General features: G+C 43.9%; 1 protein-coding gene and 1 long non-coding RNA gene across 2 annotated transcripts; both read right to left on the reverse strand.

The window, feature by feature from the left end:
* Positions 1 to 39845: 39845 nt before the first annotated feature.
* On the reverse strand, positions 39846 to 103917 carry LOC103107726 (BOS complex subunit NOMO1). The gene is made up of 31 exons (XM_007516536.3): positions 103666 to 103917; positions 99805 to 99894; positions 97419 to 97464; positions 94074 to 94174; positions 92439 to 92545; positions 88585 to 88657; positions 85055 to 85207; positions 82772 to 82909; positions 82356 to 82445; positions 80398 to 80503; positions 80061 to 80211; positions 76419 to 76593; positions 74332 to 74473; positions 72402 to 72533; positions 70131 to 70267; positions 67631 to 67718; positions 64736 to 64799; positions 61500 to 61595; positions 60438 to 60656; positions 60088 to 60170; positions 59348 to 59507; positions 59088 to 59214; positions 55513 to 55626; positions 54256 to 54383; positions 52867 to 53008; positions 49314 to 49397; positions 47956 to 48066; positions 44768 to 44869; positions 41956 to 42075; positions 41367 to 41459; positions 39846 to 40484 (listed from the first exon to the last, which is right to left on the reverse strand). The coding sequence occupies exons 1-31, from the start codon at positions 103831 to 103833 to the stop codon at positions 40353 to 40355; spliced, it is 3672 nt and encodes a 1223-aa protein (XP_007516598.1). The 5' UTR covers positions 103834 to 103917; the 3' UTR covers positions 39846 to 40352.
* LOC132533093 (uncharacterized) lies at positions 42164 to 44761 on the reverse strand. Its single transcript, XR_009544979.1, has 2 exons — positions 43575 to 44761; positions 42164 to 43530 (listed from the first exon to the last, which is right to left on the reverse strand). It is a non-coding gene; the product is annotated as an uncharacterized LOC132533093 (long non-coding RNA).
* Positions 103918 to 107609: the final 3692 nt, after the last annotated feature.

The raw sequence follows: 107609 nt of genomic DNA on the forward strand, positions 1-107609 counted from the left end.
GTCTATCTTCCTCTCTCCCTCTCTATCTTCCCTTCCCCATCTCAATTTCTCTCTGTCCTATGCAATAAAATGGAAAAAATGGCCTCCAGGAGCAGTGGATTCATAGTGTAGGCACCAAGTCCCAGCGATAACCCTGGCAGGAAAAAAATTATACTTAGGAAACAAAGAACATTTGAGGGCTAAGAATAACTCTGGGGCCCCTAACTTTGTGAGTGCTAGTAAGGTTGTTAAGTTGGAACTTTATTTTTTTTAAAAAAAGTGGAATGTGTTTTTTTGTTGTTTGTTTGTTTTTAATTGCCACCAAGGTGAATCCTGTGGCTCCCAGTGGCCATTTTTTTTCTTTTTTTTCCTATTTTATTTGATATGATAGAGAAATTTAAATGGGAGGGGGAAACAGAGAAGAGGAGTAAAAGACACCTACAGACCTATGAAGCATCCCCCCTACAAGCAAGGACTTGAACCCAGGTCTTTGTGTGTGGGGTTGAGAGTCAGCTCACCCAATAGAGTGCACACTTTACCATGCCTGAGGATCTGGGTTGGAGGCCCCAGCCACCATGTGGGAGCATTATGCAAAGAGGAAGCTTCATGAGTGGTGGAGCAATGCTGTAGTGTCTTGCCGTGTGTGTGCGTGCGTGTGTGTGTGTGTGTGTGTGTGTGTGTGTGTGTGTGTGTTCTTCTGGAAAATAAAAAAAGAAGTTTTGTCAGGAGCAAATGGAGCAATGATGATGTCCTAAGAGATAGGGAAGGAGAGGGGAAGGGAGGGGAGGGGAGGGGAGGGGAGGGGAGGGGAGGGGAGGGGAGGGGAGGGGAGGGGAGGGGAGAAGGAAATTCCCCTTGGTCAAAGGGAGCTGCCTCACCCAAGGTCACATCCCCAGGAGGAGTATATCTCAGGTCTGTTCAGTGCTGGGAACAGTTCACAAGCTTTTCGCAGCTTTAGAGTTGCAAGTGGGGTTCGTGGAGGTAGGTCTCTGTCACCACCTCATCACAGTTCACTTACTTGCTATTCCTAATTCTGCTTCCCTACTACTTGGCAGGTGCATCTCCCTACCCAGTATAATTCCCTCAGGCAGATCACTATGTCAGAGTGCATCTCAAGGAACATAATGTAGCAGAGCTCCCCTGCTTGCTGGACAGCAGTGAGAGCCCCACCATAGGTGAAGATAAGACAGTTGTGTGTCCTGTAGAATTCCAGTCAGTGACAGACCACATACATAAGTATGGTCCAAGAATATCTAGTGTCTATTGACACAGTAGCCAAACTATCACAGCATTTTGTCCAGCAACAGTCTCACACAACTCATGTTTACCTTCACTTGTGCTTGACTTAATCTTCTGTGTTGCTCATCACAGCCCCCAAGCACACAAGATGCACTGCTAAGTTGCCAGAGAGAGGTCATATGGAGTGACTGGCCTGATACACAAGCTCCACTGTGTTGCAACTGCCTGCTGCTAGTATTCAGTTTAACTACACACTGTACAGTTCAGGAGCCTAGAAGCAATAGGCTGCATGCCATGGACTAGATATGTGGTGGATGGCTACACCACCTAGATTTACCTAAGTACACTCTATGTTTTACCATGAAATCTGCCTAAGGAAGTAACAACCCATCTTTCAGAATATATCCCTATTGTTAGCTGACGTGGCTTATCTCTTTTGGCATTTTGCGCAGTGTTATTACTAACCAGGAGTGGGATACTGGTAGAGGTTGGATGTGAAACCTCAGGAGTTTGAGAGACTTGGGAGATGTGGTACCAGAGTAAGGCCTGAGACACAAAAGGACAGAGACCAATCCAATTCTACTCTGAGTCCTGAGCATAGGGCCTGTCCAGGAAATGGAGCTCAGTCATTTATTCTGAAAGATAATCTTCCTGCTTTACAAAAAAAAGAAAAGAGGGGGAACCTCTAAACCTGAAAATCCCTGGGGGTCGAGTGGCAGTGTACCAAGTTAAGTGCACATAGTACAAAGTGCAAGAACCAGTGCAAGGATCTGGTTCTAGCCCCCAGTGTCCCATCTACAGGGGAGTCGCTTCATAAGCTGTAGGGAAGGTCTGCAGGTGTCTTTCTCTCCCCCCTCTGTCTTCCCCTCCTCTCTCAATTTCTTTCTGTCCGACCCAACAACAATAGCAACAGCAATAGCAACAACAATAGCAACAGCAACAGCAACAATGGGGGGGGGGATGGCCTCTAGGAGCAGTGGATTCATAATGCAGGCACTAAGCCCCAGTGATAACCCTGGAGAAAAAAAAAAAAGCCCTTTGTAATAGAGCAAAAGGGTGAGCTGGACAGGTAGATGATATACTGACAGTGACTACTCTCACCCTCTCATCAGTGGGTCATCCTGGAGGAGACTGGAGTCCAACCAAGGGCCCCATAATCCATAATATATGTATGCTCTATAAGGTCTTGTTCTGACATCCCAAACAAACCAACACAAGCTGTTTTTCATTCTTGGTGGATGTTTAGCACAAACCCTTGCACAGAACTAGTGTACATTTTGTCCAATACCATGTCCCTGCATCACCCTAGTGATAAAATGTCCGGTCAGAAATATGTGGCAGCGGGGGAAGAGGAGGATCAGACGGAGGATGTCTAGACGCAGTCTCTTGGCAAAATGTCTAGGAGCCTTGGGAGCAGCTGGCCAGGCCTCCCTGGCACCTTCTGCATCTGTTTCTGGCTTTACCAACTCTCTGCCTTCCACCAGCTCATCCTTCAGACATGATATAAGCAGACCCTGCTCTACTCAGCACCCTCAGGACTATCAGATGGCACCTGCCAACAGCCCAGACAGCTAGAACCACACCCACGTGGACCCAAAGGGCTCCACATATCAGACCCTCAGGAGAGCCAGAGGAAAACTAAGCATCCCTGCCAGCTGGCCACGTGACATCCACCAGATGTTCAGACATCCCAGAACACAGGGGAAAGGCTGTGACTAGGCCCTGAGGATCCAGACTGGCTCCGGTCTCTATCCACGTAGAACAGACCAATGTGATAAATACACATTTATCACAGCTTATGTGTGTTGTGCTTTTCAAGAAAACTAATACTTTGATTCAGTCCCCATCTCTCTAGATTTGCAGGGGAGAAGTGTTTTGTTTCTTTGTTTGTTTTGGGTTTGTTTGTTTGTTTGTTTGTTTGCCTCCAAGGTTATCACTAGGGCTCAGTACCTGCACTACGAACCTACTGCTCCTGGTGGCCTTTTTTTTTTTTTTTCTATTTTTGTTGTTGTTGAATAAGATAGAGAGAAATTGAGAGAGGAGGGGAAGATATAGAGGGGGAGAGAAAGATAGACATCTGCAAACCTGCTTTACTGCTTGTGAAGTGACTCCCCTGCAGGTGAGGAGCCAGGGGTTCAACTGGGATCCTTGTGCCAGTCCTTGTGCTTCTTACTATGTGCATTTAACCTGGTGCACTACTGCCTGGCCCAGGAGAGGTCTTTTTAAAAGTAGTTCTCAGGGAGGGAGATAGCATAATGATTATATAAAGAGTCTCTCATGCCTGAAGCTCCAAGATCTCAGGTTCAATTCCTTGCACCATTGTAAGCTAGAGCTGAGTAGTGCTCTGGAAAGAAATAGATAGATAGATAGATAGATAGATAGATAGATAGATAGATAGATAGATAGACAGACAGACAGACAGACACACAGGAAGAATAGAAGCAGTTCACAGGTAGAGAAAAGTGAACTTTGCAGTCATGGAGCTGTGGACATTTTTCTGTCATGGGTGGAGATCTACGTGGCAAGGAAGCTTTTGTTTCTGGTGGTGGAGCAACTTCCTAGTAGAACCCCAAATTTGGCTTCACAGATGCCACCTTATTTACCTCTTATTGCCTGATCTTTTTTTTTTTTTTTTTGCCTCCAGAGTTATTGCTGGGGATCAGTGCCTGCACTACAAATCCACTGCTCCTGGTGGCCATTTTTTTCATTGTTATTGTTGTTGTTGTTGTTGTTGTTACTGTTATTGTTGTTGCTACTATTGTTGTTGTTGGATAGGACAGAGAGAAATTGAGAGAGGAGAGGAAGACCTGCTTCACTACTTGTCCCTGCAGGTGGCGAGCTGGTGGCTCGAACCAGGATCCTTGCACTGGTCCTAGTGCTTCACACTATGAGCACTTAACTTAGTGCACTACCACCTGGCCCCCTGCCTCATTTTAATGTAACTTGTAGTGAGCTATAATTGACTGATAACACTATAAATCTAGATGTTACAGGTTGATTTGATAAGGTGATTTGATACATTATTATATTGCACTATGACGACCACCACAGTGCTGACACCTCCTGATATCTCTTGTGCATTGTATGTAATACATGTGCTCTATCAAGTGAGCCACCACCAGGGCCCCTAAGTTTTCGTTCTAACATCATTTGGAAGCTGGAGTCTGAAAACTGGTTTATAAGTCAGGAAAGATTTGGTGCTGCTGTACACAGTGACCAAATTTATCCAGCTCTATATTTTCCTCACCATTGTGGTTTACAAATCTATGTACCATTAGTGCAGGACTTTAGAGTTGAGCAGATGTGTGACTGTTTAAAACTCTTTGGTTTCTTAAGCCCACTAGTATGGGGGCCAGGCAGTGGTGTACACAGTTGAGTGCACAGGTTATTACCATGTGCAAGAACTCAGGTTCAAATCCCCCAGTCCCCAGCAGTAGTGGGGAAGCTTTACAAGCAGTGAGACAGTGCTACAGGTGTCTCTCCTTATTTCCACCTCCCCTCTCAATTTCTGTCTTGTTAAATTAAAGAAGGGGGGTATTAACTGTAACTTGGAGACCCCTGGCAGAGATGCTGTGGGTATGGCACCTGCAGAGGGAGGGGGAATCTCCTCTGGATCCACTCTCTCCATGTCTGAATATTGCTAGCATGATCTGGAAATCACTCAGTAAGAATGCTGATCAGACTAGCCTCCGCCTTCTTCCAGCCCCTTCCTTGACATCCTGAGTGAAATTTGGAAGACAGAGCTGCCTATAACAGTGGGTCTCAAATGTGACTGGGAATGTGGGTTTAGGAGGCCAGGCAGTGGCTCACCTGGTTGAGCTCACACGTTACCAGGTGAAAGCTTCACAAGTGGTGATGCAGTGCTGCAGGTGTCTCTTTCTCCCTGTCTACTCCTTCCCGCTTGATTACTGAAGTCTCTATCCAATAAAGCACAAAATAAATTTACAAGAGGGGAAGTAGGGGAGAGGAAGAGGAAAAGAATAAAGAATGCGGGTTTTGGAAGCAGGCTTCCTAGGCTCTGTGGTACATTCCCTGGCAAAAATAGATCTAAAATGGAAAGGGTAATAAAAAATAGAACCTCAGGGGCCCGGATAGTGGCATACTGAGTTAAGCACACACAGTATGAAGCACAAGGACCCATGCAAGGATCCTAGTTCAAGCCCCTGGTTCCCCAACCTGTGGGGGGTCACTAAACAAGCAGTGAAGCAGGTCTGCAGATGTCTTATCTTTTTCTCTCCCTCTCTATTTCTCTATCTTCCCTTACCCTCTCAATTTCTCTCTGTCCTAGCCAATAAAATCTAAAAAATGGCCACCAGGAGCAGTGGATTCACAGTGCCAGCACTGAGCTCCAGTAATAATCCTGGACGCAAAAAAAAAAAAAAAAAAGAAAGAAAGAAAAGAAAAGAAAAGAAAAGAAAAGAAAAGAAAAGAAGAGAAAAGAACTTGAGTGGCCTGGGGCATAGCAAAATGATTACACATAAGACCATCATGCCTGAGGCTCTAAGGTGTCAAGTTCAATCCCTGACCACTGTAAGCCACAGCTGAGCAATATCTGTAAATTTTGTTGATGTTGTCTGGTGAAAGAAATTAATGTTAATTCAGTGACAGAAGAGGTAACAGAGCTCTACAAGTCTCTTCAATAAGAGCACTGCTGGGGGCTGGGTGGTGGTGCACTACCTTAAGTGCACATGGCGAATCGTAAGGATTGGTATAAGGATCCCGGTTTGAGCCCCTGTCTCCCCACCTGCAGGGGGGTCACTTCAAGCAGTGAAGCAGGTCTGCAGGTGTCTTTCTCTCCTCTCTGTTTTTCCCTCCTCTCTTGATTTCTCTCTGTCCTATCCAACAGCAACAATAGCAATAACAACAGCAAAATGGCTTCCAGGAGCAGTGGATTTGTAGTGCAGGCACCAAGCCACAGTGATAATCCTGGAGGGGAAAGAAAAAAAAAAAAGCACTACTACTGATTCCACTGGTGACCTAATCACTTTCAAAGGCCCCATAGGCTTGTATCATCACATAGGAGGCTAAGGTTCAACGTAGGTACCAAGGGTAGGAGGTTGGGGCACAAACACTCAGCCTACAGAAGAAAGCAAGACTTTAAAGGATTCAGGTCACACAAGAGTATGACTCAGGGGATAGTGTATTGGCTCTTTAGAGACTCAAAGACTGCAGGGTTGTGGGGGGGGGCAGATAGCCTACTTTCTAATCCCCCCTCACTCTTAAATTGTCCATGGAATCTTGGCAATCCACTTAAAATCCCTAAACCTCAATTTCTTCAAGTGAAAAATGGAGACTATAACCCCAAAGTGTTTTCAAGTATAAGACATTAAGAATAAACTCATGACTATTTTCTTGATGCAAAAACTGACCTCTAGAGAGAAAAATCGGTCTTGTCAGGCCATTACAGAATATTGCTTTTTCTCAATATCTGACATGATTCAGAGACATCTAATGAAGAGGCAGGAGAATCCTGAAATGTCAGTTGTAAGATAATTATTAGTCACTGCAAGTCCAGCCTGTTCCCAGGGAAGACCTTGATGGACATCTTGAGCCTCTAAGCCAGGGTCCCAGAGCCCAGGCCTCCTGCTGTAGCTGATGCTAGGGCCCCCTTATTCCTGGGGAGGGGAGTCTGATACAAAAAAAGGAGAAGAACTTTCAGTATCTTTGCCCTGCTCTACCTATTGGATGCCAATAGCAACCTTAGTTGTACCAACCAAAACCTTCTGCAAATATTACCAGGCTCAGACCTGGCTGCCCACCTGGCAAGGCATATACCCTAACCAATGAGATATCTCTCCACTCCTGCCTATACTTTTATTTTATTTTACCAGGTTAAGACAGAGGTCAGAAGCCAGCTCCTGGGACTGCTTACCCTCCAGGGAATAAACCAGCTCACAGAATGGGAAGATGCAACATCACTTGAGATAGTGGACCTCTGACCTTTCTTATATTCAGGTGTTCAGTGACCTCACTTACACCTTTGGCAGTGGGGCTTTCCATCCTAGAGAGTTCCAGAAGATGTGCAGGAGGATCCAGTCAGAGTCCTGGACACATGCACTGTTCCCATCCCATGCTCTAGGGTCATCAAGGATTACAAGTGCTGGAGTTTCAGGTATAAAAACTGATTTATTGGGAGTCAGGCAGTAGCGCAGTGAGTTAAGCACAGGTGGTGCAAAGCGCAAGGACCAGCGTAAGGATCCCGGTTCAAGCCCCAGCTCCCCACCTACAGGGAGGTTGCTTCACAGGCAGTGAAGCAGGTCTGCAGGTGTCTATCTTTCTCTCCCCGTCTTTCCCTCCTCTCTCCATTTCTCTCTGTCCTATCTAACAACGACAACATCTATAACAACTACAACTATAATGAAAAACAACAAGGGCAATAAAAGGGAAAATAAATAAATATTAAAAATTATATTTAAAAAAAGCAAAGCACAAGGACCAGTGTAAGGATCCTGGTTCAAGCCCCAGCTCCCCACCTGTAGGGGAGTCGCTTCACAGGCGGTGAAGCAGGTCTGCAGGTGTCTATCTTTCTCTCCCCCTCTCTGTCTTCCCCTCCTCTCTCCATTTCTCTCTGTCCTATCCAACAACGATGACATCAACAACAACAATAAGCATCCAATAGCACAGCTATATACAATATACTGGGTACTGTACAGCAAACCATAACAAAAGGACTTTTCAAAGTTAACCCAATTACCAAATAATGTGATGATAACATTAACTATCGATTGTCTTTTTGAACCCTAAGACAGCAGGAACCTCACATCTCCATTATAGAGCCCCTACTTCCCCCAGTCCTGGAACCCTTGGATAGGGCCCACTTTCCCGTATGCATCTCCCAATCCATATCATATAATATTGCATCCGCCGACCACAACCTAACCAACGCAACAATTGCCACCTCAACATGCTTCACCTCAGACTGTGTCCAGAGACTTCACGTGTGGAATGACAACCCTTCAGCTTCATTACCCGGGTGAGACCTTTCCTTTTATAGTACACTCTAATTTCATCTCAGGTGGTTCACTTTCTAACAAAATCCCATAACCTAGATATACACCAGTTTCTGTGAGAGAGAGCTTATGTTCACACGTATCCATAAACTACTGCAAAATATATACCTGAAAGCAGAAGTACACTAGAGTTTGCAGTGAGTACCTCCCTAACACTTCCTCTCCACTATTCCAAGCTTTGGGTCCATGATTGCTCAACAATTTGTTTGGCTTTGTATGTTAACTCTCTTTTCAATCACCAGGTCCAGATGCCATCAGGATGCTAGCCAGGCTTCCCTGGATTGAAGACCCCACCAATGAGTCCTGGAGCTCAGCTTCCCCAGAGACACACCCTACTAGGGAAAGAGAGAGGCAGACTGGGAGCATGGACCGACCAGTCAATGCCCATGTTCAGCGGGGAAGCAATTACAGAAGCCAGACCTTCTACCTTCTGCAACCCTCAATGACCCTGGGTCCATGCTCCCAGAGGGATAGAGAATGGGAAAGCTATTAGGGGAGGGAGTGGGATATGGAGATTGGGTGGTGGGAATTGTGTGGAGTTGTACCCCTCCTACCCTATGGTTTTGTTAATTAATCCTTTCTTAAATAAAAAAAAATTTTAATTAAAATAAAAAAACAACAACAATAATAAGTACAACAACAATGAAAAACAAGCGCAACAAAAAGGGAAAATAAATAAATATAAAAAAATATTATAAAAAAAGGGAGTTGGGCGGTTGCAAAGTGGGCTAAGCGCAGGTGGAGCAAAGCACAAGGACCAGAGTAAGGATCCTGGTTTGAGCACCCAGCACCCCACCTGCAAAGGAGTAGCTTCACAGGCAATGAAGCAGGTCTATAGGTGTCTATCTTTCTCTCCCCCTCTTCTGTCTTCCCCTCCTCTCTCTATTTCTCTCTGTTCTATCTAACAATGATGACATCAGTCACAATAACAATAATAACTACAGCAACAATAAAAATAAGGACACCAAAAGGGAAAATAACTAACTAAATAAATATATTCTGTCTTCTTTATTCAAATGCAATAAAATTACAGTATATAACAAAAAAGAATTGATTATCGGGGAGTCAGGCAGTAGTGCAGCAGGTTAAGTGCACATGGAGCAAAAGCTCAAGACTGCTTAAGGATCCCAGTTCGAGCCCCAGGCTCCCCACCTGCAAGGGAGTCACTTCACAAGCAGTGAAGCAAGTCTGCAGGTGTTTTTCTCTCCCCCTCTCTGTCTTCCCCTCCTCTCTCCATTTCTCTCTATCCTATCCAATAACGACGACAACAATAATAACTACAACAATAAAAAATAACAAGGGCAACAAAAGGGAATAAATAAATATTAATTTTTAAAAAAGAATTGATTATGGGGGGGTCTGGGGAGATAGCATAGTGATTATACAGGAAAAATATGTCCATGCCTGGAGCTCCAAGGTCCCAGGCTCAAACCCCAATACCACAATAAGTCATAGCTGAGCAGTGTTCTGGTAAATAAATAAGTCTAGAGTTTTCAAAACAATGGAAATTCTTTGGTGGAAATATGCAAAATCGGTACCAAATTTTAAAAGCAAGACAGGGAGTAAGCTGATTCTTGGCAGGAATGGCTATGCTGACCCATACTGGGGTACTTGGTTTAGCAAGCATACACAACAGCCATTTTCTGCTTCCTTATATCCAGAGTCTCATATGTCAGGAAAAACTGGGCTCTGTGACTAGTCTTGGCTGAGCAGTTCTGGGTCAGCAGTTAGGTACCTGTTGGCCAAACCCACACCACCTATAGCTATTGTGTGACCCAGGAGCTAAAAATAGGCTTTACATTTTTAAAAAATATTTTTATTTATTTATTATTGGATAGAGACAGAGAAAAATTTAAGAGGGGAGGGGATATAGGAAGAGAGACAGAGAGACTCCTGCAGCCCTGCTTCACCACTCGTGAAGCTTTCCCTCTGCAGCTGGGGACCAGGGGTTTGAACCTGGTTCCTTGTGCATTATAATTTGAGCACTTAGCCAGGTGCACCAGAGCCTAGACCCTTGGTTTTACAGTTTTTAAATATATTTCCCCTTTTGTTGCCTTTTTTGTATTTTTTATTGTTGTTGTTATTGATGTCTTTGTTGTTAGATAGGACAGAGAGAAATGGAGAGAGGAAGGGAAGACAGAGAGGGGGAGAGAAAGACACCTGCAGACCTGCTTCACTGCTTGTGAAGTGACCCCCCTGCAGGTGGGGAGCCAAGGGCTTGAACCAGGATCCTTACACCAGTCCTTGCATTTCGTACCATGTGCACTTAACCTGCTGTGCCCAACTCCCTGATTTTACATTTTTAATAATAAGAAACAATCAAAAGCATAAGTCCAAGAAGGTGAGCAAACCAAATCAGAAGATTCTGAGTTCAATTCTAACACTGCATGTGCCAGGATGATGCTCTAGTGTTCTCTAACTACCTAGTTCATTAATAAACAATTAAAATCTTGTGGTCCAGAAGATGGTGCACACCATGGATAAGACATTGGACTCTAAAGCATGAGGTCTCAAATTCAATCCCCAACAGCACATGTAAAAGTGATGTCTTGTTCTTTTTCTCTCTCCTCTTATCTTCCCCATTAATAAATAAATAAAATCTGAAAGAAAGAAAGAGAGAAAGGAAGGGAAAGAAAGAAAGAAAGAGAAGAAAGAAAGAAAGAAAGAAAGAAAGAAAGAAAGAAAGAAAGAAAGAAAGAAAAAGAAAGAAAGAAAGGAGGTTAAGGGTGAGAGAGGTAGCTGACTAGGTAATGTATATGCCTTGCCATGTATGCAACCCAAGTTTGAACCCAGAGACCATATGGCAATAGGGAAAGATGCCATGTCAACAAGGGGTTTGACTCCTTTTCTGTCTTTGTCTATCTCTGAATGAACAAAAAGCAACCTGCAAGTAGTGAAACTGCACATATGGGAAGTCTTAACTGTACAAAAACAAATAAATAAATGTTAAAAGCATAATAACATACCCTAGCTAACACATAAGAAATATATGAAATTCAAATCTCAGTGTCCATAAATGGGCCCATTCATTTTGCACTACAACAAGGTTAGATCACTGCCATGGAGACCAGACTGGCTGTCAAACTGAAAGATCTACTCTCTGGTTTTTTACAGGAAAAGATCCCTGGACTGGGCCAGAGGTTCTCAAATGTAGTGACTTATCAAAATCCTCGGGCAGGCTCATGGTGTATGTGTTCACTCTGCTGTTTGACTCATCAGGGCACTGTGCCAACCCCATCACCAACATTATCTCCATCAAGTTTCCCAACCATCCTTGGAAGTGGGCACCATCATATGCCCCTGTTGCCCACGGTCACAAGACAAGGGGGTGCAGAGGCAGGATTCTGACTCGAAGCTGTCCGTTTCAACAACCCATCTGTTTAAGCTCCACACTGCAAGAACATGGTTAAATGGCAGATGAGAGCGAGGAGTGTTGGCCTAGAGCAGGAGCCTGCGGAAACATCACTTGCCTGGCCATCTAACACAGGGTCTCATTCCTCTTTTGCCACCCACTGCTCAGTCTGGGCAAAAGGGAGGAACACTGATTCTGCTTTCAAAAGCTTGGCCAGTTCAGAGCAGTCAGCCCATGTGAAACTGACACTAGCATTCAGAGAAATATCACAAGACCAAGATGTTGTGCAGCAGGTGACGTGTAAGATTTATATGTATGAGGTCCTGAGTTCAATCCCCAGTTCCACATGTCAAAGATGTATGCTGCTTCTCTCTCACACTCCCTAATATTTTTATTTGATAGGACAGAGAAAATTTGAGAGGGGAGGAGGAGATAGCATGAAAGAGAGAAAAACATCTGCAGACCTGCTTCACTGCTCATGAAGCATCCCTCCTGTAGGTGTGAGGTCTGGAGGGCAGGGGTTTGAACCCACATCCTTGCAAATGGTAATGTGTGCACTCAACTGGATGCACCACTACCCAGCCCCCCTTTCGCTCTCTCATAAAATATACAAACAGATCTTTAGAAAAGTCTGGGGCACAAACAGATGGTTCACCTAACAGAATACTCATTTTCTTTTTTTTCATCAGTGAAGTCAGTTTTATTAGTATATATTAACAGTGAACAGAAGCAATGATTAAATTGAAAATTATTCTCTTGTAAAAATTCCTACATCTGAAAATGAAGAACTCAATTATTTTATACAGCATGCATAAGTGAAGGGACAAGATTAATTAAATGTGTCAAACATACCTTTACAATTTTAATGATAAGCAAAGAAATCTATATAGAATAATTATTTTCTATGCACAAGGACCTAAGTTCAAACCCCTGGCCACCATATGAGAGCTCCATGCAAAAGGTAAGGTTCATGTGCAGTTAAGCAGTGCTGTGGTGTCTCTCCTCTGTCTCTGTCTCTCAAACTTTCACCCACTACCTGAAACATAATTATAAATCTGCTGGAAACAGTTGAGTCATATAGGCATAAAGCCCCAGTGAAGTTCTCTTAGCAAAATAGGCATAGGCATAGGCATAGGCATAGGCATAGGCATAGGCATAGGCATAGGCATAGGCATAGGCATAGGCATAGGCATGCACAGAGAGAGCAAGCAAGAGCAAGCGAGAGTGAAAGAAATACTGCAGTGGACAACTCAGGTCATGGACACTGAGCCAGAAACCTGCCTTATCACTTGTGAAGTGCCCCTCTGAAGGTGGGGAGTGGGAGCTTGAACCTAGGTTCTAGAGTATGGTGGGCATCCTCCTCATTTCATTCTTGGAACTCCAGTATTCCTGCTTTCTTTTCCTTATTTGGAAATGCTGGAGAAAATATTTTCTACCTGAGGACCACCACCTGGTTCCTTAGACTTGCATAAAATATTCTTTGCCTCAGCTTTGGAATCTGATTGCCATGCTGTTTGGCAGGGAAATGCAGTGAGTTATTGGAGAGCGTTCCCTCTAGCGCTGGGTCATGCAAATATTTACTGCGAGTGTTAAATAATAAATGGAACAGCCTGCCCAGTGGTAAATCTGTCATGTTTGGTTTCAGCCAGGAGTAGTGATGGCTCTGGAATTGCTGCCTATTCTGCTGCTTCCACCTGCCCTCCAGAGGGACGAGGCAATCTTGATCTCCCTGATCTCCCAGGGAGAGTCACACCTGGAAGCAGAAGGGGGATTGGGGAGACTCAGCCAGGCATGGATACTGGTCAGGGAACCCAAGCTGAGGAGATGCTGGGCTGGCCTGCAGTCATGCTGCCACATGCATGCCACCCTGGTTTTCAGAGGACTCTGAAGCATGAGGCCCTGAGTTCAATCCCCAGCAGCACATGTACCACAGTGATGTCTGGTTCTTTCTCTCTCTTCTCCTATCTTTGTCATTAATAAATAAATAAATAATCTTTTTAAAAAGAAAAGAAAAGTAGCATATTGACTAGTACAGACTAAGAGCTCAAAAAAATGTAAGCTCTCTTCCCTAACCTGAAACTTCCTAAACAAAAGCAGCCCGTCTTAGGGTCAGGCTATGATGCATGTGGTAGAGCACACACATTAATATGCACAAGGACCTGGTTCAAGCCCCTGGTCCCCACCTGCAGGGGAGGAACTTCACAAGTGGTAGGGCAGTGCTACAGGTGTCTCTCTTTCTCTCTTCCTTTCTATCTCCCTCTTTCCTCTGAGTCTCTCTGTCTCTATCAAAAAGGATGCAAAATGGGTGTTGTGGATTCATCATGTAGGCACTTAGCCCCAACAATAATCCCTCTGACAAAAATGACCAAATAAATATAAAAATGGCTCCTCTTTTCAGATTTTATTTTGCCTTGCAGCTGCTTCCAGAAAAAAAAAAATGACCACTGGTAGGGTGCTGGGGGAAAAGGGATGTAAAAAAGCATGTTCAACAAGCCAGACGCTCCTGGCCAGAAATGTTCCCCCCAGATTTCTGCTAGAATGGTCACATTGGTGGGATGTAAAAGACAGAACAAAAGCCAGCTGAGCACAAGGTTCTTTCTCCAGCCAATATTCAGGTGCCAGGCAGTAGTGAAGCCACTCCCAGCCATATCACCACCCCCACAGTCTGTCTGAGTACAGTCTGCCAACCTACTCCTGACAGCAGATCCACTCCTCAGAACTATTCAGGCAAATGTCATTAGCCTGGGTCACTTGGATGGCAGGGAAACAAAATACTATCAGCAAAAAGCTAAAAATCAAAATAAAACAAACAGAAATAATCTCATACAGAGCCAGAATCTGAGACCATGACAAGTCATTCAGTGTGCAGTTGGGTATAACTCTGGTCCTCCTTGAACTTTTAAACCTCATTATATTTTAGTTATTCATTCACTACCCACATAAAACTTATAGTAAACTCCAAAACATATTCAACTAAAATCTCACTTAATGCTGCAAAAAAGTTTTTAGAAACTGTAATGTTAAGGTGTGGAGGGGGGGAGTATAATGAAACCAGTTTTACCAAAGGCTAATTGGCATAAACCAGTTTTACCAAAGGCTAATTGACATAAACAAGAGCTAAGCTCCTGTGACATATCTCTGGTCACAGTACATAACCAAAGTTCAAAATGAAGACTCAAGACAATTCTGGTATTAAACAATCATATTCGTACATTCATTCTCCACCTCACTTGTTCTAGTTCTGAGTTGTGGGCAGCTGGAACCTATTCCAGCACTTGTGGGGTTTACAAAGGACACCATTTCCTAGCAGTATTCTCATAGACACATTTACTCAAACTCAACACTTTGTTACCCTGCTGTGCACATCTCTGGAATATGGGCAGAAATCAAGAAACTCATGCTGACCTGGGGAGAATGTACAAATGCCACTAGAAGCCCTGATAGGAAGAATAATTTATTTACTTTTTTTTTAATTTTGCCTCCAGGGTTACCTCTGGTGCTTGGTGCTGGCACCATGAATCCACACTGCTCCTGGTGGCATTTTTTTCCCATTTAGTTGGATTGGACAGACAGAAATTGAGAAGGGGGGGAGACAGACACCTGCAGCCCTGCCTCACCACAAAGCTTCCCCTCTGCAAGTGGGGAGTGGGGGTTCAAACCCAGATCCTTGCACTTAGTGATATGTGCACTTAACTGGCTTAACTTAACCAACCGGACCCCTTTTTTTCTCATCAGTATTATAAACTCCTGCTATATAGCTCACCAGGTAGAGTGCTCACTTTACTATGTGAGAGGACCTGGGTTCAAGTTCTCACCACTACATAGGAGCACCACACAAAAGAGAAGTTTCACAAGCGGTCCAGCAGTTCTGTTGTGTCTCTCTTCTGCCTCTCACTCTCTCTCACCCTCTTTTGAGAGACAGAAAGACAGAGAGCGCAAAGCACAAGGACCGGCGTAAGGATCCCGGTTCGAGCCCCCAGCTCCCCACCTGCAGGGGAGTCACTTCACAAGTGGTGAAGCAGGTCTGCAGGTATCTATCTTTCTCTCCCCCTCTCTGTCTTCCCCTCCTCTCTCCATTTCTCTCTGTCCTATCTAACAATGACATCAACAACAACAACAATAACTACAACAGCAATAAAAAACAAGGGCAACAAAAGGGAAAATAAATAAATAAATAAATATTTTTTTAAAAGATAGTACAGCTATATACAAGATACTGGATACTGTACAGCAAACCATAACAAAGGGACTTTTCAAAGTTAACCCAATTAACAAATAATGTGATGATAACATTAACTATCGATTGTCTTTTTGAACCCTAAGACAGCAGGAACCTCACATCTCCACTATAGAGCCCCTACTTCCCCCAGTCCTGGAACCCTTGGATAGGGCCCACTTTCCCGTATGCATCTCCCAATCCAAACCAAATAATATTGCATCCGCCGATCACAACCTAACCAACGCAACGATTGCCACCTCAACATGCTTCACCTCAGACTGTATCCAGAGACTTCACGTGTGGAATGACAACCCTTCAGCTTCATTACTCAGGTGAGACCTTTCCTTTTATAGTATACTCTAATTTCATCTCAGGTGGTTCACTTTCTAACAAAATCCCATAACCTAGATATACACCAGTTTCTGTGAGAGAGAGCTTATGTGCACACGTATCCATAAACTACTGCAAAATATATACCTGAAAGCAGAAGTACACTAGAGTTTGCAGTGAGTACCTCCCTAACACTTCCTCTCCACTATTCCAAGCTTGGGATCCATGATTGCTCAACAATTTGTTTGGCTTCATATGTTAACTCTCTTTTCAATCACCAGGTTCCAGATGCCACCAGGATGCTGGCCAGGCTTCCCTGGATTGAAGACCCCACCAATGTGTCCTGGAGCTCAGCTTCCCCAGAGACACACCCTACTAGGGAAAGAGAGAGGCAGACTGGGAGTATGGACCGACCAGTCAACGCCCATGTTCAGTGGGGAAGCAATTACAGAAGCCAGACCTTCCACCTTCTGCAACCCTCAACGACCCTAGGTCCATGCTCCCAGAGGGCTAGAGAATGGGAAAGCTATCAGGGGAGGGGGTGGGTTATGGGGATTGGGTGGTGGGAATTGTGTGGAGTTGTACCCCTCCTACCTTATGTTTTTGTTCATTAATCTTTTCTTAAATAAAAAATTTTAAAAAAAAAGACAGAGGGGGCTGGGTGGTGGCGCACCTGGTTGAGCGGCATTTTACAGTGCGAAAAGATCTGGGTTCAAGCCCCTGGCCCCACCTGCAGGGGGAAAGCTTTGCAAGTGGTGAAGCAGGGCTGCAGGTGTCTGTCTATCTCCTCCTTCCCTCTCGATTTCTGACTGTTTCTATCCAATAAATAAAGATAATAAAAAAAAATTTTTTTAAAAAGAGAGAATGGCAATGGAAGGTAGTAGAATCATACTGGCATGAAATCTCACAGAAAAAACTCTGGTGGCAAAAATCATTATTTTTTAAGCTGTAATTTAAAAAAGAAAAAGAAAAAAGAACAGTAAAAGCCTAGACTCCAAAATAAGAATCCTAAACTCAAATCAGAAACAGAGAAGTATCTGGTCATAATAAAGTGGGCATCATGAAAGCCCAGACTGTGGTGAGCTAGAGACTTTATGATCTGCCTAAGAGGGCAGCTAGTTCTCACCCCCAGTTGATTATTTCCCTGCAGGAAGGTTCTGATTTTCAAGAGGATCTCAAAGTCAGGATTTTTAATGTAAACTCTTCTGACTTTAAAGCGTTAGCTTTCAATTCAAATTTACTGAAAATAATGTGCAGGTCAAACATAGTTCCACCTGAAGACTAATTCCAGAAAGAAACTGCAAATCCCTTTAGTGTCTTTCTCTCTTCAGGTTAAGTTGAAAACCCTATAATCCCCTAGCTAAGTATCACATAGAAGCATTTCCCAATTGATGTATGGTCCTTCCTGAATTCCTTATATAGTCTATTGAGCTCTTGCTGTATTTGAGGAACTCTGAAGGTTACACCCAATAATAATAATAAATCCCCACCATGCAGTCAGAGGGCTAGGTTGTGTCTGCCACTAAGATGCTGGACAACTCCCAGAAAGTTCTCAAGGTTTGGTGATGTCTGCAGAAATCCTCCCCTTCATCATCAGCTTAGGGACACATTGCTGGATTTATTTCTACTAAGAACCAGGAGACGTACTTTCCTCTCCAAGACCTTGGTCCTCTGTCCAGCCGCCTAGATGAGGTTTTTTACGGAATCCTGCCACTCTGTTCAATAACACTTTAGTTCAACAAACACTTAACAAATGCCCACTGCATCCAGGGAGTGTGCTAGGAGTCAAGGGTATCAAGATGAACGGGGGGAGGGCATTGGCACACCTGGTTAAGCACACACATTACTATGTGCCAAGGACCCAGGTTCAAGCCCCCGCACCCCATCTACAGGTGAAAGCTTAACAAGCCATGAAGCAGGTCTTCAGGTGTCTATGTTTCTCCCTCTGCCTCCCCCAACCACTCCTTTTGTTGTTTTTTTTAATCAGAGCACTGCTCAGCTCTGGTTTAAAGTGGTGTAGGGGATTAAACCTGAGACTTTGGAACCTCAGGCAGGAGAGTTTCTTTGTTTTTTTAATTTTGTTATCTTTATTTATTGGATAGAGACAGTCAGAAATTGAGAAGGAAGGGGTGATACAGAGGGAGAGAGACTGAGAGACATCTGCAGCACTGCTTCACCACTTGTGAAACATCCCCCCTGCAGGTGGGGACCAGGGGCATGCACCTGGGTCCTTGTGCACTGTAACATGTACGTTCAACCAGGTGCGCCACCACCCAGCCCCAAGAGTTTCTTTGCATAACCATTATGCTATCTACACCGCTCCCTTGCTCCTCTCTCAATTTCTCTCTGTCCTAGCAAATAAAATGGAAAGGAAGAAAAAAGAAAAAATGACTAAAGAAAGCAGTGAATTCATCATGCCAACACTAAGCCCCAGCAAAAATCCTGGTGACAATTAAAAAAAAAAAAAAAGACAAACAATAAGGGACCTTGGTCTATGATCCAAGTAAGACCAAGATACATGAGGCAACTGGAGATAGCATAATGGTTATGCAGAGGCTCTCAGATTCTATCCTTCAAATCAGTAGGGCTGTGCAGTGCTCCAATAAATAAAAAAATAAAACAAGAGGCGACTGAAATTATCCTTGAGAGTTCAGTGAGATCATGCGAAGTGAGTTCACCTGACCTAGGACCCCCTTCAGGGGCCAGGCAGTAGTGCACTAGATTAAGTGCACATATAGTGAGAAGTGCAAGGACCCGCACAGGATTCTGGTTGGAGCCCCTGGCTCCCCATCTGCAGGGGGGCCGTTTCGCAAATGGAGAAACAAGTCTGCAGGTGTCTATCTTCCTCTCCTCCTCTGTATTTCCCTCCTCTCACAATTTCTCTCTGTCCTATCCAACAACAACAGCAACAACAACAATGGAGGAGACAAAAGAAAAAGAAGATGGCCACCAGGAGCAGTGGGTTCGTAGTGCCAGCACAGAGCCCCAGTGATTAACACTGGAGGGGGAAAAAAATCCCCCCCTTCCCCTAATTAGATTGGTGGACAAGTCACCTTCCCTCTGTATGTCTGACCCTTCCCGTATGAAAAATACTGTACCACCACCTAATTTACAGCTTGCTGGAAAGAGGACTGGCCCATACTGTTGCAAAGGCTGTACACAGCACAATTCAAGGGGTGCTTTCTTCCATCAATGCTATAAGCACCTAACATATAGAACAAAAATATAAACCACAGACTATGCTGGGACAGGTTCGATGGTGCAATATCCAATCAGGACAGCTGTCTGTGGCAGCCCTTGATGGAAAGAGCAGATACCACATATGAAAGGTACCATGAGAGTGTCTAATATATACTAGATGTTCACCAACTGACAAGACACGACTGGAAAACAAAAGCTGCTTTTCCTACCTTCTCTTTTCGGCCATCTTTTTGAACTAACTGCACAAAATCTAGGACTCCTGAGCAATCAAAGTCCTTCAGATTGAAGCGGGGCCCTTCTCATCCATCATTTGGGGACCAAAGGGCACCTCCGCCTCCAGGGAAGCACTCTGCCAGTCCTCCAGCCTTGATTAATGCTGCTGCCACTGCTGTCTGCATGTACATGTCTGCAGCACGTGTCCTTCCCAGCAGCCCCTGGATTCTGGATTCTGACTGCAGTTTGGCAGTCCACCCTGCCCCTTGGTCCGGAGTAATTGTTCAGGACATAGTCCTGAGGATACACTCCTGGAGCTTTCCTTGCCTTCAAAGAAAGCTTTAGACGGATTGTCTCGAATGTTCCAATAGAATAGGTCTGCCTGCTGAGTCTGGAGGTGGCAGTTGCCAGTTCTCCTTCCACTTCAAAACAACAAAAAAGCACCTAGAGCCGGTGCAGCGAACAGGGCAGTCCATAAACTCTGGCTTATGGTGGTATTGGAGATTGAACCCAACACCTCAGAGCTTCAGGCATGCTTGTCTGACTGGCTATATATATATATATGTATTTTTTTTTCCCCTTAACCAAAGTAGCACTGCTTGGCGCTGGTTTTGTAACATTGTCGGCTTAGGTGCCTTAGCCACGAATCTTGGAGCATAAGCCACTGCCAGTGTTAGTTCTTAAACCAACTCTGAACATTGTTTCTACGCAGGAAAGCTACGCAGTCCAGGGCTGGAACTAGTTAGGCCCAAACACAGGGGGATTCTGGAATCCAAACTCTCCACCTGCTGATCTTGCTCTTCTCCCTGAGGACACCGTGTGTTGGCTTCTGAGAAACCATCAGGTGAGAGAAACTGAAAAGCCTCCCGTCAGGGTTAAAAAAAAAAAAAAAACGCAAAATATGGCGCCTCCTAAGCCAAAGTCCAGGTGCTCTGCCCCTCGTCCCACCTGCTGCTTCTCTGCACTGGGACCTGCTTCTCTCCATGTGGCGAGCTCGGCCCTCAGGGAGGCCCGGGTTCCAGCTTGTTGGAGGAGGTCACCTAGAGGACATGACCGCGGACAACCTGTGTGCTGAGTCACGGCAATGGCGGCTCCTCAGACCGCGGCCCTGTTCTTGGAATGTCCTTCCACCCACCGCTCCCAGTCGTGTCAAGGGCACAGCCCTGAGAAAAGTGACTCCCTGAGACGGATGCACCCTGCACCCCTAGACCCGCTTCATAAACTGCTAATAAGAGACTGCGGGCGGGGCGGGGGCGGAGGTGAGGCTGTGAACACCGCGCCATATTGTGCGGCAAAAGCACCTGAGGAAGACCGCCACCCGTCCCTTTCCTCAGGCTCTCCTCGCCATGCGTGTGCGAGGTCCGCTGCACTTTAACAGGCCACTTTCTGGGTTTCGAAGTTTAGAAGACAGTTAAAGCCAGGGGTCCGTCCCAGCACAGCCACCTGACACCCTTGAATTCAACTCATGTCCCACTGCAGAGGCAGAAGTCATACCACTTCCTGTTTCCAAAGCCCACCTACAAGACCTTGCTTCCGGTCATGTTCAGTTGAGTTATTAGCAGAGCATCATTGACTGTCAGACGGTGCATCCAATGAACGATTAGCATCGACCCGCCAATTTCTGGATGCTTTCCCTTCTCCAGACTCATTTTTTTTATTATATTTTTTATTTTTCCTTTTGTTGCCCTTGTTTTTTTATTGTTGTTATAGTTATTGTTGTTGTTATTGATGTCGTCGTTGTTAGATAGGACAGAGAGAAATAGAAAGAGGAGGGGAAGACAGAGAGGAAGAGAAAGACACCTGCAGACCTTCTTCATCGCCTGTGAAGCGACTCCCCCGCAGGTGGGGAGCGGGAGGCTCAAACTGGGATCCTTCCGCCGGCCCTTGCGCTTCGTGCCGCCTGCACTTAACCCACTGAGCTACCGCCCGACTCCCCAGTCTCTCGATTTTTGTAGCAAAAGACAAACCTATGTGGCCGGAAGGAAAACTGAAGAAACTTTAATTATTACAATTATTAAATAGAAATGTCTTAATAGCAGGTATAATGATAGAATTATTGTCTACATGTTATTAGATAATAATACTTACTGGCTATACTAATTTATTATTTTAATTTTTATTATTACTGTTGTTATATCATGTAATCATGGCTGTCAGAGATTGAGAATGTGGGTAAATATTGGTCAATGAGCACAAACATCCAGTTACAAGATGAGTGGGGGGGGTGGATGGTAGCGCAGCGGGTTAAGTGCACATGGCGCGAAGTGCAAGGACCCGCGTAAGAATCCTGGTTCGAGCCTCCAGCTCTCCACCTGCAGAGGGGTGAAGCAGGTCTGCAGGAGTCTATCTTTCCTCCTCTCTGTTTTCCCCTCCTCTCTCGACTTCCCTCTGTTCTATCCAACAACAACGACAGCAATAACAACAATAATAGTAAGGGCAACAAAAGGGAAAAAATAGCCTCCTGAAGCAGTGGATTCGTAGTGCAGGCACCGAGCTCCAGCAGTAACCCTGGAGGCAAAAAATAATAATAGTAATAAATAAATGAAAAGAAAAGATTAGTATGTCTTAGGGGCATAATGTACAAACTGGTGATTATAGTTTACACAGTACTATATAATTAAAAGCTGCTAAGAGAGTAGGTGTTGAGTTTTTTCACCACTGAAGAGAAGTGGTGATTATCTGAGATGGAAGTGTAACCATGTTGCCATATATATAAGTGTATTGAATCAACACATTGTATATCTTAATGTTTGTTGCCCAATGTTATATAATATATATATATATATATATATATGCCTCAATTCTCTCTCTCTTTTTTTTCTTTTTGATAGAACAGCGAGAATTTGAGATGGGTAAGATAGAAAGGGGGAGAGAAAGAAAGATAGACACCTGCAGGTCTGCTTCTCCGCTTGTGAAATAACCCCCCTGCAGGTGGGGAGCCAGGGGCTTGAACTGGGATCCTTGCCCCATCCTTGTGCTTTGTACTATGTCTACTTAACTCGGTGCACTACCACCTAACCCCCTATATACCTCAGTTCTCTCTCAATACAATTGAGGAAATGTTATCAGTATCTAATTAGTAGTATCAATAGATTTAGTAATATGATTATTGATGTTGTTATCAACATCATTAGAAGAAAAAGAAAAAGAAACATCTAGGAAGCACTTAATACCTGCCAGGTGCCATTCTAAGCAGTTGACATGTACCTCCTTTATTTTCACAACCACTCTATAAGGTATTCTCATTTACTAGATTTTACAGAAGATAAGAATCACGGGGGGGGGGGGGGGCTGGGTGGTAGTGCATCAGGTTAAGCGCACATGGCACAAAGCTCAGGGACCAGTTTAAGGATCCCGGTTCGAGCCCTGGCTCCCCACCTGCAGGGAGGGTTGCTTCACAAGCGGTGAAGCAAGTCTTCAGGTGTCTTTCTCTCGCCCTCTCTGTCTTCCCTTCCTCTCTCTATTTCTCTCTGTCCTATTCAACAACAATAGCAATAATAACAAGGGTGACAACAAGGGCAACAAAATAGGATAAATGCCTCCTGGAGCAGTGGATTAGTAGTGCAGGTACCAAGTCCCAGCGATAACCCTAGAAGCAAAAATAAATAAATAAATAAAATAAATAAAAAATTATTTTAAAAAGAGAATCACCCAGATGTACCTGGTCATAAACCAACTGGACAGGTTCCAGAAGTCACACTCATCACCATTAGACTATAGTCAAATGAAGAGAAGAAATGAATATAACTAAAACCAAGCACTTGAATTTTAACAGGACTCACTCTGCACCTCTGCCAACTTTATCCTTCTCACAAATGCACTTCCTTACTGTGACAGATAAGGCTCCCTGCTGCTCCCAGCCTCACACTTCACAACTTCCACAATAAACAAGGGCTCTCTCTCTCTAAATTTAAATTCACAATCCCAGGGGAGGGTTCTGACTGGATCAGTGTGGGGCAGGTGCCAAACACTGGACCAATCACTTGTGCACAGACAAGGGAACATAGGATGGTACCTGGGAGACTTTAGTGTCAAATCAGTTGACGGCAGATAGAGGATCAAAGTGGCAGGGATAGAAAAGGGAGTAAAAGCTGTTCGCAAGAGAAAGGGGGTATGCTGAGAATATGAGTATTTACTTCAGCCTGGGAGAAAGAGACGTTTCCCAGGAAGCCTCACAGGGAAATAGGTGAGGATTGAGGACTCTCCCAGCTGTGACCCTTCTGATATCAATGAACCAGATGCTGGTTCATTCCTTCACAAGTGCACATGCAACTTCAATGAGGAGCAAAGGAGAACCATTCTCTGGATACCAATGGAGGGACATTAGCATGTATTATCCTCCTGCTCTTGCCTGCATGATATATGAAGGGGGTCTTTAAACATTCATCCAGAGTGATTAACAAATGCTCCAGAACAGCACATGCTGAAAATAACCCAAATGCAGGCTTTTTTTTTTTTTTTTTTTGTAATCTGTTCTGTTTCACAGTTGCAGTTTTGATAGGAGGTGGACTAAAAATGACAAATGAGGTTTGCTTCCCCACCAGCCTGTTTATTAGTTCCACAACCTTCTTCCTCTGCTCTTCCAATCTTAATTCACATCTCAAGACTCCCAAAGTGGTGAGGCAGGAAAGCAGATTCTTCAACCACCCAATCTGGGACTTGCCACTCACCAGTTGGGTGATCTTGGAAAAGGTATTCAGCCTCTTTTCTCACATGATATTTGGGAAAAGGACACTTAGCTTACAAGTGAGTTAAGAAGATGAATAATAGAAAGTTCTATGTTAGGTAGAATGACTAAGCTGGGTGTGGAATAACCCACCAACTATCATTAGTTTAGCACCACAAAAGTTTCTTATTCTTGCTCATCTCAGGTCTCCTGACAAGTAAAGGAGCTCTTTTGTGACAGGACAAAGTAAAACCTGGTCACCAAGAGATGCTATACCAGCAGAAGTGGGAGGTGGAGACATATAAAGCATTTCAGAGTTGCTGTCACCTCGTAGTCAGTACAGGAAGCAATTCCTTCCATCCTGGAAGCCACAAAGTTCCCATTACCCTTAAGTGAACTTGAATAGGATTTCAGCCCCTTATAACTAAATGAAGTAAGCAAGTGGCTTAGTCAAAGGGAAAGTTGAGGGACCACTGTTAAGTGCTTACTATCATTTAGGCACTAGCAATCATGATTTTACCAGGCATATTCTGAGCATTTCAAAGTGGAACCATTTCTGCAAAGGCCCACTCCATTCTTCAACTCCATGGAGTTAACCTGCACACCGTCCTGTGAGTTATCAAACACTTCAGTTCTTTATCCAGTCATCCATCCATCAATGGATATTTAAGTGGATTTTATGTTTTGCCTGTTTTGAATAGTACTGTTGTGAACACAGTGGTACAAATATCCTTTGGAATTAGTGTTTTCATGTGTACTAGATAAAGGAGCTATGGGTTACATAGTCAGTGTAACTGTGGGAATAGGTAGCATAATGGTTATGCAAACAGACTCATGCCTGAGGCTCCATATTCCCAGGTTCAATCCCCCATACCACCTTGAGCCAGAGCTGAGCAGTGTAATACTACCTAGAAAAGATGACATCAGTCTTTTAGGAGAAAATAGATGAAACTCCAGATGATGATGCTCAAGGAAATAAGTAAGGAAGTCAAAGACCTCTCTCTGTGTTTGCCTCAAAACTTAGCTCTTGTCTTTATAGTCCTCCCCAACTCCTATATGTATAAAAGTTGACTCTGAGAGGTGGTTTACCTGGTACAGTAAGCATGCTGCCCTATATGAGGCTCTGGATTTGGCCTCCACACAATACATAGGAGCATCATGCACTGTATCAAGGGGAGCTCCATGAAGTGGGGAACATGCTATGGTGCTTCCTCTCTCTGTCTCTGTCTCTGTCTCTGTCTCTCTCTCTCTCTCCCCTGCCACCAGGTTTATCACTGGGGCTTTAAGTCTACATGATTCCACTGTTCCAGCAGGTGGTGGTTGTTGTTGTCCTTCTCCTCCTTCTTCCTCCTCCTCCTCCTTCTCCTCCTTCCCCTTTTTCCTCTCCTCCTCCTTCTTTTAATATAAATAAAGGGTGAGGACAGAGAAGAAGAGGGGAAAGAAAAAGAGAGACACGATAGCACTCATGATACTTCCCTGTGCTAGTGCTTCTGTGTGGTTGTCAAAGGGTCGAGAACCAGGTCCTCAAGCCTGATAAAATGTACACTCAACAGGGGAGTCGGGCGGTAGCACAGTGGGTTAAGTGCACATGGCACAAAGCACAAGGACCAGCGTAAGGATCCTGGTTCGAGCCCCCAGCTCCCCACCTGCAGGGGAGTTGCTTCACAAGCGGTGAAGCAGGTCTGTAGGTGTCTGTCTTTCTCTCCCCCTCTGTCTTCCCCTCCTCTCTCCTTTCTCTCTCCTATCCAACAATAATGACAACAACAATAAAACAACAATGGCAACAAAAGAGAATAAATAATAATAATAAAAATCTTTTAAAAAGGTACACTCAACAGGGTGAGCTATTTCCCACCCACCCCCACCTCTCTGAAATTGAAAGGAAAAAAATAAGGTCAACTGGAGCAATGAAATAGCACAAGGGTAAGGCCCAAGAGGCAATTTTAAAAAATTGCAGACAGGGGAGCCGGGCGGTGGCACAGAGGGTTAAGTGCACATGGTATAAAGTGCAAGGACCAGTGTAAGAATCCCGGTTTGAGCCCCTGGCTCCCCACCTGCAGGGGGGTCACTTCACAAGCAGTAAAGCAGGTCTTCAGTGTCTATCTTTCTCTTCCCCTCTCTGTCTCCCCCTCCTCTCTCCATTTCTCTCTGTTCTATCCAACAATGATGACATCAATAACAACAATAATAACTATAACAAGGGCAATAAAAAAGGGAAAATAAATAAAATACATATTAAAAAAAAAGAATAGACAGAGATACTCTTTCAGGTTGAAGGACCAGCCAGGGGCAAGGCTTAGAAGCAGAGTGCAGGGAGCCTGGTGGTAGTGCAGTGGGTTAAGCGCAAGCACCGGCCTAAGGATCCCAGTTCGAGCCCCCAACTCCCCACCTACAGGGGAATCGCTTCACAGGTGGTGAAACAGGTCTGTAGGTGTCTATCTTTCTCTCCCCCTCTCTGTCTTCCCCTCCTCTCTCCACTTCTCTCTGCTCTATACAACAACAATGACATCAATAACAACAGCAATAATAACTACAACAATAAAAAAAACTACAAGGGCAACAAAAGGGAATAAATAGAAACATTTAAAAAGAAGAAGAAGCAGAGTGTAGGCTATTTGTTTGATTGCCACCAAGGTTATCACTGGGGCTCAGTGCCTGCACGACTCACTGCTCACAGCAGCCTTTTTTTCCCCCCCCTTTTATTTGCCAGGATAGAAAGAAATTGAGAGGGCCAGGGGAGACAGATAGTAGGGGAGAGAGAGAGAGAGACCTCCAGTCCTGCTTCATTACTCATAAAGCTTCCCCCTTGAAGCTGAGGACTAGGGATTTGAACCTGGATCCTTGCACATGATAAGGTCTGCCTTCAACCAATTGTACCACTACTCAGCCCCTAGAGTGCAGGTTTTGCAAGTATAAGATCCTGGGTGTGGGCCCCAGTGGCATTGGGGAAAAAATGAAGTGAGTGGGACCCTCAAAATCATTCAGTCTAGTGGATGAGGGACTAGCATAGTGGTGGAGCACAGGATTTGCGCACATGGAGTTCTAAGTCTGATCTCCAGCACCAAATATGGCAGAGTGATTGCCTGGTTCCATCTGTCTCATTAGTTTATAAGCATATACTTGTAAATCATCCAATTTGACCCCACAGTGAATGCTGGACTCCTGATAATATCCCTGCCAAGTGCTCATCCAGCCTGGACTCACATAGCTCCCGTAACACCATCCCTTCAACAGCCTCTGAAGAATCCCACATCACTAGACTCCAGTCTAGCTGGGTCTCAAACAGTCAACTGTCTATTAAAGAGAAGTCATTTCACTATGTCCACGGCAATGGATGGACTCCGTGCTGGAGGAAGTCACTTGAAGAATGAGCAAGCAGCTGGATCAGACACACGGAGTAGATAAAGTGCCTGGTCCCAGACCAACTTAAGCAATGGTTCCTTTTGTCAAAGCCACTCACCAAATGGAGACTATTACATGATAGATGCTGGTCTGGCTCAGATCAGTGAAGCATTGTGTGCAGAGTTCTCTCTGTGCCTGGGCTCCATGACTTTCTCCAGAGTGAGAGAACAAGGCAGAAGTCACAACGTTCCTGTGGAGGGTCGGGCGGTAGCGCAGTGGGTTAAGTGAGCATGCCGCGAAGCACAACGACTGGCTTAAGGATCCTGGTTCAAGCCCCGGCTCCCCACCTGCAGGGGAATCACTTCATTAGTGGTGAAGCAGGTCTGCAGATGTCTTTCTATCTGTCTTCCTCTTCTCTCTTGATTTCTCTATGTGCTATCCAACAATGAATGACATCAACAACAACAATAATAACAAGGGCAACAGAAGGGGGAAAAATGGCCTCCAGAAGCAGTGGGAACCAGGGCTTGAACCGGGATCCTTATACTGGTCCTTGCACTTAACCCACTGCGCTACAGCCTGACTCCCTGTGGCTTTTTTTTTTTCTTTTCATTTTTTTGGACAGGACAGAAAGAATTTGAGAGGGAGGGGAAGATAGAGAGAGAGACCGAGAAAAACCTGCTAACCTGCTTCACAGCTTGCGAAGCGACCCCCCTGCAGGCAGAGAGCTGGGGGCTTGAACTGGGATCCTTGTGCAGGTCCTTGCGCTTCATACTATGTACATTTACTGGGCACACCACCGCCCAGCCCCCAAAATATTAATTTTTTTTAATTTTATTTTGCCACTGTGGTTACCACTTAGGCTCTATGCCTATGCAACTCCACCACTCCCAGCAGCCTTTCTTTTTGACATGGGTGAAAGACAGGGAGAGACAATGAGTGAGAGATAGAGGAGAGAAGATACCACTCATGGAGTTTTCCCCTTGTATGTGGAGGCCAGAATCTCAATCCCAAGTCCTTATGCATTGTTAACATGTGCACTGAACCAGGTAAGCCACCACCAAGTCCCAATTATTATTTTTTAATATTTACTTATTTCTATGAACAAGAAACCAGAGCACCATTCAGCTCTGTCATAAGTCAATGCAGCACCACACAGGACTGCTACACCAGCAAGGGAAGTTCAGGCACTGTGGTGTCTCTCTTTCTCCCTGTCTCCTTGTCCTAATGAGAAAAGAGCTCTCAGCAGTGAAACTGCACATGTGTGAGGTCCTGGCTCCAGAAAAATTACAAAGACCTCAGGTTTTGGAAAGATCTGAGTTCGGGTTCGGGTGGTGGTGGACCCAGTTAGGTGCACAGGGCCTAGGTTTGAGCCCCTGTCTTCCCACCCACAGCAGGGATGCTTCATGAGTAGTGAAGTAGGTCTGTCTGTAGGTGTCTCCCTCTCTCTCTCTCTTTATATTTATTTATTTATTTATTTATTTGCCTCCGGGGTTATCGCTGTGGTTCAGTGCCTGCACTAGAATCCACTCCTCCGGTGGCCATTTTTTTTAAATTTTTTATTTAATTTTTATTTTATTTTTTTATATTTATTTTCCCTTTTGTTGCCCTTGTTTTTCATTATTGTTGTAGTTATTATGGTTGTTGTTACTGATGTTGTCATTGTTAGGACAGAGAGAAATGGAGAGAGAAGAGGAAGACAGAGAGGGGGAGAGAAAGATAGACACCTGCAGACCTGCCTCGCCGCTTATGAAGCGACTCCCCTGCAGGTGGGGAGCCGGGTGCTCGAACCAGGATCCTCAAGTCAGTCCTTGCACTTTGCGCCACGTGCACTTAACCGCTGCGCTACCGCCCAACTCCCAATTTTTTTTTTTTTGATAAGACAGAGAGACATTGAGAGGGAAGGAGAAATAGAGGAGATAGAAAGAGAAAGGTAGGGAGTTGGGCGGTAGCGCAGAGGGTTAAGCGCAGGTGGTGCAAAGCTCAAGAACCGGTATTAAGGATCCTGGTTCGAGCCCCCAGCTCCCCACTTACAGGGGAGTCGCTTCACAGGCAGTGAAGCAGGTCTGCAGGTGTCTATCTTTGCCCCTCTCTGTCTTCCCCTACTCTCCATTTCTCTCTGTCCTATCCAACAACAACAATAATAACTACAGCAACAATGAAAAACAACAAGTGCAACAAAAAATGAAAATAAATATAAAAATAAATAAATAAATAAATAAATAAATAAATAAAAGAAAGAGAAAGGTAGACACCTGCAGACCTTCAGTACTTGTGAAGCGACCCCCTTGTAGGTGACAGCCAGGGGCTCGAACCAAGACTGTGTCCCATTCCATAGCTCACGCCGTGAAGTCTAACATCCACCCTCACCCTCACCCCAGGGTTTTTACTTTGGTGCCTTAGGAGCAGTGGATTTCTAGTGTGGACATGAAGCCTAGTAATAAACCAGGAGGAAAAAAAAAAAAAAAAAAAAGGAAAGATTTGAGTTCAAGTCCCAGCCACACCATATGTGTGACCTGGAGAGGCCACCTAACTTTTTTGAGACTCTACTTCCTCATCAGTTGGTTTTAGGAATCAAATGATAAAACTGTTACGTAGTGGAGATATGAGGTTCCTGCCTTCTTAGGGTTCAAAAAGACAATGGATAGTTAGTGTTATCATCACATTATTTGGTAATTGGGTTAACTTTTAAAAATTCCTTTTGTCAGGGTTTGCTGTATAGTACCCAGTATCTTGTAAATAGCTGCGCCACTGGTTGCCTCTGATCTACTTGGTCTAGGCTTTTGAGAGAGTCCGCATATCAAATACATAGCCTATATATTAAAAAGACTCAGTCTGTGTTTTAAAAACTTCGAGACATACAATTAATGTTTCTCATCTCATATTAATTAACTAGTGATTTATATGACTACACTTTACTAGGAAGACAGCAAGAACCTCACATCTCCACTATAGAGCCTATATTTCTCCCAGTCCTGGAACCCTTGGATAGGGCCCACTTTCCCGCATGCCTCTCCCAATCCATACCAAATAATACTGCATCAGCCAATCACAACCTAATCAACGCAACGATTGCCACCTCAACATGCTTCAGCTCAGACTGTGTCCAGAGACTTCAGGTGTGGAATGACAACCCTTCAGCTTCATTACTCAGGTGAGACCTTTCCTTTCATAGCATTCTCTAATTCCATCCCAGGTGGATCACTTTCTAACAGTCCCAAAACCTAGATATACACCAGGTTCTGTGAGAGAGAGCATATGTTCATACGTATCCATAAACAAGTGCAAAATATATACCTGAAAGCAGAAGTACACTAGAGTTTGCAGTGAGTACCTCAACCTTTGGGTCCATGATTCTTCAACAATTTGTTTGGCTTTGTATGTTAGCTCTCTTTTTAGCCACCAGGTTCCAGATGCCATCAGGATGCCGGCCAGGCTTCCTGGGACTCAAGATCCCACCAATGTGTCCTGGAGCTCCACTTCCTCAGAGACCCACCCTACTAAGGGAAAGAGAGAGGCAGACTGGGAGTATGGACCGACCAGTCAACATCCATGTTCAGCGGGGAAGCTATTACAGAAGCCAGACCTTCCATCTTCTGCAACCCACAACGACCCTGGGTCCACGCTCCCAGAGGGATAGAGAATGGGAAAGCTATCAGGGGAGGGGATGGGATATGGAGATTGAGTGGTGGGAATTGTGTGGAGTTGTACCCCTCCTACCCTATGGTTTTGTTAATTTATCCTTTCTTAAATAAAAAAATAACTTTAAAAAATAAAAATAAAAAAAATTCTGAGAAAAAAAGTTACGTAAAGGCAGTAGAACTGTAACTCATAAAGAAGGGATTGGTCAGTGTTTCAAGCTCTTATGTTTTGTTTTGTTTTGTATTGTTTTGTTTTGTTTTACTAGAACTCTGCTCAGATCTGGCTAATGTTTTGCTGGGGATTGAACCTGGAAGCTCTAGTGGCTCAGACATAAAAGTCTTCTGGCATGACCATTATGCTGTCTCCTCAGTTCCTAAATATTCTTGTCATCATTTACAACTTGCCCTTCTTTAAAGTCTGGAGACATTTGCTTAAACTAGCTCTAGCTGGGTGTCTAGCCCTTACAAACAAGAATATAATACTTTTCCAAACATTTAAGTTTTTTTCCTAATTCATCACCCTGATGGAGATAGTTCAGCCAGGACAAACCTGGAAAAAAAGGCTAGATCACTTCTGAGTAGGTTTAGGATATTATCAGTGGGCAGTAACTGACCAGATTATCTTTGGTGCCCAATGGCAGAATCAAATCCAGAAACCCAATGACCTCAGAGCAGCCTTTCCAAAACATATTCCCATCCTCAATGTCCACTCAGGTCAAGCTGGGCTGTTGTCCTAGATGGAGAAATCAGACCCGAGGGGCTGAGTGGTGATGCACTTGGTTGAGTACCCTTGTTACAATGCACAAGGATACGGGGGTCTAAGCTCCCAGTCCCCACCTACAGGGGAAAGCTTTACAAGTGGTAAAGCAGGGCTGCAGTTGTCTCTGTTTCTCTCTCCCTATAACTCCCCCTTCCTCTCATCTATCTCTCTATCCAATAAATAAAGATAATAAAAAAATATTTTAAAAGAAGTCAGACCAGCAGGCAGTGGTCCGTGGGCTGTGTCCAGTTTGAGTACATTTCCCAGACCAGATGGCACCTCTGGCAGACCCTCAAAGCCAAGAGAGGCCAAGTCATGCCTAAGATGCCAAGAGGCCCAATATGGTGGGGACGGTCCAGTGCCCTGAAGTGAATGGCAGCCCAGAATCTCCTTTGCCATCTGTTCACCTCCCAAAGGACCCAGAGCAGAAAGGAGCAGTGGGCCAGAAGTGAAGCTCACAACCTCAGCACCACTTCTCCCTCTCCCTCTCCCTCTCCCTCTCTCTCTCTCTCTCTCTCTCACACACACACACACACACACACACACACACACACACACACACACACACTCCCAAATATAGTGCACAGCAGACAACAGGGCCACAGCAGCTTGCATATATCGGGGTAAAATATATATCTGACAAACTTCTGAGTCAAAGATTCCAAGTAACCAGCCTACCACAGATGGTCCCTCAAGCCCTTCATTCTGCACTGAATCCCCAAGAACGAAGCACTATAGCTGTTCTGGGGCTTGCAACAGCAGGACACTGACAGCCTTGGACCAGGTTTTCTGGACGCAAAGCCTGAGTTAGGAGACAAGGGTAGGTAGGTATGGGTGGCATTACTACAGGATATCTCTCAATAGAAGGGGCCTGAGGGTGACAAAAATAAGGGGACAGAACTGATGGAGAGGGGGGTTGGACAGTAGCGCAGCAGGTTAAGCACACATGGTGTGAAGCACAAGGACCTGTGTAAGGATTCCAGTTCAAGCCCCCGGCTCCCCACCTACAGGGGAGTTGCTTCACAGGTGGTGAAGCAGGTCTGTAGGTGTCTATCTTTCCCCATCTGTCTTCCCCTCTTCTCTCCATTTCTCTCCGTCCTATCCAACAATGACATCAGTGACAACAATAATAATAACCACAACAACGATAAAACAAGGGCAACAAAAGGGAAAAAAAATAGCCTCCAGGAGCAGTGGATTCATGGTGCAGGCACCAAGTCCCAGCAATAACCCTGGAGGAAAGGAAAAAAAAAAGAAGAAGAACTGATGGAGAATGTTGTTTTGTTGTCGCCATTTTCTTTTTTCTTTTTTTTACCAGAGCACTACTCAGTTCTGGTTTATGGTGGTGCAGGGGACTGAACCTGAAATCTCAGAACTTCAGGCAATGAAAGCCTGTTTACATAACCATTATCTCTCCCCCCACTCTGGAAATGTTCTGACATTCAGCCTTACCTGATCCCATGAACTCTGGCCATAGACTACACCACTGTGGATCAGAGGCCAGAAGTCCCTACAAACTAACCACAGGGGCATGGCTCCTCTCTCTGGTACAGTGGACCCATCTGGATAGGGCAATTCCCCTAAGAGGACAGCAATGAGCTCTGGGCACACACTATAGCTGGGGAAAGTACACCAGCCAGTTAATGGGGATCGATTTGGGTAGGACTCTGACAGTGTCTGCACCTGTAGAGACCAATGTGATTATCCGAAGCCCTGAAGGGAAAGGGAGAATTCATTTCTACCCAGAGATGACTTTCAAAATATTGAACATCTGTCATGGCGTGACCCTTCACCAATCAGACAGACATTATGACCAACCCCATGGCTGGCTGTCAAAAACAGGCACAGCCACACCAGTGAGTATCAGCTGAATGTCACCCCTGCCTGCGCAAAAGGATTACACCACAAATTCAGTCCTATAACAGTTGCTCTGTAAGCATCATATCACGGACTCCCCATGACCACCCCATACTGCTGCCATTTATCCTAGCCCATGGCTCAGGGACATCAGGCAGTTAGCCCAAAGTCACACAGCCCCAGTAAATAACAAAGATGGGACATGCACACTGATCTGTATGGCTCCCAAGCCAGTAAAGCATTTATTTCCACTCAGTCTCACTGGTTTGAAAGAGATTAAAAGAAAAAAACAAGCAAAAGCAGCCTTTCTTCCAAGAGACGGAAGGGTCCCTGGGTGACGACGCTAGGATCATGATTTTATCATGTTCACAGGGGAATGAAAGGGACAGAAAACAAGTGATGTGTGATCTGCTGTCATGTCAGGAGATGGTCTTTTCAGAGAAATGTACATTTTTCATAATCAATACACTCTGAAGCCTCCTTGCAAAGCCAATGAAGACATACAGCCCCGACCCCTGTCCAAGGGACCCCCTTTATGAGAGACAGTAGAAATTAAATTGAATCATCTGGAGCAAGTAGGTTGTAAACATTCAGTATTAATGATCCATTTCAGTCCCAAAGAAGAGAGCTTTAGGCTTTGTGCAGCTGTGTACTTTGTTACTACTACACGAGGAAGCCTCGCCCTTCCTGCTAGGTGACAGGGTGATGACAGATCCTGTGGGCTTTACCAGGGCCTAGCAAAATATTTTGTGGGCCACACACTCCACTACAACTACTCAGTTCTGCTATTGTCACTGGAAAGTAGACAGAGATAGTACATAAATGGGCATTATCACATGCCAATAAAACTTTATTGACAAGGTGGCTGTGTGATGGTACACCTGGTTAAGTGCACATTATACAAAGCGCAGGGATTGGCACAAGGATCCCAGTTCGAACCCCCTGACTCCCCACCTGCAGGGGGGTTGCTGGTAGAGTAGGTCTGCAGGTGATCGTGCATATAACACTGTCAACATTCACATTGTTTATGTGGTACCATGGAATGAAGGAAGCCTCCCCAGTCCTCCCCCCTGCCCACCTTTTAAAATTTCATATACTTACAGAAGGGGGAGGAGGATCAAGGAGCAGAAAAAGGAAGACATCAAAGCACTACTCTGCCATCCATGGTGCTTTTCCTGTTGCTGCCACCTATCAAAACCAGAGCCTAGCACAAAGCAAGGCCCATTTTCTTACCAGTTTAACTATCCACCAGACTTGAAGCTTTAACTTTTCTTTTCTTTTTACCAGAGCACTGCACAGCTGTGGCTTATGGTGGTGTGGATGACTGAACCTGGGACTTTGGAGCCTCAGGCATGAGTCTCTGCACAACCACTATGCCATCTACCCCTGCCCAATGTTCTATTTTTTTTTTTTATGTAGTACCAACTTGGTGTCTTGCACTTGTGCAGTATCACTATGAAGTCTCCCTCAACACATTTTCATTCTTTTTCTTTAGAGAAGGGGAAAGAGGGAGGGAGAGGTACCACAGCGCTGCTGCACCATCCTTGACTCAAATTAAGGCCTCCAGCATGGTAAGGTGGCTAGCTCCTGGTCCCTGATTATTTTAAATAACACAATTATCCAAGAAATCCTAATTCATAATTTCCTTGTCCTTCTCTTCCCTTGGAATCAACCAGTTGAGGGCTGATCTCACCACTAAATCCCAGTCCAGAGAAACAAGGTGGGGTGGAGGTGAGGTGGGCAGGCAGTGGCACACAGTGTACGATGTGTAAGGACCCAGGTTTGAGTCCTCACTCCCCATCTGCAATGGGGACACTTCATGAGTGGTGAAGCAAGGCTGTGTTTATCTTCCTCTTTCTTGTTTTTTTAAATATTTATTTATTCCCTTTTGTTGCCCTTGTTTTATTGTTGTAGTTATTATCGTTGCTATTATTGATGTCATCATTGTTGGATAGGACAGAGAGAAATGGAGAGAGGAGGGGAAGACAGAGAGGGGGAGAGAAAGACACCTGCAGACCTGCTTCACCTCTTCCCCTTTCTATCTCTTCCTCCCTTCTCAATTTCTGTTCAATCAGATAAAAAATAGAAAAAAGGAAAAAACACTGTTGAGAGTGGTGGATTCGTAGTGCCAGCACTGAACCCCAGCAAAAACCCTGGAAACAAAAAAAAAAAAAAGAAAAGAAGAAAGGAAGAAAGGAAGAAAGAGAAAAAGAAGCTAGACACCAGGCTTGAGTTAATTAATGACTGTCCCCAAATCAGACTTGACAAAGCACCCTGTAGACTAAAGGTCATCAAATCTTTGCTATGCAAGGTCAGGTTGGCAAATATTTTAGGCTTGTCGCCATGTGGTCTTTATTGCAGCTACTCACCTCTGCTCCTGTAGGGCAAAAATGGCCATGAATGATCTGTAAATGAATGAGGGTGACTGTGCTCCCAGGACACTTGACTTATAAACACAGGTGGCAAACCAGATTTGGCCCCAGGGCCAGTTTGTTCACCCCTGCACTCCATCAATATCCATCTCGGTTTCACTTCCATGTGGTAGCACTCCTTTCCTCTCTTATAGCTAAGTACCAATCCTCATTTACATGAGGTATTCTGGAAACAGTGCAAGGGAAGCAGCACTTTCTGGAGGTGGCCAAATGTTCTTTCTCCATATTCCTGCCCACCCAGGCAATGAACAGAGAACCACAGTGGCTGCTAGCCAGCCCTCTTCCTCTCAACTGGGAGAGCTGTAACGGGAGGAAAAAGCAGCAGCTGTTGGATTCCTTCCTCTCACCAGCCACCAACATGGCAGCCCAGACAGGAAGGGTCTCTGGCGGCGAGGGCAGCACACAGACCATTTGTATGGGGACCATTTGTTCCCATACACTCACTTATTTACAACTCCTGACTGCATCCAAAAACGCAAAAGCAAGATGTGCTGCTGTTTCATCCACAGACATATACAAGGAAACAGTCACTTATGAGAAAGGTCATATAAATGGGTGGTTTCTTAAACAAGTCCAAAAGTGTGATGTAGCAGACGGAGTGGAATTAAAAATATTTTAAGTCCACCTTGCACCATGAAGCACAAACAGCTGCTCTGGTGAACTCCCTAACCTTTGGTGAAGGGAATCAAGAGGAAGAGGGGTTTTAGTATACCTTGCCCCACCACACTAAGCCCCAGGACTGAAAGTAGTCTCCTTGCCTTGGCACACAGTAAGCTGAAAGTGGCATAAGCTTCTTCCTTCCTCAAGGCATGAGATAAGGTCATGGTCATTTTGCTAATGAAAAGATAAAGCTAAAAATAGTGGATGATTTTGACCAAATCTTACCATCAAGTTTCAAAGTGGAGCTGACTCCTGGGTTTGCCCACCTGAGGGCACTCTTCTACGAAATGCAGGGGGGTCCAGTGATTCTGCATATTGCCACCAGTCCTTCATCTTTCCCAGGAATGATTCTTGGGCATGAAAGGGGAGTTCTTTCTGCTGGGATTGCAAGTTGGGATAATGTAGAGGACAGCACTGACCAGCAACTATCTTCCAAAAGGGAGAACAAATGGGCCAAGTCAAAGCCTAGCTTGCCAAAACTCCACTGTCCTCAATGGATGCCCAGTCTGTCCCTGCCCCTGGCTAGGAAGTGACTGAAAAAGTGACCTGGGCCTGACAGACAGGTGGCCCTGGAGTTTTGGTGTCGGGGTCTGCTGCCTTTCTTCCATTGCCACTTTGCCCCTCCACCACCTATATATGGCACATGCCCAACTCTGCCATTCTTACTCCATGCCCATCAATGCTCCTTGCTGGCTGATTGACAAAATGTGAATCAAGAAAAACCAGAAATAGTCTGGGAAGTGGTGCAGTAGGTAGAACACTGGACATGCAAACATGAGGTCCTGAGTTTGCTCCCCAGCTCTGCATGTGCCAGAATGATATTATGGTTCTCCTTACTAGGTAAAAATCTTCCTCTTAAAAAGAAAGTTTCATCCCATATTCATCCTTCTGTTTCTCACTTATTTCACTCAACTATTGTATTTACTATTGAATGTAAAACATTAATTCCCCAATAAAGAAATAAATTTAAAAAAAAAAGAAAGTTTCCCCAGCTCCCCACCTGCAGGGGAGACAGGCAGTGAAGCAGGTCTGCAGGTGTCTATCTTTCTCTCTCCATCTCTGTCTTCCTCTCCTCTCTCCATTTCTCTCTGTCCTATCTAACAATGATGACATCAATAACAGCAATAACTACAAAAATAAAAAAAACAATGGGGGAAACAAAAAGGAAAATAAATAAATATTAACAAATTTTTTAAAAAAAGAAAGTTTCATAAGAAGGGCCTTCCCTAAAGGTCTTTGAAGTGCTCTCATTGTAATGTGGGGTTACTTAAGTAGGCAAAAGTGAGCAGGTAACAGAGTTTTTCATAAACAAGCCATTTTAGATGCTCATTAAATTTCTTGGGGGGAGGGTTGCCATGTTTGAACTCTTCTAACAACATTCATAACATCTCACTGGGGGAGATAGATTTCAGAAAATTATAAGCAGAAAGAATAGACTCAATTTCCAAATGGACTAGAAAATGCATCAGCTTTCTTCCCAGAGACAAGGCCCCTTAGAAAGTACCACCAACACCAAAGGTAAACTGCAGCCAACAATGGGGCAAGACTGCCACTTAATGGTGGTATCTGGAACTGGGTAGAAAGTATTGACATTTAGTTGTATCTTCCACAAGCTCTTAACCTTTACACCATGTCAATAAAAAGCCCCATTAACATTTAAACAGGATGTTTTTGGACGTCCACTTGGAATAAGAGCTAGAAAACATGCCAAGAAGTAGACTATGTATTTCATCCGTCCCAGACCACTAAGACTTATCCTTTTTCCATAGTACCAAGTAAGTCCACAAAATGACCCAACAAGCCAACACCACTAGTTGGACACATGGCAGCACTCCGGGTGGGTGGTCCCCAAGACCTGAGGAACCCTCAAACTGGCTGATTTTTTATTATCTTTATTTATTGGATAGAAATAACCAGAAATTGAGAGGGGGGGTGAAAGAGAGGGAGAGAGACACCTGCAATAATGCTTTACCATTCCCCCCCTGCAGGTGGGGACTGGGAGCTTGAACCCAGGTCCTTGTGCACTGTAACATGTGCACTCAATCAGGTGCTCCATCACCTGGCCCCTTCAAACCGACATCTTTTTTTTTTTTAATATTTATCTATTTATTCATTCCCTTTTGTTGCCCTTGTTTTATTGTTGTTGTTATTGATGCCGTCATTGTTGGATAGGACAGAAAGAAATGGAGAGAGGGGAAGACAGATGGGGAGAGAAAGACAGACACCTGCAGACCTGCTTCACTGCCTGTGAAGCGACTCCCCTGCAGGTGGGGAGCCGGGGGCTCGAACTGGGATCCTTATGCCGGTCCTTGCACGTTGTGCCATGTGCGCTTAACCCACTGTGCTACCGCCTGACTCTCTCAAACCAACTTATATCTTGGTTGGTGGCACCCAGGGAGGCTTTATGCCCCATTTTCCCTCCTTCCATCCTGTGTTCTGAGCTACAGATGTGGCCTAAGCAATAGGCCCAGAAGTTTCTCAAAGCTCTCAGGTGGGGTCAGACACTGGAGCTTCCTCTACCAAGAAGGCCTCAACTCTGCCTGGTCCTCCACCTATTTATTCATCCATGCAAGATGACTTCATTCACTCATTCATTCATTCTTTCTAGGATACCCACTCTATGCTGATGGACAGACATTTAAGTAAAAGCAGACATGGTATCAGCCTCTGAACTGATATACCTGCAGTGCCTGTCACAGGTGATACTAACAAATGTTGGATGGATGTGTCTCCTCCTTCAATATAATTTGACAAACTTAATTACTGGGTGCCCTTCAGCTTATGGCAATCCCCAAAGACAGGTAGCTACACGTGTTATCTCCTCCTCACCTTGCTGAGTATTCTTGCTGCAGCCCTTCACTCAGGCCCTGCCTGCCTCTGTGGGGAGCTGTTTGTGGCCCCAGCCTTCAGCCAATGTCATCCAAGAAATACATCTGAGATGAGCTACAACACAAATGAATGGGCAGCTTTATTGATTTTTTTACCTCCTAACATCCCCTCCTAGTAGTGGATATAGGTTGCTCAGTGTCTGGCAGGGATCTCAGATGCAAAGGGAAGTCAAGGGCAACGGTCAATCCAACAGGGACTTCATCAAGGGACCAAAACCCGTTTCTTAGAATTCCTCTTGCAAGTGAATGCTGGAGATTAAAAATTATGTTTTCATACCACCAGCGTGGCTTAAATACTTCCTTGACAAATAATAATAATAATAATAATAAATTATCTTCAACTCAGAAAATAAGTTGTGCTCAGCAGAGTGACAGGAGGGTCCATTCATTGCATTGCACCACGAGCTGGACGGGGGGGGGGGGGGGGGGGGGCAGGCACCGGCAGCCACACCTACATGGCATGGGCAAGCGGCAGGTGTAAGCTTCTGCGTCAAGGGCGTGGGGTGGCCCTTTGGTGGTGGCCTATCCTGAGGGAGATTTCAACACCCCCTTTGCTTTCCTCCTCACGTCCGTCTTGTCTTCTGTTTCTTGGCTTGTCTCTTTGCATCTTCTGGGCCACTGCTATCAGAGGCTGTCTGGCCAAGAGTTCGAACTCCCTGCAATCGACTGGTCAACTGCAACAGTAAGGGGATGAGCTAGAGAGAGAAGAGAGACAGAGAATATGAATGATGGGCCAGGAGAAGACTTCCACCCAGGGAGCAATTACACAATCAGCTCCTTCTTGGGACATGGTCACCACCAGTATGTGGCAACAAATGACTCAGTTGAGAAAGTACTTTGTAGTCGAGAGGGCAGAGACAAGTGGGCAACACATCCCTAAAAAAAACTCCAGGTCCGAGGCTTGCACAAGCCTGGGGGTGGGGAGATAGATGGCTCAATGGGTATTATATACATCTTTTCCTTTATTATTACTGCCGCCAGGGTTATTGCTGGGGCTTGGTGCTTGCATAACAAATCCACCACTCCTGGTGGCCATTCCCCCCCTTCTTTTATTTAATAGGACAGAGACAACTAAAGAGGGAGAGACACAGGCAGCCCTATTTCACCACTGGTGAACTTCCTTATCCCCCACACAGGTGGGGACCAGGGGTTTGACCCAGGGTCCTTGCACAGTAATGTGTGTGCTCAAACCACTGCCCAGCCCCCCATTTATAAGATTCTAGCTTCCATTCTTGGTTGGCACTACATGGGAGCTCCATGAACAGCACCAAGGAAACTTCCAGGATGGTGGGGCAATGTTTTAGTTCTCTCTCTGTCTCCCTCCCTTCAAAGTATAAATTTAAAAACTGAGTTAGGAAGGCCTCTGAACAGTACCGCACATGTGTGCAGGACTAGGTTTATTTCCTAGCAAGATTAAAAAAAAAAAAATTAAAAAGCCCGGAAAGTAGATCTGGGGCTGGAGTCAAGGCTGTTACAGTCCTGTCCCACCCTGGCAGTGTATCCACTGCTGCTGATGCTTCACAGCACTCAAGGTCATTTTCCCTGACAAACCCTGGGAGGGGCTCTGCAGACCCTACCTTATCGTGGTTGTAGCCGGCCAACAGAACAAGCAGTGTCAGAGGCAGGGCGATGTAGGATCCTTGTGCAATGTCCTGCTCAGGCAGCTTCCGCTGCAAAGACCAGGGGCAATGTCACTCCTCAGTTGGCTCCCTCTTGCCTAGCACCACCATGACTCAGGGTGGCCCACCAGTCTTCCCAACCCACTGACATATACAGACACCCTGGAGTCCTAAATGACCCAGAGGAATAATGAGGCACCTCCAAAAATAATGTACTTCCAGAAGTATGGGCAGGTCAGAGGGTACACACTGCCAAGCATGACATTAACGTAACCCTTCCCTGCTAAGTCACCCCTGAACTAGTGACCTGAATAGTTCCACCCACCCTGTTCTACCCACACCCATGTTGCCAGTTATCTCCTTGAAGGGACTCAAAACATATGGGGAAACTGGGAATGTAAAAGGGAGCCAGGGTCAGGGGCCTTTAAACAGTTGTCCTGTTCACTCTACCCCACAGCAGAAGCACAGCTCGTACAGTTTTCCTTTAAGCCACTCCTCACCATGGGTTGTTAGCCCCCACCCCCGAACCACTCCCTCCTTTTCTTACCGTGGGATTAAAAATCAAGGTGATGTGTTTATGGTAGCCCACTGCAGTAAAAGACACTTGAGGCAGGACATAGTCATACTGGGACCTGGGGAGCGTGGAGTCCAGGAGCACGACATAATTCTGTGCACAAAAAGTCATTTTCATACAGGACAGTTTGGGTAAAAAGAAAGGAAACCAAGACCTAACAAATGGCTGTGATGCAAAAAGATTTGTTTTTTGGGTTTTTTTTTGCCTCTAGGGTCATCCATAGGGCTCAGTGCCTACACTACGAATCCAGTGCTCCTAGTGACCATCTTTTTCCCATTGTTGTTATTGCTATTATTGTTGTAGTTGCTGCTGCTGTTGTTGGGCTAGGACAGAGAGAAATTGAGAGAGGAGGGGAAGACAGAGAGGGGGAGAGAAAGATAGACACCTGCTTCACTGCTTGTGAAGCTTTCCTCCTGGAGGTGAAGATCAGAGTAACTTTAACCTGGGTCCTTATGCTTGGTATCATGTTCACTTAACCAGGTGCACCACCACCTGATCCTGTTTCTGGCCTTTTGATACAGATCATCTTCACAAGTGTGAGGTGATGTCTCATTGGGGTTTTGATTTGCATTTTCTTCAAAAGTAATTGAAGTTGAACATTTTTCACATGCTGTATTTTTTTTTTGAGAAATGAGTATTCAAAATCTGTCCATTTTTTGATGTCATTTGCTTGTTGTTACAGAATTATATGAATTCTTTAAGTATTCTGGATATTAGCTCGTCTAAGGTGTTATATACAAATATTTTCTCCTAGTCAGTACATTGCCTTTTCACTTTTGTGTAGAAAGAATTTATGTTTTAAAGACTACCCCTATTCACACAATCAACCAAGATCCCTAACTTCAGAGTAGTCAGCTCAGCAGACTATTCCATCACTGAAAGGTGTGTGTCTCCCATGTCGCCAAGACTGTGCCTTCTGATCAAGTTTACACAGCCTGCAGCACTATTTTTATAAGCATATTCAACCATGACAACGATGGTCCTTTGAGGACCTGACTTTATGAAACACAGAAAGTTATTATGAGTCAATTCTGATGAGAGAAGAACAGACTGAAGACTATTTTCAACCTAAAATGAGGTGGACTTTAAAGGGATGAAACTGATGTGGCTCATGGGTTGATGGTTTCTAAGAATACAGAATCTGTTAAGTAGTTCCAGTGATGGTCACAGCCCTGTGTGCTAAGCCCCAGCCACACACCAGGCACTGTGAGCACTGCGACAGGCAAGTCCCTGCTCTGTCTTCAGTCACTCACTAATGCAGGACTGGTACCCTGTCTACAGATGGGAAGAGTGAGGTCAAAGGAGGTGAAAAACAATCTGCTCAGAGTCACTCACCCAGTAAGGTGAACTAGGTGGATTCTGGCCAAGCTATTTCACTAGTGTTGTGTTACCAAAGGGCATGGAGAGTGGCAGGGAGGTGGCTCAATGGGGAGAGTGTATAAGGTTCTAGATTTAACCTCTAGCATTGCTTATGATGAAATGGTCTGTGTTCTCTCTCTCTCTCTCCCTCCCTCCCTCTCCCTTCCCCTCTCTCTCTCTCTCCCTCTACTTCACACACACACACACACACACACACACACACACACACACACACACACACACACACACTATCTAAAGAAATGGGGGAGGAATCCCAAAATGCCATCACTACTCACTTCATTATTGTACAGCCACTTCATGCTGAGAAAAGCCACTGTGTACCATCCCCAATGTAAGTAGTAAGAAGCCAAGAGGAGTGTTACCTTCAAGACCACAGGCTAAATCCACCAGAAAATAACCAAATTCTGTGGTTTCCTCCCACCATGCTCACTACAACAGCTTCCTCTGGCTAGTTAGAATGAGTAAAAATCATTCTATAACCAGCAAATGATGCCCACATTAAGGCACTGGTTAAAAAGATGATAGTACTGGGACCAGGAGGTGGTTCATCTACTGGAATGCACATTTTATCATGTGCAAGGACCCAGGCTTGAGCCCTTATCTACCACATGGAAACATCATACAAAAAAGAAGGAAACTTCACAAGCAGTGAAGCAGCACTGTGGTGTCTCCCCACCTTCTCTTTGTTCCACTCTCTCATCACCCCACCCCTGCCTTTCACCTTCTATCTGGAGGTGGAGAGAGGATACTATTTCCTACATTGTGGGTTACCATACAATAACTGAAAACAACATTTTAAGACTTAATGATAAGGAGAAGTCTGTGATGTCTTCACTGACTAGTGCAGATTACAAGGTAATATATACAACAGTGGCTGTGGAAATAGCCCAAATAGACGTTCATACTTGAGGCTCTAGGTTCAATCCCCAGCATTATAAGTACCAAAGTGGTGCTCTGCCTTTTTTCTTTCCTCTCTGCCTCATAGGAAACTGCCCCTCATATGCAAAAAGCTTATCTTTAAAAAAAAATTTTTCAAAAAATAGTGTGAATTGCTAAAATAAGCACACAGATATAAACATTTATATTATAGGTACAGGCATATAGGTGCTGACAAAAGACTAAAAGGAGACCTACTCACAGTGGATGGCATTCTGTCTGATTGCCCTGAGATCACCCACCACATTTTTATTTTTATTTATTTTATAAACAGGAAAACAGGTAACAAAGAATCAAAAAAAAAAAAAAAAGAAACCCTACAGAGCCCAATGACCTTTGGCTCAGAGTATACCTTGTCATCCATTTATGTAAAGAGACACCTGGGGAAAAAGGAGAGAACTGTGCTTCCCTACATTGAACAGTGCAATTAAAATACAGGCAGGAACAGTATCAAAGGTTTAAGTGTTACCTGGTCGTCCCTAAGAAGGGGCGGGAAGTGGAAGAAGAGAGATTGGCCAAGTGAAACCGTCTGGATTGGATTGTCGAGGTTCTCACTTTTGTAAAGCTTTACCTGGAGAGCAGAAACAAAGCAGGACACACTTGGGAAATTGAAGCTTTCTTTTCTTTTTCTTTGCTGTTGCCAGATTTCACTACCAGAGGAAAATTTTTCATATACTGTATGGTTGGAAAAGTCATGACACATTTTTACATAGAAATGGGGCTGGGGAGACAGCATAATGATTCTGGAAAAAAACAAAGCAAAACAAAACAAAACAAAACAAAAAAAACTTCATGCCTGAGGCTCTGAAGTCCCAGGTTCAATAGCACATACCACCAGAGCAGTGTTCTGGTCTCATTCCCTCTTTCTTATTAGTTTATTATCTTTTACTTACTTATTAGATAGAGACAACCAGAAATTAAGAGGAAAAAGGTGACAGGAGAGAGAGAGAGAGAGAGAGAGACACCTGCAGTTCTGCTTTACCACTTGTGAAGCTTTCCCTCTGCAGGTGGGGACTGGGGGCTTGAACCTGGGTCCCTGCACAGTGTGACATGGCCCTTCTTATTCCCTTCTTATTCCTTATTCCTTATTCTATTTCTATTTCATTGAAAAATATTATCAATAGTGGTCTGGGAGGTGGTGCAGTGGATAAAGCATTGGATTCTCAACCATGAGGTCCCGAGTTTGATCCCCAGCAGCACATGTACCAGAGTGATGTCTCTCTGTTCTCTCTCCTCCTATCTCTCTCATGAATAAACAAACAAGTAAATAAACAAATTCTTTAAAAAAAAAAAAAGAAAAAGAATAAATTTTTTTAAAAATAAAGAAAAGAAAAATACGTCATGACTTTTCTGACAACCCAACAGAAAGCCCACAATACCAAAACCTCCCCTAGTGCCACTGAGCCATGCATGGCAAACCAGGCGTAGACTGGTGGCTCCCCTTGCTGGCCCCAATAAACATTTCCTTTCCACATCCTTAAGACTGGGAAAGAATCTTTGGAAATGGGTTTATCTGAAAGAGAATCATTATGACAAGCCATGCACAAAATATCTAAGACCCTGATCCTGTGACACATAGAGAAATATAAGATTTTGGGGCTGGGTGGTAGCACACTTAGTTAAGTGCTAACATTACAGTGTGCAATGACCCAGGTTCAAGCCCCTGGTCCCCACCTGCAGGGGGAAAGCTTCATGAGTGGTGAAGTAGGGCTGAAGGTATCTCTTCGTATCTTTCCCTATCTCCCACACCCCTCTCAATTTCTGTCTCTAATAAATAAATAAAATAAATTTGAAATATAAGATTTTAAGAGTCAAAAGACTTATGTTAATGTCAAAAAAGGAATTTATTATAAGCATAATAGCAAAAAGAATCACTTTTAATGTATCTATAATGGAACTCATTTTACACACATGGCTGACAATTCTAGCTCTAAAAGGTAACCTTACTATTCCCACGGAGACTCAGAGCCTATGTCACCTATAGGCTGAAAATTTATACATATCGGAGGGACTCTGGGACTCAACCCACATCACTAAGAGTCTTCCCCACATGCTGTAACCCTAACTCTACAATCATCCCTTAAACCTGAAATGCTTTCCCCTTTAGCATTTGGTTGTCTGGATGCTTCCAAAAGCAGTTAAGGGTGTTTTTTTTCTCCCCCCTGGCCTCTTACTGGCCTAGACTGGGTGTGTCTGTTCTTGAAGGAAGTATAGTCTTGGTCAAAGCAGAAAAGTGTGTAGCACTTTGTATCTTCTACAGAGAATGTGGGCCCCTGCCCAGTGTTCACACTCACACTTTCCTACCCAGCAAGAGGATCCTTTATAAGATAAAGGCCACAGATTTGAAGCCTGGGTTACATCCAAGATTACATAGTGTTCATTTTTCCAGTACAATGTTATAAGTAAATTTAAATGCATTGTCCATAGGAGACTGGGTGGTAGGGCACTGGGTTAAGCGCACATGGTGCGAAGTGCAAGGACCTGCACAGAGATCCCGGTTCGGGCCCCCAGTTCCCCACCTGCAGGGAGGTCACTTCACAAACAGTGAAGCAGGTCTGCAGGTTTCTCTCTGCCTCATCCAACAACAACAAGAGTAATAGCAACAACAACAACATCAAATGGAAAAAATGGCCACCAGGAGCAGTGGATTGCAAGCACCGAGCCCCAGCAATAACTGTAGTGGCAGAAAAAAAATGAAAAAAAATGCATTGCCCACATTTAAAAAGCAGCTGTTTAGGGCTGGGTGGTGGCACACCTGGTTGAGCACACATGTTATAATGTGCAAGGACCCAGGTTCAACCCCTCGCTCCCTACCTGCAAAGGGAAAGCTTTGTGAGTGGTGAATCAGTGCTGCAGGTGTCTCTGTTTCTCTTCACCTCTGTGTCCCCCTCCCCTTCAATTTTTGTATATTTTAAACCTGGAAGCAACCCAGGTGTCCAACAACAGGTGAGTTGCTGAGCAGTTGTGGTATATATACACAATGGAATACTACTCAGCTATAAAAAATGGTGACTTTACCGTTTTTAGCCGATCGTGGATGGACCTTGAAAAATTCATGTTAAGTGAAGTAAGTCAGACACAGCTACACCAGCTATATGAAACTGGGACAAATTTCTCCCCAATGATTAGCAACAGTTCTCCCAGAAACATGGTGTGACAGAAGTTCCTTAAATCTCAACTTCTACCCTGGGCAGGTGGGACTTGGGAGGGTCTCTGCCAAGAGAGCCTGACTCTACTCATTTCAAAGCAGAAAAGGGAATATTATAACCTTCAAAGTCAGCTGGATGGCAGCTGGGGAAATAGCTCAACTGGAGAGTAGGGGAGATAGCATAATGGTTATGGGAAAAAGATTTTCATGCCTATGATTCCAAAGTCCCAGGTTCAATTCCTCTGCACTAAACCAGAGCTGAGTAGTGCTCTGATAAGAAGAAACAGAATGAGAAAGAGGAGGAGAGAGAGAGGGGGAGGTGGAAGGAAGAAAGGAATGAACAAGCTCAAGTGGTAGATCAAATCAAGTTGGATTCCGGATTTGATCTCTTGCAATTGCATGCATCAGAGTGACTTCTCTCTCTCTTTTTCTTTCTGCCCATGTAAAACTCTCATCTATATAATAATAATAATAATAAATTAAGCTTTAAAAAGATAAGCTGGACTTACCCATAATGTAGAAAGATACTCAGAAGAAGTGATCACATTTCCACTTAAATCAAACTGATTAATCTGCCGAAAAACTATGATGTTTACATCATCAATGTCATTATTTCCCACCTAGAAAGAGAGAAGGAAAAGGTACTGAGAATGCTGGCTGGCTGATGAGCTACTTTATGGCAAGCTTCATTTCCAGAGTAAAGTTTGCTGTGGAGAAGTAAAGGTCACAAACTGAAAATAAGGAGATAAATGAACATAACTGGCTATACTTTGATGAGTCATATAATTTCTCCCTAAGTCTTAAATTACTTGTCAACATCTTTAAAAGAAATACCATATACAAAAAAGCCACATATCCCTGTTTCCTTTGCAAACAGAGAACTGTTCTTATACGGCAGCCACCGAAGAGGCCATAGCTGCCCCTCTGGGTAGCATGTGCTCTCATGTGGTCTTTCTTTTTTCTTTAATTCTGTTAAAGGTCTCATTCATCTATTAATAAGAGCAATAAGGGAAGAGAGAAAGAGAACCAGAACTCTGGTACATGGGTTGACAAGGATTGAACTTAGGACCTAATGTTTGAGAATCCAATGCTTTATCCACTTTGCCCCCTCCCAAACCATGTCTGACAATTTTTCCTGTCTAGCCACGGTCCACAGAATTGCTTCTGATTCTGGCCTGTCACCACAGCCAAGTATGAGATTTTAAGATATAACCATCATAGCCACTTCTGATGCCAGATGTCATTAAAGACATCAAGAAAACCCACTTTATCAGCTAAATATTTCAAGATGACCCACTACTCTCCTCATGCCAAAGTCACCAAGAGGCAGTCCCTCTTGTCCCACCCATACTCTCTGTCAAACAAATGAGAATGATTTCCAGTGAGAAAAGTTTCACTTCAAATGATTCCTAAGCTCCTTCCTGGGACCTGGAGGGCTGCCTCTTTAGGGACCAATGTATTAAGTAGTCACTTTCCTGAATTCAAAAGATTCTGCCCACCAAGTGGGAAGACGAGGTCTTATGAGCATGAGAAACAGAGTGACCCCGCCACCAATTAAACCCCTGTTCTCATCACTCTCCCTTGATTGTAAATACTACTTAGATCTCAAGATCCTTAACTTGCAGAGTAACAACTGGAACTTGCCGAAAAGTGGGAAAACAACAGGTTATGCTTCTTTTCTAAATGCACTCTGGAGATGCTGTGCATTAAAAACCCTACATAAGATCGCGCTTGTATGACACTATTCTAGAAGAACTCTTAATTAGGACTCAAATGCAACATATGAAAGGCAAACAAGCACAAACGTGCCAGAGGATTTCTGACCAGCAATCACACTGTGATTCTGCTGGAGGACTTCAGAACTTACTGCAACAACCCGGTGGTGAGGAAGGGCTCGTTCAATGTGGTCATTGCCTTCTGTCTTGAGTTGAACATGGTAGACACATCCTGGCTGCAAACAAAAAAAAATCCAGCATTACGTCCCCAGTGAGGGGCTTTTCAAGCAAAAGCCCACCTGACTCTGTTTTGACCACAGGACCATCCCCATGGCCCTCCAGCTTGTGTCACACCTTGGTTTCTATGCCTGTGGCCTGCTCACCCCGCTTCAAGGTTCCTTGAGAAAACACCTGCATGAAGAAACATCTATCCAAACTTTTACAAGACCTTCAGTCTCCATTGTTTCTTTTCTTTTTTAAGATCCAGAGAGAAAAAGACAGAGAGGACCCAGCAGAGAAGTTTCATAGCATGGACACTTCCTTCAGTGCAGTGTGAGCCTGGCCTGAACCTGCTTTGTGCATATGGCAAAGCTACATGCTATCCAAGTGAGCTATTTCACAGGCCCTGTTTCTTCTACTGGGTTGAGGCAGGGTGGGGGCAAGAAACTGAAACTTCTATTTCAGAATTATAATGCTTATTCTGATAACTTTCCTTGCTATCTGTCCTGCCACTCTATCTTTATTACACTCCTTGGATTGCACAGACTAATAGGTAGTCACATTTGCTAAAACATACTTTTTTTTTTTTTTGCCTCCAGGGTTATTGCTTGGGCTCGGTGCCTGCACTACAAATCCACTGCTTCTGGGGGCCATTTTCCCCACTTTGTTGCCATTGTTATTGTTGCCACTGCTGTTGTTACTGCACAGGACAGAGAGAAATTGATAAGAGATGGGGAAGATAGAGAGGGGGAGAGAAAGATAGATACCTGTAGACCTGCTTCACCACTTGTGAAATGACCTCCCTCCAGGTGGGAGCCCGGGGGCTCAAACTAGGATCCTTATGCCAGTCCTTACGCTTAGCGCCATGTGCAGTTAACCTACTATGCTACTGCCTGGCCCCCTAAAACAGACAATATTCTGTAAGATCTTTCAGAACAGAAAATAGCACAGCTGACCTCGTGACTTACAAGGATCTAAAGCACCAGTCTATTTTCAAAGGTGTGCGTGTAAGTAAGATGAGACAGCCCTAAGATGCAGTAATTTGTTTCTGATACTAGTATGGATAGTATGGCTCTAGTCTCCTAAAGTTACATAGACTGTGATCACCTTTGTTCCTATGGTGGCATAAAAAATGACACAAAGACTACAAGAACCAGGGACACCTGGGGTAGGCAGACTGTTTCATTAGAAAGACAATAAAGCTGTTCTTTTTTTTTTTTTTTCCCCCAAATTAAAACAATCACATTTATGGTCACCAACATATTAATTCACTTTACAGCTTAGTCAGGACTGGCAGTGTTGTGTTCATTCAAAAGAATTATCTGCATCTCAGAGAGGGAGAGACAAGAGTAGACTTTCTCTTTTCAGAAAAGGAGACAGCTTTGTGAGGCTTAGAAGAGCAGGCAGTATCCACTGTTCCAGGCCTGTGACTGCGCTGGGCAGGAGCCTGGTGGGGCAGCTGCTTTCATGCTCACCCAACTCGTTCTTGGCCTACTGACTCAGAGATTTGCCTTCATCTTTAAACAACAAATCTTCATTTTTCTCACTTAAGATATCTGGGTCATTACACTGGCCAGAGAACTCAGTGAATGACTGGACACTACTTGGACTGAAATCCTTCACAAAAGCTTCAGCAAGGAATCTCCAGCCAGGGATCCCCTGGGAAACCAGCAAACTTGAATGTACAGCCTTTGCAAGCATCCAAGGCTGTTCTCCAGGCCCTGTGGACATGCTCAGTACACGCTGCCACAAAGGGACAACTTTGAAAAATGCTGAGAGTCAGGGCCAATGAATTAACACCTAGTCAGAGGAAGGGAATGTCAGGGAACAACAATTAAAATGCAGATCAACTCCCATGGAGAAGGAATATATATGCAGTTTAATCATACCAAATGTTTTCAGTTGATGGATTTAGAATATGTTTGGGCTAATAAGACACTGGTAAAACCAAGATGCTGCTACTATATTTTCTTTTTATGACCACAGGAGTGAGATCAAGCCCCAAACAGCTCAGAGGGTGGTGTTTGCACAGGCCCCTCCCACCCTCCTGACTGATAATGAGAAAAGCTACAGACAAAATATGCCAAGTTCTGGATTCAAGAGAGGAACACCTGGGAAAGGTTTTTTTTTGCTCCCCCCTTGTTGCCCTTGTTATAGCCTTGTTGAGGTTATTATTGTTGTTACTGATGTCATTGTTGGATAGGACAGAGAAATGGAAAGAGGAGGGGAAGAGAGAGGGGGAGAGAAAGATAGACACCTGCAGACCTGCTTCACTGCTTGTGAAGCTACTCCCCTGCAGGTAGGGAGCCGGGGCTTGAACTGGGATCCTTACGCTAGTCCTTGTGTCGAGTTGCCTGTGCTTAACCTACTGCGCTACCTCCCGACCCCCGGCTTTTTTGCTTTTAATCAATGTCAAATCAACGATTAATGTGATAGAGCCGCTTGTCTGTGACGCCAGCACTGAGCAGCCTCCCTAGGCCAACTTTTTCACTATTTTAGAGAAAGAGACAGAGGGGAGAGGGATACCATAGAGAAAGACACCATAGCAGCACTCCACCATTCACGGTACTTTTTCCACCAATCCTCTTGCTGTCCATGATGCTTCCATGTGGTGTCAAACCCAAGGATCCTGTGCATGTTTACACATTTTCCTACGGATGAGCTATCTCCTGACCCTGTTTTTACTTTATAGCCACTTGCTGAGTCAATGTGTCAGGTGTCACTCTATGTATTTTACATGTATTAACTCTTTTAATATTGACAGTCTGAGCCAAGCATTATTCTCACCCTCTTTTTATAGATGACAAAACATACATAAAAGGATAGAAAACTTGCTTGAATTTATAAAGCTACATAATGGCGGTAGCAGGGTTTGAATTCAGGCAGGAAGATGTCTTTGCAGCTAAACAGAAAATGAAACTGAGGTTAGGTGTGCACTAGACATAAGGCCAAGGGCTAGGCCCTCAGGAATGGTGGTCCCTGCTTGCATCTGAGTGGCAGAGACTCACCCATAATACTGCCCCATCCGAGTTTCCTTGGGGGAACCAATGCCTCAGGAAGGAAGGCAGATCTGCAAGCCAGCTGAGAACAGCTTCCTGGCTGAGGAACTCATCACCGGGGCAGTTGACCACACTCCCCACCAACCACTCCTGAGTGCACATCCAGCCTCCTTCTGCCATTCACGTTGCTCCTCCAATCCAGAGACATCTGGCCTGTGAGCCCACCTCAGAGGCTTAACCACCCAATGCCTGATGCTAGGCAAATGCTGCACACAACCACCCAGTTTTCAAAATTGTACTTTGCCACAATGTGACAGCTAGATAAAGGCAAGCTGTGTAAGTTATAGCAGGGGCCAGGAGGTTTCCTGAGCCCTAGTCCCTCCCAAGTCCTCTTGCTCAGCCCCTCCCTAGCAGTCTTGGAGGTATATTAAGACATCTCTGAGCACAGTATGAAAACAAAACTAATAAGACATATTCTCAGTCTCACCAGCAATCCACGCAATCTGAACTTCCCTTCTTCATCTGTCACAGTGTCTTCCCCATAAATGCTACAGTCGTTCTGTCCGACCGCTTCCATGGCAACACCCTGTTCTGGCTCTCCGTTTAAAGAAGACACTGTGCCATAACAACTAGAGTGACAAGAGAAGAAAAGAAATGTGATGTTCTCTGGGCTTCCTGAAGCACAGCAGGGACCTCAGGTAACGCCATGCATTTAACAAGTGGCAGTGGAGCACAGCTCAGTGAGGAGCTATGTCCCAGTGACACAGAAAACTCAGTCCTTGGGGTCACTTCCCAGCCCAGCCTTCCTACTAGAAGCTCAGGCCACCTGAAGGGCTGTCAGCAATTTCTCTTTTCAAGTATCTTTAGGGCTACTCTAGAAAACTGTAATGCAAAGGGCTAAACGGTATTTTATTCCATTTTATTTTCAGACTTCATGTTAAATAATAAAGAATCAGATAAATGGAAAATAAATCATTACATCTTTCATTCCACATATTCAGTCAGAAATGGTCTTTTAGGGGGCAGGGTGGAAGAACAACTGGTTAAGCGCATACATCACAGTGCACAAAGACCTAGGTTCAAGCCTCTGGTTGCCCCCTACAAGAGGAAAGCTTCATAAGTGATGGAGCAGAGCTGTAGGTGTCTCTCTGTCTCTTCCCCTCTCAATTTCTCTGTATCTATCCATTAATAAATTTAAAACGGAAATGGTCTTTTATTCTAAACCAATCCTCCCAGTTAACCTTTCACCTCAAGTAGTTTTGAATGTATAAAAATACACAAAGACATTTGTGTAAATATATATATATATATATATATATATATATATATATATATATATATATATATATATGTAACATGCAATACAGCTCCATAAACTAAAATTCACATAAGTCTTCTCTGGAAGTATCCAGAAGAAAGGAAAACTTGGTTGAGAGAAACTATTATATACTTTAATCAACATTTTGAAGCTTTACTCAAGTGAATGAATTTCCTACTTCTAGAAAATTAATTCAAGTTTAAAATCCTCCCCCCTACCCCCAAGCACTGCTCAGCTCTGGTTTGTGGTGGTGCAGGGAATTGAACCTGGGACTTTGGAGCCTCAAGTAGAAGAGTTTTTTTTTTTTTTTTTTTGCATAACCATTATTCTATCTACCCCCACCCTTAAAATATTTTTCAAAAGTGCAAATTTTGGGCAATAAAATAAACATTTTCTGGCTAATTTCAAAACAGACACTTGTGACTTCATCACTCTTTGAAAAAAAAATAATTAAGGGAAGCAGTGAAAAACCCATGGATCTCATTCTGTCCCTACCTTACAAGGAGAAGGTGGGGCAAGTTGCTAGAAAGGACCTAGAAAGGGGAGCAGGCTGCTCACCTGTAGGCTGTTCGGTACCCGGTGATGGTGATCTTCAGGTTCTGACCCTCCTGCACCTCAATCATTTGGGAGGACGGCTCAAAGCGGAACTCTTTCATCATGGGCTTGAAGTAGTACTGCCCAGGGCTCTGCCAAGAGATAAACAACCGCAAACTAAGCCTCTGCTATCACATCCAGGCGTGGCTTAAAAGGGCTAAAGTCAGCACTCAGGGGCCCCAAGGCAGACAGAAATGGTAGCCCTGACCACAACAGTTATATTAACAGCAATCACAGAAGAGAAAGGGGGGGTGGGGGGACTGTGTGAGTATATTACAAGGTAATAAATCCAGAGCAACTATATCCCCTGCCCCAGGTTTATTTTTAATTTTGTATTTCTTTAGACAGGAAAGAGAAAAAAGCTAAAGGTACCAAACCATTGTTCTGGCAACCAGAGAGTTCCTCTGTACTGTCCACAGTGTTCTCCTATGGTGCTGAGGGACTCACACTTAAGAAGGTATGTATTCTACCTCCTGAGCCACTTCCTGGACCCCAGCAATCACAATTCTAGTATCAGCTGTCATTCCCATGAATCTGTAGTAACACTGTGAGCTAAGAATCATACCTGAATTTTATAAATGAAGAATCTTAAGTTCAGAGAGTTGAGTAACTTGCCTGAGATGAGACAGCACATAGCAGAGGAAGGTTTAAACTTGGGGGTGTTACTGCAGAGCGTCATCGTTCAGATACGCCTCACTACCTCTTTGCAAGATCATCTGAACAGTTGCTCTAGTTCCAGGAATGACAAGAATGACAAGATGGCCAATTAACATGTACATCCTGAGTCCCCATCAGTGTGTGTGTGTGGGGGGGGGAGAAGGTAACCTACATCACCAACGAAAATTTGGTGCTATCCACAGGAAGCATGCTTTGCAGAAGAAACACAAGCTAAACAGCAGACAAGACTCAGCATTAATAACAACCCGAACCTGCGGTAAAACAAAGGAATGCTAAAGAGACTAGCCACTGCGGTCAGAGCAATTAATTACATTGTCTTAGTGACAAGTGGGTGACCAGCAAACAAGAAGAGTGTGAGGAAGGGAACATGAATCAGCAGCATTAAGTTCTGAGAAGCACAATCCTCTAATTAGATTTGCTCCCTGAAGAAACATAAAGCACTCCACACTGATTTCTTGTTCGCACTTTGTCAAGCAATACATAAGTCACATACATCGAGTCCCTACTCTCTGGGTAAAGAGTGTAAATTCCAGTACAGCTTACCAGGTTTGAGAATGTCAGAATGCCATTGTCCTGAGTCAAGAGGTTGGAACGAAACACTCCACCACTGAGGGATAAGAGGACCCCAGGGAGCGGCTGGTCATCTTCAGCTTTTATCTGGAGATGAGAAAGGAACAAAGTGAGCAAGGTGAACAGATACTAATCAGGAGGAAGATTTTATTATCCAAGTGGTAATTCCTAGAATTTCTTTTTTCATTGATAATAACTGGATGATAAAAGGTTCATTCCTCATCCCAAAGGGTAAGTAATGTCAACATTGGTGTGTAGCCTCCAGAACCATTTTTATCTCTTTTCAACAATATTCATTAATGAGAGAGGCTAACAGAGAGATTGAGAGAAAGAGCAAAAAAGAGGGAGAGTATACACACCCCAAAGATGGCAGATGTGATACTGCTGAGGATCAAACTAGGGACCTAACATTCAAGAATCCAATACTTCACCACCTCCTGGGGCACAAATATTTTTCTCTTCTAAATAATCTGTTTAAAAATATTATTTATGGGGGTCAGGCAGTAGCACAGTGGGTTAAGTGCACATGGCGCAAAGCACAAAGACAGGTGTATGGATCCCAGTTTGAGCCCTCGGCTCCCCACCTGCAGGGGAATCGCTTCACAAGTAGTGAAGCAGGTCTGCAGGTGTCTATCTTTCTCTCCCTCTCTCTGTCTTCCCCTCCTCTCTCCATTTCTCTCTTTTCTATCCAATAACAACAACAACAGCAATAACAACAATAATAATAACCACAACAATGGTAAAACAAGCAGGGTAACAAAAGGGAAAAAATGGTCTCCAGGAGCAGTGGATTCATGGTGCAGGCACCAAGCCCCGGCAATAACCCTGGAGGCAAAAAAATATATAAAAAATAAAATAAATAAAAATATTATTTATTTCATGAAAGAGAAAGAAAGAGAAACTCAACTCAGCTCTGGCTTATGGTGGTGCTGGGAATTAAACCTGGACCTCAAAGCCTTAGACATGAAAGTCTTTTGCAGAACCATTATGCTACTTCCCCAGCTCTTAAATCTTTTCGTTGAAGTAACATTGGTAAGTTTTAAATGTGCATCATTGGGAGCCGGGCGGTAGTGCATTGGGTTAAGTGTATGTGGCACAAAGTGCAAGGACCCGCGAAAGATCCCAGTTTGAGCCCCCGGCTCCCCACCTGCGGGGGAGTCACTTCACAAGTGGTGAAGCAGGTCTGCAGGTGTCTACATCTTTCTCTCCCCCCTCTGTCTTCCCCTCCTCTCTCCATTTCTCTCTGTCCTATACAACAACGACATCAATAATAACTACAACAATAAAACAAGGGCAACCAAAGGAATAAATAAAATATTTTTTTTTAAATGTGCATCATTAAAAATCAACAATTGTAAATGCTGCATAATGTACACCACTGAGAGTCCAATTCCATTCCATCAGACACCCAACCCTTATACCCAGCTTATCTGTTCTCCTAGCCTTCGGCTAACCACTCATGATCTTACAGTTCAGGTTTAGTTCTGTGCCTGCCTACCTTCCCTCAGACATTTTCCTGGAAGTTCACACGGATATAGTCTCAATGCTTCTATAAGGTGCATCTCACTATAAATAGGGCTCAGCAAACCCCACACATGGGACGGCCATTTTGTGATGGAAAAGGAAAAGCCATCTAAATGGCCCCAAACATACATCTCTTTGTGCACTTATGTTTCTCTCTTTATCAGAACTACTGGCTATCATGGAAATGAGATGTGGCATAGAGGGTAAGATGCTGGACTCTCAAGTATGAGCTCCTGAGTTCAATCTCCACTATCACATGTGCCAGAATGATGCTCTGATTCTCTTTCCCTCTTCCACTCTCTATCATTAATAAATTAATAAGATGGAGGGAGAGGTGGGGAAGAAGGAAAAGAAGAGGATGAAGAAGAGGGATGATGGCGACAACTACTACTGCTGCTGCTGACTAGGTGCACTTTAATATCAGAATAAAACCACCAAATTGTAGCCCCCAGTGGCTGCAACCATTTTTACTTCCATAAATTATCAATACATTAAGAAATATAAGGTATTAAGTGGGAGTAGATAGCATAATGATTGTGCAAAGAGATTTTAATGCCTGACCTCTGAAGTCCCAAGTTCAATACCACCATAAGCCAGAGCTGAGCAGTGCTCTGGCAAAAATAACAATAATAAATATAAAATTTAAATTACAATTATAAATATAAGGTATCCAGAAAAATGAGTGTTCATTAGTTATTCAAATCTAATCTATAATTAGTGTTTCAATGGTGACTTCTTTTGTATTTCCTCAGTTGCTATCAAGGTTGAATGCTTCTCTACATTAATCACTTGTATTTTTTACTGTAAAATTGCCTTTTTACCTCCTTTGTTCATCTTTTCTCTATTACCTTTTTTGTTAAAATCAACTTTAGGAGTTCCTTGTAAACCAGAGATATTACTTATGGAAAAGTTCTTCCTCATTTGAACTTTTTAAAATTTAAAACATAGAATTTTAAATTTTTTTAATTTTTTTTTCCTCCAGGGTTATTGCTGGGCTTAGTGCCTGCACCATGAATCCACCGCTCCTGGAGGCCATTTTTCCCCCCTTTTGTTGCCCTTGTTGCTGTAGCCTCGTTGTGGTCACTATTATTACCACTGTTGATGTTGTTTGTTGTTGGATAGGAGAGAAATGGAGGAGGGGAAGACAGAGAGGGGGAGAGAAAGACAGACACCCACAGACCTGCCTCACCGCCTGTGAAGCGACTCCCCTGCAGGTGGGGAGCCCGGGGGCTCGAACTGGGATCCCTACGTCGGTCCCTGTGCTTTGCACCACATGCGCCTAACCCACAGCACCACCGCCCAACCCCCATTTTAAAATTTTTTTTAAAGATTTAAAAAAATATTTATTCATTTAATTATTTCTTTTGTTGTCCTTGCTGTGTTATTGTTGTAGTTATTATTGTTGTTTTTATTGATGCCATGGTTGTAGGACAGGACAGAGAGAAATGGACAGAGGAGGGGAAGACAGAGAGGGGGCGAGAAAGACAGACACCTGCAGACCTGCTTCACCGCTTATGAAGCAACTCCCCTGCAGGTGGGGAGCTGGGGACTCGAACTTGGATGCTTATGCCGGTCCTTGTGCTTTGCACCACGTATGCTTAACCCACTGCACTACCGCCCAACTCTCGAATTTTTAAATTTGATGGTCTGCAATCAGTCAATGTCTTGCTTTCACTCTGGTGTTAAAAATACTGACTCAGAGGGAGTCGCTCTGTCTTCCCCTACTCTCTCCATTTCTCTCTGTCCTATCCAACAATGACAACAACAATAATAACTACAACAATAAAAAACAAGGGCAACAAAAGGGAATAAATATAGAAAAAAAACAACTTAAAAAAAATATTGACTCAGGAAGAGAAAATAGTTGACACTTACTTGACAGATGCTATTATATCTCTCCTTCTCTACCTTCCTCCCTTGCTATCTTAAGTAGAAAAGTTTTTAAAAGTCCACTGGGAGCAGTGGAGCCAGGCAATAAGGCCTAACATGGCAAAAACAAACCAAAAAAAACCATGTAGTGTTACCTCAAAGCTTACTCCTGCTAATGCATAAGCCTTAAAGTCTCCGATGGTTCCTTCTACTGCTGTCAAAACATAACCCTCCTTCTGGGAGGTTACGGTGTATTCCAGGTCACTGTGCAGAGGTCCAACACTGAATAAGAGAAAACAAACTGCTACCGACAGCTGTTTCCAATCTGGGAGGAAGCACTACCGATTCTAAGTCAACCTGTACACCCAATTCCCTTAGCCCCCCTCTGCCCCTCTATGTGGTCCTAAGAACTTACCTATAGGCACCTTTGTCATCAGTAAAGACGGTGATCAGGGGTGAGCTCGCTCCCTTTTCACTAATGACAATCTCAACTCCTTCCAACTCAGGGTGAATCTGTCCTTCTAGAAATAATCCTGCTTTTCCATGGATCTCAATCAGTTTCCCTGGGCAGCTTTCTAAGAAAGAAATAAGTAGAACAGGACTTAGTTGCAAAGGCGAAAGAACCATCTAGTTCTAAAGCATCCTGTTAAAGAAGGACCTAACACTGGTTTTAGAATATCTGCCTTTTGTCCACTGCCCCCACCCCCCCATGTTACAGGTCACTGAATCTCTGGCCTTTTCTATGTTTTGTGTTTAGACAGTGTTGCAAAATTTGCTTTCCAGTAGGCAGCTGTTTAATCACTTATAATTATCCAGTCCCCCAAAAAAACCTTCCAAAAGAAAATAGAAACATTGCGAACAATTCAGACATGTGACTAATTTCACCCATTTCAGCAAATCAGTGACTTTGCTTTTTACCTACCTTCTGGAGCAAATGCAAAAACATCAAGGAAAAACAAGCCCATTTTCAAAAAGGTTCCCCCAATTCTAATAGCAAACATTAGTTTGACTTAGACCTTTCGCTCACTCGTGAAATAGTAATATCTACATACTGAAGGGTATTTAAGATACTTTACAAAGACACTTTCACTAACATGAATGGTTAAATGCAGCTAAAGGAACAGGTGTCAAGTGTGTCACTGGCTGGACATTTACCTCCACTAACAGTGGCTTCCATGGAAGGGGGATAAAAGAGAAGCTCTTTAGATGAAGGTGTCACAGTGATTTTCTCTCCAGACCTGAAATAAGAGAAACATGTCAGTATGGCCTGTTGTGTCCCATTAGGAAGAATCTGAGGGGGGCAGGGGAGATAGCATAATGGTTATGCAGAGACTGTCAATCCTAAGGCTCCAAGGTCCCAGGTTCAATCCCCCACACCACCACAAGCCAGAGCTGAACAGTGCTCTGGTAAGTAAAATAGTAAATAAAAATAAAAAAATAAAAACAGACTCCAAGAAGAATCTGAGGTTGTAGAGGATTACAGAGAAAAGCCTAGGTGAGCTTACCGTGCCCAGTAGGAGAAGTCATAGGAGAAGGGCCCTTGTAACTCATCCACCATCTCCTGCACTGGGAGCTTGGTCCTTCCTTCTCCACCTTCCTCCTTGCCAATCTTCTCCCTCTCCTGTCTGCGGCTTTCAATCTCGGCCAGCTGCTGCTCCCTCCGCAGCTCCTGTACAGACTTCAGAGGGCCCAAGACCAACGCAGGTTCACTGTCAATGGAAGACCTGGGGAGGAACGGATATCAGAGGATATGGTCACTCAGCCCTGCTGTCAAGGGAAACTCATATTCGTGCAAACAACGATCCACATATCAAAGACCAAACACTTTTTTAAAATGTCATCACCACACCAGGATTTTTTCAGATGAAAAAGGATGGGCACGGGGAGTTAAGAAGGGAAGACTATATGTCACAGCACTGACTAGTGTGGGATCTGGACTTGAACCTGGGTCATGCAAGGCAATGGAGGAGAACAATCCAAGTGAGCTACTTTGTCAACCCTCAAAGACCAAACACCTTTCAATGTCACCACTGCAGCATGATCTATTTTCAGTAAACAAACCATTTTCAAAAAATGAAAAGTAAATTTTTCAAGGGCAGTACTGTCTAGATTTAGGATGGGATGAAATCTCATTTGCTTTACGTTAACTAGAACACATGTCAGGTCTCCTGCTGGATGCTTACTCCCTGCAAGTGAGCCCATGTAGTGGTCCAGGGCTCAAACCTGGGTCCATGCACACATGGGTCCTCTGCCAGCATCCATGTTTTTTTTTCCCCTCAGCACAGACTGGAGATGTTTCCCTTAGAAAAGACTGGAGAAATTTAAGACACAAAAGAGCTGTCAGAAGACTCTTCCCCATCTGCTATTAATTCCTGAATCATAAGAGGAGAGGTTCAAGGCTGTTGTGAATTTATGACGATGTCATACAAACATAAGAGAGGGAAGGCCATTTGTATATACACTTAGAGATAAGAAATCAAAAACAATTTCACAGAGTCTGAGAGAATAGTCCCCAGGGCTCATCTGCTACCCCACCCCCATAGCCCACCATGAAACACTAGTCTTACTTGATAGTCACAGTGACATCCATCATTTTGTCAGTGGTGATAGTTCCAAGGACATGATGGCGAATGGCTGTCAGCGTCAAGATACTGGGTGAAGACCTATAAATCAAAGAAGTGGAAAGAAAACAGTGGTGATATCAGCTAGTCATTCTCAAAGGATCGCAAACAACACTGTTTATGGGCGACCTTCCTGACCCCAAAATATACTGCACAGGATTGCTCTTATTTAAAACAAAGTCCCTTTGGAAATGTGGGCATCCCTTGATTTTCAAAATCTTAAGTTTGAAGGCCAGAGAGATAGCTCATTGGGTAGGGTGTGAACCTTACCATACATATGGACAGGTCTGAGCCCTGGCAAATGAGATTGTCATGGCACCAGGGAGAAGGTCTGGGGCTACAGTGGCTCTTCTCTCTCTTTCTGAAGTGAGAACCCAACCCAGGAGTGGTGACACGGTGCATGTGCAAGGCACTGGTTATATTCCCCAATCCCAAACAAAGGTCAAGTACCTATTCCACTCACCAAAAGAAAGTTGATGAGGTTTTTTACTTTTACAAAAACAAAACAAACAAAAAAACTCACAATCAGGAATAGCAGGTGGTATCTGTTTTGGAGCAGATATTCTAGAGACAGAGGCATTGTGAGTGGAACAAGAGAGGCTCCAACAAACTCCTTCCTGGGACTACATTCCAAGCCTGTCCATCACAGCATTCCCCTGTGACTGGATGTGTAGCTTAGCTTTGCTGTTACTTGGTATAACCCGGGTCGCCAAAGGTTTCTAATATAAGTGAATGAGTAGTTTCTGTGCTTTACTCCACTGGCTTAAAAATAATAATAATAATAAAGTTTTCCTAGGAATTCTTGACTTCCAGATAATAGGGAGGACCTGCGTCTAGAGGTTTTTTCAAAGAATAAACTAATTTTTCACTACAAAACTTTTTTTTAAATCCTGCAGGGTTATCACTGGGGCTTATATGAGGAGTCTTCTGCTCCCAGCAGCCATTTTTTCCCTTTACCTTTCTTTCTCTCCTTCTTCCCCTACAGAGAATGAGGGAGAGTGAAAGAGACATCTCCAGCACTATTCTAATGCTTATGAAGTTTTCTCCTGCAGATGGGGACCAGGGGCTTGAACCTAGGTCCTCTTACAGGTGCACCACCACCCAGGACCAATTCCAAATCTTTATACAGCCAATTAATTCCCAATGAAAGCCGTAAGCATCTGTAAAGATACCAAATTGGCAGGCTTGAGCTGGAGAAATTCCTATCAGTGAGGGCTAAGTGGTTTAAATTAACTAAAGATGATACTTGAGACATTTCAAAACTATAATCTTTTTTTTTTTTTTCCCCTCCAGGGTGATTGCTGGGCTCAGTGCCTGCACCATGAATCCACCGCTCCTGGAGGCCATTTTTTCCCCCTTTTGTTGCCCTTGGTTTTTTTATCATTGTTGTGGCTATTACTATCATTGTTGTTGTTGCTGTCCTTGTTGTTGGATAGGACAGAGAGAAATGGAGAGAGGAGGGGAAGACAGAGGGGGAGAGAAAGATAGACACCTGCAGACCTGCTTTACCGCCTGTGAAACGACTCCCCTGCAGGTGGGGAGTTGGGGGCTTGAACCGCGATCCTTACACCGGTCCCTACACTTTGCACCTCGTGCACTTAACCTGCTGCGCTACCACCCGACTCCCAAAACTACAATCTTCTAACATGGGTTTAAAGAATTCTTGAGAACAAGACCCTAGCTCCATCTCCTTAGCAATTTAAGCAGTGCCTTTTCTGTTGGTTGTTTACCTTTCTCTTATTTGATAGGACAGAGAGAAAATGGAATAGAGAGAGAGAAAGAGACATACCTATAGCACTGCTTCACTATTTATGAAGCTTCCCCACTCATAGGTAGGGGTCAGGGGCTTAACTTGGATCTTTGTGTATGGTAACATGTAAGCTCAACCAGAGTACTGCTGAGCTCTAGCTGAGATGCTGGGCATTGGACCTGGCTTACTGGAGCCTCAAGAGTGAAAGTCTTTTTGCAAAACCACGATGTCATCTCCTCAGTCCATAAACCAAGTGTCCTAAAATCCTGACCTGGTAAAGAACTATAGAAATGATTCTTAAAAGTGAAAAAAAGAAAAGAAAGAGAAGAAAAAAAGCAGCATTTATTTTCCATTATAAGTATATTATTTTTACTTTCAAATAAATATAAGCAGATTATTTCTAGTAAGTGGAAAACTGACTTTCTTGTACATTATTGTAAGTAAAGGGTAGTCAAATTAAAGGAGAAATCAAAGGACAGAAAGTATTTTCTTAGAATCTCTTTCAATGAAATGATAAATGTGACCATGGAGAACTATGTATTACTAGATGATTATCATTAAAAAAAAAAACCTCGTTGGGAGTTGGGCAGTAGCACAGTGGGTTAAGAGCAGGTGTCACAAAGCGCAAGCACCTGCATAAGGATCCCAGTTTGAGCCCCCGGCTCCCCACCTGCAGGGCCCTGGTCACTTCACAGGCAGTGAAGCAGGTCTGCAGGTGTCTATCTTTCTCTCCCCCTGTTTTCCCCTCCTCTCTCCATTTCTCTCTGTCCTATTCAACAACGATGACATCAATAACAACAATAACTACATCAATAAAAAAACCAAGGTCAACAAAAGGGGGGGGAACCTGGTTATGGGTGCTGGACAGTAAGGCACCAGGTTAAGTGCACATAGTAGGGAAGCAAGGACATGCACAAGGATCAGGGTTTGAAACCCTGGCTCCCCACCTGAAGGGGGGTTCACTTCACAAGTGGTGAAGATTGTAGGTGTTTATTTTGCTCACTCCCTCTCTATCTATCCCCTCCTCTCTCAATTTCTCTCTGTCCTAACCAATAAAATGGACAAAGTGGCTCCCAAGAGCAGTAGATTAACAGTGCTGGCACTGAGTCCCATCAATAACCCTGGAGGCAAAAAGTAAATAAATAAAATAAAATAAACAAGTAAAAATAAAATTTAAAACCTGGTTATTTTATTGATATTTTGGATGCAGCAACTATTATCAAATCATTAAAATGTCCTTGAAACAAAAAGGTAACCAAAAAAACCAAATCTTATTCGGGAATTTTTTTAAATGTTTAGATTCTAAGATCCTCTTCCACCCCTCACCCCCCTCCCCATCTCCAGTCCTTTTCCTTAGAAACTGAAGGAGACATGTGCACTCAGCCTCCTCCATAGGAGGCATAACCCAGGGAGCAGTGAACACCCAACTTACGTGTCGTAGGTGTAGAATGCTTGCTCAAACCGGTGGCAGGAGCGAGGGGTCACCTTGTATACACCTATAGCCAGAAAATCAAAAGTAGTTTTCAAAGAAGGGCATCTATTATGCTAAGCAATTCCCACATTTGAAATATAAAGGCAATGCCTCTCCTGAAGACTCACCACGTATCAGAACTATGCAATAATGGCATCAGAAAAACCTTTCCCACTGCCTACGATGGCTTCTTACCAGTGACCCAAGCCATTTAGCGCCCACTCACAAGTTCAGGTTTTCCATTTTCTATAATTTAATAGCTCTTAGTACTTTACTCTGCACAGATGAAGCTAAAAGATTGTGTAGAAGGAGTAAGAAGTACTTTTTTGCTGCACATTAGACCAAAATTTTCCTACTTAACAGACTCTGTAAAGATTTAAGAAATAATTATAGCCTGAACACCTTCTTTAAAACATTCCTAAAAAGGGATGGGGAGATGGCCAAAAAAATTATGGAACAATTACAGAAAGATTCATAACATAAGCCCATGTAACTCTCAGTCTAGGGATGTGTGTCATGATTTTTAAGAGAAATACAGTTGATTTCAAGGAATTAAGACTTTTAAGTCATGCACTTTTCCCAGATGATCACCAACATTTTAGCCAAATTTCCCACAAAACTCAGAAACTAGTTCAAACCACACTTACTATTCCCAAGACATGAAGTAAACACCAGTGAGGTTACTTCTAGAACAAATTATATGTTCTCCAATCATTTGGACTGTTCTTGCATTTGATAAACATTGATAGAGCACCAGGACCTACTATAGGCCAGAAATTAAGCTAGGTAGAAAGAGGCAGTTGACAGCCATGAGCATGTAAATTAAGTACAAATTTGCAATATGATCAAGAACTTCCATTTTTACATAAGCACCCATGAAAAATGAAAATGGATTTCCATATAAAGATGTGTAAACAAATGCTCACAGCCACATTATTCATAATAACTCCAAACTGGAAGTAACTCAAATCTGCAAAACTGGTAAGTGTATACACAAAATGTGCTATCTTCATGTAATGAAATACTACACAAAAAAAGAGTACACTGGTGAAAGTATAAGCAAAAGGAACCAGACAAAAATACCAGTACTGTATGATTTTATTTATAAAAAGTGACCAACTATGGTCCGGGAGGTGGCACAGTGATAAAGCATTGGACTCACAAACATAAGGTCCCAAGTTCAATCCCCGGCAGCACATGTGCCAGAGTAATGTCTGGTTATTTTTCTCTCCTCCTATCTTTCTCATAAATAAAATCTTAAAAAAAAAAAAGTGACCAATTTTCATGGTGGGTGCTAGGTAGAAAGCTATACCCTGTAATCACAAGTTAAAAAATATGGCTTGAAAAAAAAAAACAGGTTAAGAAAGAATCTAACTTTTATTGTGTAAAGATTACTCATAGGGGGCTGGGTGGTACCACAGCGGGTTAAGCGCACATGGCGCAAAGCACAAGGACTGGTGTTAAGGATACCTACCGATTCAAGCCCGTCTCCCCACCTGCAGGGAGGTCGCTTCACAAGCAGTGAAGCAGGTCTGCAGGTGTCTATCTTTCTCTCCCTCTCTCTGCCTTCCCGCCCTCTCTCGATTTCTCTCTGTCCTATTCAACAACAACAACAAAAACAACAATAATAATTACAATAATAACAAGGGCAACAAAAGGGGAAAAAATGGCCTCCAGGAGCAGTGGATCCATGGTACAGGCACCGAGTCCCAACAATAACCCTGGAGGCAAAAAGAAAAGAAAGAAATGCATTTAGTGGTAATGTTCACTAAGAATCTCATTCTTCTGTGTGTTAAGATAGTTTGGAAGAGATACTGTTAAAAAAAAAAATCACTCATAAGCAGAGGTCCCTGTTGTTGTTGTCAATAGTGTTGTCTTTGTTTGTTTTGTTTTATTGCCATCAGGGTTATCAATAGAGCTATTGCTCCCTGAAGTTATTTGACAGGACAGAGAGAATTTAAGACAAGGAGAGAAACAACTGCAGTACCTGCTTCACTGCTTATGTAGCTTCCCCTCTAAAGGTAGGGAGGGGAACTTGAACCTGGGTCCTTGAGAATGGTAGCATGTGCACTTAACTAAGTGTGCCACCATCACATCCCCTAGTGTTGTTTTTTTTTTTCCCCTCCAGGGTTATTGCTGGGGCTCAGTGCCTACACTATGAATCCACTGCTCCTGGAGGCCATATTTTCCCATTTTGTTGCCCTTGTCATTATTGTTGCCACTGATGTTGTTGCTGTTGGATAGGATAGAGAGAATTGGGAAAGGAGGGAAGACAGAGAGGGGGAGAGAAAGACACCTGCAGACCTGTTGCACCGCTTGTGAAGGGACTCCCCTGCAGGTGGGGAGCTGGGGGCTCAAACCGGGTTCTTTAATCAGGTCCTTGCACTTTGCGCCATGTGTGCTTAACCCACTGTGCTACCATCCGACACCCTATAGCTGTATTTTAAAGAATGGAATGTCCGTGGTCTGGGAGGTGGCGCACTGGATAAGGCTTTGGACTCTCAAGCGTGAGGCTGTGAGTTCAATCCCTGGCAGCACATGTGCCAGAGTGATGTCTAGTTCTTTTTCTCTCCTATCATTTCTAATGAATAAATAAACAAAATCTTTTAAAAAAGAATGGAATGTTTGAGAAGTCTCTACCTAACTCAAACCCAAGAGACTGCCGTACTTTCCAGTACTAAATCTTTGGGTTAAAATACTGCTCCCTCCCTAATAAAGAGAGATCACTCTAACCACAGCTGAAATTGATAGTTTGATGCCAATGGATCCAAGGTTGAGGAGAGAAAAATGCCTTTAAACCATCCATGGTGCCTTTCTCTCTCTCTAACTCCAGCACATCAATCCTCCCAGACTCACCAGGCTTGGACAGGCAGAATCGGTTGACTCCTTTGGAAAGGTTATAAATCCCAACATTCTCAGGTCCATTTCCATCCTGATAAAATTCCTAAGGGACCAAAGCCAATAAAATTACTTACATGGGGAGATGGAGACACCAAAGTGATTAATAATATTTCTGTTTCTAAACCAGTCATCTGTTTTGCTCATTAATCATTTGGGCAGTTGAGTGCCACAGGAAAATTAAAAACCTTCAAAAACCTCCAACAAAAATGTGCCTTTTTCTTCATGCAATCAACTAATATTTATTGAGCACCTGCTATGTGACAGACCCAGGCAAGGGCCTGGGTAGCTGACAAGGCTCCTGTTCTCAGGAGGCTTATACTCTAATATGGGAAGACAGAAAGCCAATACAGTCAACACAGATATTAGTCACTATTAGACAGGAATGAGAGTCTGAGGAAAATCAAAAGGGAAATAGGATGAACCAGGACCAGCGCAGAGGCTCCTATAGCTGGTGGGTCTCAGGGAAGGCTCCTCAGGGAAGGCTCCTTATGAGCAGGCAGCATCAGGGTTGCAGTCTGAATGCTGAGCCAAAACCAAATCTGTACATTTCTGGAGAAGGCAAAGCATTGAGGTAGGGGAAGGGCCTCTGTGAAAAGGCACAGAGGAGGGAAAGAGTTTAGTATGGGATTATGCCTGGGCAGAGAGAGACAGAGTGGTGGCTGGAAAGGTAACAACTAAGGAAAGGTCTGACTGGTCTCATCATTGAGGAACAGAGATATTAATCTAAGTGAAATGAACAGGAAGATTTAAGGGAAGAAATGGCTTCCTAAATATCTACCACTTATTCTTTTTTTTTAATATTTATTTATTCCTTTGGTTGCCTTTGTTGTTTTATTGTTGTTATTACTGATGTCATCGTTGTTGGATAGGACAGAGAAATGGAGAGAGAAAGGGAAGATAGAGAGGGGGAAAGACAAGACACCTGCAGACGTGCTTCACCACCTGTGAAGCGACTCCCATGCTGGTGGGGAGCCAGGGGCTTGAACCGGGATCCTTACACGGGTCCTTGCGCTTTGCGCCAGCTGCACTTAACCCACTGCACTACCGCCTGACTCCCTCTACCACTTATTCTTTTTTTTTTTAAGAAAGGATTAATTAACAAAACCATAGGGTAGGAGGGGTAAAACACACAATTCCCACCACCCAATCTCCATAACCCACCCCCCTCCCCTGATAGCTTTCCCATTCTCTATCTCTCTGGGAGCATGGACCCTGGGTCATTGAGGGTTGCAGAAGGTAGAAGGTCTGGCTTCTGTAATTGCTTCCCCGCTGAACATGGGCGTTGACTGGTCGGTCCATACTCCCAGTCTGCCTCTCTCTTTCCCTAGTAGGGTGGGTCTCTGGGGAAGCTGAGCTCCAGGACACATTGGTGTCTACCACTTATTCTTAAACTAGGTGTGAATTAACCTATCTCCGGGCAAACAGCTGTTTCTTGGGAATTTATAATTGTTAGAGCAACCAACTATCACTGTAAACATGAGTTTCAATTCCTCCAATATCTGACAGAAGTAGGCACTTTGTCACCTGCCTCTGTTTCTCTGCCAGGACAAGGGCATCTATCACTGCCTAAAGTAAAAAATGAGGGCAGAGGTAGAGAGCATAATGGCTATGCAAAGAGACTCTCATGCCTGAGGCTCCAACGTCCCTGGTTCAAGCCTCTGCACCACCATAAGCCAGACAGCAGCAGTGCTCTGATTAAAAGAAAAAAAAGTATAAAACAATACACAATTCACAAATGGATTTGTATGGGTCCACCAAGTGCTACCTTTCCTTGGCATCATTACCGTCTATCAGGCCACAGAGACTAGAACAAGAGAATATGATCTGGGTCAGGAAGAAAGCTCTGCACTAGAGCACAAGGCTTTCAGGGTTCAGGCTCCGGTTCAAGTCCCAACACCGCCATCTACAGAGATGAACAATGTTCTGGCTTCTCTTTTTTAAAGAGAATATGGTCCTGTCTAATAGTTCTGTACATAGTCTTGGAATAAACACTGTGGAAGCCGTGGCCTCCTACCTGTTGGTAAATAGTAGCAGTCTACTCCAAGAACACTTTAAATATGTTAATGGCTTTACTGAAAGCTCACTCTAAACCTGAAAGATGAGCATTATGACTCCAGTTTTAAAGGAGAAAACTGAGGTTCAGAAACAGTAGATGAACTTGCTCAAGCTCCTTATCAACCTTCCCCAAATCACCAAAAGTAAAATTTGATGTGTGTGTATGGGGGGAGGGGTAGGAAAGGAAAGCTCTCAAATAGTTTCCCAAATAATCATGTCTCTTCACAAACGGGGTTTAAATGGTTTCTAACGCAGCCTTCCATCATCAGTAGGGACAATGAGAAGCAGAAAAGGAAATCTGGGTGACTATGGTTCTAATACTCTTAATATGCTAGTCCTACTCTCTTTCCAGAGGACAAATATTCCTCCAATTAAGAAAATCTTCACTAGTCAAGCATACCAATGTGATCGCATGAGAAAGGGAACATCTCAGCATATATCCTGTCTGCCGGAACTCAATTGCTGACACATCCTCTTCTAGAACTTCCACCTCCAAACTCTTGTTCTTCCAACACCAATCCTCATGAATGATGCTTACTGGGAAAGCAAACACAAAAACACATGGGAACAGAGCATACCAACACTCTAACACACACACAACTAGGGAAGCATTATCACTATTTAGCTTTTTGGGGGTTTGTTTGTTTGTTTGTTTGCCTCCAAGGTTATTGCTGGGGCTTGGTGCCTGCACTAAGAATCCACTGCTCCTGAAAGCCATTTTTCCCCTTTGTTGTCCTTACTGTTTATCGGTGGTGTTGTTACTATTATCATTGTCATTGCTGTTGGATAGACAGAGAAATTGAGAGAGATGGGGAAGCCAGAGATGGGGAGAGAAAGATAGACACCTGCAGATCTGCTTCACTGCCTGTGAAGCAACTCCCCTGCAGGTGGGGAGCCAGGGGCTCGAACTGGGATCCTTCCACCGGTCCTTGTGCTTTGTGCCACGTGCACTTAACCTGACGCACTACCGCCCTGGTTTTGTTTTTATCTCTTTTACCCAGCAGATTGAGGAGTTTATTATAAAAGGATAGTATAGCAGCCCAGAAGGAGGCACAGTGAGTAAAGTGTTGGATTCTCAGGCATAAAGTTCCAAGTTCGATGGCCTGGGAGGTGGTGCAGTGCAACAAAGCATTGGACTCTCAAGCATGAGGTCCTGAGTTCGATCTCTGGCAGCAATATCTGGTTCTTTCTCTTTCCTATCTTTTTCATTAATAAATAAATAAATAAAATATTTTTTTTAAAAAAAATGGTCCAAGTCTCTTTATAAGAGATTCACTGTTAAGCAGTCCAAAGCTCAATACTCAAAGAGTAGGCGTATAAGGACTGGAAAACTTCTCGAGAAGGGCGTAGAAAATGTACTGATGTTTGCCAGCACTCACTGCTTAGCTGGCATCAATGCAAGGTATTCCAACCCATATTTTAAGCAACTGGGTAAAGGCTATTAAGCTCATTTCACATGAGGAAAGAGTCTAAGGGACAGAAGTCACCTACAATATGAGTCAGTTTCCAGAGGTCAAAATACATCAGTGGATTATTTCACTCATTTCCAGCATTAAGAAATAAAAGGGCATGGGGGAGATAGCATAATGGTTATGCAAACAGACTCTCATGCCTGAGGCTCTAAAGTCCCAGGTTCAATCCCCCACACCACCATAAACCAGAGCTGAGCAGTGCTCTAGTGTTTCTTTCTCTCTGTGTCTGTCTCTGTCTGCATCTAAATAAAATAAATAAAATATTAAAAAAAAAAATAAAAGGGCACAAATGAAGATACCTCCTATAGGAGGAGCATGTGAGTTGTCCTGATAAAAGTGGCAGTTAGCTCACAGAGCCTCAACTCCTGCTATCTCCCATAGCCAAATAATACACATTCAAAGTCATGGGGCAAAAAAGAAAAGACAAAGATTTAAGCAAGTACCAGTATACAGCAGGGAAACAATTTGGGAGACAGGTTTTAGAAAGTTTAGGACAACAGGAAGTGCACAATGAGATACTTTTTAATTAATTAATTAATTAATTTTTTTGCATCCAGGGTTGTTGCTGGGGCTGGGTGCCTGCACTCGAATCCACTGCTCCAGGAGGCCATCTCTCCCCTGTTGCCCTTGTTGTATATCGCTGCCGTTATTATTGTTGTCATTGCTATCATCATTGTTGGATAGGACAGAGAGAAACGGAGAGAGAAAGGGAAGACAGAGAAGGGGAGAGAAAGATAGACACTTGCAGACCTGCTTCACTGCTTGTGAAGCGACCCCCCTGCAGGTGTGGAGCCGGGGGCTCGAACTGGGATCCTTCTGTCGGTCCTTGTGCTTTGCACCATGTGCGCTTAACCGCTGCGCTACCACCCGAACCCTGTATTTCTTTTTTTAAAACTGCTGACAGGGTTATTGCTGAGGCTCACTACCAGCCCTACAAATCCACTACTCCCACTTTTCCTTTTATTTTTTCTTCCCCTCTCTCTCTTCCGTTCTTTTTCCTTTTTATTAGACAAGATAGAAATTGAGAGGAGAAAGGGAAACAGAAAGGGGGAAAGAGACACATGCAGACCTGCTTCACCAGTTGTGAAGCTTTCCCCCTACAGGTAGGGAGTGTGGGCTTTAACCGGGACCCTTGTGCATGGTACCATGTGCATTCACCAGGCATGCCACTGCCCAGCCCCCCTACATTTGGTTCTTACTTTTGTATTTTCCAGGAAGCACACTATCAAAGGTGAAAGTCATGGTGTTGACCTTGTCGGAGAGCTGGAGGCTGCGTTTCTCACCCTGGCGGCTCTGAGATTGCAAGGTCACTACCAGGTCACCACAGGTGTCTGCAGAGAAAAGGTGGGAGGGCCTCATTTAGTTGAAATCACAGAATATGCATGAAAACTCAAGGTGTGTGTTGTCTTGTTGCCCATCAGTTCCTAGAAGGCAGTGCCAGGAAGGCTCTTTAAAACTAGTATGTGTTTACTTGCTTCGAAGATGCTTTTCCCTTGTGCAAATCATAAGCATCAAACAACAAAGGCCCCATTTGAGCCAAAGGCCACCTTTTTCTCCCCACCAAGGTTATCACTGGAAGCCTGCATGACTCCACTGTGTGTGATCTTCCAGCTGTGCCATCACCTAGCCCCCACCTCATTGGCTGTAATAAGATAATGTTCATGGAGCAACATCAGGAGCCAAAAAAAAAAAAAAAAAAAAAAAAGATGCTACAATTTTATTAAATACCCACTGTATATCAGATACAGAATTGGGTTCTTCATTATAAAGTTATTAATAGCAAGGCTTTACATGATTTTTGCAGTATTCCAAGGACTTCTTGAGGCTACATGCTCACTGGCTCATTTGATCCTCCAAATAACCCTTTGAAATAGGTATTATAAATATCTTCAGATAGCAGAGAACTCACAGCACAGAAAAACAAGTAACTTACTCTGGTCACAAAGCAATGGTTCAAGACTGTGTAGTCTAGGTTTTTGTTGTTGTTGCTTTGTTGTGTCTGTCTTTACCTAAACACTGCTTAGCTCATGCATGATAGTGCCAGGGATTGAACTTGGAATCTTTGGTGGTTCAGGCATGAAAATCTTTTTTCAAGGCCAAGTAGACAAGGACCCAGGTTCAAGCCCCTGGTCCTCACCTGCAAGGGGAATGGTTCAGGAGCAGTGAAGCAGTGCTATAGATGTCTCTTTCTTTCTCCCTTTGTGTTTCCCCCCACTTCTTTCTCAATTTCTGTCTCTATCCAAATTAAATATTCAAAAAAAAAAGACATCAAGTATTTTTGTATAACCCTTGTCATGCTATCTCCCCAGCCCTGTGCAATCTAATTCTTGAATCTATTCTTTTTCTTAAATTTTGCCAGTTGCGCTTCAAGCCTGCATGATTCCACCACTCCCAACAGACCTCCTTGGTTTTTGTTTTCTACATGGGAAAAGCATGAACATCACCAGGCGCTGGGGAAGAGCTCCATGGATGGTGGAATATTGTCTCTTTCCTACTTCCTAAATGAAAATTGGCCAATGGAGGGTTCCTAGCAGTAGTATAATGCATGCATGAGGTACCAAATTCATTCCTCAGTGCCTCTTTAAAATAAACAACTGCATAGCCCAGGAGACGGCACAGTGGATAAAGTGTTGGACTTTCAAGTTTGAGGTCCCAAGTCTGATTCCTACTATCACATATGCCAGAGTGGTGTGCTGGTGTGTGTGTGTGTACGTGTGTGTGTGTACGTATGTGTGTGTACGTATGTGTATGCACATGCGCAGCAGTATTCCCATTTTACAAGAGAAAAACTGAAGCTGGACAAGCAAATGCTTATTGTCTCAGAGCTGATAAGTGACAGGTCAGGTTTCCAAAACAGGATCTTAATTCTATCTTCCCTTCAGCGTCAAGGAGGAAAAGAAGTTCATATATTTTCTGAGCATCAAAATAAAAATACTCCAAGATAAATATCTCTGGTGACTCACTGTGGTAATTTTCCTGATGAAACTGTAGCCAGTAGGGGTCCCCAAAACCAGTCCCCAGGAGCAGTTTCCCCTTTCATTGGTCGACTATCCCATGTGGAAAGGCTCACTAAAACTCCACTTCACCTGCTGTGAAGCTCTCTGCTCTTGCTTTCAAGGGTCAGCTTACCCAAACAAGAGACTTTCCCAGAAACAGATGCCAAAAACTGGACAAAGGTCACGTCCATGATGGGCCTATCAGTCACGGTGAGAGGAAAGGCCTTGGGTTTCAACGTCAGACCTGCTCTGCTCTCAGCCTCGGGAACCATCACCTGCAGGGCACATGGGACAACATCAGTGACTGCATTAGGGGCACAGCTCCCCAGGTCTTTGGGGCATTAGAACATTCTTCTGCGCCCAAGGCTAACCAGAGTTCGAAGGGTAAAAGTTCATTCCTAGGCCCAGTCTGATTATCACTACAGATCCACAAAGCAGGTTGTATAGAGCAGGGGCAGGGGTAAAAATATAATGATTATGCAAAGTCCCAGGTTCAATCCCCCACACCACCATAAACCAGAGCTGAGCAGTGCTATGGTGGGGGGTAGGGGAAGAGAATGAGAGTATTTTAAATCAGACGTAACTCGCCTTTAGCAGTGTCATGGTACACACAAAAGGTACCTGGCCTTGCTCTGCAAAATCACACATGGTTGTCACCTATCATCCATAATCATCATACCAAATCCCAGAGCCTTCTTCTGGTTTGAGGGCACTCACAACAGGTTATGAGCTACCACATATGCCTTTTTGTTTTTTAATTTTTTTAATATTTATTTCTTTATTCCCTTCTGTTGCCATTGTTGTTTTATTGTAGTTATTGTTATTGTTGTCACATATGCCTTCTTATATGTATGAGGCCTAGAGTAGAGTCCCAGCAATACATGGAAGCATTATGGACAACGGTGGTCTGCTTCTCTCCCTCTCTTAAAAATAAAGAACAGAAAATTGGGCCAGGGAGATAGTATAATGATTATACAAAATAATTTCCTCTTGAGCCTCTGAGATCCCAGGTTCAAATCTAGCACCACCATAAACCAGAACTGATTTCTCTTTTGTGTATATATCCCTCTCATTAAAATAATAAAACAAGGCAAAGGAGAACCAAGGAGAAGAAGGGGAAGAAATAAAAAAGGAAAACTGGACCAAGAAGACCTTCAGCAATATTGCACATGCATGAGGGTCCAGTTTTCATTTCCTGGGGCCTCATTAAAAAAAAAAAAAAACCATTATAGAACTATTCTTTATTGGAAAGGAGGCTTATCATGGTTTCAAAAGGGTGTCCAAAGGCTTGTTAACCTGGTTAACTTTTCAAGAAGCTAGCTGTCTGGTAAGGCATGTGGCAATCCACATATGACACTACTTGGTGACAGCAGGGAGACAAATTTCTCCCAGCCCAGCACTCACTGGAGGGACCCCATGTGTCCCAGCAGAGCTCCTCTCCTGACTGCTCTTCCTCAGGCAGGAGGAAGAGTGGCAGAGAACAAGAGCTGACCTCTGCACATGACTAGCCTCTGGCTCTCTTGCCTACCTGCACACAGGCCTTCAACCTGGTGCTGAGACCATGGGCTGGGGTCACCCCTGCTTCTGTGCCAACTCAGAAAAACCAGGAAGTGCCTGCCTGCTCACCAGTCTTCAATGAGGGGGAAATGAAAAGGTCCATTTTGACCTCTGGTACCAGAAGCCATGGCATGTGGACACCATCTGCAAAGACCCAGGTTCAAGCCCAGTCCCCACCTATAGAGGGAAAGCTTTGCAAATGGTGAAACAGTGCTACAAGTGTATGTCTCCCTTCCCCCTCCTTCTCAATCTCTGTCTCTATCCTATAAATAAATAAAATATTCTTTTAAAAAAATCACAGGAGTCGAACCATAGCGCAGCAGGTTAAACACATGGTGCAAAGCACAAGGACCGGTGTAAGGATTCCCGTTCAAGCCCCTGGCTCCCCACCTGCAGGGGGATCACTTCACAAGTGGTGAAGCAGGACTGCAGGTGTTTATCTTTCTCTTCTCCTCTACATCTTCCTCTCCTCTCTCCATTTCTCTCCGTCCTATCGAACAACGATGACAACAAGAACAACAAGAATAATAACTACAATAAAAAAACAACAAGGGTAACAAAAGGAAATAATATTTAAAAAAAAAAAAAATCACAAGACAAAAAGAGCGGTTTCACTAATAACCCACTTTAACATCATGGTCTTTCCCCAAAACTACATCCTACCTGAACTTTGTAGGTGCCTGGTTTTGCTTTAAAACAAAATGCTCCCTGGGCATCTGTCTCCACAGTGACCAAAGACCTGTCCTTGTCTTGTGACGACAGGACAACTCTGTATTTACTCATCTGCTTTGCAGTGTCAGGGAAGCGAGTGATTGATATCTGGCCGCAAACGCTGAACCTGCAAAGAGAGGGCCATTCATTCCAGCATGATAACTCAATTATAACAAGAAAGGAGCTTATCAACCCAAATTCCCTCTTCTATGCCTCTCCCTAGAGACTGAATTAATCTTAATGAAGAGACAGGAATGCAGCCCAAATGACTCCAGTTTTCATTACTATTTTTTCTTTCCTTCTGTTTTATATGACACAACAGAGAGAAACTGAGAGGGGAAGGGTCAATAGAGAAAGATAGCTACCTGCAGACCTGCTTCATTGCTCATGAAGCTTCCTCACTGCAGGTGAAAACTATGGGTTTGAATTCAGTCCATGCGTAAGGTAAAATGTGCGCTCAACCAAGTGCACCAGCAACCCCCCACACCCCCCACTGTAATTCCAGTTTTAAAAGCAGCCTTGGGAAGGAAGACTGGGTCTCTTTCTACAGGAGGGCAATGGCAGAGAGGAGCCCAAGGCAGGGCTGTTTATATGTTCTGGCTGACATCTGGCAAACCCATTGGGGAAGCAATTCTCAAGAGAAATCTGTCAATAATAAAAAATGTTTCGGGAGTCAGGCAGTAGCGCAGTGGGCAAAGCACAAGGACGGCATAAGGATCCCAGTTCGAGCCTCCGGCTCCCCACCTGCAGGGGAGAAGCTTCACAGCCAGTGAAGCAGGTCTACAGGTGTCTATCTTTCTTTCCCCCTCTCTGTCTTCCCCTCCTCTATCCATTTCTCTCTGCCCTATCCAACAACGACATCAATAACAATAATAACTACAACAAGAGCAACAAAAGGGAAAATAATATAAAAAAAATTAAAAATAAATAATGTTTCAAGTAATTGGATCATTGATGGTTGGAGCAGCCTCAGATTGCAGATGTGGATGCGTCCTTAAAATCAAGGCTGAAAGCTGCAGAACAAACTGGGAGTACACAGACTATAAAACAAGACAGGGCTGCCGAAGACACCTTCCTCACCTGTGATTATAGCTAATGCATGGATAAAAGCAAGCACAAGACTTGAGACAGAAAGGGTAATTAAGTTTTAAAAAATTACAACACTAAAACTGAACTCCTTTGGAGCTAGGAGCCACAAAGCAACTTATAATAGAAAGGCTCAATTATGGTAATGACTCTGACTGAAGCTTCTCAGGGAACTTAGTGGAAAGTGCTGGGCTTCACCCCAAGATGCACAGGAAAAGGAGGTCCACTTGGCAACAGGCTTCCTTTCTGGTCAGGTGATATATTCAAGAGCAATCATGGACCAAGGATGAAGGACACACTTTGTTTCTGGACTGGCTAGTGGTTGTTTTTTCTGAATTTCAAGGATCATTTCAGATAAAAATCCTGGGTTACCTCTGACAGAAAGATAACGAGAAATGTTAGATCTGATACTGGCTAGTCATGTGGTGCTCCAAATGTTCGAACACATGCTCTACTGCAAATAAACAGCAGAAGGTGAAACAAAGAGGCAAAATACCTTCAGTAAGGGTTCTAGGAAAAGTGAAAAGCATGGTTATAGTGAGAGGACTTGCCTGGCCATGTGAACTCAGGATGCATGTAAGACTCTACAGTCTCAAGAGTCAAGCCACTTATGTGACGATATATGGACTATGAGCTGAGAATGGCTTTCTCACTTGTATTTTCTATTTATTTATTCCCTTTTGTTGCCTTTGTTATTTTATTATTATTGTAGTTATTACTGTCGTTGTTGGATAGGACAGAGAGAAATGGAGAGAGATGGGGAAGACAGAGAGGGGGAAAGAGAGACACCTGCAGACCTGCTTCACTGCCTATGAAGCAACTGCTGTCTGAAAGTGTTTCTGAAAGCAAGGAGGGCTTAAATCCCAGAATTACATCCTGAGCTTCATCAAAACGGAGGCATGGCCCCAGGCTTCATGAGTGATGTGTTTCCCATTCACTACTAACTCTTGAACTTGACCCCCACCTGTCTACAAAAGAAAATGCTTGCCAGGGTCTCCTCAGTGACCAAGTCAAAGTTCAGTTCTCTGAGCCCCACTGGTGTCAGACACTACACCTCACAACTAAAATTCACCAACCCAGGCTTTCCTGGCACTACCCCTAAACACCAGCACTCCATTTTGAGTTTGCTATCCTTGCCATTCTACCTTTAAGGTGTTGACTGCAACCTGCAGCTCAGTCTCTAGGATTTATGTTCTAGCCAAGCAGCTGGAGGAGAGCTCCATCTAGTGGCCTCATAGGCCTTTAACACTAAAATGTACCTTAGGTTTCTACCAGCCTCCTCTCCCACACCCATCCTCCTTTCAAATGGGGTAAACATTTTCCTTATATGTCCTTGGCTCCCTTATTAAGGAAGCCCTCAAAAACTCTGCCCTCAGGCTTAACTCTTCTCTTGTCTCCTTCAAAGCCACAATTCAGGATGCCATCAGAGTGCCTTAAAATAAAATAAAATAAAATAAAATAAAATAAAATAAAATAGAAAGGGGGTCGGGCGGTAGCACAGTGGGTTAAGTGCACATGGCATGTAGCGCAAGGACCAGAGCAGGAATCCTGGTTCGAGTCCCCGGCTCCCCACCTGCAAGGGAGTCGCTTCACAGGCGGTGAAGCAGGTCTACAAGTGTCTATCTTTCTCTCCCCCTCAGTCTTCCCCTCCTTTCTCCATTTCTGTCTTATCCAACAATGATAACATCAATAACCACAGCAATAATAACTACAACAATAAAACAAGGGCAACAAAAGGGAATAAATAAATACAAAAAAAAAATTAGATTTCACCATGGGAGTACCATGCTCACAGTCTGTCACTGGTCTTGACCCCAGAGGAGAAAAATCCCATCTCCCCATGGGTGGTGAGGCCTGTGTGCCTGGCACCCACTGCCCAATACCTCAATGCTCCAGCAAAACCAAGCTCTCCTCTCCTGTCAACACCACACTGCTGGGGCTATCGAGTTTTTGCTTACTGAGCCACTCTCCAAGTAGGCTCATCTACTCCATAAGTGACTGTCCAGTGAGCATCTACCACTGTGCCAGGGACAGAGGCAGCACCATGCACAGAATGGCTTTCAGGTGACAGGAAGTTCTGAGATGTGCATCCTGGGGTGGCTCTTTGAACTACATCCCATTGAGATTTCACAAAACCACTTGTTCACCCCCAAGAGGTCACCTCATATATGCACAGTAAGTACAATAAAGCAGAAGAAACTATGACAACAAAAGACAGATGTGTGATGATGCCAACTTCTGATGTCGTTGAGAATGAAGCCAAGGAACCTCACATCCCAATGACGTGATGTCAGACCTGGGAGATCTTTTCCACATTAACAAACATGATCTGACTTTGAAGCAAGATCGCTTTAAGTACCCAACACGTATGTGAACCTTTTGTTTGTAAGCACTCATCTGATAAGAGTCTGAGAGAGGATCCTTGGCATGATCACAGATGGGAGGGGGGGGTCTATTCTCTGCTGGTGGTCATGGGAGCATCGGCTCTTCCACACCCAAGCCTCTTACCCTGTCGCAATGATGTCAGCCAGCTGAGGAGTGTTGGGAGCAATTTTGATTGTGACCACGTCAAAGTACAGGTGCTCTTTCTGAGCATGGATGGTGTACGTCCCTGTAGTGATGTTCTCCAGACGGAAGGAGCCATCCGCTTTTGTCTTGACTACAATGCAAACAAAAAGATGAGCTCAAGCAACTGTCTTTTCCCTCCAGACATACATAAGAATACTGGATACAAAGAGCTGGCATATTTTCTTGGATTCACTAAGATTTTGTTTTCTAGCCATTTCTCTCTGTGATCAAAAACACCCCTGCCAAATACTCCCAGTCCCAGACATCTTCTGCCCACCTTTGATCTGGTTATTCAGAGTGACCACTGCTTCTGGAACACCTTCTCCTTCAGGTCCATTCAAGACCCTCCCGGTGACTGAGAATCCCATGACATGAAACACGGGCTAAAGGAAGAAAGAACAAGAAGAATGTTCTCCTGTGCCTGAGTCCCTGAGACCCCTTTATGCCACCTTCATCATCACTCAGCACAGTTGACTTCTTCCAGTCCCATATCAGCCAGGCAACACCACCCACAGAATTTCCCCATGTCTATTTTCTTTCTTGTATCCCCAACACACTAATGTTTGTCAAAACTGAAAGGGGAATATCTATTGACATACTTCCCAAGTTAAAGATCAGCCAACCAGGGAGTTGGGTGGTAGCGCAGCGGGTTAAGCACAAGTGGTGCGAAGCGCAAGGACCGGCATAAGGATCCCAGTTTGAGCCACCAGCTCCCCACCTGCGGGGGCGTCACTTCACAGGTGGTGAAGCAGGTCTGCAGGTGTCTATCTTTCTCTCTCCCGCTCTGTCTTCCCCTCCTCTTTCCACTTCTCTCTGTCCTATCCAACAACGACGACATCAATAACAATAATAATAACTACAACAACAAAAAGACAAGGGCAAAAAAGGGAAAATAAATAAATTAAATAAATTTAAAAAAAGATCACATAACCAAACCTGAAAAAGGGTTTTCAGAACAGGAATTGTTACTATTGTTACTGTGTGTTCACTAAATGGAGTAGCTATAACTAGGTTCTAATTCTCTAGATTAGAGAAATTACATGGGAGGGAGAGGGCTAGGAGAAAGAACATATATTTTACCTGGTTCGAACTCCCAACACTATATGGGAACACCATCCACAACAGGTGCTGTGGAGTCTCTCTTTTCTCTTTATCTATCTCTATCTTTAGTTAAAAAACAAAAACAGGGGGGTTGAGCGGTAGCGCAGCGGGTTAAGCGCACATGGTACGAAGCCAAGGACCAGCATCCGGCTCCCCACCTGCAGGGGAGTCACTTCACAGGTGGTGAAGCAGATCTGCAGGTGTCTATCTTTCTCTCCCCCGTCTTCCCCTTCACTCTCCATTTCTCTCTGTCCTATCCAACAACGACAATAACAACAGTAATAGCTACAACAATAAAACAACAAGAACAGCAAAAGAGAATAAATACACAAATAAGTATTTTAAAAAACAAACAAAACAGTACACTTGGAGTGGTCTATCATGCAGGCACAAAGCTCTACAGGGAAATAAAAAAAAAAGGGGAAGGAAGGAAGGAAGGAAGGAAGGAGAGAGAGAAAGAAAGAAAGAAAGAGAGAAAGAAAGAAAGAAAGAAAATGTGTAGGCTATCACCATGAGATAGCTCAAACTTGCATGCCTATAACCTCAGGTCACAGATTCAGTCCTCAGCACTGCGTTATACCAGAGCTGAACAGTGCTCTAGTCTCTATCTTTTTATCCTCTCTCAACCCACCTCCCTCATAATAAATATATTGTAAAATAAAGTATTTTATTGGCTGGGAAGACAGCATAATGGTTCTGCGAAAGATTTTCATGCCTGAGGCTCTGAGGTCCTAAGGTTAATTCCCAGCACCACCATAAGACAGAGCTGAGCAGTGCTCTGGTGCCTCTCCCTTCCTATATCTTACTCTCTCTATCTCTCTCTCTCTCATTAAAATAGTGAATAAAACATCTAAAAATAAAAAGATTCCATGCCTGAGACTCTAGGTCCAAGGTTTAAACCCCAGGACAAGCTATGCCAAAACTGACTGTATGCTAGTTAAAAAATAAATAACAATTTTTTAAATCAGGGCTTTAAGAAAGAAAGAAATTGAGTGAATCCCTTGGTAACTGGAAAAGGGTTTAGGGTTTTGTTTTTCCCATTGAGATAAGTTATTGATTTTTAATGTGTGCAGCACCTGTGGCCAGAGATGTGAACTAGAACACCTGTCTCTCCAGAGGACAAGTAGGTCTTACCTCAATTTTCAGGCTGTCATGTTCCACTGTAAAATCAAGTCTGGAAGGAGCAACATCAAAGGTGATCCTCTCCCCTCTATAGAAGGGAATCTAGAAAGAAGAAACTGTTAATTACCGAGAACCAATAACATGAGTCAGTCATCAATACTAATGATTGATCCAGCTGCCCACAAATGACAAGGGGCTCAAGGCAACAGAGAGACTATCAATCATAACCGATACCAATTTGAAAAGAGGAAGGCCTGCACTTTTTCCAGCTCCTCGAAAGGCCAAAATCTCATCTTAAGTGACTACTAGAGAAAACGCTCAAAAGACTGCAAGCCTACAACTTATTTCTGTAATACCCGATTGACACCTGCACTTATTGGGTCTGAGCAGTCCCAGGCATAAACAGAAAGGAGGTCTCCTTCACTCACCACTGTGTAGTCTCCACTTGACAAGGAATAGAAAGAGAAGGAGCCATCTTCCTTGGAGACGACGTGGCACAGATATACCAGACTCTCATCTTGGGGTTGGAAACCAGGCACTGGGGAAATGTTGCAGCCCAGCACATCCTATACCAAACAAGAAAAACAAAGACAAGAACTTCCTTCACTTACATGCTATGATTACCACAGTCACACTCTATGAAAACTTCCGTAAGTTTTATGTCATAATATATATTACCAGACATGAAAGAAGAAAAAAAAATATCCTCACATTCAAGTTAAAAGGGGGCACAGTCCTCTGAGAAAAAACACAACTGTCCTTCCCTACAATGAGGTCACTGATATGTATACAAAAAAACGCTGGGACCGGGTGGTGGTACACCTGGGTAAGCACACATGTTACAGTGCACAAGGACCCGGGTTTGAGCCCCTGGTCCCCACCTGAGTAGGAAAGCTTTGCAAGTGGTGAAGCAGGACTGTAGGTGTCTCTCTTTCTCTCTCCCTCTCTATCACCCCTACCCTCTTGATTTCTGACTGTCTCTATCCCATAAAGATAATTAAAAAATTAAAAAAAAAAAAAAAAAAAAAAAAAAAGAAAAAAGAAAATGCTGCATGGAGAAAAATTCACTGTGAACAGCAGCAGGGAAAACTCTATGGGCGATGTGGATGATAGAGAAGTGCTATGGAATCCCTCCTGTACTGTCTCAAAAAAAAAAAAATTGAATTCAGGAGAAATATCTCACAAGTTAGGGGGTGTGCCTTTCCAGCCACATGGCCTAGGGTCAAACCCCAGCACTATCTGGGATGATACTGTGGCACCTAAAGAAGATCCAGTGCTACAGTGTCTCTGAGAAAAAAAAAAAAAAAAGCCGATGCAGAAGCAGTGAAGCAGTGAAAGTGAACATGTAAGGCCCTCGCTATGGGGGAAAAAAAATGAGTAACACAAACATAGGTCTGAGGACATACTCAGTAGTAGGTTCACACCACACTGATATATAAAAGAAGAAGAAGAAGAAAATCCTGCTCAGGGTGGCTGGGCAGAGACACACCTGAGCATACATAGTACTATGTGCAAGGTTCCAGTTCAAATCCCCGTTTCAACTTGCAGCAGGGAAGCTTGACAAGTGGTGAACTAGGTATCTCCATTTTTATCTCCCCTCCACTCTCTGTCCTATCCAGTAAAATGGGAGGGGGGGAAGGGAAGGCCACCAGGAACAGTGGATTGGTAGTCATCAAGCCCCAAAGATAATGCTAAAGGCAAAAAAAAAAAAAAAAGCCCTGCTCAGGAAGGCAAGTAAGTGGCCCAAGTCCACACAGATAGTAACTGGAAGAGCTGGGATTTATCTCATTCTGTGTCTGCTTAAAGTCAGAGCCTGTTGTGCTGACTATGGGCCCCAGATCAAATTAATGGGGTTTACAGTTAACAATATTTATATACTTTTCCCGTATTTGGGAGCTACTCTCTTCCCTGATCCAGCTTTCTAGTCCTTTTTCCAACTATGACACCATCCCCTCAGACAATACCTTAGATCACCTGCATATTAGATGTCAGGCACAGGCAAAAACTAGTTGAGTAATGGGTCCACTGGAATATACCTAAAATAGACCTACCAGCTCTTTCCAAAACAGAGACCCTAAATCTTCATCCACAATATTCCAGCCTTTAGGTTCATTATTAGTCAACAATTTGTTAGCTTTATATCTTAACTCTTTTTCAGCCACCAGGTTTCAGATGCTACCATGATGCCAACCTGACTTCCCTGGGCAGATGACCCCACCAATGTGTCCTAGAGTCCCACCTCCCCAGACCCATGCCACACTAGGGAAAGAGAGACAGGCTGAAAGTATGGATCAACCTGCTAACACCCATGTTCAGAAGGGAAGCAATTACAGAAATCAGACCTTCCACCTTCTGCACTCCATAATGATCCTGGGTCCATGCTCCCAGAGGGTTAAAGAATAGGAAAGCTATCAGAGGAAGGAAGAGGAATATGGGGTTCTGGTGGTGGGAATTGTGTAGAACTGTACCCCTCTTATCCTATAGTCTTGTCAGTGTTTCTATTTTATAAACAAACAAACAAACAAATAAAAAAGTCAGAGCCTGTGTCCTTTCCATTGAACCTCACTGCCTCCCAGTGAATGTCTTGGGAGCCAACTGAGACCTGCAATGCTAACACTGTAAATCAACCATGACCTGCATTTTAAACAGCATGTCTTCATCTGGCAGCCCCAATCACCCCGCCCTTTTGTTCTTCACTTTTCTTTGCTTACCTCTTTGGACACTAAAGATGAAAAGAGAAGAAATTTCACTCCTTTCATGGGTTCACCATCACTTCGGACAGAGCCAGACACGTTGTACCCTGCCACAATGAGGGGACTGGCAGCGTTGGCATTGGAGTTGGTTACTCGCACTGTGGTGCTGGCCTGTAAGATTTTAACTTGTGAGAAAATTAAATACTAGAGGAAGGCCAGAAGAAAGTTTACCCTGAAGCACACATACTTTACCATTCAATAGGACTCAGGTTTAAGCCCCAAGCACCACACACAGGAGAGCCATGAATGGCACCAGGACATGCTCCATGAACAGAGGAACAGCACTGCTGTTGTTATCCTCTATTCCCAACTCCCCCATCTCTATTTGAAATTAAGAAAGAAATACTGGCAAAGTGTTTAACATGAAGACATGCTCCAGTCAATTAAAATACTAACTGGAAGGAGGTACAGAGCACATATTATCATGCACAAGGACTCAGGTTCATATCCCAGGTCCCAAGCTGCAGGATAAGAAACTTCACTTACAGTAAGTCAGTGCTCCAGCTGCCTCTCTCTCTCTCTCTGTCTCCCTTTACTTCCCCCTTCCCTTTCAAATTCATTAATTATTATAAAAAGAAAAACTAAGTGGGAGAAAAGTAGCACAGGAAACTACATATGTAGTATCAACACAACCTCTTTTTCTTGGTATGGCCAGGGTCTTGCACATCACAATTTTGCCTCTCTGGGCCTCCTTTTTCATTTAGATAAGACAGAGATAGGGAGACAGACAGACATCACACATAGCACCAGAAGTTCGCTCAGTGCCATTGCAGCATTATTCACGTGATACCAGACTCAAACCCAGGCCACATGCATGGCAAGGCAAATGCCCTAGCCCAGTGAACTATTTCTCCAGTCTCATAACTTTTTTTAAAATAAGAAAATCAGGAGTCAGGCAGTAGCGCAGTAGGTTAAGCGCACCTGGGGCAAAGCACAAAGACCAGTCTAAGGATCCCAGTTCAAGCTCCTGGCTCCCCACCTGCAGGGGAGTCACTTCACAGGCTGTGAAGCAGGTCTGTAGGTGTCTTATCTTTCTCTCCCCTCTGTCTTCGCTTCCTCTCTCCATTTCTCTCTGTCCTATCTAACAACAGTGACATCAATAACTACAATAAAAAACAAGGGCAACAAAAGGGAAAATAAATTTTAAAAAATATGCAAAATCAAGAGAAAGGGTGACACAGCAACGAATGTGATGATACCAATGATAGCCAAATTATGGGGGGACATGTTACATCTATCTATCAACGCCTACCTTTAAAAGTTTCTCATCTTGTTTCTGTTCCTATATGCTTTTATATCTGCCCCCCCCTTTTTGTTCTTAAGCGAGTATGCTTTACTTTTCTCCCAAGTTTAGTGGTATATAAGAATATGCATTTAGATTTTAAACATTAATTAATTAATTAATTAATTGATTTTTACCAGAGCACTGCATAGCTCTGGTTTATGGTGGTACAGGGAATCAAACCTGGGACCTTAGAGCTTCAGGCATGAAAGTCTTTTGCAGAACCATTATGCTATCTCCCTTTTTCAAGCATATACTTTTTTTTTTCCTACCATTTTGTTTTCTTTTCTTTTATTATTTATTTTCCTTTTTGTTGCCTTTGTTGCTTTATTGTTGTAGTTATTATTGTTGTTATTGATGTCATCACTGTTGGATAGGACAGAGAGAAATGGAGAGAGGAGGGAAGACAGAGAGGGGGAGAGAAAGATAAGACACCTGCAGACCTGCTTCACTGCCTGTGAAGCGACTTCCCTACACGTGGGGATCTGGGGGCTTGAACCAGGATCCTTACGCTGGTCCTTGCACTTGGTGCCACGTGTGCTTAACCCACTGCACTACTGCCCGACCCCCAGCGTATACCTTTAAGCTTTCCTGTTATATACAACATTCATAGGGAAAAGTACACATAGTCTACCTGTGCAATGCAGTGATTTCCCCAAGCTAGAATACACCATATACAGAACAAGCACCCAAAGATCCCCTCACTTTCATTTTCAGCCACCAACCCCAAAAGGATGATCACTATCTTTGCTGTTTAACAGCTTTTGAAACACAGTATTTATTACATTAACAAACTCTGTATGTGAATCAACAATGTGAGCCTTTCAGTTTACTCAATTTCTATTGTGTAAGTCACTAAGTTTTAAACATTTTTAAACATTTTTAAAGCCCTGAAGACCTAAAGTCATAAGCAATATACAGATACATTAGTCTGTGTGAAACCCCATGATCAATTATAAATGCACAAAACCTGAATACTGATTCTGATGCTTTAGCAAGAGTGAAGACTCAAAATTGGTATAAAAGCTCACATGGCAAAGTATCATTAGAGAGACAAGGGAAAGATAGTGGTGTTAGTCAGAGTTGAACCTGGGTCACATACATGACAAAGCGGAGCACTATATCTTGCTGGCCCTAGCATTAGGCTTTGTTTTTCTCCTTTTTTGTTGCCCTCCCTCCCTTTTTTTATTGTTGTTGTGGTTATTATTATTTTTTCATAAATATTTATTTATTCATTCCCTTTTGTTGCCCTTGTTTTATTGTTGTAGTTTTTTTTTAATATTTATTTATTAATGAGAGGGATAGGAGAGAGAAAGAACCAGACATCACTCTGGTACATGTGTTGCCAGGGATTGAACTCAGGACCTCATGCTTGAGAGCCCAACACTTTATCCATTGTGTCATCTCCCGGACCACTGTTACAGTTTTATTATTGTTGTTGTTACTGATGTCATCATTGTTGGATAGGACAGAGAGAAATGGAGAGAGGAGGGGACGACAGAGAGGGGGAGAAAAAGATAGACACCTGTAGACCTGCTTCACCGCCTGTGAAGCAACCCCCCTGCAGGTGGGGAGCTGGGGTCTCAAACTGGGATCCTTAGGTCAGTCCTTGCACTTTGCAACATGTGCACTTAACCTGCTGTGCTTCTGCCCAGCCCCCGAATTTGGCTTTTAACTGTAGTTATATGTACCTCTGGTGTATTCATTATTGCTGAAATATAGAATTCTACCATGTGGTGAAACAACAGCCTTGTCTCGTAATGGACATTTAGGATGTTTACAATATTCTGCTTTTACAAACAAAACTGCAATAAACATTCTTAAACATTCTCGTTGGGCACGTGTACAACAGTTTCTAGAATGTTAAGTATATTTATCTGCTGCTATTTCAGACTACAAAAAGAATAACACCAATCTCATCAGGTCCTTCTGTTGTTGATTTAGTTTAAAATACACAGCTAATAACAGACTGGTTTCACAGCAGGAAGGCAACAATATTGTCACCTAATGTTGAAACCAGCGTAAGTAACATCTGTTATGGTGAGAGTTTTACCTTATAAACACCACCAAATAACAACATCGTTGCTTTTTCACTGACTTCCAGAAAAACAACAAGCTCAAGTCACATTCTGGGAAGAAGCACCCCCCCAGTCGTCCCCAATTCTACACACTGTTTGGCAGTTACAGACAGAACTGAAATGCTCACCTCTTTCAATGCCCAGGTTGGGTGAGTTGCAAGAATTTCATAATCTCCAGGAAGAACTTTGAAAAATGCAAACCTAGGAAACACAAAATATCATGTATCTTTTTCCGAACCACTCAAATACTGAGTTTTTGACAAATACTAGAGGCAGAAGAAAGTCATATTATCACACTTTCACTAGCATAAATCAAACGCAGTCCTCACCATGCAAATCTGTAAGACAGCGCTTATATGGCCCTTCCTGTGCACAGGACAGGTGTTCTTTGTGCTGACAGGAAGGAGGGCTGGGGATTTCCCTTAATCTCTAGGGCTTTTGGCTTAAATAAAAAAAAAAAAAAAATTTTAAAGGGCACCATACCTTCACGTGGACAAGTTATATAACATTCATGTGAGGTTTTTTTTTTTTTTTTTTTGGTCTGGTTATTGAATACTTCTCTTCAGGAGTAAGAGCAGAGTTATGGCATATAAGGTAAAGAGGACAGAATCTGGTGTCTTAGGTTCTTTTTTTATTATTTTTATTTATTTATTATTGGATAGAGGCAGAGAAATTAAGAGTGGTTGGGGGAGATAGTGAGACAGAGACATCTGCAGCACTGCTTCACCACTCCTGACGCTATACCCTGCAGGAGGAGATGAGGGGCTTAAACCTGCATCCTTGTGCACTAATGTGTGCGCTTAACCAGGTACACCACTGCTTGGCCCTGGGCCTTAGGTTTTCATGTGCTCTATCACTGAGCCTCAAGTGAGTTTGCGTCTCAGAGCACCACTCAGCTGGGGATAGAGCCAGGGACTTTATCACGCAAGTCCTTTGTGCCACCTCAGCATTACCCTTTCAAACCATGAAGTGACATAGGTCTTAGACATAAAAAGGCAGGAAAGGGGAAAAGAAGCTTCCAAAGGAATAGAAGTGGGAAGGAAGGCGTCTCTATAAAAAAACATAAAGGACAAGACCTATCTGAGAGACTAGAGTCAAGATTAACACAAGATGAAAGAATGACTTCAGCAGCTAACACAAGAAGAGGGTGGGGCAAATGATAATAAGCTTCAAATAGTGTACAAAAGAGTTCAGATCCTTTATCTGAAACAAAAACAAGCCATTCTGGACTCTGGAAAAAAGCAGCTGAGTGCGATTATATAAGGAGCTACAAGCAAGCCAAGACCAGAGTGAAATGCACCAGGATTGGAACACATTTGACCCTTTATATTTCTAAAGCATCAAATAATTAAAGCTAATTCTGGTGATCTATAAAAAGCACTCAATTTCTACTTCTGTGGTAATACTTTATTATACAGAATACTACCTATGACAGCTGAATAGGGCTTAGTTTCTTTAAGATTTAGCTTCTGTTTTGTGTTCATAGTACCCCAGCTCTGCCAAAGACTATCATTTTTTTTCTTAGTGCAAATGAAAGAGATGCAGAAAGCTCAAGTCTCAGAGGTTGGGTGGTAGAGCAGCGGGTTAAGTGCACATGGTGCAAAGCACAAGGATCCCAGTTCTAGCCCCGGCTCCCCATCTGCAGAGGAGTCGCTTCACAGGCAGTGAAGCAGGTCTACAGGGGTCTGTCTTTCTCTCCCCGTCTTCCCCTCCTCTCTCCATTTCTCTCTGTCCTATCAACAACAATGACATCAATAACAACAATAATAATAACCACAACGATAAAACAAGGGCAACAAAAGGGAAAGAAAATAACCTCTAGGAGCAGTGGTTTCGTGGTGCAGGCACTGAGCCCCAGCAATAACCCTGGAGGCCAAAAAAAAAGAAAGCTCAAAAGCTCAAGTCTCTCTTCCCAACAAGGTCATAGCAAATAACGTGACCAGAAAAAATTCAAGCTCTACATTCCTTAGACAAAGCAGGGGTGGAGAGGCATCAATCAAGTAAATGAAAAATAATTTCACTAACCATTCAAAAAGCGGGTGATTTGGGATTGGGCGGCTGCACACTTGGTTAAGCATACATGTTACAATTCAGATTCAACACCCACCCATCCCCACTTGCAGGAGTAAGCTTTGTAAGTGGTATAGCAATGCTGTCTCTCTTTTCCTCTCCCTATTTCCTCCCCTCTTGATTTCTGTCTGTATCAAATAAATAAAAACATATTAAAAATCGAATGATTTACTGACACTTCATAAAATAACTTCTATTTTGCAATTTAGTAATTTTGGTGTTTCAAAGTACTCTAACTTGAAGGCTTTTAAGATTATTAGTTGAAATTAATCTTGCTCTCGTTCATGTTTATATAATTTAGTGATATAAATCTGTTAAAAATGGTTTGAATTTGGCTCAACATGGCTAGCTATCAACAGGTAATAACAAGTTGCAACTGTAAAATGATCTTTAAAAATTGTATTTGAGGGGAGTCGGGTGGTAGCGCAGCGGGTTAAGCGCACATGGCACAAAGCCCAAGGACCAGCATAAGGATCCTGGTTAGAGCCCCGGCTCCCCACCTGCAGGGGAGTTGATTCATAGGCAATGAATGAAGCAGGTCTGCAGGTGTTTATCTTTCTCTCCCCCTCTGTCTTCCCCTCCTCTTTCCATTTCTCTCTGTCCTATCCAACAATGACAACATCAATAACAACAATAAAAAGACAACAAATGCAACAAAAAGGGAAAATAAATAAAATTTAAAAAAATATTTAATTGTATTTGAGGGACCAAGTGGTGGCACAACTGGCTAAGTATATGTATTACCATGCACAAGGAACGGAGATGAAGCACCCAGTCCTCCCGTAGGGGAAAAGCTTCAGGAGTTGTGAAGTAGTGCTACAGTTGCCTCTCTGTCTCTCTCTCCTCTCCCTCTCAATTTCTCTGTTCCATCAAATAAAAAAATTAAGTTTAAAAAAAATTTTTTTTCTTTTCTTTTTTTGCCTCCAGGGTTATTGCTGGGCCTGCATTACTAATCTATTGCTCCTGGAGCTATTTTTCCCATTTTGTTGCCCTTGTTGTGGTTGTTATTGTTGTTATAGCTGTTGTTGTTGGACAGAACAGAGAGAAATCGAGAAAGATAGGGAAGAAAGAGAGGGGGAGAGAAAGACAGACACCTGCAGACCTGCTTCACTGCCTGTGAAGGGGCCTAACTGTGGGTGGGGAGCCAGGGGCTCAAACCGGGATCCTTAAGCCAGTCCTTGCACCTTGTGGGCTTAACCCGCTGCACTACCGCCCGACCCCCTTACTCTTTTTTATCAGAGCACTGCTCAGCTCTGGCTTGTGGTGGTACAGGAGATTAAGCCTTGAAGCCTCAGGCATGAGAGTCTGTTTGCATAACCATTATGTTTTCTCCCCCACACTTGAACTAGTATTTTTAAAGCACATATTCCATGCCAGGTAGTGTTGACTAAGATTAGTTTAACCTTCCCAATAACCTCAATAGATAGGTTCTGTAATTACCCTCATTTATAAACTGAGACCCATATACATTAAGCAACTTTCTCTGGGTAAAACAACCATCAAATGGAGAAACCAGGATTCAAACCCATAATCAGTCCCCATGGACAAGGACCTATATTCTCACCCAAGGCCCCTACCAGCAGAGGGAAGCTTCAAAGTTGTGGAGCAGTGCTACAGGTGTCCTCCCTCTCTGTCTTCTATTAAAACAAGCAAAAAAGGAGTATACATTACCAGAATCAGTCTCAAACCATGAAATGAAGACCTACTGTGTCAGGCGCTGCAGTAGGTACTTTATGGGCATGGTCTCATGTTAAGTTTTAAATGGTTCCCATTTTATAGATGAGGAACTTGAGCTCCAGAAGAGCATGTACGTGCCCAAATCTGATGTGAATCCAGGCCTCCCCTCCCCTCCCTTCCCTTTCTTCACAGTCCTGCTCTAGGGATGAGGCAGGGTGACTCAGGCACAACTCACTTTCCGCCAGGTTGAGTGACTGTGGACTGGATTTTTGCGTCAGTGCCTGTGTTCCTCAGAGACACTTGAACTCCTGCAGGCCCCAGGGGCTGCCCTTTGCTGAGAACCTGTGTGGAGAAGCATGTTAGGGTCCAGCCTGGCTATCACATCCTCCTCTCAACAGCACTGACCATCCTGCTCATGTTTCCCACTGGAGTTCATCACCTGGTCTACGTCAAGAGACCTCTAAGAAGATGATAGACCAGCCTAGGAGATGGCTCAGTAGAAAAATCCCCAGCATTGGATGTACCAGAGTGAAGGTCTGGTTCTCTCTTGTGAATAAATAGACAAATAAATGAAGCTTTTTTAAAATGATAGAAAATATGACTGCCCTTCCCAAGGAAGGCTAAATAGTTACAGGAAAGAACAGCTAATAGCAGGGGTGGTTGAGTACACACATGACCATGCTTAACGCCTAGGTTCAAGTCCCCATTTGTCAATTACAAGGGGGAAGCTTCATGAGAGGTCAAGCAGATCTGCAGATGTCTCTCTTTCTCACTCTCGCTCTTCACTCAATTTCTCCCTGTCCTATCTAATAAAAAAAGAAAGAAAAAAAAAGCAGGGGAAATGGAAAATGGCTAGCAATTACCCTAGCAAGCCCTAGCAATAACCCTGGTGGCACCAAAAATAAAAATAGTCAAATAACTAACCCTTTGTTTCAGAGAAGCTGAGACATACGCTAAAGAGGCATCCCATTATCTGATAAACCACCAAGAAAAATAAAATATATATATATGCCTCCACCCTCATCTAATAAGAAACCCACATGTAACATCAGGAGCAGAGGACTCAATTCTCAATGTAAAGATCAAGTTAGGGTAATGGTACCACAAAGAAAAGGATAGGGTGGAAATTTGGTCATTTCAACCTTGGTGCAAGATGGTAGAAAGAAAACAATCTGTCCCAAGTAGAGGCCACCTGTGGCATTTATATGTTAACAGCAGAAGAATAACCAGCAACCTAGGCCTGACTCAAACATCAAAGGTGGTCAGGAGGTGGTGCAGTGGATAAAGCATTGGACTCTCAAGCATAAGGTCCTGAGTTTGATTCCCAGCAGCACATGTACCAGAGTGATGTCTGGTTCTTTCTCTTTCTCCTCCTATCTTTCTCATTAATAAATAAAGTATTTTTTAAACTAAAATAAAAGTCCCCTGGGGTTGGGTGGTGGCACACATAGTACTAAGCACAAGGATCCCCGCAAGGATCCCAGTTCAATCCTCCACCTGAGGGGGATCACTTCACAAGCAGTAACACAGGTCTACAGTTATCTTTCTCTCTCCCTTTCTATCTCCCCTTCCCCTCTCAATTTCTCTCTATCCTATCCAATAAAATGGGGAAAAAATGGCCACCAGGAGCAGTGGATTTGTAGTGCAGGCACCAAGTCCCACTGATAACCCTGGAGGCAAAAAAAAAAAAAAAAAAAGTCCCCTACAGTTGAAACACAATGTCATCAAGTTTCCAGACATGTGTGAAGCTCATCTGTGGGTTCCCTATGGTCTCAGAATCCTCACATTGAAAAGTTCTGCTTTTCAAAGTAAGAAAAGACACAGCATATACTACAAAGAAAAAACTAAAAATAAAGTTTGGGAACCAAACCTTTCCATTCACAGAGAAGCCAGTGAACACAAAGTTGATGTCCCCACCCTTTGTGCAGATGTCACTGACGCCATCCACGTACAGTTCCACATTGGTTGGCTCTAAGTAGGGCAGGGTGAAAACAAGACATGGAACAAGGTTAGTCCCAGGAGATGATGAAAATGTCTAAATAAAACACATTTCTGTGGTAAGCTTCTAACTTATTTTTGAGCACTTAATATACTCATGTGGTTCAAAATCCAAAGGAACAAAAAGGTATATGGTGAAGAGTCCCCCACCCTACCTCCAGTCCCAAGAGGATAGTGTTAACTGCAGGATACACATGGTTTGTTTTTATTGCTACCAAAATTATTGCCAGAGCTTAGTGCCAGCACTACAAATCCACCACTCCCAGTGGCTATTTTTCTCCCTCCCTCCCTTCCTTTCAATATGACAGGTAGAAATTGAGAAGAGGGGGCTGGGCAGTAGTACACCAGGCTAAGCACACATAGTACCAAGCGTAAGGACCCGCAAAAGGGTCCCAGTTCAATCTCCCAGCTCCCCACCTAAGGGGGGGGTGGGGGTGGGATCACTTCACAAGTGGTAAAGCAGGCCTGCATGTGTCTATCTTTCTCCCTACCCCTCCTTCCCCTCTCAATTTCTCTCTGTCCTATCCAATAAAAAAATGGAAAAAATGGCCTCTAAGAGCACTGAATTCATAGCCCTGGTACCAAGGCCCAGAGGTAACCCTGGAGGCAACAACAACAACAAAAAGAGTGGTCTGGGAAGTGGTATAGTAGATAAAGCATTGAACTTTCTTTTCATTTTTGGCTGCAAGAGTTATTGCTGGGGCTCAGTGCCTGCACTACAAATCTACTGCTCCTGGAGGCTATTTTTTCCCATTTTGTTGCCCATGTTATTGTTATTATAGTTGTTGTTGTTGGATAGGACAGAGAGAAACTGAGAGAGAAGACAGAGAGGCCGAGAGAAAGATAGACACCTGTAGACCTGCTTCACCACTTGTGAAGCAACCCCCCTGCAGGTGGGGAGCCAAAGGCTTGAACCAGGATCCTTACACGGTCCTTGTGCTTCACGTCATGTGCATTTAACTTGGTGCACTACCACCCAGCCCCCAGCATTGGACTTTCAAGTATGAGGTCCTGAGTTCAGTTCCCGACAGTACATGTACCAGTGGTGTCTGGTTCTCTCTCTTCTCCAATCTTTATCATAAATAAATAATTATTTTTTAAAAATGGATGAATGAAAGAAAAAGAAATTGAGAGGGAAGAGGGAGATAGGGAAAAACAGAGACACCTGCAGACCAGCTACACTGCTCCTGAAACCTCCCCCCTGTAGGCGGGGAGTAGGGGACTTGAACTTAGGTTCTTACACATGGTAATGTGTATGCTCAGCCAGGTATGCCACTGCCCGGCCTTCCAGTGTGATTTACTTTTAGAACAATCTTTCAGTCAAGCTGTAGCTCAGCGTCCCACTGAAAATTAACTAAGCATTTTTTTTTCCATCACCAGGATTTCTTTAGGGTTTTGCACTTGTGTAATTCCACTGCTCCCAACTGACTCTTCTTTTTTCCAGAGAATGAAAAGGAGGAACGGGAAGAGAAGGGAAAGAGGGGCAAGACAGCACTGAGAGAGTCCAGGAGAGGAGAGACAAGACAGCACCACCCCCCCTCTAGTGAGAGCTTTCCCTTTGCATGGTGCTCCCATGTGATGTCTGGGGGCTTAAATTCAGGTCCTCGGGAGTTAGGCAGTAGTGCAACGGGTTAAGTGCATGTGCTGCGAAGCGCAAGGACGGGCATAAGGATCTCAGCTGGAGCTGCCGGTTCGAGCCCCCGGCTCCCCACCTGCAGGGGAGTCGCTTCACAGGCGGTGAAGCAGGTCTGCAGGTGTCTATCTTTCTCTCTCCCTCTCTGTCTTCCCTTCCTCTCTCCATTTCTCTCTGTCCTATCCAACAACAACATCAACAACAACAATAAAAAAGTTAAAAAAAAAATAGTAATTCAGGTCCTCAAGTTATCCCGTGATCTACCTCATAGCCCTCATACTAAACAGTTTTGCTTACTGAATGCTTACCACAGGTAAGGTACCAATTTAAGTGTATTTAGTCCTCACAACTATCTTTCTTCTTTACTTTCTTAAACCACAGCACTGCTCAGGCTTATGATGGTGCTAGGGATTGAACCTGGCATCCTAGGAGTCTCAGGTATAGAAGTCTTGTATAGCCATTATGCTGCCCTCCTGGTCAGCAGTCTTTATAACTATCTTAAAAGGGAAGTGACAATAACTGAAATTTATTGGGAGGAGGAGCAAATTGAGACACAAAAAGGTTCATGGATATCCCAAAGTCACAGAGCCTGTAGGTAATAGAGCTCCAACTCATCTCCCCCACCAGACCTCCAGATGTGTCCCGCAGACCGATTACATGTTACCAGTGATTCACTGAAAACAATTCAGAGAAGCTGAACAAGAAACCATCCTGGGACAGGAACTATGTCTCTTCTGCAAAAATATAGTCTCCAGAGGAAGAGGGGAAAAAAACACCAATTTCACAAACCACAAGAGAAGTGGCAGGCAAGCTGGGGCAGCAGCAGAGGGAAGACTAACAGGTTTGATGCCAGGTACACCACATATGCTGAAGTGATGCTCTGATTCTTTCCTTCTCTCAGTAAGTTAACAAATAAATCTCTAGTGAGTCCCTAATACTTTCTTTTTTTTTCCTTGCCTCCAGGGTTACTGCTGGGGCTCAGTGCCTGTACCACAAATCCACTGCCCCTGGAGGCTATTCCTCCCTTTTTGTTGCCCTTGTTGTTTTATCATTGTTGATGTTATTGCTGTCGTTGTTGTTGGATAGGACAGAGAGAAATGGAGAGAGGATGAGAAGACAGAGAGGAGGAAAGAAAGATAGACACCTGCAGACCTGCTTCACCGCCTGTGAAGCAACTCCCCTGCAGGTGGGGAGCCAGGGGCTTGAACCGGGATCCTTACAAAGGTCCTTGCACTTCGTGCCACCTGCGCTTAATCTGCTGTGCTACGGCCCGACCCCCTTTTCCTTCTTTATATTTGATAGGACAGAGAGGAACTAAGAGGGAAGGGGGAGCTAAAGAGAGAGAAAGAAAAACACCTGCAACACTGCTTCACTGCTTGTGAAGCTTACCCCATGCAAGTGGAGACTGGGAGCTTGAGCTCTGGTCTTTGAGCACAGTAACAAGTGCACTCAGCTAGATGCAACACCACCTGACCCCTGAGTCCTTAATATTTTGATAGCCCACACACTCCATCACTTTTAAACTAATTTTTAGCATTTAATCTAATTCTTTACGGAGAATGTCTGGTTATTCAATTAACTTACCAAAACTCCACCCTAGAGGAGGTTCAATCTTCAAAATAAAATCTCCCTAAAAAGGGAAAAAGGTTAAAAGAATGAAAACTTATTAAGTTTTAATCTATCAGTAGAAGTTTTCTAGGTGAATTGAAAGCCCAAAAGGAAGCAGAGTTCCTGTAATGGCAGTATGGTCTATGTCCTCCTCAACTGAAACTGAGCACCAGAAATTCCTCCTTGAAGAAACTTCACAGGTGGGTGGGGTAGACAGCATGATGGTTGTACAAAGAGACTCTCATGTATGAGGCTCCTAAGTCCCAGGTTCAAACCCTTACAGCACCATAAGCCAGAGCTGAGCAGTGCTCTGATAAAAAATAAAAAAAAAAGACTAGGGAGACTAAAATACATATATATAATGTAAATATAAATATATATATATATATATATGAAATTTTAAAGGCACTGATACTAAGTTACCAAATTCTTGATAACAAACATACTGTAAATGAGTCTCCTATTAACCTCTTATATGCCAAGGCTGCAAGTATCACCACTTAATGTTAGTTAACTCCTTAAAACTAGATTCTATACCCTTTTTCTTGAGAATATATTAATTGGAAGGGGGAAAACAGATTTTAAGACAAAGCTAGTCCACCTCTGGAAATCAGGTCTATGTATTTGCATAAAGATAAAGTTCAAAAATATCAGTTACTGTAATGTCTTTTTAAACAGTTGGGAGAGGCCTCTATCACTAGAGAAGTGGTTTAACACTGTTTTGGGTTGACACTGCATACATAAAAAAGCAAGCAGCCAATCTGCATATGCTGATATAGAAAGTGTGCTGAGATATTACCAGAGGCAAAAAGAAAAAAAAATCCTGTTTGATTCCATTTGTTTGGTGGGGGGGGGGGGGCAGCCCCCGCCAGGCAGTGGTGCACCTGGTTAAAAGGCACACATTACAGTGTGCAAAGACACAGGTTCAAGCCCCTGGTCCCCACCTGCAGGGAGAAAGCTTCATAGGTGGTAAAGCAAGCATCTTTAAAGTGTCTGCAGGTGTCTCTATCTCTCCCCCTCTTTATCTCTCTCTTCCCTCTTGACTTCTGGCTATCTCTAGACAATACATAAAGACAATAGAAAATTAAAAAAAAAAAAAAAACACAATGCTGGGGGAGATGGATTGGTGGTAATGCATATGATTTGCAAGCCTGAGGCCCCAGGTCTAATCCTCAGCACTCTGTATACCAGAATCAGTCAGCGCTCTGGCCTCTTTCATAAAAAAATAAGTAAAATAAAATTCAAAAGTATGTCCATTGAGAAGCCAAGAAATAGCTCAACTGGTAGAGTACATATTTTACCATGTGCAAGGACCTAGATTCAGGTGAGCTCCATGCTACAGTGTCTCTTATCCTGTTTCTTTCTCTCTCTTGACATATATATATATATATATATATATCTTACATTGAAAAAAGGGGGGTGGTCTGGGAGGTGGCACAGTGGATAAAGCATCGGACTCTCAAGCATGAGGTCCTGAGTTTAATCCCCAGCAGCACATGCACCAGTGATGTCTGTTTCTCTCTCGCTCTCCTTTCTCATGAATTTATAAATTCTTAAAAAAGAAAAAAAAGGGGGGGGAGTCCACCAGGAGTAGAATCACATAGAAGCAAAACCCTGGAGCGAGCACACACACACAAATCTATGTACACTGGTTATTTTTACAACTTCCTAAGAAATGTGGGATGGCAGTGGAAGTAGGGTGTTAACAGACACTCATCCACGGGTACTACAAACCCTACTTTTTACCAAATATAGATGTGTATGTGCAGTGGTATCCATGGGTATCTGAGTAACTATCAGCACAGAGAAAAAGCAGGTTAGTAGTATGCTTCTCTCAAAGGTCAACACTACAGAAAGGGAGGGAGCTGGGTGGAGGGAATAAAATGTACTTAACATATTTCAAAAGGTATTGAGGTATTTTTTTCACAAAGGTGAAAAAAAAAGGTATTTTTTTCACAAAGCTCATGAAATCCCATATTAGCTATATAAATTTTCCAACAATATTTTAAGTTGCTTGCAAGTACAGGGTTCAGGTAAGCTAGGGTTTCTCATCCATGACACAGTTCACGTGGTAAGGGCTTATGAAGTACAGCAGGATACTTCACTTCATGTCTGGCCTTACTCAACAGATTAACTGTAATACTTGTGTGCGCATGCACACACAGCTGACGCTGCCAAATGGAGACATTTGAGAACCACTTTGTTCAGTCAAACTAACCTGCGGAAATGCCTCAGAACTGCCATATTCCACTTTTACATTTTCAAGACAAGGGAGCATTTGCTCACACAGGGAATGTTCTCCTCCCAGCAGGCTCCACTAATTGCCTCAATCATAAAAGTCTCCCATGCCCTTTCTACTTACCTTATCATACAAGGGGATCATAAAGTAACCATTGTTAGGGGCACAGTCTGTCTGGTATTTCAAAGTCCCATGCTTGGTGTATAGTTTTATCTAGAAAGGAAGGAAATTGGAGAAATTATGATAACTGTCTTTGAAAATCAGCTTTGCACATTCTGCCTGAATCCATTTCTGAGGACCGACTATGCTATGTGGAAAATTTCTTAGATAAAAAACCGTCTGAAGTCAACCCCCAAAATTGTACTTGTCATGTCTTTCTTTACAGTTGATTCCAGCAGTTGTCTATTGTTTCTGGGCTTAAAGTTAATCTCTGGATTTTGCTGCTAGGTGGGTGCTTGTTCAAATGCAGGTTCCTGTGCTCTGATTCTGAACAGACCTGGGCTGAGCGCCGTGAGACTGTATTATTATCCTCAAATGATTGCCAGTTCTCGCTGTAATATTCACCTGGAAACTTTTATTTTCTGCATTTTTCCATTTTCATTCTCAGGACAAAAACATATCAGCAGATACTTCTCCCCAAGAGAAGTATCTTTGTACCCTAAGTGGTCTAAGGTACAAACTATGACTTAATTCAGATGTTCAAGTAACATCTAGTTTCTGCAAACTGTGTGATCTTGAGCCTATTTGAGGTCCAATTTCCTTATGGGTAAAGAAAACCACATTTTAGTGATCCAGGAGAGGGTGCAGTGCACAAGGTATTGGACTGTCAAGTATGAGGTCCCAAGTTCAGTCCCCAGTAGCACATGTATCAGAGTGGTGTCTGGTTCTAGCTCTCCTCCTTTCTCATTAATAAATAAATAAAATATTAAAAAAGAAGAAAAGAAAGAAGGGCAGGGGTAGACAGCATAATGGTTATGCAAAGAGACTCTCATGCCTGAGACTCCAAAGTCCCAGGTTCAATCCCCTGACCACCATAAGGCAGAGCTGAGCAGTGCTCAGGTAAAAAATCAAAAAAAAAAAAATTTTTTTTAATTTTTTAATATTTATTTATTTATTTATTCCCTTTCGTTGCCCTTGTTGCTTTATTGTTGTATTTATTATTGCTGTCGCCATTGGTGGATAGGACAGAGAAATGGAGAGAAGAGGGGAAGACAGAAAGGGGGAGAGAAAGACAGACACCTGCAGACCTGCTTCACTGCTTGTGAAGCAACTCCCCTGCAGGTGGGGAGCCGGGGGCTTGAACTGGGATCCTTAATGCCAGTCCTTGTGCTTTGCGCCACCTGCGCTTAACCCGCTGCGCTACAGCCCGACTCCCTAAAACTTTTTTTTGATTTTTTAAAAAAGAAAAGATAACCACCTTTCACAGTGGCTATACAGATTCAGATCCATACATGAGGCACTTAACAGATTATGAGCATGGAAAAAAATGCAGCCAGTATTATTAGTGGATATCTCTGTGAACAAAATGGCAGTGTAGTGTCATCGGCAGGGCAAAGATTGAATTCAAGGAAAATTCCCTGCAACTACCTACAGGGCTCAACCACTTGGATCTCAGTTTCACATCTATAAAAGGAAATAATTAGGTCAGATTATATCTAAGAGCCTCGCCTCCAAAATCTTAACATTCTGTGACCACAATATGGAAATGACAGTGGTGTTGTATGTTGTTTATAAATAGCAGACCCAATGCACATGCTTTAAATAACAGACTATAAGCCCCCAGAGAGTACAATTATGCTTTCCATGGCCGTGTCCTGTTTTGTACAGTTATATTTAACAAATATTCATTGAGTCGGCTTACAAATCAGAAATTCAGATATTCCAACTTTAGTATAGGGACTGAAAAGTCACTTGTCCTGAAGAACCAGAGAAGGAGACAAATCACATCAGGGAAATATCATAGAGTAAGGGTACCAGACTTGCATACCTGAAGCTCCACAGGTCCCAGGCTGAATCTCCAGCACTACTTACTATATGCCAGAACTGAGTAGTGCTCTGGTATTCTCTCTCACACACACACTATACTGAAGAGAGAGAGACAGAGAGAGAGAGAGAGAGAGAAAACAACAAGGAGATAGGAAGGAAAGAAGGGGGAAGAGGAGCTTTATTGCTACTCAGCCTGAGTTATGGCAACCAAAAGATCAACTGTTTTTCCAGAGAAATGAGGTATCTGATTTTTAATGTGAAATTTCCTGACTGCTAAAGTAACAGCAACCTATTTAATTTTCTTTTTGTAAGATTTTGTCCACTCTGCTTAAAGTACAGCTCTATCTCCACCCAGGCAAAGCTTCAGTATAAGCAAAGAATTACTTGACAATTACTGGCAGAATAAATATACTGTGAAACATAGAATGGAAGAAAGCTCAGGAAGGCAGTTTTACGGGAACACAGAACACCCAGTCAGAAGAATGATTGTGAAATATCTTCATTATTTATATGTCTTTCGTAAACTGTATCCAGGGTGGCCGATATACGTTACTTATGTAAAGTGTCTGGTTTTGCAATCAAGAATTAAGAAAAAATGGCTGATTTCAGACCATGTGGACGAGCTGCCCTGGGAGGGACTCTAGAACACACCTGACAGCAGGTCACGAAGCCTGCCCACTGCTCTCCAGAGCAACAGTGTCCCTAACTAACTGCCTTCTCCCTCCTTCCAAAGCCCCAGAAAAGTGCAAGCTGCAAAAAGGCATTCAAGGGAGCTCCTGAGACGCCCTGGGCGGCAGTCCAGGTGGTGGTGAGGGGACCCAGCAGATCCTAGGGGGCTCACTAAACACCTGGCCTCTTTTTTTTTTTAATTTTTTTATTCCCTTTTGTTGTCCTTATTATTTTATTGTCATAGTCGTTGTTGGATAGGACAGAGAGAAATGGAGAGAGATGGGGAAGGCAGAGATGGGGAGAGAAAAACAAACACCTGCAGACCTGCTTCAACGCCTGTGAAGCTACTCCCCTGCAGGTGGGGAGCCGGGGGCTCGAACCGGGGTCCTTTCGCAGGTCCTTGCCCTTCGTGCCAGCTTCTAAGACAGCCTTGAGGGGTCTCGGTCTCTTGGCATTTCCTTTCTCGAGACCCTTTCTGCTGCCACATCTTCAGCTTGGTGCTGAAGGAGAGGCCCCGTCTCTTCCCACGAGGCAGCTGGGTGCCAACCCCACTGCGCTGACACTCAGCTAAACCACTAAGTGAACGGGGCTTCACAAGGGGACAGACCAGAGGCAGGTCAGGAAGGGCCCCCGCAAGGCAACCGAGTCGCTGACATCTCCCCACATCCCGAGGAAAAGGAGTCCCAGGGGGCCAGGGTCGCTGGGACGGCCATGGAAGTGCTTTAAAAACATCCCGGTTGGTTTGAAGCAGTTTGTTAGAACTTGGGGGGGGGGGGGGTTTCCTCTCAAGTCATCGGATTTGGGGGATAATGTATGTGTGCTCTCGGGGTTCTCGGATATGGGTTTCTCGGATATGGGTTTCAGAGAAAGCTGGGTCTCGGGACTCTGGTTCCGAAAGACCTGAATTTCAAGTTTTGCAGAACTGGGGCGCCCCGTGCCAGAGACTGAGACGGGGAGAGGGGGTGTTAGGTTTTGAAGATCTGGAGTTTGAGTCCCGGTTTTTAAAGACCTGGAGCCTGAAATCTGGGGGGTGGTCTGCGAGCCGGCTCAGCTGGGGGCTGGACTGTCGGTATCTGAAGTTTGGGTCTGGGGGCGTCCGGGTGCCCGCGTGGGGGCGAGCGGAAGCCACGCAGCACCGCCTCAGCCCCGCGCACCACCTGCAGTCCCCGCCGCGTGCGCGGCCCCGGCTCCCCTCGCCCAGGCCCCTTCCAGGTGAGCGCGGAGGGCGGCGGCGAGAAGGGCAGGGGCACCGGCGCGCGGCCCAGAGCAGTGAGCGACCGGCCCGGGTCACACGGCGGCTCGGGCCCGGGCAGCGGGGCGGGCGCTCACCTCGATGAGCGAGTAGTTGATCTCCACGTCGGACTTGACGAAACCCCCGCAGCCCACCACGATGTCCTCGGAACCGCGCGCCGGCGCCACACCGCTCAGCAACAGCAACACCACAGCAGCTGCCACCGACACGGGCCCCGGTGGTCCCGCGCCACGGTAAGCCCGCATGGCCGTCCTCGCCGCCGAGCCTCAGCGTCCCGCCCCTCGCCGCGCGCGCCGTCCGCCGCTTCCTCCTCAGCCGCAGCTGACAGCCCAGGCCCCGCCCCGCCGCCGCCGCGCCTGCGCGCTGCCGCACCGCGCCCCCGCACGGGTCGCACCGGAGGTAAAAGGCGCCCGTGTGTGCCCTCTGGAGTCCTGGAGGACTCCACGCAGGAGCAATCGCAGGCCTGAAACTCACAGTTTTTTTTTTTAATATCTTTATTTATTTATTATTGCCTAGAGACAGATAGAAATTGAGAGGGGATGGGGAAATGAAGAGGAAGAGAGACAGAGAGACACCTGCAGACTTGTTTCACCACTGTTTCCCCCTGCAGGTGGGGACCAGGGGTTTGAACCTGGGTCCTTGCGCACTATAATGTGAGCACTTAACAAGAGTGCCACCGCTTGGCCCCAGGAAGTTAATTTCTTTTTTTTTTTTAGAAGAGAATTTCTATTACAGTTTAGAACTCAGACACACTGAAACCAAAAAAGGATTTGATATTGGTGTTTGTGTGTTGTTTTCGACGGGCTATGTTGTTTTCGCCAGGCTAGCTTCACGGGTGGGTAACAGACCACCAGGGACTCATAGTTGAGCTGTAGGCAGTATCTCTTTATTCATGCAGGATGCAGCACAATCTAAGACGAGCTAAGCTAAACTCAAGGTAAAGTACTCTAAAACTCACAATGCTGTCTTTATATATACTTGCCAAGTAGGGTGGAAACAGGATGTGACATAGAGAGGGTGGAGAGAAAAGTGACTGGTGAAAATCAGAGTGTGACAAAGAAGGGGCAGAGCAGGCGAGAATCCTATCACTGAACCACAGTGCCCTGGAGGGAGGGTGGAACTTGTTAACAGTGGTTATATAAATAGAATAGTGTTAAGCAGGGGGGATTTAAACCAAATGAAACAGAAGGGGTCTCATGCATACCAACATTTGTGTACCGGAGCACTGTTCAGCTTTGGCTTATAGTGGTGTGGGGCATTGAACCTGAGACTTCTGATTCTCAGGCATGAGAGTCTATTTGCATAACCATTATGCTATCTACCCTCACCCTTTCTGTATTTTTTTTTAATGAAGGAAAGACATAAAACAAGAGAGACCAGAGCACTGCTCAGCTCTGGCTTATGGTGGTACTGGAAGTTGAACCTGGGACCTCAGAGCCTCAGATGTTAAAAAAAAGTCTTTTGCAGAACCATTATGCTGTCTCCTGACCCCTCTTATAACATTTTATGGAGGGGGCCAGGAGATAACTAAATTGATAGAAGAGTTGCTTTGTTCTGCATAAAACCCTGGGTTTAAACCCTGGCACCAAACAGGAGCACTATAGATGGCACTGGGGAGCTCTGTGGGTGGTGGAGTGACGCTTTCTTTAGTGACTATCCTCCTTCCTTACTCCACCATCTGGAAAAAAAAAAAAGTGTGAAAATGTTGACAATGAAGGTATCCTGCATGTATGAGTCCTGGGTTCATTATCCTGATGCATTTTTAAAATAACCCCTTCATAGAAACAAATTTTGAAGGGGTTTTCCCCATAAACAAAAAACTAAGCTTATTTTACTCTGAACTAGCTCTGAAGTGAAGCACATTTTGCCTGAAAATAAGTCTAAATATGACCATGCTGTCTTTTTGTCCTTCTAGAGATTTATTTTATTTATAAGTGGGAGACAGAGAACCACGGATTCACTCTGGCATAGGCAGTGCTAGAGACTGAACTCAGGACCCCGAGCTCTTGAGTCCAATGCTTTGTCACTATACTACCTTCCAGAACACTAGAGTGTTGCATTTTGTTCCAAGACTGCTGCAGTGTAGACTGAACTTAACTGTAAGTCATCATATCAAAAAAAAAGACTGCTTTTTAAATTGATAGTTGGAATGTTTTTTCTTCTTTAACAAACATCAAAAGCTTCATTTTGACTTTCTTTTTAATTACCACCAGGGTTATTTCTGGGACTTGGTGCTGGCACTACAAACACACTGCTCCCAGCAGCCATTCCCCGCCCCCCACCCCGCTTTCTTTTTCCTCCTATTTTATTTGATAGGACTGAGAGAAATTGAGAGGAGGAGATAGAGATAAACACTTGCAGACCTGCTTCTCCACTTATGAAGTGTGACCCCTGAAGGTGGAGAGTGGAGGCTCAAACCTGAGTCCTTGCGCATGCTAAGTGTGCACTCAACAAAATGTGCCACTGCCTGGCCCCCTTTTTTTTTTTTTTTCATTTTTTTTTTTATTTAAGAAAGGATTAATTAACAAAACCATAGGGTAGGAGGGGTACAACTCCACACAATTCCCACCGCCCAATCTCCATATCCCACCCCCTCCCCCAATAGCTTTCCCATTCTCTATCCCTCTGGGAGCATGGACCCAGGGTCATTGAGGGTTGCAGAAGGTAGAAGGTCTGGCTTCTGTAATTGCTTCCTCACTGAACATGGGCGTTGACTGGTCGGTCCATACTCCCAGTCTGCCTCTCTCTTTCCCTAGTAGGATGGGTCTCTGGGGAAGCTGAGCTCCAGGACACATTGGTGGTGTCTTCAATCCAGGGAAGTCTGGCCGGCATCCTGATGACACCTGGAACCTGGTGACTGAAAAGAGAGTTAACATACAAAGCCAAACAAATTGTTGAGCAATCATGGACCCAAAGCTTGGAAAAGTGGAGAGGAAGTATTAGGTAGGTACTCACTGCAAACTCTAGTATACTTCTGCTTTCTTACTTTGGTGCCATACTCCAAACTCAGTCAATTTCTGCTTTGCGTTTCTACTTCTTTTTTTTTTTTTTACATGCATAACATTCCCCAGATTCCCATTTAGCAATAAAACCCCCACTATTTCATTCATCATTTTTCATGGACCTGTATTCTCCCCACCCACCCACCCACCCCAGAGTCTTTTACTTTGGTGTAATACTCCAATTCCATTTCAGGTTGGACTTGTGTTTTCTTTTCTAATCTTGTTTTTCAACTTCGGCCTGAGAGTGAGATCATCCCATATTCATCCTTCTGTTTCTGACTTATTTCACTCAACATGATTTTTTCAAGGTCCATCCAAGATCGGCTGAAAACGGTGAAGTCACCATTTTTTACAGCTGAGTAGTATTCCATTGTGTATATATACCACAACTTGCTCAGCCACTCATCTGTTGTTGGACACCTGGGTTGCTTCCAGGTTTTGGCTATTACAAATTGTGCTGCCAAGAACATATGTGTACACAGATCTTTTTGGATGGATGTGTTGGGTTCCTTAGGATATATCCCCAGGAGGGGAATTGCAGGGTCATAGGGTAGGTCCATTTCTAGCCTTCTGAGAGTTCTCCAGACTGTTCTCCACAGAGGTTGGACCAATTGACATTCCTACCAGCAGTGCAGGAGGGTTCCTTTGACCCCACATCCTCTCCAGCATTTGCTGCTGTTACCTTTTCTGATGTGTGACATTCTCACAGGAGTGAAGTGATATCTCATTGTTGTCTTGATTTGCATTTCTCTGACAATCAGAGACTTGGAGCATTTTTTCATGTGTTTCTCGGCCTTTTGGATCTCTTCTGTGGTGAATATTCTGTCCAATTCCTCCCCCCATTTTTGGATGGGGTTATTTGTTGTCTTGTTTTTGAGTCTGGTAAGCTCTTTATATATGTTGGTTATTAAACTCTTATCTGATGTATGGCATGTAAAGATCTTCTCCCATTCTGTGAGGGGTCTCTTGATTTGGGTAGTGGTTTCTTTTGCTGTGAAGAAGCTTTTTAATTTGATGTA

This window comes from Erinaceus europaeus, chromosome 15 (assembly GCF_950295315.1).
Source record: "Erinaceus europaeus chromosome 15, mEriEur2.1, whole genome shotgun sequence".
NCBI lineage: Eukaryota > Metazoa > Chordata > Mammalia > Eulipotyphla > Erinaceidae > Erinaceus > Erinaceus europaeus.

Excerpts from the sequence above, each read along its gene's own strand:
- LOC103107726 (XM_007516536.3), bottom strand. The coding sequence starts at position 103,833 with ATGCGGGCTTACCGTGGCGCGGGACCACCGGGGCCCGTGTCGGTGGCA. Across the intron at positions 80,504-82,355 it reads ATGACAGCCTGAAAATTGAG|CCCGTGTTTCATGTCATGGG; the intron begins GTAAGACCTACT and ends TTCTTCCTTTAG. Across the intron at positions 59,215-59,347 it reads GATGACAAAGGTGCCTATAG|TGTTGGACCTCTGCACAGTG; the intron begins GTAAGTTCTTAG and ends TCTCTTATTCAG.